The 144179-nt window shown below is 38.6% G+C and overlaps 1 protein-coding gene and 1 pseudogene across 4 annotated transcripts; both read right to left on the bottom strand.

Moving 5' to 3' along the window:
- Window positions 1-12082: 12082 nt before the first annotated feature.
- Window positions 12083-46543, bottom strand: LOC147401585 (ribosomal RNA small subunit methyltransferase J). Of its 4 annotated transcripts, none has more exons than XM_086442908.1 (6): window positions 46013-46543; window positions 38028-38135; window positions 17008-17215; window positions 13365-13462; window positions 12797-12858; window positions 12083-12700 (listed from the first exon to the last, which is right to left on the bottom strand). In XM_086442908.1, the coding sequence occupies exons 1-6, from the start codon at window positions 46463-46465 to the stop codon at window positions 12571-12573; spliced, it is 1059 nt and encodes a 352-aa protein (XP_086299034.1). In that variant the 5' UTR covers window positions 46466-46543; the 3' UTR covers window positions 12083-12570. The 4 variants fall into 4 exon arrangements, with proteins under 4 accessions (XP_086299034.1, XP_086299037.1, XP_086299036.1 ...); XM_086442911.1 differs by having other exon boundaries at window positions 17008-17185; XM_086442910.1 differs by having other exon boundaries at window positions 38028-38126.
- Window positions 46544-61046: 14503 nt separating this feature from the next.
- On the bottom strand, window positions 61047-141050 carry LOC147401584 (homeobox-leucine zipper protein MERISTEM L1 pseudogene; annotated as a pseudogene).
- Between the last annotated feature and the right edge of the window lie 3129 nt (window positions 141051-144179).

Here is a 144179-nt window from a genome sequence, read left to right as displayed (position 1 = left end):
CCAGTTTGGTGGCTGTGAAGGCTAGGAAGATACATCGCAAAGCATCCGAAGATCCGAAGCCAGAGGCAGTGGATCTCCAAACCAGGGCTTTTAAGAGAGCGATGGTAGATAATGTTCTAGGTGATGTCCCTCGACCACCTGCATGACTAGCTCCTTCATGCCATACCGTGAAAGGTCTTGATCCATTTTAGATAGCTTTACGATGAAGGGATCCCAGTCATCCGGTTCATTCCACTAGCGTACGGGGCTCGGGTCGTTTGACCTATTTGGGGTGGCACGGTTCCACTTCTGAGGTTCTTCCTAGGCCCTCCGACTTCATGAACATCAACCTCTCAAAGTTCCCTCTTTCCTCTGCCACCAGGACTGCTCTGTCACCTATCACAGCTAAGGTGCGGAGGAAGAAGAGAAACCACTTTTCCCATAATACTAACCTTTCTGAGGAGGCTATGCCATCTGGGGAATCTATTGTCCTTGCTCTCGTCTCTGCTTCTGTCTCTACTGCAGCTACCGCTAGTGCTATTGCTATTTCTATAGGTCTTTCTGAGGAAACTCAGGCGGAGGCTGGGTAGAGTTTTGCCACCACCAAAGAGGATAGCCTTTTTCTTCCTCTTCGACCGTAAAAAAGGCTCTGGCTGATCAGGAAGAGTCTGAGGAGCTCTTCTCCTTCTGAGGGGTCTGAGGGTGAGGGACCCCTATTATGCAAAACCCCTTTGGAGAAGGCTGTCTTTGCTTGGATGGGCCGCAGAGCCTATCTCCAGGACAGGAACGAAGGCAATCTCTTCCAACCCCCTTGCCACAGTCACAATAAAGGTTGCAGGATTAAGGACCTTGTGACCATTGCTTTCCTACTCTCCCAGTCCATTTAACTTATGGACTAGGATGTTGCTGACCGGACTAACGCTAACCTGGGCTTCGGTCACTTCATCCATGGTCTTCATCAAGTAACTACTACTCTAACTGCCCTGCTCAATTATTTTTCAATTTATGTGCTCTAACATACCATTTCTTACTTCGTAAGCTCATGTTTATGGAACCGTGGCCTTCTTAAAGTGTTGTGAATCTGAAAAATTGGGCAGCTACCCTGGCTAGAAAGTAAGACAAGAAAATAACTGTACTCCTAGTTGAATTGACCTCTTCTAGCCAATTTTTCCAAGAGGTTAGAGAGGAGATGGAGGCTAACCTAGCTCAGTTCTCCAAGGCCAACCTAGATTTGACAACATCCAATAAGAGGCTGACAGATTTCCAGGATATTCTACAATTGGAACTGGCCAGCTACAATGAGATAGTGCAATGAAGAAATGCAGAGCTAGCAGAGCTCCGAGATAAGGTTCTCAACAAGAACTTGAGCTAAACTCCCTAAGAATAAGTGCTGATTTAGTCAAGGCTACTCAGGCTAAAGAGGACGAAGCCAAGACTAGGAACCTACTGGGGCAACTATAGGCCCAATATTCCTGAATAGTGGAGGAGTCTTCTACGAAGGCTTATCATGAAGGCTTTGAGGCTGCTCGGCTCTAGTATGAGGATGAAAAAGAAGATAGGGATGATGAGGAGGACCTGGTTGATGCTCTCGTAGTATTTCCTACCGAGAACGTTCCTTGGATAGGACGTTATGGACGTGTTCCCCCCTTCCAGCTGGATGAGCAAAGGAATCCCATCGTCGTCCTCACTCGAGCCCCGGTGATCTCATAGTGGCTGGTGTTACCTTAGAATTGAACCTTGCTCAAGTAGCGGGTTCCTCATCTTAGCTTATCGATCCACCCCCTGTCCAACCGTCCATTCATGTCATTGATGTGGACCAAGACAGAGCCACTGGTCTCTCTAGCACCATTGTTGAAGCAGATCCTTCTACTGCCCCTGCTCTGCCTTCTACTGAGGTCTGGTCACTATCATAAAGCCCCGCCTCCCCGAACTACAAAAAAGAATGGGTGGAAACAAGGGGATCATACGGTTGTGAGTCTAACCGACCAAGTGTTGACCAGCATAAGAAGCTACAAATATTTGAATATATTCTGTAAGGTGTTCTTCAACAAGCAAACAACCTCCTCTGAGTGATAACTCATTTTCTATTGTTGTACTTGTGCCCTCTGTCTGTACTTATCCCTTCTTTCGGAATTTCTCTCTTGTACTTTCTCTAAACTATTAATGGAAAAAATCTTTTGTACTTACTATAACTTTTGCCATTTTTTCTTTTTCTCATCACATCTGTTATGCTGACTATACTGCTTGTATGCATGCTGATTGAAATGACCCTTATACGCTAAGTTTTTACGAGCCTTACTATTATTTTGCCTTAACAATTAGCCCATTCAACTGCAAGACTGCTTATGCATGCTGCTTTGTACACTATACACTGCTCAAGTATACTGCGAATTGTCTCAAACATACTAGCACACTGCAAACTACTCAAGCACACTTTCCTTCTACTTTACTCAAATAGTAAACTACAAACTGTTTCAAACACACTTGCACACTGCAAATTGTCTCAAACATACTTGCATACTACAAACTGCTCAAGCACATTTCCCATCTACTTTACTTCCCCCTCAGGTTCTACCTAAAGTAAAGTTTACTTTTTGTGGAACCTTTTCAGTCTAATGTTGCCAATGGTTCTCAAGCCACTACTATTTAAGAAAGCCCTGACTCTACTAACGTTTCTGATTGTGAGCTAATTCTGTAAACAGCTATTTGAGTCACTATCCTTGAAGAAGGCCCTGACTCTTCTCATATTTACAGCTGTAAAATAATCTATACTGAGTTAACCCTATAAACGACTGCCCGAGTCACTATCCTTGAAGAAAGCTCTGACTCTGCTCATATTTGGAACTATAAGACAATCTGTACTGAGCTAACCTTACACACAGTCATTTGAGTCACTGTCCTTGAAGAAGGCTCTGACTCTGCTCATACTTGCAACTATATGACAATCTGTACTGAGCTAACCCTACACACAGCTATCTAAGTCACTGTTCTTGAAGAAGGCTCTGACTCTACTCATACTTGCAATTGCAAGACAATCTGTACTGAGCTAACCTTGCACATAGCTATCTAAGTCACTGTCCTTGAAGCAGGCTCTGATCACACTTGCAACTGTAAGACAATTTGTACTGAATTAACCTTACACACAGCTTTCTAAGTCACTGTCCTTGAAGAAGGCCCTGACTCTGCTCATACTTACAACTACAAAACAATTTGTGCTAAGCTAACCCTATATACAGCTATCTGAGTCACTGTCATTGAAGAAGGTTCTAACTCTACTCATACTTGCAACTGCAAGACAATCTGTACAAAGCTAACCCTGCACACAACTATTGAGTTACTATCCTTAAAAAAGGCTCTGACTCTACGCATACTTTCAACTATAATCATTCGATTAACTTTTCAGCTAATGAACTTGTGGTAGAGTAAGACCCCGACCAGCTTCTGCTCTGCCAACAAGGGTAGACCAGACCCACATAGGTCTAGACCCCGGCTGGATCCACACGGCTATTGTTACTCATACCAGTGCTGAGCCCTGACCAGCAATCTTGCTCTGCCAATAAAGGTAGAGAAGACCCACGTAAGCTCGAATCTTGGCTAAATTCCACTGAGACATTCTTGAAGCTCATGACAGAGTAGGACCCCGACCAGTCATCTTGCTCTGCAAATGAGGGCAGAGAATATCCACGTAGGTCTAAATTCTGATTGGATCCACATGGTTATTTGTTACTCGTGTCAGAGCTGAGCCCCGACCAGCAATCTTACTCTGCCAATAAGGCAAAGAAGACCCACGTAGGCTCGGATCCCTACTGGATCCCCTTCTTTAGCTTAGCCCCTGCAAATACATCTAAAAGGCAATAATAGTAAAACATTTACTAATAATACACATTCCATGGTCTAGGCAGTTCCTAACCAGACATGGTGAGTAGGTAATATGCTCTCTTCTGGCCCACTTTGGCCACTTTGTAGGGCCCTTCCCAATTTGCTCCTAACTTACCACTGTTTGGCTCTTCCGTGTTCTGGAACACTCGCCTCAACACTAAATCGTTTCCTTGAAACTGTCGATAACAAACCTTTTTATTGAAGTAGTTCTACAGTTTCTTGTGGTAGTGTTCCAGTCTGACTAATGTGGCGTCTCGTTTTTCTTCCAATCGGTCCAATTCTACGACCAGCTGTTGGCTATTTCCTTCAGACTGCATTACCTTAGACCTCACAGTGGGAAAGCTATTCTCCTTCGGGATCACAGCTTCTATCCCGTAAGCCATGGCAAATGGGGACATTCTCGTGGATGTTCTAACAATCGTCCTGTATGCCCACAAAATTCCATGCAAGACGAACATCCACCTACCTTTGGTTTCCCCTAACCTCTTCTTCAAAATGTCTAGCAGCACCTTGTTCGTCACTTCGGCTTGTCCATTACCTTGGGGGTATTATGGTGTGGAGAACATCTACTTTTTCCCATATTCACTGTAAAACTCTCTTATCTGTTCCCCAGTAAACTACCTTCCATTATCGGAGACTATGTTGCGTGGCAAACCGAATCTGCAAATAATGTTCTCCCAGAGGAACTTTTGAACATCTTGTTGTCGAATCCTGGCTAAAGGGAGTGCTTCCGCCCATTTAGTGAAATAATCTGTTGCTATCAGCAAGAAAGTATGATTGCCTAGAGCTTTGGGCAACGGAACCACTAAGTCAATCCCCCATTGAGCAAAGGGTCACGGGCTTATGAGGGAGTAAAGCTGCACTGTTGGTTGCTAGATTATCTTTGCATGCCTCTGGCAACTATCACAATGCTTGACGTACAAGACTGCATCTTTTTGTAAATAGGATCAGAAGTACCCTTGAGAAAGTACCTTATGCGCTAATGTTCTCCCTCTTGAATGGTTCCCACAGTCGCCCTCGTGAATCTCTCTCAATACTTCCTTCACTTCCCCTAGAGCCAAGCAGGGCAGGAGTGGCCCTCCTACGAACTTTTTGTACAAGATGCCATCCAGGACCATGTATCTCTCTGCTCTATCCTTGACTTGCCTGGCTTCTTTTAGGCTGTCGGGCAATTCCCTGCGTTGTAAGTAAACTAGGATCGGACTTATCCACCCTTGATTTCCTTCAACTGCTATCAAGCTAGGCAACCAAAGCTCATTTATTGATGGGTGGTCCTAATAGCTCAAAGGTAATACCCTCTTGTTTTGCCCGGCCAACATGGACGCGATGTAGGCTAGAGCATCTGTGTGCCTGTTGTTTGTCCGAGGTACGTGCTCGACTTTGACGTCTCCCTCCCAATGCATAGCAGTCCTGATTTTCTCAAGATAGAGCTGTATTCAAGGATCTCGAGCCTTGAAGGTCCTACTGAAATGGTTGACCACTAACTGTGAGTCATCGTAGACCGTAACCTCTGATACCCCCAGACCTGCTAAGGATTCAAGGCCGAGTAGTATTGCCTCATATTCTGCCTCGTTATTGGACATCTTAAATCTAAGGGTCACCACCTTCTCTATCATTGCTCTATCCGGGGTGATTAGCACTACTCCGATTCTTGACCTTTCAAAATTGGATGATCCATCTACATAGACCTTCCACCCCAATTTGCTTGGCGACTCCTGCTCATCCTCCGCTTGCTGTAATTCTTCTATAAACAAATCTGCTTCCTTCTCTACTAGGAAGTCTGCTAAGAAGTCGGTTATTGCTTGGCCTTTCATCAAAACTCTGGGTTTGTATTCGATGTCAAACTCCGCTAATTGTACTGTCCACCTAGCCATTTTCCCCGTATTTTCTATTTTCCCAAGCACAGACTTCAGGGGAAATTTTGTGATGACTTACACCCAATGTGCCTGAAAATATGGTCACAAGCGCATTGCCGTGTAAACTAGTGCTAACCTTACTTTCTCGAGTCTCGTATAACGCATCTCTACATCTATAAAAGTCTTACTTAGAAAGTAAACGGGATGTTCACCTGATGTCCAAATACACCCCTAGCTCTTCTCCCACCTCTGACTTGGAAAGTATGGGAGGCTTACCGAGATATCCTTTTAGCTCCGAGAAGGCTCGCTGACATTCTTTCGTCTACTTGAACTTGGAATTTTTCCGCAACAACTAGTACAAGGGCCTATACTTATCTGAAGACCTGGCTATGAAGCAATTCAGGGCAACAACTCTTCCTATGAACTTCTAGACTTGCTTCTGGGTTTTTGGGGAAGGTATCTCTAGTAGAGCTCTGATCTGATCTGGGTTGGCCTCGATTCCTCTCTTTGTGACTAAATAACCTAGGAACTTCCCTGATATTAACGCGAAGGTACACTTCTCTAGGTTGAGCTTCATTCCCACCTTCCTTATCCTAGAGAAGACTTCTTCCAAATCTCTAACATGGTCTTCTTTCTTCCTGTTTTTAACTAGCAGGTCGTCTATGTACACTTCTATTGTTTGGCCCAACAAATCTCTGAACAACTCTGTCACTAACCTCTGATAAGTGGCCCCCACGTTCTTCAACCCGAAGGGCAACACCTTGTAGAAATAGAGTCCTTGCTCCGAGATAAATGCCTTCTTCTCCTACTCTTCTGTGCTGAGCTGTAACTGGTTATAGCCTGAGTAACCATCTATGAAGGACAATCTCTCGTGGCCAGAAGTCACGTCTACAGGCTGGTCTATCCTCGGCATCAGGAAGTTATCCTTATGAGAGGCTTTGTTCAAGTTTGTAAAGTCTATGCAGACTCTGATCTTCCCATTCTTCTTGGGCACCACCATAATATTTACTATCCACTCCGGGAACTACACCTCCCTTATAAACCCAGCCCTAATCAGCTTATTCACCTCCTCATTTACTGCTTCTCTGAACCACGGTGCTAGTCTCCTTGACTTCTGCTTGACCAGATTGAAGTCTGGCTCGACGTTCAGATGGTGGCAAATCACCTCTAGATTGATTCCTGGCATCTTTTCAATGGACTAGGCAAAAATGTCTCGATTCCTTCTTAAGTACTCTGTTATCTCCTTTAACTCCCTTGGTTCCAACTCTGCCCTTACTCTTATCTACTTTCCCTCTCCTACATCCACCATCTGTAGGCCTTCCAAACATGGGGGTCCACCATGTTTGGTTTTTCCCCACTATAATTGTTACTGTTGAACTTTGTCTTCGGTTGATTCCTCCCTACTCAATGAGCACATTTGCACCGCTACTTGGTCACCCCGGAAATCCCACATCCCCTACAATGTGGGAAATTGAAGAACTTGATAGTAAGTGGATGGGATAGCTCTCATCTCATGCGTCCACCACCTGTCCAAAATGGCATTGTACGGAGAGTTTGTCTCGACGACCACGAACTAGGTCATCAAGGTCATTAGCCCTGCTTTGACTGGTAATACTATCTCTCCCCATGATTGACTAGATCTTCCATCGAAGCCAACCAACGGTGCTCCTGTTGGAGCAAGCACGTCCCTACTGAGGCCCATCTTAAAAAAAGTTGATGCGTATAAGATGTCCATCGAGCTGTCGTTATCTACCAGCACTCTCTTAAGCACAAAGGTGACCACCTGTAAGGTTATTACTAGTACATCACAATGGGATCTAGCCACCCCTTCAAAATCTTTCTCAATAAACGCTACTTCTATTTCCCAAAAGGTTCTAGTTCGGTAGGTCCACTCTTTGTCATAAAAATGTAAGCCAAGTGCTCAGGTCTCCTTTTCTTTAACCTCTCAATATTTCTGGTTTGCTCAGACCTGCCATTCTCTCCCCTAAGGATAACGTGTATCACGGCTGCCCTTCCATCCTTCCCTCCTATTGGTGGCTATCCTACTTTGAGAATCCTTTCTTAAGGTGGATCCTCCCTCTATTTTCTAGGCAAGTCTCTTAGTCCACCCTACTCTGTTAACTTTTGCAGGAATTTCCTCAAAGCCTAGCATCTATTAGTGGTGTGAGCTCGCACCTTGTGATACTCACAGTATCTCTCGTCCTGGTTAATCTAATCTCGAGGAAGTGGCGCGGGCTACTCAAAAAATGATTCATGGGCAATATCTCCCTAGGGGCATAGAGAAATATGTCCCGGGCCTTCTCCTCTCTCCATCTTACTCACGCGGCCGCTTTCTGTCCTGTTGCTGTAGTTGGGGCTAGGCTTTTCCACAGCATGTATGACCTTGCTCTTTCCTACTGAGTTACGAGGATCATTTTCTAAGAGGATATACTTCTCCGATCTCTGGAACAACTCACTCAAAGTCTCCAACCTCTTCTTCACAAGGGATCTATACAACCCTGTGTTAGAGGGTAAGGAATTTCTAAACGCCACTACCGTCGTTCGTTCGTCACAATTCTCTAATGACATTGCTTCCTCTCTGAACTTCTTGGTGAATTCCCTAAAGTTCTCCCCCAATCCCTACCTCATGCTCAGTAGTGCGTCGATATTTCCTCCACTCTTTCTGTTGCCAAGGTATCGTGCGACGAAGGCAGTACAAAGCTCTTCAAACGAACTAACGGATCCACATGGCAGTTTGTGGAACCAAGTCAAAGCGTTCCCTTGCAAATTCGAAGGGAACAATCTACACATTAGCCCTTCTTTCTTTTTCCACAACACGAGCATCTGTTGGAAGTGAAACAAATGCTCCACCGGGTCCTTCGTCCCAGAATAAGAGGTAAACTGTGGCGGTACGAACTTCTTAAAAATTTCTTCGATTAAAATTTTTGTTGAAAAGAAGGACTTCTGGATTCCCCTAACGGCTTGCACTGCTGTTGTGCCCACGTCAACAATTTTTACCATATCTTTATCTTTTCTAATCATCTCTCTAACCTCTTCTCGAGTCAACCCTACTACGAGTTCGGCTCGAGTGGTTGTTGTGGCAACCTCTATTCCGCCTTCCCCCGTGGGGATCACTAACAGTGTGCTTCCTTCTGTACTAGAAGTAAGTCATCTTTATTTGTCCCCTGAGGTTCCTTTGGCATATTGCTCGTTCCACCTGCTAGCGGTCATAGAGACGCTGACTCAAGTTCCGATTTTGCTCTATCAAATCATCCATTCTCTTCTACATCTCATCTTGCTACTTTCTCATTGCCTCCAGCATCGTCAAGAGTTGTATATCTGCAGCCAAAGTCGCCGGGGGGGCGCATTGACTTCATTTGTTATTGTGGGTCTCACCATCGTTTCAACTGAAATCAATTTGCTACTGGTTTCTTATAGACTGTGCCAATTTTTACGGGTCGGAATCTGATGGACAACTCTGAGGGCCCCAACCCACACCGTTCCGAAGTCGCTCCTCGCACCTCCCTCCTCGCGACAGCTTGGTACCTATCACAGACACTCCGACACTTAAGTCAAATTGACAGAGGAATAGTAATCAGTACTAGTTAGCTCTCGATCTCTCCAGTCCCCCTCTCAATAGTGCCTCCTGTGCTATTTAACCCCCCATACCTTACCCTATGATTTCCCCTTTTATAGGCTGCAATATAGGCTACAATCATTGGATTTATGCTGGTTTGGTGGGGTTATTTACCTAATCAGGATATTCTGGATCGATCGAACTTATCTGCAGAGATCCCTTCCGGGATTGATATGCACACAACAGTATTGCGATTTTCTCGAGGCCTGGCCTACCCTGCCTGGCTGGGCTGGCCTCGCTTAGTACTATGTTGCCTTGCTAGTCAGACTAGGGAAGTCTCTGCTTTGACCTGCCCTGCCAGTTGAACAGTGCCTCATCAACTAGTCTATGTTAGGTACCTCCTAGCCGGCATGGACACGTGTACGACTAAGATTATTATGCAATTATTTCCCTTTACAATCACCATTCACAACTTTCATTTTGATTAATTGGCATGTGATGCTCACCTTTGGGATCTTCTGGCAAACAAGCATCAAAGGAATTTTATTGTTATATGTCAAGTTGAGCCAACAACTCAAGATATGATCAAGTTTTTTGTTTGGAAATTAGACATCATTGTGGATGATTAGAGTTTTACGAGCAGAGTACTTGAAGAATTTGAGAATTGAAGAACCCAAACCTCGAAGAAATGATTGAAACAATCAAATAAATGCTAAGAAGCATCAATCCAGAAAAATCGTTATCCGGAAGAAAACCACTTTCATTAAAACGTTAAACTATATAGAGATTTATGATCACTATATGATTTATGGTCGATCTGTGCCATATAGCAACCAGAAGTTCACCTTTCAGAAGAACTTGTTGTAATTCAATTTTGGGTTACTTGCTCTACAAGTTTTCTATTTTTGGGTAACTTGTTATGCAAGTTTCCTACTAGTTTTAGATTACTTGCTCTGCAAGTTTCCTCCCCTTATGACTCTATAAATAGAAGGGGCGGGCCTTTCGTTTGAGGGACATTTTTTAGATTATTTTTCTTTTAGACTTTTTTTTAGAGAGAGAAGATAGAAAATCTAAGATTTTTCTCAGAATTAAAGATAATTCTACCAAATTATAGCGGAGATATTTTGTAAATTTAGAGTAATTTATTTAAGGAACAAACTAGAGAAAGAAATTTGTCCAAATTAGCAAAAATCTATATCCAATTCAAAAGAGGTGAAAACAAATTCATGTTAAACTATTTTGATTCTTGACCATTAATTCTTAGTTTTTATCATTAACTTTGAATTTTCACCATGGACTTTGATTAATTAACTCACAAAATTGATTTTTACCGATAGAAATGGGTTTCTTAATCAACAAATTTGATTTTCAATTGTTAATCTTGATTTTTAACCATATGATCCAATTGCTTTCATCAAAAAACTTTCTGGTTAAATTCGGAGTTTCACTTCAGATTTGATTGGAACGCAATCCTTGTTTTAATCTTAATCTTGGAGCTCAAGAAAGTCATAAAATCTACAGTGGAGCTGATCACCTTACTGCATTGCAGGAACAGACCCAGGTCCTCATTGTAGTGGGGATGGAATCAACCAAGAACTCATCTACTACCCCCAGTTCATGTCTAATGACCAAACTTATCATCACCCGATCTCGTTATCCAATCATTCATACTATCCAATCGCATCTCCATCAATTCAACAATCCGCCAAATTAATAGTCACACACAATCGTCCATCGAAAGGGGGAACACTAGGCGATCGATCGCCTTGGAAATCCAATCGATTGGTTAGAGATTTTTTAGAATTTTACAAACTTCTACATATGCACTCATTGTTTTCAACTTTATATGCATTCATTCTCAGGACTCTGGAATCTCATCTTCTTCATCTTGGAAACCTTAATTGAGTAAATCTAAGATACCGATTCTCAAAGTTCATATCTTGAGCATCTTTAGGGCTACATTGAGGACTCTACAACACCATACATGTTCATATCATGATTATGTGGAGATTTGGGCTTGTAACCACACAAATCCGTATTTATACGTTGACAACTCATATGATCCTTTGGTAAACGATTGGTGTTGAGACCCGTGAGGAGTAGATTAGAGTTGCTAGTGCAAGAAGACGCGTTTCGTGGAATCAGAACGCGAATGTGATCGAGAAGCATGAAGTAACAATCCAGTTTTATTTTTCAAATATTCAAGAATAAATTAATAATACAGACCCTACCCATTATATCTAAAAACTACTTGTTTAAACGAAGAAACAATCAAGTACTACACACATATTATTATGATTTTTATTTTTTTAAATATGCATGAATAAATTAATAATACATCCAATTAATCAAATCATGGATGATTGTGAACACGCTTATATTAATGTTAAGATATACGTAAAATACTTGAAACTAAGGCGACATAAATGCTTAACTAATCATTATCCATTGTATTATAGCTTGTTTTGTTAAAAAAAAGAAGTTATTAATATTTTTTCTCAAAAGATTTTGATAAAATTGATTATTCATCAAAATATTTCTATCAAAATCCTGTATTTTTATGCCTAAAATTTGATTCAAAATTCATAACTCACCAAAATATTCGATGAAATGAATAGTTATTTTCACAGAAATACTTATAAAAAGAAACTCAATTAAATTCTGTGCGGGACCTTGTAGAACTAAAATTATTTCACCATATTTCATGAAAATATCCTCTAGGCATTTCTTGTGATGCTTATGAAACCCAATTGCCTTCACAATAAACCAATGGAAGGAAGCCAAAAACACCTTGCACTTCATGCAAAATTAATTTGGCCAACTTTTAGCCTGTGGAGCATAGCTAAAAATGTCCAGCACAGTTTTTAACCCAAAACAAAGGCACTCTCTCTTCCTATGGACGACCAAAAAAAAACCAGGTGCACCCTATTACTCATTTATAGGGCACAAAACTTTGGATTTGTAGCAATCAAGGTCTGTATAAGCAATCAAATTGGCGCCCTTGTACCTGTTCTAGTTCTGGCAGGGCTCCTGTTCCATCTAAGCGGGAGCAGGGTTCCACTGAAGGAAGGACCGCTCTTTATCATCTAGAAGCTACACTACAAAAAAAAGTGCAGAGAATAGTGAATAAAATGGAACATACTCGCCAAAACTTTTCTCAGTTTATGCCGTCAGAAAGTTCATTAAAGATAATGTTTTCCTCGTAATATTATCCAAAACCATCTCTCGGTGGGGCTTAAACCCACATTTGTCTCATTATCTTCATCTCCCTGCATCTTAACTGGCAAAGATTTCTACGCATCAATCTTGAGAAGCATTAAATGACTCATCATCAGCTTCATCTGAATTTGAACTGCTGACCATCTTCTCGAGGGATTCCAGATCCCCGGCCTCTGATAGAGTGTGTGTCCTAAGAGTAACTGCATCTTCACTGAGTATTGAGAAGAAAGAAAAAAGGATTCCAAAGTCAATATAAAGAAATTTGGAGGATCTAATAACATAAGTTAAGTTCAGGAAAGTGGCCTACTCTGTAACTCCAAATATGTCTTTGATGATTAAGGGGCTATCCCTTGAGCAGAACTCCGGTAGCTGATCCAGAGAGTGAAACAGAAGGAGAGAATAAATTCAATGTTCCAAATACATGCAAATATTGCTGATCTGCTGAGGCACTCGGTTTTTGTGGCCCATTTAGAGAGAAAACAAAAGTTATGTGGCGAATCTAGAATGTCATGTAAAGTATAACAGATGTGTGAAAACCATCTCTATCTGCAATCACACTACCACCACTTCCCAACAATGACACATAATTCTCTCGTATCAGGAAGTTAAATGTTACCAATCAATAAGACTATTTGAATGGTCAATAACACTATGGACTGACTTTGACTTTCAACTTTACAACAAAATGGGATTCACCATATAATGGATGCAATTTTCAGCATATGGATCCAGTAGGAGATTTCATGGAAAAATATTACCATTTTGATAGGAATGATCTCATACTATTATTATGAAGTACATGAGCCAATGCAAAAAACTTGAAAACCATGGGGAAAAAGGACAAACCCACAAACATTAAATGTACATCCATTTACCTCAGAGAGATAAAAGATCTTCCCAAAAAGAGCTTGCACGGCAAGTTTTCTCTTGAAACCCTTTTCTGAGTATCCTGAAATATCCATGACAACTGGACCTGAAAAAGCATAGGCAAGTTGTTAGAATCTGCAAAGCATTGTGTGAATACTCAAACATTTCATGTTTTCTTCTTTTCCTTTTATTTTAGATTCTTAAGTAATTCATCATCTTCCATCAAGTACTTTGTTTGATAAACAAAATGCTTCTAACTAAGAATTGCCTAACAAAATAATTATTTTTCTACCATTCACTTCTATATTCAACATTCAACCTTTTCACGTTTGTCTGCCTTCCTCGGTAGAATCTTTGCCTTTGAAATGTTCAAGTTGAACATCAACATTATTTTCCATATACAAGTTTCAACAGTATTTGGTAGGATTGTCATGGCTGATCTTGAAGGTAGTTTCAGAATGAAAAAGCTTTTTCTCAATCCAATCTCTCCCCCTAGGACCCCAAGCTTCTTCAGATGGCTAGGGCTGGGGAAGATTATCTAAATAAGGGTCAAGCTTCGTTGCCTCTATTTGTTAAGATAAGGATGATAATCAAAGTTGATTCCAAAACTTATGAAATTGACTAAGGATAGATGAGGAATTGCACAGCTGTAGTGGTTTGTTGCAGATAGAAGTTCTTTGGTTGGCGGAGGTGCTATTAGAGAATTTGTGGCAAAGCTGTAGATCCTCAGACAATTTGTATAAGCCAAAGCAGACAAACTCCAGGGTCTGAAGGAGAGTTCAAACTGCACCACGGCTTAAGCTCCCACACGCCAGCTAGCTCACTACAGTTTTCAATAAGCGTAGGCTGGGTCCGTGGTACCGTAGGAACCGGTAGGACTCAAGCTGAATTGCAGACTCATGCCTTAGCCACTTGGCTACAATTTCCTATCAATTCCATGTCTTTCCCCCTTGCCCAACATTGCTTCACATGGTGATACCAGTACATATACCAGACAGAATGCTTTGGGAGGAAGGGCACAACCTAGGTGGAGATGGATTTGAATAATAAAGAGAGAGAATATACGGTCTAGTTCTATATAGGGCAAACACAAATAAGACCCTGCCATACAGAACACGACTAAAGCAATGTACTTTCCTCTCCCCTCAGCCAAGCTCCTACTTTATGTATTTGAGAAGGCCCACAAAGTATTCAAAAATTATTGTAACTATTGTACAAGACATGGAAAACGTTCACGCTGAGGGGAGAGACTGGCCTGAGGGTTCTTCACGTTGGGGGATAAAGATTTCAAGGCACCTGTAAGTGATAGAGGCAATCACAGCTCCATCTGTGATTGGTTGTAATTGTAAAGTGGCAGTTTATCGTAATATGTTGCCAATGGCTAATTGTAGGGAAGAGTCATTGGAGATCTCCCATAGAGTCCAATGAACACTGCTTGCTAGGTCTGGAGATATCAAATCTTAAGGATGGAATTAAATTGTCTTCAAATCCGACCTTTACGACTGTTGTGACCCCATCGGTGAGCTGCAATTGCTGAAACATGGTGGCCCAATGTCTACGTGTGCCTTGAGGAAGCTAAGCACACTTTTGGATCAGCATAGAAATGTGGGTTGAATTTCTGGCAAGATCCAGATATCTTGAATAAACTTTTTTCCATCTATTGAAGGCAATGACATCCCTAAACATAAATACATCGGAAAGAAGGAAACAGTGTTGCTCATATGTAGTTGATGGGACCACCAGCAGTTACTTGAAGACATTCTCACAGCCAGAGACAACTGGGGATAGAGGGCGTAAAAATTAGTTCAAATAGTTTTTGGGACAGTAAACTGCAACGGTGTTAGGATTTATAGCCCTGCCTCTGACGAAATCAAAGATAACTAATCTAAGTCGTTCATGAAAACTCCAACCCTGATACGTGGTGAGGCATCAAGCACTTCACTTCTCTAAATCAAAGGTTCATCAGTGATTGAGCCCCCAAAAGGTATGCAGGGTAGAGTGCGGTAATGTAGTAGGTGTTGCATCTTAGACTATTCCCATCTTGAGACATACAGAAGTAATCTTAGTGCATATAAGAACATTATCCCTCCCCAGAATATTGAACTTGGATCAGGCCTTTCTATTAAATTATGAGAATATTGAACATTAATGTGTATCCAAGAAGTATGAGAATAAATTATCAATCATCTCGTCACAAAAGGGGTCCACACAGGTCTACCTATTAGATTCTTTGTTGATTCTTCTGGCCTACTAGATCCACTCAAATTAGGTAAGGAGATAATTGATCCACTTATGAGTTATGATGCGAGTCAAGGTAAGAAATCTACATCTTCATGAGCGAGATAGCATATGAAGATAACAGACTGATGAGATATTGGAATGAAGTATCAATCACCATTCCTTGTTCTATTACAGAAGCAGAATACCACTCAATGTGCAACCGTTGATAAGTTTTCTATCTACTCCAAGACTCTTATCAAATGACTGAAAAACTTTAAGATTCTAAACAATAAAAATTAATATTTGATGGTAGAACTCAAAACATAGGGTAATTCAATTAGCTGGTGAAGATTTGAGCCTTGAAGGATGATAACAATAGTGATGCAACTGAAAAGGTTGGAATTCTCATCTCCAACAATCTCTGGATCAAGTTAAAATTTACTCTGGGAGGGCAGTTTGCTTCTTTTAGGCCGACTTCAGCATATCTGTTGGGAGAGAGGTTGGATAAGTTGGTCCATGACTTGAGAAATAATAGAGATGATGCAGGTCAGTAGATTGCAACTGAAACAGAGGATTTCTAGTTCGGATTTCAATAGAGGTGATCTGGGGAAAGAGGGGACTGTCGTATTAAGGCTCTGAAAGATGGTAGTCAGCTGGAACTCTAGGGAAAAGTCCTTCCTTGGAAACCACCTGCCTGGTAGGTGTATAGAGGGTGACCTAAACTCGAGTCAGGAAATGTTATATTCATGTCATAAACAAAACATTTGTAAGTTCATCTCCACTGCTTATATCATTTCCATTTATTTTTAGTTTCATAAATTAGGTCAATTTTATAAACAGAAAAGGACTATATTCTACTGTCCAAGACGGACTATAAATTGGACATGACTGCCTGATGCAATGGAAGATATTTTCTCAGATATTAAATTCCAATTTTGGGTTGCCTACAGGGTAATTATAATAGTAATACTTCAAATTTTCAAAGACCTATCCCAAACTATGCTTCTTTTGAAAGGAGTACTCAATTCAAGACAGGACATCAACCAAAGTCATTTTCCCCTATTTGTGCCATGTTGCCCACCTTTATAGAAGAACTCATCGGCAAAAATACGAACCCAAACAGATGACCTTTACCACTCAATCTCTAGCATTCTGAAAAAGGTGGTGAAAGGACTGATAAAATATTGTTAACAGATGATCATGAACACCAGATTGGTTAATTTTCTCATTACAAGTCTTCTAGATGAAGCCCATCAAAAAGTGGGTTGTCCTCACTAGCTGTGTGCATGCAAATGTACAGCACAAGTGGATGATGGCTCTTGCCTGTCATACCACTACAATTGTGTATTACGCCTTCCATTGCGTAGTGCGAAAAAAGAGAAATGACCATAAGGATGATACAGGCACACAAGAAGCACTTCGTTGAGTTACCTTTGTCCCGTACAATTCGTCTAGAGATCTCATTAAGAATTTCAGCAACCTGGGAACCATCCAACATAGAAGCTTTTCTGAGTTGAATTAGGTCTGCAACAATGTCTGGATTGAAGGGCTTTTCATTCATTGCATATCGAATGTACTTCCGCATAATTTCCTCTGTGTCAAAACCTGTCTGGATATAAACTAGCAAAGGTGTAAAGACCTGTACAGCAAATATAAAACAAGGGATACATCAACTGAACTCCTAATAAACAGAAATAATTGTGTGGGAAGGTGACAGAAAGGAGCTTTCCCACTTCTGCAATACATATTGCACATGGACAGGGGGTGGGTTTGAATAGTCAATAGAGAAGGGATTCATCAGATTATTTCTTAAGAATTGCAACAATTATGTGGGAAGAAGATAGGAAGGAGCCGTCCTCATCTCTGGCATTTGGTGAACATTTTTCATACTTCTTTGCAATGAACATGACAGACTCAATCAGGCGAATTTGTGCATAGAAAACCTAGGTAGAATCGTTTCATTGTGATCCAACTCTTATAAAAGACTTTACATTGGGAAACTCAAAATAAAAGCAAAGGTATAAAGTATACATCTATGGACTTCTTATATGAAGCACATTTCTCAGAGGATATTTCTTGGGTCCCCAAAAGAGAATCTATTTAAATCCCCCCCCCCCCCCCCCTCTCTCTACACACCCCGGGGTTTTCTAACATTTTCTTTTCTTTTCTTATCAGTGACTATTTTTTAGAACAAGATGAAGGAAACACATTTCTTCTTAAACAAGAGCACAACAAATGAAACCGTCCAGGAGGACTATGATGGACAATATATATATATATATATAATATTATTTTACAGTCCAACATCAACTCTCCATAAAATGACCAATAGAGAGTTTTGCATGCAACACTTCGTTTAATCTCAAACTTTTAGAATGAAAAAAGAAAATGAGTGCCTTTGATTCAGTTGCTATTATACATGAAATAGTAAATAAATCAAAAGTAGGAAATCAATAGAGAAATAATGATTCAGGATTTTCATTATTTGATGATCGAAACTAAGAGACATATTTTCAAAATATCAAAATTATGTTACAGCTAGAATTTCATGATCAGTCTGAACTCCACTTCCCAGGAATAGACAGGGAAAAAAAAGAAATTTAGATTTAAATAAAAGAAATTTGAAATTAAATGCTCTTCTTAAAAGGTCAATCAGAATATATAAAAATTGATCTATTAAATAGTAATTTAGTAACTAAATCAAATCCAAACGAAAAATATCATAATCTCGAATCTCTCCGCAATCTCTCATGTGCACTGTTTTTCATTAACTCATGAAATAACACCACAATTTTTGACTTGTTTCCTTATTATATGCTTGAAGATAAAGAAGAAATAAAAGAAATCTAGATGAAGAACAATAGAAAGATTTAAAACAAAACAAAAAAAAAACTCCAAAAATTTTACCAAGATTTTTACTTAGAATAATCAACGCTTTACTCGTTCAAAGATATAAAAAATAAATAAAAAAAATGGAAAACCTAAATTTAAAATAGAACAAACAAAAATCACATTTTTCTTTTCTCTTTTCTAGTATAACCTAAATTAACTAATCGAAGAACAACGGTTTCAATTAATCAAATCTAGAAAATAGATCAAGTAAACTAGAAGAAATATATCATTTTTTATCTTAAGAGAATCATAATAAATTGATTGACATTAATCTCAAACACCACCAAATTCTAACTATTCTCACGAATGCAATCAACAAATGGAACAGTCAAGAGACCGATCTGTTTGTTTTCAATACCTACATCAATTGATTGCAAAGAATAAATAAAAAAGGAAAACTAGAGAGCTAAATGAAAATAGTTACCTCTAGGGGCAGATAAAGTTATCTGACGTTATTTTCCTAATTTAAAAAAAAATACATAAAATATAAAGTTCTTTTGAAAAATTTTGCGAGAGTCATGGCCCCTAGTCTATTGGTAGTTCCGCCCCTACATGGAATGGAGACCTCCATTCATTTCACATCCCCCCCCCCCCCCCCCCCCCGGTTTTTTTTTTCCAAACTGCATTTTACTATCTTCACAATTTGAAGCTACTTACCTTGCACTACATTTCAATCATGTCAAGTTGAAGACTGATTAGAAAAAATCATATTTGATCGCTTCTGATCCAACTGATTCTAAAGCATAAGCTGGAGATATATTAATGGTGCTGGGAATAATGAAAAAATAGTTGTCCAATTGAAGAAGGGAATAAGCAGTGTAGATGGTGCAAAATAAATTAATCCAAGTATATGCCACATGGATTGGTCATGAGTGAGGTGACAAAAAGCACATTCAACATGAGAGGACATAGGTTTGGAGGCCAAGAGATTAGTCGACCCATGTGATCGCTTATTTGACATATTTTATCAAATTGTCGGTCGTTGGATGAGAGAAGCACTTCAATCATTTTATAACCTTTTAGCCTATAAATAGGTGATGGGGATATCAAAGATAACGGCCTATCATATTTGGGCCATAGTTTAGTTTTAGTTTTAGTTTTTTATTTTATTTAGTTATTGGGTTTTAGTTATGGACCTATTTAATGATATTTTGAGTCCTATTAGAAGTTCATTATGAAGTATTTTAAATTAGTAGGAAAGTTTTTTTCTTTTTTCTTTTTTTTAACTAGGAGTTTTTCTATTTTCCAGAGTATAATACATTTTGGGAAAGTTACTCTTTCAAGAAAGTTCTATTTTGACAATGTTCTAATCTAGGAAACTTAATTATTTTGGATGGGTACAATGGAATAAAGAGTCCCGGTTTAGTTTAAAAAGTAAATTTAGTTGATTTCTATTTTAAGAGTACTCTTAGATTTTCTTTATATGCAGATTGTATTAGGATTTATTAACAATGATTCTTGTGAATAAAGATAACTTGAAGAGTTTTCAGGGTGAATTTTCTCTATGGAGTTTCTCGCCATTATGCTATTTAGTTTGGCATAGAAGATCTTGAGCTTTTAAAAGATAATTGTCCATGCCTAAAATGGTTTATTGTCAAAAGGGATTTGAAGACAAGGACATTTGTCTTTTTGAAAAAACATAGAAAACAAGTAAGTCTGTTTTAGACAAAAGAAATAGAAATGATGAAATGGGAATGTGAGCGACTAAACTAAAAGGACAAACCTTCAAACTTATTGTTGAGTGTGGGTGCAACATTATCAACTTCTAGTTTAAGGTCAGTGTGTGAAGGGTATATACAATAAAAGGCATGGAGATGTTCCAAATAAGAGCAAAACAATAATTAAACCCGACAAATCAGTTCATTAAGAGAGAAAGCATGATGGAAAAGTTGGAAAGATGCACATGGAAGTGAGATTGAACAAGGGAAGAAATGCTCATAAGGGTGAAAGAATAAATAAAAGATATTGGAGAAGACTTTATAGCAATCTGAGGTGAGAAAGACCAAATGGAAACAAAGTGAAGGCTCAAAGGGATGGAATAGTGTGCTGGCTTTCCTCAAATCGCCATAATACAAGTCCTTTGAAGTTGTTATATAGTGATTTGATCATCAAATCAATATATCATGATTTAGTCTTGCAAAACGCTATTCTTTGAAATCACTTATAGCGATTTTCTAGAAACAATAAGGGAATTCAGGCACGATCCTTTAAATTCGAAATTTCCCAATCATGTATCCTTTCACCATTACACTTAGAAGATATATTGAAATGATGGAAAAACCAAATTAAAACTATTGGAAGGTCATTGATCTTGAGTTCTCCTTTGTTCCTGCCATAGGGAATATAAATTTGAGACCTAATTCACTTATGGCAAGGTGGTTGCACTTGATACATTTCCTTTTTGATCTCATTGAGATCCAACATGGTTTGAAGTTCTATTTTCTTTTTCTTTTGTTTTTTGTTAAGTAAAAGTTTATGATAGGAGGACAAGGCATCCTCAAGAAAAAAGACAAACTAAATTCTCTCACCACTTATAATCTCCCATCTGAACAAAAAATCTTCAAAGAAAAAACCTCTAAACTCCATAAATTGCATACACTAAGAAAATAGTAAACAAAGAATACTAAAAACTAACTCATGCAAGGAGTTTTCCTTGCCATCAAAGGTACACCCGATCCTTTCCTTCCAAATGCCCCCAACCGACTGCAAAGGGAGTGAACTTCTAGGGAATCTTCATCCTACCAGAAAAGGAAGGGAAATTTCACCCAAACAAAAGGGAGATGATCAGGTGGGGAAGACACCAAGAGATCTTAAAAAGAGAGAAAAATAGGACCAAACATCAAAGGCTAAAACGTAGTCTAAAAAAGATGATCCATAGATTCTGCATTCACTTTGCACAAAAAACAATAATCCACCAAGAAAAGCCTTTTACGCCTAAGGAGATCAATTGTTATCTGAATTGTTGACAGAATCAACCAAGATTATTGTTAGACAAACTGAGAGACATCAGATATATGATTTCTTGGGTGGTATTCGATCTGAATATGAGCAGCTTAGGACTCAAATTCTTGCAACATCGCCTCTTCCATCTCTGAGATCTGTGTATGCTACTATGTTTGGCAAGGAGCATCGTCGTATCATCATGACTTCTAGTATCCCTTCTCATGGTGTTCCTCAAGAAAGAGCTACATTTGTATCATCTACTCGTTTATCCCTTGTAGGACTTGGTAGAGGAAATGATAGGGGTGACGAGGTCACGACCGTGGTCACGGTCGATCTACTATGATGTGTTCCTATTGTGGGTTAGCTGGACATAATCGTGATCATTGTTATCGTCTACATGGATATCCTGGTGATCATCCTATTCATTTTACATCTTAAACCATTGTTACTACAACCTTGGACTCTCAGTCTGATTCTCCATGTCCCTTTAGATATGATGGGCCCTTTGAGGGCTGGGGTGGCTAAGATTATTCAATCAGAGCTGTGTTCTCAGACTTCTCCTTCCAATATTACTAGACCATCATCATCCTCAGCTCCCTTAGGTACTGTATTACCTCTGCATTTGTTTCCTTTGCCTCCTCCTCATCTCCTTGTTGGGTCATCGATTCAGGTGCTACTAAGCATATGATTGGTGAGACAACATTTTTCTATGATTTTATCTCCATCCACATCAGCTCAGGTTCGCTTAGCTGATGGTTCATTTACTCTTGTTCAAGGAGTGGGAAGCATCCCAGTATCTTCATCTCCTTCTTTCACACATGTGTTACATGTTCCCTATCTTTCCTCCCAACTTTTTTCTGTTAGTAACATTACAAAAAAACTAAATTGTTGAATTATTTTCTATCCATCTCATTGTCTTTCAGGAGCACAATACGAGGAGGATTGTTAGTAGAGGTGTTGAGAAAGGGGGGCTATACTACTTGGATGCTCAGCTAGATTCTCATGTTGCTATGAAATTCATGGTTGATTCTATTTTTGGTAGATCTACTCTTGTTTTTGGATCAATTTTTTCTTTTCCTATTGCAGCAACTCGTAAAACTTTGTTTTTGGGGCATGTTAAGCTTGGGCATGTGGAATTTCAAACATTATGCACTATGATTCCATCTTTTAAAATTTTGCGCACATCTGTTAAATTTCAATGTGATGTGTGTGAACTGTCTATGCATATTAGGCATGTTTATCCATCTCACATGAATCGATGTCATTTTCCCTTTTAATTGAATCATTCTGATGTATGGGGTCCTCCTGTTAATTCTATTGATGGTCTTTGATATTTTGTTTTATCGATGATTATACTCGGGTTACATGGGTTTACCTCTTGAAGTATAAAGATGAAGTTGTTTCTAAGTTTTAGGAATGTCATTCTATGGTTTAGACTCAATATGGTGTTCTTCTCAAAACTCTTTGTTCTAACAATGATAGTGAGCACACTTCCCACTCCTTTTTTCACTATCTAGACCAACATATAGTACATCAGTTCTCTTATCCATACACTCCCAACAAAATGGAGTTGTCGAACGTAAGAATAGACATATTTTAGGTGTAACCCGTTCTCTATTACGGGGTATTCAAATGCCAAAGTCTTTTTGGTGTATGCCTTTACTTACTACATGCTTCCTAATCAATCAAACTCCTGCCAGAATTTTAAAGGGTCGTACTCCTTTTCACTTACGATGTCCTTAGGATCCCCTTTTCTCCATTGAGCCTCGAGTGTTTGGTTGTACTTGTTTTGCTCAAGATCATCGTCCTAGTCCCAAAAAAATTGGATGATACTGCCATTCACTGTGTTTTTGTAGGTTATTATGGGGTGTCCAAGGGATATAGCTGCTATGATCCTCAGGCTCAAAGTTTCTTTACTTCAATGGATGTTTACCATTTTTAAACAAGTTCCTTATTTCTCCTAATTGTTCTACTTTGACCCTCATGTCTTCTATTCATTTACCTGTTACAGTGGTTTTCTCTAATTCTTCTTTGCCACAACGTAAGATTCTCACATATGCTCGTCGACGCTTGCATGTGCCCCCCCTCTATCATACTACCACCTTCATCCTCTCTGCAAGCAGCTCCAGTTGGTAATCTTGATCCTTCATCTCTTTCTTCTAATTTATTTAACCCTACTATTGCTCCCACTATTTTTCTTGATCTTGATTTGCCTATTGTTGTTCGAATAGGGATTCGTCGTTGTGTTTCTACTCCTTACCCTATTGCTCAGTTTGTATGTTATCAATCTCCTTACAAAGCCTTTCTTTCTACCATTGATATTGTATCTATTCCTCGCACCATACATGTTGCTCTTCTTAATCCTAATTGGAAGCTGCGATGGATGAGGAAATGATTGCCTTGCACAATAATCATACATGGGACATGGTCAATCTTCCATCAAGGAAGCATATTGTTAGTTATTGTTAGGTTTTTGTTGTAAAGCATAACTCAAATGATCTATACAAGGCTCGTCCTGTTGCACGTGGCTTTACTCAATCTCATGGTTTGGATTATGATGCTACTTTTGCTCATGTGGCCAAACTAACGTTTGTTCAAGTTTTACTTTCCATCACTGCTAATCAAGATTGGCATTTATATCAGTTAAATGTCAAGAATGCTTTTCTTCATGGTGATCTCACAGAGGAGGGTTATATGGATCCTCCTCTTAGCTTCCTGCTTCAAGGGGAGACTAGGATGATTTGTCGTCTTCGAAAATCCATATATGGTTTGCAGTAGTCACCTCGTGCCTGATTCCACCGCTTTAGTGAAATAGTTATTGGTATGAGTTTTCAAATATGCCATTCGAACCATACTATTTTCATCCATTCTAGTAGTATTGGACGTACTATTCCATTGGTCTATGTTGATGATATTATTCTTATTGGGGATGACTCATCATTTATCTCAATGTGAAGAGTGAGTTTGGTCATATGTTTGAGGCCAAAGACTTCGGTAGTTTAAAATACTTTTTGGGTCTTGAGGTGGCTTGATCTAGGAAAGGAATATTTCTTTCTCAAAGGAAATATGCCCTTGAACTTCTTAATGATACTGGTATGGTCGGGTGTAAACCTTCTTCATCGCCTATGGATTTTAAGCATTCACTTCATGAGAGTGAGGGTGGTGATCTTTCTAATCCTCGAGAGTACCAACGTCTTGTGGGTCGCCTAATTTATCTTACGATCACTTGCCCAGATCTCACATTTGTTGTTAGCCTAGTGAGTCAATTGATGCATGCTCCTCGTACTTCTCACCTTGTCCATCGCATTCTTCGGTACATTAAGTCTAGTCTCAGTTGTGGACTTATATACCATTCTTATGGCCATCTTGACATATCAGAATATACTGATGCAGATTGGGCAAGAGCAGCCACAGATAGTCGCTCTACTTCTGGATATTGTGCATTTATTGGAAGAAACTTGGTCACATGGAAAAGTAAGAAACAACATGTTGTTGCTCACTCAAGTTCTGAGGCAGAGTATCGAGCCATAGCTCATGGAACATGTTTTATGGCTTCATTCATTCATTTCTCAGTTAGGATTTTTGGTTCGTGGTTCCTTGCATCTTTATTGTGATAATGAAGCAGCTCAAAAAATTGCATCTAATTCATTTCTTCATGAGAGGACTAAGCATATTGAAGTTGATGTGCACTTAGTCAAAGAGAAGGTTTTTGATGGCTCACTAGTTTTTCAACATATCTCCTCTTCTCAACAACTTGCAGATATCTTCACCAAAACAATTGGGGCTGCTATTCTTTATGATGTTTATATCAAACTGGGCATGTTTGATACATAGATGCCAACTTGAGGGGGAGTGTTGGTCTGTGTAAGTAGCTTTGTATTATAGATTGGTGTGTGTAGAGTAAATGTATGGGTCAATTTGTAAACTTCTTGTTCACATATATAAGAAATTAGTAGAGCACAATGCTCATACTAACATATTCCAAAAACTCCAACTCTTGTCCCCAAAACCCATTCTTGCCATCATATATTCCAAAAAATCCCGACACACTTGGTCATAAGCCTTTCGTAAATCAATTTTCCCCATCAACCCCAATTTCTTTTCACGCAGTCTTAAATCAATACACTCGTTGGCTATCACCCCTCCATCTAAGATTTGTCTCCCTCTGATGAAAGCTCCTTGCTCAACCCCTATCAAATTTTTCAAGACAACTTTCAATCACGATGACAAAACTTTCGAAAGGATTTTATACACCGAACCAATCAAACTAATAGGCCTAAATTCTCTCAACTCATCGGCCCCTTATCACTTGGGGATCAAAGCCACAAAAGTGCTATTCAACCCATAATCCAAGTAATTATTTTCTTGAATCTCCTTGATCAACAACATAAAATCCTTAGCCACCATATCCCAACATCGTTTGAAGAAAGCCATTGTAAACTCATTCGGGCTAGGAGCCTTATCCCCACTCAAAGAAGAAACTACTGCTTCTATTTCCTCATCACCTATTGGCCTTTCAAGCCAGTCCTTATCTTCCTAGGTTAAAATATTGAACTCCAAATTGTCAAGATGAGGTCTCTTGGACTCCCTTTCCCAGTACAGATCTGTATAGTAAATAACATCTTTGATATCCTTTTCCCCCTCCACCTCTACTCCATTAATAATTAGCTTTGAAATTTGATTGTCTTTCTCATGGAAATTTGCCACTTTGTGAAAAAAAAAATTGTATTGTTGTCTCCTTTCAACCACTTATTCCTTGACTTCTGCTTCCAACTAATTTCCTCCATCAAAGCCACCCTTTGGAATTCCGACTTCAACTCCGTTCTCTTCACCCTATCCTCCACACAAAAATTCCATTCTTCCTCCTGCAAATCTAAGACCTCCAAATCCTTCATCATTTTCGTTGTCTTCAAATCTACCTATGCCAAAACATCTTTATTCCAAGACTTCAACTTTTCTTTAAGACCCTTTAACTTGCTCTTAAAAATAAAACCAGCCCAAGGAAAAAACTTCACTCCACCAATCTTTTACGAGATCATTGAAATCAGGATGAATCAAACACATATTTTCAAATCTAAATGGCATAGGTTTACTCCTAAAAAGCCTCACTTCCAAAAGAATTGGAATGTGATCAAAAACTAGACTCGGGGCCACTGTTTGAACCACATTTTAGAACTTTTCCTCCCAAAGATTAGCCACCTGAAATCTGTCTAATCTCGATAATCTTGGAGGGATTTGATTATTTGACCAATTAAACAATTTTCCCAAAAGAGGGAAGTCCATCAAAGACTGTCGAGTTACAAAGTTATTGAAATCTCATGTCTTTTGTGATTCTAGACCTCCCATTTTTCTCATGACTAAATCTAATGACATTAAAATCCCCACCTAGAGTCCACGGTTTATCCCAATAACCCGCAACATCCTCCAATTCCTCCCAAAACTGAATCCTCTTTGCACTTTGTATTGGCCAGAAATTCTGGAAAAACCCCACTAAAAATCTTCATTGACACCATTACAAAGAACTAAAACTAAGAAAGCTCCAATTAGAGAATTTGTAAAATTTAAGGCATCCTTATTCCACATCAAAATGATACCCCCAGTAGACCAAGGCTGGAAAAGCCAACCAACCAATATTACCACACCAAAGATCCTTAATAACATTCTCATCACACTCCCCTAATTTTGATTCTTAATGAAAGATTTTACAACCGCTCTTTTCTTCCTCTCTCCTAACCTTCTTAACATTCCAACACAGAATTTTAAACATCATTAATTACTTTTGACCCCTTGTCTTTCTACACGAACCTCCCGACTTGATTGGGAAATCAACAAGATCTACTTTAAGTCTATCTACCTTCTTAACACTTTTAAATCTTGTGCTACTCCTCACATTCTTCAATGGAGTAGTAACAATCAATTCATTCTCTTGATTCAACTTGACACTATGAACCCCTGATTGGTCAACAATAATTGATCCAAGCTATCTCCAAACTCTTCCTCCTCCATTCTGCATGAATTAAGTTCCTTCCCCTTACCCTCCTTATCTTTTCCATCCCCTACTGCAACCTTCATAATCAATGAAGTTTTCTTATCCTCCGACTTTGAAACAATACCAAAAGATTCCACTAATCTTAGAGCTTGACTTATCAACCAATTAACTGTCTCGATTTCTGACCTAAAAAGCCAATTTTCCACCTCTTTCCAATTGGGCTCATTCCCTCTGTCAACACAACACCCAATTTTTAACTCCTCTGAATGATCCAATGTCTGAGACTCAATGTTAGATACTAAAGAAATCCACAGAGAAGCCAACCAACCGAAAGATAACAAAGAGACATCTTCCCTGATCTCTTTCCGACTCACCTCTTCAACTTGAAATTCTTGAATCGAAGCAAGCTGGACCAACGATTGAGGAAATTGGAACCTTTCAAAAAACCAAAACAACACAACCCACATAAAAAAGAGACAAATCCCAGGAAAAGCTTAAAGAAGCCAACAAAGAACAATTTTGGATAGCAAAGAGAAAATATTTGGAAAAAGAAAAGGAATTGAAGCCCCTAGAGGACAAACGATGGGCGAGCATACCTCCTTCCTCCAAAGCACCTTGGTTTACCTTAAAGCCAAAAGGTTAGGAAACACTGGAAAAAAAGTTCGTCCAAAGTGCCACCCAAGAGCGGAACGTAACCTGTCCCAGATTGAAGTAGGAACGAGATGGTTGGAGGTCTAGATAAAAGTTGGCTTCGAACCAGTGTTTGTTGTCGTCGCTTGAACCACCCTTTTTTCTTCAACTTTTCATTTGACTTTCTCACTAATTGGAAAACAGAACCTGTAATTGGGCCGTCCTGAGTACAAATGGCTTCCACACGAAAATCTTCTAGTTCTAACTCTCGGGATCACAAACTCACTAGACCTTGATTAGAGATACTGGCTTTTGGGCCGAAGAAGGGAAAATCAATCTGGATTCCAATTGCTTTGTTGTTACTGAATTCAAGACTTACAAGCTTTGGGCCTGGGCCTTAAGAACTTCAGATGTTTGGCCCAGAATCTATGTAAAATCCTGAGAGGCTGGAGACATGACTGATTCTTGGGCTTGGCTAATGGGCTTTATTGAATCTGAACCTCAAATTTTATCCATCCCAACATCTTTTGAATCACCCTGAGAATGGACAACTAAGTCCTTCACGTGTTTTTCAATCATTCTGTTTAACCGAAGAAATTTTCTATAATTTACACTTTCTGCTGCCTTCCCAAGAATACTCGCCAAACGAGTTTTTTCGAGTACCTTTGAAGGACACAACCCTTCCAATCTCAGGATTCGAGAATTTAATACAGATCTCTTGACACGTACTCTCGCAGGAGTTAATTTCAAATTTGAAACTGAAATTTTTTCTTGCTTATTTTGTGCGCCCACCACCACAATTTCTGATTCTGCCAGGATAAAAATGATAGCTACAGGCTTCATCTTCCCCGTCCAAACCAAGTGACATTCCTCCAACTCTGCTTCCACAACTGCAACTATATCCTCATCAGCAGCTTGTTTCCTGCTTAGCACACTACTTACCTTCATTCCAGATAAATTAAAGAACTCTTCACTAGTGAACCTTTACCTATGAACGATGGTTTGAACAAGACACAAACCCTAAAGTAGAACCCTCCAACTGAGATTTCTAGCCCTTTTAGGATCTTCCTGGGAGGAAAAGCCACCTTCAATCTTGCCGACGAAAAATCATCCCACCAGCTCGTTCTTGTGTTGACCTACAAAAGACCTCCCAACTGACTGCCAATTTTTCTAAACGCAAAATCCACCCAAAGATGAAAGGGTAACCCCATTATCTGAACTCAGGTGCCTTTATTTTCCCAGCTTGTGGTCATACAATTGATGTCTGCAAACCAGGTCTTTAGCTGAACTATTACATTCTGACTTTTACTTCTCTCATTTTGGTGATCAAAAATGTTTCTTCTATGTTTCCCAGAAGTAGGATTCTCTTGTTAGTGCCCCATTTCAGCCATCTTTTATTGAAGATCGATTAGTTGTTCAGCCGATTTTTAAAACTTCTCAACAATTCATCCCAGTCAATGTCCTTTGAATCTGCTTCACAAATAACAGCCCACCTCCATCTCCCAAACACCTTCAGACTTCGAGAATTGTTACTTGAAGCTTCTTTTTCAAGCTTCTGATTCACAAACGGAGGAGAAGGAGGTTGTTGCCTTCTCTAAACTATAGTTTTGGTTTCTCCAGACCACTTTCGCCTGAAGAACTATTTTTGACTATTTCCGACCACGACTTAAGACCTTCTGAAAACATCTCTTTGGGCCTGAATTCCTCCATTCTTTCTTCTTAATCGAAGATAAACTTCAAAACCAAACTTGCTTGTCTCCATCCGTTTCCATTCTTGCCTTCCGAAAAAACTACTGATTGAAATTTGAAGGAGTCACTGAACCTTTGCAATTTTAAATCTACCACCTTTGTTCTGATTTGGGGATAAGATAAAAATCCTACCATCTTAGGAGAGTTTCTCTTAAAACAATTTTCTTGTTGAAGCTGCTGCGTCAAGCATTTTGCCCAACCAAGCACCTTCTTCCTCTAGTAAAGATAACCTAGAAACTCAAGTTTTACCCAACTCTATGATCTCCACTCCTGCTCCTTACCCAACATGAATGGAATTCGAACTTTTTTGCTTTCAGATGAAGCCTGCATAACTCTTCTTTTTCGCCTCCATCTTCTATAATAGTTCTCCAAAATCAGGGGCAGTCAGATCTTGATTTTAGCATACGAACAAGTCTCAGAGGGAAAGATGGGAAAGGCAACTTTAGGCTTATAACTCATTTTTGGCATCTTATTAGCACAAAAGGCAAGAAACAAGAAACAAAAAGGAATCTCATGAGACAACCCATACATTTATATGCCAACATCACTCTAGGTTTATCTTCCTTCAATGTCTTCTCTTTGGTTTCAATGGTTGAATCTATAGAAACGACCAAATAGATTAAGATCCCTCTGCTATTCCAACTCTTATTCGTGTAAACCCTAGTTTGTTAACTGATCGCCTTCTCAGAATTGTGATGAAGATGGGAGAAATGTGAAAGGTTTTGACGAACAAAGATCAGAAATGAGCCATTTATCAAATGTATACATATTATTTATGGGTATAGAGTATATCCTTGAGAGAATTGGGTAGCTACTCAACTTTAGCTCTCCAATTGCATTAAAGCTTGGCATATTTTTGTTGATCCACTAACACATGTATGTCCCTACTTATTAGGGTTGTGCACTTCTCCTTATGGACCTTAAACCCAAACCTACTACTAGGACCCTAGCTAGATTGGGCACTATAACTTATGTTAAGCCCATTCCTGAGTACAACTTGATTAGCCCAATTTGGGAGAACTCAGGTTCACTCATATTTGGACCCATGGTTCAAAATGTCATTTCGTTTCGTAATGTTTCGAATGAAACGTTTCGACTTTTAAATATAATGAGACGAAACAACCCAGAAATCAAAACATACGAAGTTTCGATGATTTCTCAGGGAAATCAAAGAAGTAAAAGGAAATGGGGAATGGAGAGAGAAAAACCTGAGTGGTAGAGTGAGGTCACCAGAATTAATCGGATTTGTGCGATGTTCGAGGTAAGATCTCCTTCGATTTTTATTTTTATTTATTCATTTTTGAAACAAATAAGTTTTGAAACGGTTCGAACACAGATGACATGCCCTTGACCTTGGTCTTCTCAGGAAAAATGGATTATTTAGTTTAAAACCCCAATGTTTTGGTAAATATTTGAGATACATTGTGTCTTCAACTAACCATATGCCCTTTGACAATAAACTTTAATGTAAGACTTTTTTAAAACCTTAAGTTAAGGTATCATATGTATCGAATGTTTCGTATTATTTCAGGTTTGTTTTGGTACCATTTCGATTTTTAAAAAATATATATATTGAAACACTGAGCGAAAATGAGATATTAAACCATGTCTAGACCTAGTTCATTTTTATACCTAAAGCCAATATTTTTAGACCACATGCGTCTAGAATCCATAACAACGAGCCTATATTCACTAGTCGAGCAAAGACACCTCTCAGGTAATTTTACCTTCAGGCAATAACACCTCTGAATGTTACCCCCTTCGAGTGATGTCGCCTTCAACTGATGTCATTTCCGTGTGATACCACCATCAAGACGATTCCACCTTTGGGTGATTCCTCCCTTTGCTCTGGTTGATGTAACTCTCAAGCAATGCCACCTCCGGGTAATGCCAACTCTAGGTGATGCCACTCCATAAGCAATGTTGCTTGCATTCTCATGCATTTGTCTTCTTAGATGCTTATTCGCTTCATGGCGCATGCTCAACCACTCGCCTCCTTAGACGCTCATCTACTCAGACATTTATTGGCTCTCTGACACTCTCAGTGACAACCACTTGCCTTCTCAAGCCCTCATTGTCCCATGCGCTCATACACTCAGACTCCCTGACACATTCTCAACCACATTCCCCTCGCATCCCAAGCGCATGTCTTTTCAAAAATCTCAACATAACTATGTGTCTTCTCAGGCGTTCGTCTTTTCACAAACTTATTGGCCCCCTTGCACACTCTCAACCATAATTACTCATTTTTCAAGCACTTGTCTTCTCAAATACTTATTGGCTTCCTAGGGCACTCTCAGCCACAATCGCTCACCTTCTCAAGCGCTCGTCCTCTAAAATGCTTATTGGTTCCTCAACACATTTTTAACCACATTTTATTCCATTTAGATGCTCATCTTTTCAAATGATCACCAATCTTTTGGCGTCGCTTGCCTTCTTAGGAATACTTGCTTTCAAGCAACTTCTCAATCGGGGAAAATTTACATTTTCTTAGGCTTTTGTGTCTTTTCAATTGTTTATCAACTCTGCAACATTTTTTGATCCATGGTGACTAGTCTTTTCAGCATATATCGTTTGAGTAAGCAACTATTAATGTAAATATGATTTCAAGATTGTCGTTATCTCATTCTTTAGTTGATTGCCTTGCTTAGGTTATGCCCACTGTAAAGGTATTTTTTGTGATTTACCTTGAGATACCAAAGATTCACTGATGATCCTCGAGATACCAGAGATTCACTAATGATCCTCGAGATCTCACACAAAAATCATATAAATAACAAAAAAAAACGCAGAAAAGACAAAGAACACGAGATTTTGTACGTGGTTCAACAAACGTACCTACATCCACGAACTCGAGGTGTCATTCCACTATAATATTTCAATATCACATGATTTTTCCCTCTCTTTCCAGATGCCTATTTTCTTGTCCCTCTTTTGTTCTCCTATTTTCCTCCCCCTTTACAATGGCTTTTAGGCCCTTTAAACAAAAAAACCTTAAACATAAAATAGGAGCCTTAATTATAATCAAATTAGAAATGTCATTTACCCCTATCCAAATAAAGTAATTATCTAAAAGGGGAGAATCCTCCCAAACTGGGATCCTCCCTAATTAGATAAAGTTTTGCCCAAATAATGTCACGTGCCCATCTCGAGATGTGTTAATTCATGCGAATGAACAGTCTAGATGGCAGTGGATTTTTATCCCTCCATAATAAAGAACACAAGAACCATACAAATAACAAAAAAACGTAGAAAAGATAAAAAACACGAGATTTTTTACATGGTTTGGCAAACGTGCCTACATCCACGGGCTCGAGGCGCCATTCCACGATAATATTTCAATATTACATGATTTCCCTCCCTTTCTAGATCCCAATTTTCCTCTCCATCTTCTCTTCTCCTCTGTTTTTTTCCTCTCGCTTTACAATGACTTTTAGACCCTTGATATAGAAAAATCCTAAGCCTGAAATAAGAACCCTAATTCTAATCAAATTAGAATTGTTATATTTACCTTATCGAAATAAAGTAATTATCTAAAAAGGGAGAATTCTCCCAAATTGGGATTCTTCCCTAATTAGATAGTGTGCCTGTCTCGTAATGCATGTCGATTGGTGCGAATGAATGGTTTAGACAAGAGTGAATTTTTATCCCTCTAAATAGTCTCCTCTCGAAGGTGGAGATTGATGTATCGAGATCCGCCTTCAAGAACTCTGCAACTTCTGACAATCCTTCTTGAATGAGCACCATCCTTGACTCCATTCCTGAGCTCCTGAGCTTACCTAGTTCCCTATTTAGCACAAATCCAATAATTTATTGAACCAAGACTTTTCATCTAATAAAATGACCAACTTGGGGTCAGGCATGATTCCTTGGGAAGAACCAAGTCTTTCCATTTCCATTTTTTTAGCATCAATTGACGAAAAAGTCAGATTCCATTTTAAGCATGATCAACCAACAAATAAGTCAAGGTTCCCTTTAAGTATCCATCAACCCGCAACAAGGCCGGATTTCCATATTGAACCTAGCAAATGTCTTAACCATCTTTAATCCTACTCAACCCAGGAGTAGGGCTCAGTTCCTTTAATGGACTGACCTTAAAGAGTTATTTTTTGTCATCAACTCACCCTCGAAAACAGGATTTGTCTTGAGCTTAGAAACTTGTCTTTTTCCTATTCTCCCTCAAGAATAGGGCTCAATTCATAAACCGAAGCTAAAAAATTAACATTTTTCTTTACTCTCCCTAAAGTGTGGGACCTGGTTCCCCCAATGAATCAAGATTAAAGACTTTGCCTCTTTCCTTCATCCACTATCCCTCAAGAGTGGGCCTCAATCCCCAAGCTAAAAGACGGCGTTTTTCTTCATCCACTCTCCCTCAAGAGTGGGCCTCAGTAACCCGAGATAAAAGCCAGGCTTCGCCATCATATACCTTCCCTCAAGAGTAAGGCTCGGGGATATTATCGAACCAAGCTTTAAATCCGCCTTCCCCTTCATCCACACTCCCGCAAGAATAGGCCTCAGTTCCCTCGAACTGAGCTGAAAGACACAATTTCCCTTCAGCTACTCTCCCTCAAAAGTAGGGTTTGGGGATAGTATCAAACCAAGCTGAAAGTCCGCCTTTCCCTTCAACCACTCTCCCTCAAGAGTAGGTCTCAGTCCCCTCAAACTGAGTTGAAAAACATCCCTTCATCTACTCTCCCTCAAGAGTAGGGCTCGAGGAGTGTGGGTACGTTGCCAACATCTTATTTGGGTATTCCACTTGGTGCGGCTTATAATAGCAAGGAGATTTGGAATCTGATTTTGGAAAGAATGGGGAAGAGGTTGAGTAAGTGCAAGGTAAGAAATATATCTAAAGGGGGAAAGATAAGACTGATAAAAAGCACGTTGTCCAATATCCCGAATTACCACATGTCATTATTCTCTTTGCCGAGGAGTGTGGAGATAAAAATGGACAAGATTTGTAGAGATTTCTTTTGGCATGACAAGGACATAAAAAATACCACATGGTGAGTTGGAGGAAGATTTGTATCCCTAAGTTACATGGAGGGCTGGGTATTAGAAGTTTTGCCAATATGAATTCGGCTTTGTTGGCCAAGTGATTATGGAGATTTGATGAGGAAAATGACAGTCTTTGGAGAAATGTGGTGGCACAAAAGTATGGGGTGAATAAGTTCGGTTGGGAGAATAGAGAAGCAAAAGGTGTGAATGGGTGTGGGGTATAGATTCTTTGAAAAACTCCGTTCTGTAAAAAGGTGAAATTCAAAATGGGAAGGGGCTAGAGTCAGGTTTTAGGAGGATAGATGGTGCGAAGATACACCTTTGATGGAGCTTTTCCCAGGGCTATACGTTATGTCTAACAAGAAAAGGAAGTCTGTTGATTCCTTTTTGATTGGGGATAATAGGGATAGGTCGTGGGATTTGGGTTTCAGGCACAATTTTAATGATTGGGAAATGGATAGTGTGGGGAGGATTTTGGAAGTGATTGGGTCAACACCGAGACAGAGGATCGTAAATTGTGGGACGGTATGAAGAATAGAGTCATCTCGGTAAAGTCTATGTATAGTGTCGGCTTGAATGAGATGACATCTACCTTTCTGGCATCTTTGATTTGGGGAGTTAAGGTTCCGTCAAAAGTTTCGGTGTTTATTTGGCTAACCGCTTTGGGCAAATTGACAACTATGGACCAATTGATTAGAAGAGGCTTCCATACTCCAAATTGTTGCTTGATATGCATGAGAAATGAGGAGACGAATGATCATTTATTTCTGCATTGCGCTTTTGTTTGCCAGGTGTGGTCCCATTTCATCAGTCTCTTTGGCATGGTCGATTGCTTTCCAAAGACAGTCAAGGAGCTCTTTGAATCTCGGCTAGTATGGGGTTTTTCTTTCAAAGCTTCTAAGCATATTTTGTGGAGTTTGCTTCCTTTTGTCATTTGTTGGGGGATTTGGAAGGAAAGAAATAGTAGAACTTTGGAGGGAAAGGAGCAACATATACATGTTCTCATCTTATCCATTCTAGGGCTTTTGTTCTTCTGGGGGAAGGTTTTTTAAAGTATTTAAAGGGATATTTTTTTAGGATTTTGTTGTTAGGTGAGAGGTTATTTGTAACTTAGAGGCGGCCTGAGGGGGCTTATTCTTCTATCTTCTTTATTAAGTATTATTTGGGGTCTTCTCGACCCTACCTTTTTCTCTCTATTTAATAAAATTTCAACTTATCAAAAAAAAATATTATCAAACCGAATTAGAAAACTTGATCTTTTTTTTCCTACTCTCTCTTAAGAGTAGGGCTCAATTCTCTAAACAAATCGAACCTAAAAGCCTTAATCTTTTAGAACATGCTCTCCCTTAAGAACCGGACTCAGTTCCCTTAATGAACTGACCTAAAAGACTTTAACCTTTAGAAGAGGCTACTGTGGAGGGATAAAAATCCTCTCTTATATGGACCGTTCATTCTCAACAATCGACACACATCTCAAGATGGACACGTGGAATTATTCGGGAGGAACTCTATCTAATAGGGAATAATCCCCATTTGGGAGGATTCTCCCCTTTTAGATAATTACTTTATTTAGATATGGGTAAATATGACAATTCTAATTTAATTAGAATTAGAATTCCTATTTTAGGTGTAGAGCTTTTCTATTTAAAGGGGCTAAAAGTTATTGTAAAGGGAAAGGGAAAAAAGAAGAGGAGAAAAGGGAAAGAAAAATAGGTATTGGACAGGGAGGGAAAATCATGTAATAAGGAAATATATAGTGGAATGGCTCCCTGAGCCTGTGGATGTAAGCATATTTGCCGAACCACTTAAAAAACTCCTATGTTCTTTAACTTTTTTACGTTTTTCTGTTATTTGTATGGTTTGTATGTGCAAATTCGAGGATCATCAATGAATCTCTAGTATCTTGAGGTCAAACACAAAAATTACCTCTACACCTACTAAACATTTTGATTGTTTCTTCCTCCATCTTGAAGCTACACAATTACATGAATTATCATGATTTTGTTAAAATATGTGTTCATTCAAAAAAATGTTATCTGTAAATGATGCCATGATTTCCAGGATGAGTTGCTCGTCGCATATGTCATCAAACCTTTATGTTGTGCAGGGGGCTAAATGTAAATGGTGCAAAATGAATTAATCCAAGTGTATGCCACATGGACTAATCACAAGTGAGATGATAAAAACACAATAAACATGGAGGGACCATGAGGCTGTAGGTTTGGAATTTTTGTGCTTTATGCTATTCAAATGGCAAATCGATTGACCATATTCTCTAACATTGTCCTTTTATGTTCAAAATTTGATCCCATTTTTTAGGTTGTTAATTTTTCTTGGGTTATGCTTTCATCCACCTTACTAGTTTTTCTGAGTTGGAATCGTCAACTTTTCACAAGCAAGAGGAAGAGTTTTTGGGCCTTGTTCACCTTTGCTATTTGTTGGGTGTGGAAGGAAAGAAATAGGAGAATCTTCTCCGAGGTCGAAAATCCTAACCATGATGTATTTTTGTTGATTCTTGGTCTTCTTTTTCGTTGGTACAAGTTGGATGGGTCTTTTAGAGGGGGGTTTTTTGAGGATTTCGTGTTTAGATGGGATGCCCTTTGCAATATGTAAGGCAGTCTTTTCATTTTCTGATATTTTCTTGTTTTTTGGCCAATCCCCTCGACTGCCTTATTAATGATATTGCTTTACTTATCAAAAAAATAAAGTGATTAGCTGACCCATGATATTGCTTATTCAACATTTTTTATTAGAATAATATATTAAATTTCAGACCATTGGATGAGGACATTTTAGTCATTTTATACCACTTAACCTAGAAATAGGTTTATTAGGGCAAAAAAGGAAGGGCTCAATCTTCTAACCCTATTGGGAGCACACACACACTCTCTTTCTTTGTCTCTGAATCTATCACTCTCTTGCGTCTTTTTCCCCTTAGACCCAAGCAACAACCCCTGAATGGTATCTTCTCGGTTTAGGCAAGATGTTGGATCCACCTCACCTTTACCCCTCGTGTTTCATCATCTAAAGCAGTATATATAATTATTTAAATGGGAACTAATCAAAGTATTAGAGTCTAAATACATTATATACTATGGAGTAAAACAAACATGTATCACAAAGTCAAATTATATGCACATATTTCAATCTAATAGTAGTCAAATAGGAATTAGCAATCACCATCTAATTAGAATGTTTTCTCTAATATAAAGATAATTTGGAGAAATCACAGCGTATTCGCATACATAGTCACCTTTTGTGTGAGCCCAATAAGAGTTGAATGTTGAACTTCATCCCTTCCCTTTTGAAACAACTCATCAATTGACTTACATAGCATGGCATTTTTGTTGACCTGCAAATTCTATCCCAAATGAATGACATGGAAAAAAGCAATTCAGGGAATTCTTTACATGTTAAAGATAAATATGCATATAAGAATGTTGCGATGGATAAGTAAAATGACCAAGAAAGATAAAATTAGAAATGAAACATTCATGAAAATGCATAGTATAGGAAAGTCAATTGAGATGGCTGTCATGCAAAACGAGTATCGATAATCAACCTGGTTCAATAGCACGTGCAAGTTGGAGGTTCTACAAGAGCAAGCTGAAGACCAACAATGACATGGATCGAGGTAGTGTAAACAGATTCAAAGACTCTTGAACTAATGGAACGCATGGTTTTGAATAGAATTGAATGGAAGACATAATTCATACAGCCGACACAGACTTTTGGGATAAGGATGATAAGAGACTACATTATGGCATAGATCCATCAATCAACGTATTCTACTTTGTATAACAAATTGGGAAAAACACAGCTCAGTGAGACGATCCTAACCATCTGCAAGCAGGAACAAATATCATTTGACGTCATCTTGAGGTTGTAGAGAGTCCAAAAAGGTTTGACCCTCCCTTGGTTGACCAAAAGCCATATGGCGCCCTATTAGTAGAGCAACTTCAGTTGACTAGTCAAAGATGACCAAGCGCCACATGGCGGCACACTGATGGAGCAAAGCAAACACAGAAAAGCATGACATGGCGTAGTGAGGTGATGAAAGCATGCGCACCACGACTAGGCCTCAACAAGCTGACAATGCCGTTAAGGAAAGTTGTTATGAAAGTGGTCCCAAACCGTTATGAATAAGACAAAAATTATAGTTGGCACATATAGGCACAATGGGAGGCAATTAATGATTAGCATATTGGCAGATGACGCGTAGAAAGAAGATGAATATTATTGACAAGGCACGAGCTGGATCAATACAAAGGCATCACATGTACTTATCAGATGACAACTTCAACGTGGATTAGGGTTTGCCTCCGCCATGTGGCAAGGTGTAATAGGCTAAAGACCCCTATAAATAGAGGGACCTTTTTTGGGGATCCTTATCCAATTTCTAGGAGCCACCACATTTTGGCAACTCTACTGGGGAATGAAGAACCAACATCCTCACAAACGGAGATGAAGACAACTTGAAGCAAAACTGGGGGCATTATGCCAGAACAGTTGGAGCAGCCCGAAGCTACGCAAAGAGAAAGCGAACCTCATCCTATGAACCCATTGGAAGCGATGAACTAGATCTAGCGTGGATTTGCACAAACAAATCACGACATTCTAGTGGTATTACAAACGATACAACCAACCATTACCACGATGATCGAAGGGGTTGATCCTTGCAGAAGATGCACTTCTATAGCAACGGAACCCCAATTTACGGACCCATTGCCTGTGGGTCAAGGAGATTGTCTTGTATCGAGACAAGCAACCACATCAACCGCACCAGAACAGTTTGTCATAGTAGAAGAGCTATCCAAACTTTTAACTAAAGAAAACCCAGAATGTTTCTACTAGTTGCTTCCACCGTATCCGAGCGATATGCTACAAAAACCTTATCCCAAGGGATACATCAATCTGTCTTTCCCTATGTACAATGACCGAGGAAACACTAGGGAGCACGTGGCGCGTTTTCTAGAAGACATGGGTGAGCACAATATGAATCAAGAACTTTGCCTAAGGGAATTTTCAAAATCACTCACAGGACATGCTTATACATGGTACAATAGTCTACCAGTCGGATCAATACCATCATGGCGTTAGATGGTAAAGTTATTTCACAAGAAATACTTCTTTGTGAAAGAACAGGTGATAGTGGCTGACCTAAGCAAACTCCAACAAGGAAACAGAGAGAAATTATGCGAGTTTGTGAGGAGGTTTCGGCGTGTCGTCATGGATTGTCACGAAGTGATGGTAGAAGTTCGTTTTGTCGACATTTGTATTAGTGGGATGACACCGATTTACAAGGTACACCTCGAAAACTTGCAGATATCCACCTTCTCTGAACTCCATGACACCACCAAGAAGAGCGTCATTACCATACTATTGGCATCCGGAAGGAATGAGAAAGTTTTAACTAAAAAACTGAGTGTGTGTCCAAAAGAAAATAGTTGCACGCCTTCACGCCTTTATGGTTACTGGCAACAAACGCAAAGAATTCAAAAAACATAGGCGAGACACCAAACAACAGAACCACTTCACAGAAGAATCACAAAGCTTCCCATGTAGCATGGAAGATGTTGAAGAATTTTTGGAAACCTAGATTCAAGAAAAAGCAATAAATCTACCCACGCCAAGCCACGAGCCCACATTGAGAGAAGAATCACATCTGCATTATGTCAATTCCATCAAATGGTAGAACACCCCATGGGCGAGTGCAACACTCTCAAACATATCTTCCTAAAAAGATCATGAACGGTGAATTCTTACTTCCAAAGGGGTCTGAAAATGAAGGCATCACCCTCAACCCAAGAGAGCCACGATGATGGTGCTAACTCATAACCCAAGAGATTTCCAAGACAAAGAACAAGATTACACCAGTATAGAAGAAAAATTATGCAACACCAAATTAGCCAGGAAAATGTTTGATGGACTGGGATTCTCCAAAGGAAAACGCTACCAAGCCGCACTATCACTCGCTGCCATCACCCATAAAGAGGAGATTACCCATGAAGTCGTTGTTGCAACGTCCTGTGTCGACAACCGCTACACTCTACTCACGATGAGTTTCGACAAAGGAGATCTCCCCGAAAACTTTGTGGAGCATACAAGACCGTTATATGTAACGGCGGTGACTAATGGAAGAGAGTTGCGTCGCGCCTTCGTCAATACCGACACCAATTAAACTTGATGCCGACTTCTACACTTGAAGTGATTGGAATACCAAAGACACAAATTGTTGACCAGCCGATAAACATTCATGGGTTCAATGGCCAGGCATTCAACACAGTGGGGTACATAGATGTCGACTTCCACGTTGGATCGACTAGGTCGCTGACTCGATTCCACGTAATAGATACCAAAGCGACTTATCATGTCTTACTAGGGCAGCCATGGCTACATCAACATCAAGCCATCAGTTCTAACTGTCACCAATGTGTGAAAACCTTGGTAAAGGGGAAAGTTGTCATAATAAGGGCTTCTAAAGCGCCTTTTGCACCCTAGGAGGCTCACTTTGCCAAAGCAACATTCCATGACAACACTGATATCTCTAAAGGGAGAATGGAAACTTATGCAAAGTCCCTTCCAAAATGGGAAAGTCAGTCGCAGCAATATCCTAAGCGCCAACGATCGTTATCTGCAAAAGACAAGTTGACAACGCGAATCACAAAGGTCCCATTACCAGACGAATGAACTGCATACTATTTATGATAGTCTACCGGAGGGAATGAAACTACTCCCTCCAGCAACTTAGACGAAGTCGGCAATATAAAACAAGAAGGCGACCTTGAGAATATGACTTTAAAAAAATTGGCAACAATCAATATAGGAGATGAAGTTCAAGATTGCCCTCTACGCATCAGTGAGAGCCTCAGTCAGGAGAAGAGCGCAATTATTGAGCTTTTGAGTGAAAAAAAAGGATATTTTCATTTGACAATATGATGAAATGTCAGGATTGGACCAAGAACTAGTAACGCACCATCTCAATGTGGCGCCCAACGCAAAACCAATTAAGCAAACGTCACGAAAATTTAGACATAATGTCAAGCTCCAAATCGAAGAAGAAATACGACGACTATTGGCTACAGGTTTCATCAAGCCAATACAACACCCGCGGTTAAAGGTTAGCGTATTGGCAGATGACACGTAGAAAGGAGACGAAGATTATTGACAAGGCACGAGCTGGATCAATACAAAGGCACCACTTGTACTTATCAGCTGATAGTTTCGACGTAGATTAGGGTTTGCCTCCGCCATGTGGCAAAGTGTAATGAGCTAAAGACCCTTATAAATAAGGGGAGAGCAGGACCTTTTTGGGGATCTGTATCCAATTTCTGGGAGCTACCGCAGGTATATCACAAATTTAAGGACATCAATTGAATTATTTTTCCACCCAAAATCTCATTGGTGGGTAAGCCAACAACTATGCATGCATACAACTTAGTAACATGAAAAATGAATAAATACTGGTTAGATATATTTTTCATAGCACATCTAAAAATAAAAGTATGAACTAGGTTTTTTACCCCTTTTAGTCTTGATGGTCTAGCCATTTTGTTCTTAGAATGTGTTGGATAAGAACCCAAATAAAAAGAAGAAAATATATATATATATATAGGAGAAGGCTAACGTCCAAGACCTCATGGGTACATTAGCATTGTCCAACACTTTTTTCCCAATAATACCCCTCCTCATTTTGTCTTTTAGCGAAAAAGACAAGGGCATGTTAGTCTTTTACACAATAAATACATTTATTATGTCATTAATACATGCATTTATGTGTAAAAGACACATACACCATTGTCTTTTTCACTAAAAGACAAAACGAAGAGGGGTATTATTGAAAAAAAAAAAAAGTGTTGGACAATGCTAACGTCCCCATGAAGTATTAGACGTTAACATTCCCCACATATATATAATAAATAAATAAAAACACAATAGTGGAACCCCACTCTCTCCATCTTCCACATAAAGAGGAGTTGGGATTTAAGTCTCACTAAAAATTTTGAGGACTACTTTTCTTTTCCTTCCCAATAATATACCCTTCCAACTTTATTGCCTTCTACCCCCCTTAACCCCAAAGACAATGCCCATGCCAATAGACATGGGCAAACTCATATATATAGGATTAGGATCGAGGGACTACTATTTGTTACAACATTTTTCACAAAGCCTGGATGTCGTCCATTACAAGATCCTATGCATCCAGCGGTGGTGTTAAAAACATTGAAAAAATGGACAACATCCGAGTAGTGTTGAAAAAAACATTGTGACAAATAGTTGTCCCCCGATCCTGACTCATATATATATATATAGGGAGTGGTTCAGTAGCCCTAAAGTTTGCCAAACATTATGCCAAACATTTTTCAAAACATGGGTTAGAAGTTTTGGAATGAACTGATTTTTTGTGAGGATGATCTCTATGATGAGGAGATCATCCTCACCAAAAATCAGCTTATTCTAAAACTTCTAACCCCATCAAAAGTGATTTACAAAAATTGGACGGTCCACGATTATTCAATTTGTAAACTAGGGTTAGAAATTTCAAAATGTGATCTCTTCACCGTATAGATCATCCTCAAAAAAATCAGCTCTTTCCAAAGCTTCTAACCCATGTTTTGAAAAATGTTTGGTACAATGTTTGGCAAACTTTAGGGCTGCTGAACCGCTCCCATATATATATATACATGAGGGTTCAGAGGTCATAAAAAGAGCCAAGCTAAAAATTTCGAAATGAGCTGATTTTTTGTGAGGATGATCTCTATGCGGAATCATCCTGGCCACCTAGAAACCTACAAGAAGGAATTCATAGATTACAATGCAAAAGTCCCTAGCCAATTTCCACCTCAAAATCTAAAAACTCATCAAACAAATAAGGGAAAAATAATCCAAAATTCTCAAATCAAATGCAGAAAGAGTGTCAATTTTTGACAGAACTCCACTAAGGATATCTCCATTAGAAACGAAATAATTTAGAATAAAAAGCTAACGTAAAATTTTACTTAGAAAGATAGTAAATTTTAAAATGGTCATATACATGAAAATAATACAACAAATATATATATATATATATATATATATATATATATATATGGGTGGCGTTTGGAGGCCCTAAAGAGAGCCAAACATTGTGACAAACATTTTTTCAATCTATGGGTTAGAAGTTTCGGAATGGGCTGATTTTTTGTGAGGGTGATCTCTATGATGAGAAGACCATCCTCACAAAAAATCAGCCCATTCTGAAACTTTTAACCCCATCAAAAGTGGTTTACAAAAATTGGACGGTCCGCAATTCTTCAACTTGTAAACTAGGGTTAGAAGTTTTGGAATGAGCTGGTTTTTGGTGAGGATGATCTCCTCATCATAGAGATCATCCTCACAAAAATATAGGGAGCGGTTCAGCAGCCCTAAAGTTTGCCAAACAATGTGCCAAACATTTTTCAAAATAGGGGTTAGAAGTTTCGGAATGAGCTGATTTTTTGTGAGGATGATCTCTATGATGAAATCAGCCTATTCCAAAATTTATAACCCCATCAAAAGTGATTTACAAAAATTGGACAGTCCACGATTCTTCAATTTGTAACCTAGGGTTAGAAATTTCAAAATGAGCTGATTTTTGGAGAGGATGATCTCCTCATCATAGAGATCATCCTCACAAAAAATCAGCTCATTCCAAAACTTCTAACCCATGTTTTGAAAAATGTTTGGCACAATGTTTGGCAAACTTTAGTGCTGCTGAACCGCTCCATATATATATATATATATGGGTCCCGTTCAATGGGTAACTTTTTGGCAAAACATTTTTCAAAACATGAGTTAGAAGTTTTGGAATGGGCTGATTTTTGGTGAGGATGATCTCTACGGTGAGGAGATCATCATCACCAAAAATCAGCCCATTCCAAAACTTCTAACTCATGTTTTGAAAAATGTTTTGCCAAAAAGTTAGCCATTGAACGCTACCCTATATATACATATGTATATGTATATACATACATATACATATGTATATATATATATACATATGTATATGTATGTATATATGTATATACATACATATACATATGTATATGTATATAGGGTCCCGTTCAATGGCCAACAGTTTGGCAAAACATTTTGGCAAACACTTCTTCAAAACATGGGTTAGAGGTCTTGGAATGGGCTGATTTTTGGTGAGGATGATCTCTACAGTGAGGAGATCATCCTCACCAAAAATCAGCTCATTCCAAAACTTCTAGCCCCAGTTTACAAGTTGAAAAATCGTGAACCGTCCATTTTTTGTAAATCATTTTTGATGGGGTTAGAAGTTTTGGAATGGGCTGATTTTTGGTGATGATGATCTCCTCACCGTAGAGATCATCCTCACCAAAAATCAGCCCATTCCAGGACCTCTAACCCATGTTTTGAAAAATGTGTTTGCCAAACTGTTGGCCATTGAACGCTACCCATGTATATATATATATTATGGGAGCGGTTTGGCAGCCCCAAAGTTTGCCAAGTTTTGTGCCAAACATTTTTTGTAAATCACTTTTGATGGGGTAGAAGTTTTGGAATAGGCTGATTTTTTGTGAGGATGATCTCTACAGTGAAGAGATCATCCTCACAAAAAATCCGCTCATTTTGAAACTTCTAACCCTAGTTTACAAGTTGAAGAATTATGAACCGTCCAATTTTTGTAAATCACTTTGGATGGGGTTAGAAGTTTTGGAATAGGCTGGTTTTTGGTGAGGATGATCTCCTCATCATAGAGATCATCCTCACAAAAAATCATCTCATTCCAAAGCTTCTAACCCATATTTTGAAAAATGTTTGGCACCAAACTTGGCAAACTTTAGGGCTGCTGAACCGTCCCCATATATTATATATGTATATATATAGGGTCCCGTTCAATGGCTAACTTTTTGGCAAACTTTTATAAATAGGCCCAATTTATCTACCACTTGAAGGGATGAAAAATCCAGTTCAGATCATTCATCTGATACAGGACCATCTGGCCCTCATTCCCAACCCAACAATGTTTTGCACTTCTGCCAATGAATTACATCTTGAATTTTTTTCTCTCGGTAATTGAAAAAAGGCAAAAGAAAAATGCTTTTATTTTTCTCTGCTCCCAGCTAGGGACTTATTGGCACACTATGTCAAATTTTATTTTCTAAACCCCAATTCACATTAATCCGAATTTCTCAATGTAAGTGCAGAAAAGCCAATTCAAAATAGTCGAATTTGCAATTGAAACCCACTCACCAATTTCCTTCTTTTCTCCTTAGGCGAATTGAATTTCCTGACAGTCTTAACAAATGCAATAACAAAAGTAATTCCAGCGTAAGCCAACGGAACTGCGAGAATCCAAGGGAGCGAACTTCCAGCAACTCTGGGCCCGGGAATCGCCTGTGTTACTGACCCCGTGAACTCCACCAAGTCCATCGCCTTCTCCTGAATCCAAGGCAAGTCTTCTTCTTCCACTTCTTCTTCTTTAGGGTTTCTTTGTTGTTGTTGCTCAAGTGAGAATTCTTCGCTCCTCTTTTTCGCCATTGTTGAAAACAGGCGGAGAGTGGTGTGTCTCTGTTTTTGCCTTTGGCGAGAAGGGATTTTGGAGAGGGGTGAAGGTGCAACTAGGCCCTTCCGAAGTGCACCATGGTACAGGTTAGCAGAGGCGGCTGTCGAAGCTCCAATCACGACTACGTGTGAACAAGCCATGGGATGGGATGGGATGGGAGGTGTTATTCCGTTCTATTATATTTTCTCTCTCGATCGAATTCCGTTCACCTACTTGAGTTTGCTTTACGTATCGATAATATTGAGAGATGTTATTGGTATCCCAACTTTTATTAGTAACACACCAATTATTATAAAAATAAATGAATAATGTTGAAGTAACCTTAAAATGTACATCGATTGTACATTATGATGTTGTGGTGCACACATAACCATAAATGTTTTTCATCAAGATATGAGTGAAATGCATCTATGGTTAGTGTGCACCACAACATCAAAATGTCAGAATCAATGTACATTTCAATGTTATTTCAGCATGACTCAAAATAAATAGGGTACTTAGACATCTCATGTTAAACTAGTGATATTAGATTTACCCGCTTGCAAAATTTAAGATTAGTGTAAGTCCATGTTGCTTCTTCTTGATTTAAGAGTGAAAATTTTGATTTAGTAATTTAAGTATTTGAAGACCATTTTGAAACTTTCACTCGTATCTCAAATGCTTTTGATCGAGATACAAATGAAAAGAATCTATTATGTGTGCACCACAACATCAGAATGTCAGAATCGATATACATTTTAATGTTACTCCAGCAAGACTCGAAATAAATAAGGTATTTTAGAAACATCTCTTGTTAAATTGTGATGTTAGGTTTACCCCCTGCAAAATTTAAGATTAGTGTAAGTTCATGTTGCTTCGTCTTGATTTAACAGTAAAATTTGTTATTTAGTAATTTAAGTATTTAATGACCATTTTTCAAAAAAATAAATTCCCCCCCCTTCCCCCCCTCCGTGCTTAAATCATTAAGAAAATACAATGTCGAGATAGAAATTAATGTTGTCCATAATCTTCTCCACAATCTTCCCTATGGTTTTTTTTTCTTTACTTGTATGTTGTAGTTCTTTTCATTTATTGTCTGTGAAGAGTTGTAGTTGCTTTAAGCTATTGTGTGTTAAGTTGAAATAGGAAGTTGGCATCTTGAGTAGTAGTTTTAGGAAATTGCAATAGATGTTTTTTTTTTTTTTTGCTAATCAATTTGTAGTAGATGTTGTATGTGTTTAACAATTTATTTTGTTTTTAAAAGAAGGATCATAGTCTTTTATCAAAAATCTATCTTAAGGAGGTTGGTTACCCTCAAAGCAACCATTACATATTTAGAATTGCTAAGAAGATTGAGAAATCACATAACATTGATATTAGATCAGACATTCCTATAATGGCAGAAGTTACCAAAAATTCAAAGATTGATGATTCGATGGAGTTGTTGAAGGAAACCACCGAGAATCAAGGGAAATTTTTGTATGAATTGATGATAAAAATCACCCTTCTAGACCCTACAATTGAAATTATTTCTAGTGGTCAAAAAAAAAAAAAAAAAAGGGAGAGTCATCCACTGGCACGCCTCCTCTGGGGACAAAACATGACACGTCATCTCACAACTAACTCTGCTAAAGAAAGACATGCGATCTATTTATGGAGGAAATTAAAATCTGAAGTAAAATAAGAAAATCCTCAAAAAGAGTGTATCAAAAGCACCAGAGTGCATCTTATATAAATACATGTATGGGTCGAGTTCTATTGACAAAATTTGAGACAGATTCGCACAAATGCTTTAATTCGTCAAATCTGTAAAAATCCAATGGTCAAGATCTATTTAAGTGCACGTGATTAATTCTTTCACTTAAAACTTTGAGAAATTGCAAACTCCTCCTTGGGTCACTAGTACCTCATCTTCTTCACTCCTCTTAACCCTAATCCTCTCCAAACCCTCACCATAGCAGTCACTTGCAAGAAGAAATTAGGCCATTTTCATGGTTCAGGCGATCACCATGGTTTAGTCGATTTCCATCTCTACAACCCATTTTAGGCCTTCTATTACTCTCCACCCAAACCAAACATACCAAACATACCAACATACGAATCCAAGCCATCTCATTAACCATTAACTAACACTAGACAGTCCCCACCCACCGTTGAATAATTGTTGAATTTGAACTTGGTTTCTATGAGTTAATGATGGTGATAGTGTCAATTTGAGGGAAATTTCATAAAAACCTTCATCAAGAAATAGTACCACTTGGTTATTAAGAAACCATAATCTTCAAAGAATAAGGAAGCTACAATGCTATATCATAGATGGTTTTATCCTTGGTGGTGTGATATGAGAACTAAAATTTGAAACTATTTTGGTTGATTAGGAAAAAAGTTCTAGTAGTCAACCAAGTTCTCTCCAATTCACACATTTCAACAGGTTTGTCTTTGAATCACTCTCTTACAACCTGAACAAAACAAATCAGGATATGTCAGAGACAAAGAGAAAGAACTCTCGATTCTATAATAGTGGTTTGGGTTTTAAGTGGTTGAGGGAGGTGGAATCAAATAAATTAAATGTGAAGGAGGGCAGAATAAAAAATGTAGAAATTTATCACTTAAACTCAAAACAGATTTGAATCGTTAGATTGAGCGCAATCTAACGACTAATGTCATTTTTGTGGATGTGAGTACTTTAATTTGTCTTTCGGTCCCGACCCATATATATATACCATTGTCTACTATGTAGAGTATATACAAAAAAAAAAATCCAGGGTTAATCAAACTCCAAAACTAAACCCTGAACAACCCCACACAAAAACTCTATACAACATATTTACATCATCAGACACCCACTTCAATACTCCACTATGACTCATAATTTAATGGTCATATCCACCGACCCATCTTCTTGTAGTTCCACTAAAACCAAGTAAACATAAGCTACGACCATCTCATCAACTAACAACAACTTGAAGCACCTCCTGGTAAAATCCTTCAGCACATCTATTCAGGCTGGCATCTTGACTTTACTTTGATTTTTTGAAACAAAATCCCAAACCCTACTACTCGGGAGTAGAATGGGTGAGTAACATGTATGTTACCTAGTAGAATAGGAACACAATAATGATTATAGGATGAACTAGTAATCATGTTAAAATCATAACTTACGGGATCAATTTCAATATAGGTTCATATATAAGTAGGAAACAACATAGCATCATAATGTGGTTTATTGATTAATTTGAGTACTTATATATTAATTACACAACTTTTCATAACTGGTTATACATTTCATCAAACACTCTTTCCTAACTATCTAACACCAAGCTCTTTAAATACTGGAATATTCTCCTAAATTCCATTATATTCGTGCCACTTGCTTCTTTCTAACTTTTGTTGGCCCTTTTCCTGACTTTGGTTGGCTGTTGACCAGGGTTCCACGATCATGAGGACCTTCTTTATGGAGATCAATCGATCGATTACTATAAGTTTCCCTCAATCACGGGGACTAACCATTTTCGTCTTACCTATCAAGCTAACATGTGAAATTCAAAGAAACCCTACCTTATGTAACCACTTTTCTTTCTCATTATAACCCAAAAATAAATAACACATCCCGGATACTATTGACCCAAACATAAATGCATGGGCCCTCCTTGGCCAAAAAGTAAATATCATCAAGTACTCCTGATCCAAATATAAATGAACACTAGGCACTTTTCACCCAAAATCAATTATTACGGATATTATTTTCTCATAAAAGTAGAGGGAAATAATTGCATGCTAAATCTAGGCCATATACGTGTTCTAATTGATTAAGTGGTACAAGATACAAAATAGTATACGAAAGCCCAGCCCTGCTGGCAAGGTAGGTCAGAGTAGAGACTTCCCTAGCCTAGCTAGCAGGGCAAGATAGCAATAAGCCAAATCAGACCTGCCAAGCAGGGCAGGCAAGATCTTAAGAAAATTGTAAAACTGTTGCGTGCACGTCAATCCCAAAGATCACGGAGGAGATCTCTGCAGGTAAGTATAATCGATTAAAAAGATCTCGATTAGGTAAACAACTCCGTAAAGTTAGTGGAAATCCCATGATTGTTGCCTATGGAGGAGGAAACCCTAAGGATAGTCAAGGGGGATAAATAGCACAATAAGCACTATAGAGGGGGATCCTTATAGAGAAATTAGAGTCTAACCAGTACTAAGGAGGATTCCTCTACTTTTCTAACTTAAGTGTCAAAGTGATTTGGACAAGTACCACGCCGTTGCGAGGAGGGGGGTGCTAAGAACAACTTCGTATCAGTGCGATTGGATTCATTGTATCCGTTCACCAAATTTCGACCACACAGAACTGACATCATCCGTGGAAACACCAGAAGAAAATTGATTTCGATTGAAATAATAGTGAGATCCATAAGAACAAATGAAATCAATACTTCCCCACCAGCGATTCTAGCCACAAATGCACAACTTTAGGCAATATTGGATGTCATGAGAAAATAACAGGAGTAAATGAAAAAGAAAATGGATGATTTAGTTGAGTAGAATTGAAACTTGAGCCAGCACTTCGACAACCAACAATCGGCGAGGCAAGATAGTTTACCAGAAGATGCTCCTTTTGCAAGCAAATATGGTCATACTTCCAGTACGGAAGGGAGTACATTGTTGTTAATCCCTTCGGGAGAAAGCAAAATAGAGGTTGCTACTGCTATCGCCTGGACTGAACTTGTAATGGGCATGACTAGAAAAGAGGTCAAAGAGATGATCAAAAAGGAGAATGAGATGATAAAAAGTGTCGACGTAGACACGGCAGCAGCACAAGCCGTTCGAGAGATTCAGAAGTCTCCATTTTCAATAGAAATCTTAGTCAAAGAAATCCCAAAAAAATTTGTATTATCATGTTTCACCCCTTATCCAGGGACGAAGAATCTTGTAGAACATCTTTTCTACTTCCGACTGAAAGCGCCCTCGATCCGCGGGGTGCGTGGATCCACTTTTGACTTTGAGGTTTGGGAGTCGCCACCTAGTTATTACGATCTAGGAACCAAATATTGACTCAAAACGGATAAAAATAACTAATCTACTTTTAAAAAAAATTGAGTTCGGGGATCACATTACAGGGTTGGAAGGTGTTAGGCACCAACCCCGTCCGGCAAACGCCGGTCTCTACTAAATCCCAAATAGAACTACATTGCTAAAAAGACCTAATCAATAAAAAAATTTAAATATTTACCTTTACGAAGACAACGGTCTTGTTCCCTTAGATCTGGTAGAATAGTTCTTCATACAACACTCCTCGCTTTATTCTGTCACCGGATTCGTTTCAGATCTCTAAAATAAAGTATCTTCTTCTGAATTTTTTTAATTTTTTATAGATTTCTGGGATGTTTTGGAAGAGTTTATAGGTATTTTCTGAGCTAAAGCTGGGGTATGGATGTTAGGTAAGGAGTTGGGACTTCAAAATCAAGGTTTATGGGAGGCTAGTGAAGCTTTTTGACCTACTTTTTCTATGGTTTATTTTTAGATACGAAAATAGGTTGTAAGGACCCCTATTTATAGATTTTTTTAAGTGCTTATTTAGATAGAGTTAGTGTTTAATTATAATTCTTTAAGAAAGAGTTATTGTTTAATTATAATTGTTTTAGGTAGAGTTATATTTTAATTAGAATTGTTTTAAATTTAATTAGGATTGTTTTAAATAGAGTTGTTATTTAATTATGATTGTTTTAAGATTTTGACTTTTAGTCTCACTTGATTGACTTTAAGATTTTGACTTTAGTCTTACTTGATTGAATTTAACATCTTGACTTTAGTCTTACTTGATTGAATTTAACATCTTGACTTTAGTCTTACTTGATTGACTTTAAGATTGACTTTAGTTTTACTTGATTAACTTTAAGATCTTGACTTTAGTCTTACTTGATTGACTTTAAGATTGACTTTAGTTTACTTGATTAACTTTAAGATCTTGATTTTAGTCTTACTTGATTGACTTTAATCTTACTTGATTGACTTTAAGATCTTGACTTTAGTCTTACTTGATTGACTTCAATATTAACTTTTGTCTTACTTGATTGACTTTAAGATCTTGACTTTAGTCTTACTTGATTGACTTTAATATTGACTTTAGTCTTACTTGATTGACTTTAAGATTTTAACTTTAGTTTTACTTGATTGACTTTAATTTTAATTAGGATTTCACTTTACATTAACTAATATTTTAATTATTAATTTCTGAATTTTTAATTATTAAAATTGTAAAATTATCGTTTTGCCCTCGGAGAGGACCTTTTGCATTTTAAGTCGGTTTTCAATGTTCTGGAATTGGTTTTTCGTAAGGAATTCAATGGGAATATTGGATTTTATCATTTATGAAATTTTTTGTGAGAAATGATCGTTAACTTTGTGAGGGGCATTTTCGTAATTTTGTCAAATTCTGTAAAAATTAGCGAAATGATTTATTTGATTTCGATTTATTATTTTATGTGTTTGAAAGGATTTTTCTAAGCGTAATGTAAGCTCTAGGGATGTTTTGATGTTAGGGATATTTTGGTAATTTAGTCATTTTTTAGTGATTTTTACCATGAAGCTTCTTTTTGTTTGTAAAATGATTTCTATGTTTTTTAGGTTATATTTTCCTAGCGTAGCGTGATTTCTACAGTTTTGTTAATTTGCGATACCTCATCCGGATTTCTAAAACATATCTGGTAATAAAATAAAGTATTGGAATAAACATCCATCATTGGGAACCATTGCAATCGGGTTGACGAGTTGATTAATCAGGCGAATACAAAAATGGGGTGTCTACACCAACAGATGCTTGTATTGTGGGAGGAGAAGGAAGGGCTGATGTGTAGATTGTTCCCCTCGAGCTTGCAGGGGAACATGCTAACTTAGTTCCATAAGTTGCCGTGCGAGTCCATTGTCTCATTTGAGGAGCTCAACACTGCCTTTGTAGCGTGATACATAGGTAACAGGAAGAGTGGGGGGAGATATCAATGTGTTACTTAGTATGATGTTGAGATCGGGGAAGAGCCTTAGACAATTTACGAGATTCAGAAAAAAAAGCAATGTTTTTAAAGAGTTGTGATAAGAGAACGGATGTGGTGGCATTCAGAAATTCTTTACCATCCGGCTCAGGGTTGTATAGGTCTCTAGTGAAGAAGAAGCCGAAAAATTTGAATGAGTTGCTCGAAAGAGCAGTAAAGTACATCTGCTTAGAAGATGATCCTCAGAGCTCAGCAGGGAAGAATAAGATTATACATGCTGTGGAGAAGCCCAGTAAACAGTACCAGCTACAACAGAAGAGTATGAAAAGGCCGTTCGAGCAAGAAAGGGAGAGAAGAAGAGGAGGGACGTATTTCATTATGCATCCCTATGAAATCCTGCCCTCATCACGCATGAACCGTATTTCGAGTGGCTCACACTTCTCCGTCGGTATCAGATTCACCAAGGCGAGAGATATTGTGAGTATCACAAGGTGCGGGCGTACACCACAAATAGATGCCAAACTTTGAGAAGATTCTTGCAGAAGCTTGCAGAGTAAGACAGATTAAAAGATTTGCCCAGGAGACAAAGAGAGGACCCACCTCGGGATCAGAATCGCAAAGCAAACCAGTTGCCTATCAAAGGACAGGATGGAATGGTAGCAGTGATACACGTTATCCTCAGAGAAGGGGGTAAAAAACTTGGGTAGGTTATAACCAATGAAAGAGCAAAAAGAAGAAGAGTTGAACATCTGGCTCACATTTTTACAACTAGGAATAGACCTACAGAAGAGATAGAACCCTTTGGGGAGCAAACGGTGGCGTTCACCGAGAAAGACTTGGAAGGAATATCGAGACTCCATTATGATACATTGGTTGTAACCCTGTGAGTAAACACCTTCACGCTTAAGAGGGTGTTGATCGACGACGGTAGCTCAGTGAATATTTTGTATGTTTTGGCTTTCTTGAATATAGGCCTCAGTAGGAATGTGTTCGCCTCGGTAGAAGCACCGTTGGTCTGGTTCGACTGGAAATCAAATCAGCCATGGGGAGAGATCGTGTTTCCGATGCAAGCAGGACCGATAACCTTGATAACCAGGTTCGTGGTTGTTGAGGCGAGTTCCCCATACAATGTTATCCCGAGGAGGTGGTAGACGCATGAGATGTGAGCAGTCCTATCCACATATTACCAGGTTGTCCAATTCTCCACATCGTAGGGAATGTGGGATGTGTGAGGTGACCAAGTAGCAGCTCAAGTATGCACATTGAGCAGGAAAGAGTCGCCCGAGGACAAAGTACAACAATAGTAATTATAGTGGGGAGAGACCAAGCTTGATGGACCCCCATGCTTAGAGGGCATTCAAATGATAGATGTGGGAGAAGGGAAGTAAATCGAAGTAGGGACCAAACTGGAATCGAAAGAACTGACGGAGTTAATAGAATGCTTAAAAAGAAATCGGGACGTCTTCACCTAGTCTATCGAAGAGATGTCAGGGATTAGCACGGAGTGATTTGTCACCATCTAAATGCAAAGCCAACTTTCAAGCCGGTTAAATAGACACCAAGGAGATTAGCACCATGGTTTAGAGAGGCTGTGAATGACGAGGTAAGCAGGTTGATGAGGGCTGAGTTCATAAAAGAGGTGCAGTTCCCGTAGTGGATAACAAATATTGTGGTAGTACCCAAGAAGAATGGAAAAAAGACAGGGTCTGCATAGACTTCACAAACTTAAATAAGACATGTCCCAAGGATAGCTTCCCAATGCCAAAGATAGACCAGTTTGTATATGCGACTTCTAGCCACTAGATATTATCTTTTATGGACGGCTACTCTGGCTACAATCAGATATAGCTCAGCTTGGAAGATCAAGAAAAAATAGCATTCATTACAGAGCAAGGGCTTTATTACTATAAGGTGATGCCCTTGGCTCTAAAGAATGCATGAGCTACATATCAGAGGCTGGTAACAAAGCTTTTTAGAGATTTGTTAGGTAGAACAACAGAGGTATAGATAGATGACCTACTAGTCAAAAATAGGAAGAAGGGAGATCACATTAGCGATTTGGAAGAGGTCTTTTCTAGGATAAGGAAAGTGGGGATGAAACTTAACCCGAAGAAATGCACTTTCGCATTAACTACAGGGAAATTCTTGAGTTATTTAGTTACAAAAAGAGGGATCGAAGCCAACCTAGTTCAGATCAGAACGTTATTTGAAATGCCGTCCCCAAGAACCTAGAAACAAGTTCAAAAGCTTGCAGGGAGAGTAGTTGCACTAAACCATTTTATAGCCAGATCTTTTGATAAATGTAGGCCCTTGTACCAGTTGCCGTGAAAAAATTCCAAGTTTGAATGGATAGAAGAATGTGAACAAGCTTTCTTAGAACTGAAAAGATACCTTGACAAACCACCATACTTTCCAGACCAGAAGTAGGAAAAGTATTGGGATTGTATTTTGCTACTTTAGAGCATGCGCTAAGTTCAATCTTGGTCAGAACTAGAGTAGTAGTAGAGCAACCCATCTATTTTCTGAGTAAAAGCTTCACAGATATAGAAATGCACTATTCAAAACTCGAAAAATTGGGGGTAGCCTTGGTCTATACGACACTACGCCTATGACCATACTTTTAGGCACATCGAGTGTAGGCCATCATGGAATTTCCTCTAAAATATGTACTAGAGAAGGCAAAAAGATCAGGCAGAATGGCAAAACGGGCGGTGCAATTGGCAAAGTTTGGGCTCAAATTCGAACTCAGAGTTTCGTTGAAAGGCCAAGCGTTAGCCGACTTCTTGACAGATTTCCCAGTAGAAGAGAAGGCAGATCTGTTAGTAAAAGAGTTAGAGTAGGCGGACGATGAACAAGAATTGCAAGGTGGTCCGGGGTGGAAAACATACGTGGACGAATCGTCTAATATCGAGAGGTTAGGGATTGGAGTTGTGCTAATCACCCCAGATGGGACAAGAATAGAAAATGTGGTTACAATGGGATTCAAGGAGTTGAATAATGGGGCAGAATACAAGGTGATACTACTCGACCTCGAATCCTTAGCAAGTCTGGGAGTATCTGAGGCCATCGTTGTAGACACCCCATTTTTGCACTCACCTGATTAATCAACTCGTCAACCTGATTGCGACGGTTCCCAATGATGGATGAATATCCTAATGTTTTTGTTTATTACTAGATATGTTTCAAAAATTCGGATAAGGTATCTCAAAGTAACAAAACTGTAGAAACCACGCTACGCTAGGAAAATATGACCCCAAAAACGTAGAAATCATCATTTTGTAGATAAAAAGAAGCTTTACAATAAAAATCACTAAAAATGACCAAATTACCCCTAACATCAAAACATCCTTAGAGCCCCCTTTATGTTTAGGAAAACCTTTTTGAACACATAAAATAACAAAGTGAAACCAAATAAATCATTCCGTCAATTTTCACTAAATTCGATAAAATTACGAAAATGCCCTTCATAGGGTCCACGATCATTACACACCAAAACTCCATAAATGATATAAACTCATAATCCCATTGATTCCTTACGAAAAATCGATTCTAAAACATCTCGGAATATTGAAAAACGACTTGAAACGCAAAAATTCTCTTTGGGGGTAAAACGATAATTTTTTAATTTTAAAATTTAAAATTAATAAATAAAACATTAATTAACGTAAAGTGAAACTGTAGACACCCCATTTTTGCAATCACCTGATTAATAAACTCGTCAACCTGATCGCGACGATTCCTAATGATGGATGATTATTTCAATATTTTATTTGTTACTAGATATGTTTCAGAAATTCAAATGAGGTATCTCAAACTACCAAAACTGTAGAAAATACACTACGCTAGGAAAATATGACCCAAAAAACATAGAAATCATCATCTTGCAGACAAAAAGAAGTTGCATAGTAAAAATCACTAAAAAATGACCAAATTACCAAAATACCCCTAACCTCAAAACATCCCTAGAGCCTACATTACGCTTAGAAAAATCCTTTCAAACATATTAAACAACAAATTGAAACCAAATAAATCATTTCGTCAATTTTCACAAAATTCGACAAAATTACGAAAATGCCCGCCCCTCATAAAGTTCACGACCATTTTGCATAAAAAATTTCATAAATGACACAAACCAATATTCCCATTGAATTTCCTATGAAAAATCGATTCCAAAACATCCTCGAACATTGAAAAACGACTTAAAACGTAAAAAGTCATCTTCGAGGGCAAAATGATAATTTTACAATTTTCATAATTAAAATTTTAAAATTAATAATTAAAACATTAATTAATGTAAAGTGAAATCCTAATTAAAATTAAAGTCAATCAAGTAAGATTTAAGTCAAAATTTTAAAATCTAGTCAATTAAGTGAGACTTAAGTCAAAATCTAAAATCAAGTCAATCAAGTAAGACTTAAGTCAAAATCCTAAATTCTAGTCAATCAAGTGAGACTTAAGTCAAAATCATAAAATCAAGTCAATCTAATAAGACCAAAGTCAAACTCTAACCCTAATAGAATTCTAATTAAACTCTAAAACTATCTAAAAGAAACATAATTAAACTCTAAAACCCTAATAAAATTCTAATTAAACTCTAAAACTATCTAAAAAATTTCTAATTAAACTCTAAAACTATCTAAAAGAAATATAATTTAACTCTAACTATATTTTAAAAACTCTTTAAAAAATCTATAAATAAGGGTGTCTACACCCTATTTTCGTAGGTAAAAATAAATCTTAGAAAAAGTAGGTCAAAAAGTGTCCCTAACATTTCCAAAACCCTTATTTTGAAGCCTTAACCCTTTACTTATCATCCAACCCCCAACTTTTGCTAAAAAAATATCGAAAAATCCTTCAAAAATACCTAAAAATTCATCAAAAATTAGGAAGTACTTAGATTTAAGGAGAAGATACTTCATCTTGGAGATCTGAAGTGGATCCAGTAACGAAAACGAAACAATGAATCACAAGCAAGGAATCTCTCCGCCAACTCTGAGGGAATTATCGTTGTGATCATCTAGGTATTTTTCATTCTTGTTTATTTATTTAGGTCTTTTAGCAATGTAGTTTTATTTGAAAAAAGTAGAGACCGGTGTTTGTCGGGCAGGGTTGGTGCCTAACACCTTTCAACCCCGTAACGTGATCCCCGGACCCATATTTTCTTTCATAGTGTAGACACGTGATTTCGTCATTACGACGACCACATCTACAATGGTTTGGAGTCGCCACCATTCATATTATAAGTGGGTGTGAATGGTCACCCGATGTGCATTTTTTGAAAAAGTGACATTTTTGACGTTTTAGCGACTCTCGATGGATAGGAACTAATCGAACATCTAGATTCGGGGTAAGCGACTCGGTTGGAGAAAAGGGAAGGTGTTAGGCACCCTTTTCTCCCCACTAAAGAGTGGTAACCTCAACTAACTCGGTCATTTTTTATTTAAAAAAATGTGAAAAGATATGTGCCACGTGGTGCATTTGTACCCTAGATAGGGGTTCATTTTCGGCTTGATCATAGGGTCATTCCATTGATGGAAATGACCCTTATAGACCTTTAGCCTTGGGGTCCATTCATCCTAAAAAATAAAATGAAGGGGAGAGGGGTGATAGAAGAGGGAGGAGGAGAGGTGTAGAAGAGAAAGGGGGGGGGGGGTGCTTTGAACCCACCTTATATCTTCTTTCTTCTTCTTCTTTGAGTCTTCTTGAGTCCTTAGTATTTTAAGCAAATACAACTTTTGTATGGTTGAAGGAATAGAGAAGAGATGATGAGAGAGATGAGTGTAGTAGGTGGTTTTTTTTGTTGAGACTTGAGGATGATTAGTGAGAGAGAAGTGGTAATCTTGGTGAGAATTGGTGATGGTTGTTAGTAGAGAGAGTGTTGGGGAGAAGTTTTGTAATGAGAAGTTGGGGCCATTTTTGGGAAGAGAGGAGGGTATTTATAGATGTTGAGGAGTTATTTTAGGGATATAATGGGGTGAAGTGAAGAAAAAGGGTAGAATGGTTATGAGTTTGAGAGAGAAGTGGGTGTAATTTAGAGGAGATTGGAGGGTATTTAAGGAGGGGGGTTAAATGGGTGAGTTTTGACCCCAATGGTTTGGATCCTACCCAACCCATTTGGGTGGAGTGTTTGGTGAGGTGAGTTTAAGATGGTGGTTGAGATCAAATGGTATTTGATTTAAGAGAATGAGGATTTAAAGAGGTGGTTGATGATATTTTGGGAGGGTGAGGGAGATGATGCCATGTGTCAAAGTGGTTGAAAATGAAGGGTTGGATAAGTTGATGGGAGAGGTTGAGTGTTTGACTTGAGAGGATGGTGTAGGTTTTGGTTGTAGATGTAGGTTTTGTAGGGAATGATGAGGGTAGATTAGGGGAGGTATAGGTTAGGGGTGTGGGTAGATGTGTTTGATTTGAGAGAAAAGGTGATGGGTTGATGTGTGGGTAGATGGGATTTAAAGCAAATTAATGGGGTAGGTAGTTGGGTGAGGGAGGTGAGATGGGGTGATGACATGTGTCATCTTTTGATGATAAAAGAGTGATTGGTTGATGTGGGTTTGTGGTTTATGGGTTAGGGGTGTGGGTGGGATAATGATTGGATATGGTTAATGATTTGTGTGTTTTGTAGTGTTGGGCTTGGGTTTTAGAAATGGTTTTGGGTTTTAGGGTTTGGTTGAGGGTTATTTTGGAATGGATTTTGAGGGTATAGGTTGGTTTTAGATTTTAGGTGATGTGGGATTGATTTTAGGCTAGGGTAAGATGAGAAATCGTTTAGGAAAGTGTTGAGGGCTCATGGGCCTTAGGTGGGCCTATGTTTTTTTGCGGATTCGGAGGCGGAGCGGTGGTAGTAGAGGAGGGGTAGGCATCCCAAGTCTCACATTTTTAATTTTTTAATTTTTTAGATTTTTGCAATCATTAGTTTGATAAAAAATGCCACGTGTTGGCGAATCGGGCTTTTTAGGCCCGTTGGTGAAATTTATCGAAATTTGACGTTTTTTATTTTGGAAGTAGAGCGGTGAATATTGGGAAGACGTAAGGTAGGCCGAGTCCTTTTGGTAGGTCTCCTAAACCATTGAGAGGTCTTAGGGGCCTCGGGTTGGTAAAAATGTCACTTTTCAATGACTTGGGCCTTTAAGGCCCGTTGGCCCATTTATTTAAAAATCGATATTTTTGGGCCCTTTCGAGAAGTGGCCCGTTCAAATTGAGGTGTCTACAGCTGCCCTTCTTTGCAGGAATTGCGTGCAAAAAACTGCAAAGAATAGACTAAACCCCTATTTGTACGGGCCAGAAAAGTTCTGTACAAATACGATCTCGAATTATCGATTGTATTGAAGATTTTTGTGGAAAATGGCTGCTCAAGCACGGGGTCTGACAGAGTTTTGCCTTATTAATTCATTGATCTCAATGGCGCGGAGCTCGTGTGAGATCTTTGATTTGATGAAAATTTGATGAGTTTTGAAATTCGACTATTTCTTCGATCGTGTTTTGACAAGTCGGAGTTGAGTGCAACTCGAAAGGTTTTTGAAAAATTCTTTTAATTTTTTTTTTTGTTACCTTCTTTTGTTGATCTTGCTCTGTTTCTATCATAAGCTAACCTTCTCAATTCATGCATTGTCCTTTGATACCTTTGATCTTTTCAACGGCGCAAGCAGTGAGGTTGTTAGCAGTCGCCACAAATCCGAAAGAGAGTTTTCCAGTTGGAACACAAGCAATATGATTGTTAACAGCTGTCACTGATCCAAGAGAGAGTTTTGCAGTAATATGATTGTTAACAACTGTCACAATCTAAGAAAGAGTTTTGCAGTTGGAACCGAATCGACCAAGACCTTGCATTGGTGCTACTCTCTTGTAATATCAACATGTTGTTCTGACTGGAATTTGGAGTATTAACTCGCAGTAGAGAAACACAGTTACCAGGATCTCTACCATTAGCAATATGTGCCATTTCTTGAACAGTACCGCCATTAGAAAGAATGTCCCACTCACTTCTAAAGTTCTCATCGCGAAGGAAATTGAAAACTCCCTTTGGTGAGACTGGAAGCCAGAAAGAAGTAGCTGCACTTAGCATAATACCAGGAGGCCTGCTGAGATCATCTATGCTTTTTCCAATCATGGCCCTTACATCTTCAGCGCCACTTCCCGATAATGTTGTCCATGTGTGAGCAGTAGAAGCACTTACACCAGAACAAAAACTCATTACCATTCTTTCAGCTAACTTCAACGTATTCTTTCGCCCTTCTTGACTTGTGATCACACCAACATCTCCAGCGGGCATGTTACTAGCCATAACATTTGCAAGGCGTTCACCTTGTTGATCTAGGGTAGCAACCCAACGCTTTGCGCCAAACCTAGGGCTGGAGTTAACTAGTGTTTTATATATACTATGAACTGCCTTATCATCCACTTCTACGTGTTCGACCCATATAACCTTGGAGTAACCATTTGGCATTTCTTGGATTTACACAACCTGATGGCCTTCTTCGACATCTCGATATCAGGCTAGGACACAAATGATCCAAGGACACATCAACAACCACCCAAATTCCCTCGGAGTGCTGTTTACAATATCTTACAAAGAAACTTTCTCGGGTTGGAACCAGAGGTGAAGGGACTTGGAATTCTGCTGTCATCACTTGAAGGGCTCCATTGTAATTTCCTGCTACGCCTGTTGATAGAACCTCAAGAGTTGTTGCTTTTGAAACAATGTTAGAAAACACGGTGGACCACTGATTCACATCCATAAGGATCTCAACAAGGTTAATGTGATTCATGATAACAACGGCAGTTTCTCGAGAAGCTTCTGATTTCGATAGTTTTGGTCCAATTCCCCTCGGGAATGTTGTATGTACTCATCTTCACTTAGAATCTCATAAGCGTCGTTAAGGCCACGCATCCATAAGGATTTTTCTAGTTAGGTCATTCTTATAAACTCTTCCATTGCTACAACTGTAAGTTCGATGATCAATGGTTTATCTACCTCAGTAGGCCCGGAGAGTGATCTTAGGAGGGGTTTGCATGCGGTCCCTTCTTCGATGCCTTCGCATCTTGTCTAGTGAGTCGTGATGATGAGTCAGGCTGAAAAATTGATGATGAGTCGGGCTGTCCGGCTCCGTGCTTTGTAAGAATGCTTTGACTCTTTTTTCATGATGTTTGATTGATTTCATTACAAAATGTTGAAAGATTAATGCAAAAAAAATAGGTTTTGTACTTACTTGGCCTCAGGTGTATCTAATGCTTTGAAAACTTGAAGTTTTGAATAAGTCCTAGATTTTTTCATCATCGGCCCAAATAGTAGTTTTTCTTTTTTGATATTTTTATGAAATATCTTTATCAAATGAGTAAGATAAATTCAGAGTTTGTAAAATCTTTGGTTGCGACGATCTTGGTTTTTTTGCCAATCACAGAGGATATAAACGTCAATTGCTCTTTTGATTCCTTTAGAGTCATTCCCAGTGCCCTGGTATTGGAAGACTATTATCCGTTTGGGTCTCGGAATTTTAGAAAGATTTTACCGTTCACAGTTTATACTCTTGCGGGCCAGGAGTTTTTTTTTTTTTTTTTTTTTTACCGTTATTGCCTCCGATGCCAACTACGGTTGCATCAGATCCGGTCCCGGTTTCCACATTTTTACGCATCGACGTCCTTTTTGGGATTTTCATCGTGCTGGTGGCTTTGATCTTGCCATAGTCTGATTCTTTTACTCATAGCGCCCTTTCAGGTTTTCACTATGCCCTTTCAGACCATGCTTGTATTTTTCTAGATTTTTCGTTACAATTCTGCTCGAAGTCTCAGTGTCTTTGTGGCTTGGTGACTTAAGTTGAGCTGCAAGATCGACGACTCTACTCTTGTAGGGGTACTCTTTTTTTTCGAATATCCGATCTGGATTCCCCTCTCGAGTCTTCCAACGACTGACAAGACTTTGAGGTCCGGACCAAGTTGCAAGATCATTGGTGTTGCCACTGTCGTTATGTTGCCCTAGAACATTTCCTGATCAAAAAGGACTTTAAGTAGGACGAAACGTTGGCTTAGGCTTATGGTAGTAGAAGGTTACAAAAAGGTTAAGGTCTGGGTCTTAGTTTATCTAAAGTGGAATAAACATGGGGTTCGTCTATTTTTGTTTCGGAAAAGTGATCTATGTCTCCTCCCAGCGTCTCTCGAACTTGTTTAGGCTGGAGATTTGGGTCGAGCCAAGATCAAGTGTTCGAGTTTTTGACTTTCTTGATTTTTTTTTGTATTTTTAGCCGTTCACAGTTTATCCTCATGCGGGCCAGGAGTACTTTTGATGCTTTTGATTTTTCTATTCTTTCTGATCTTTTTTTTTTTTTTGTAGTTGTTGACTTACCCCAGTCTTAGGTTAAGAAATGAACGTGATGGCTCAAAAGGGTTGACTAGGTGTGTGATGGTTTGTTTGGGATAACAAAAATGGCCTTTCGTCATCTCAGGGTCAGGTCTTAGGCGTAATATTTCTTAACAGTGTCAGCATTGATCGGTTGCGGGAAGACTTGTCCGTCCATTTCTGTGAGAATCAGAGCTCCTCCTGTCATTACCTTCTGTACGATGAATGGTCCCTCATAGTTTGGTCTGAACTTTCCTCTGGCGTCTTCTTGAATTGGTAGAATCTTCTTTAAGACCAGGTCTCCAGGCGAGAAATGCCTAGGCTTAACTTTCTTGTTATAGGCATGAGCTATTCGTCGTTGATAGATCTGTCCATGACAAATGGCTGCAAGGCGTTTCTCTTCAATTAGATTCAGCTGATCAAACCGAGCTTGAATCCATTCAGTCTCATCTAGCTCTGCTTCTTTTAAGATTCGGAGGGAGGGAATCTCAACCTCTACGGGTAAGACTGCTTCCATTCCGTAGACCAGTGAATACGGAGTTGCCCCAGTCGAAGTTCTGAACGAAGTACGGTAGGCGTGTAGTGCAAAGGGCAACATGTCGTGCCAATCTTTGTATGTAACTGCCATCTTCTCGATTATTTTCTTGATGTTCTTGTTGGCTGCCTCGACTGCTCCATTCATCTTAGGTCTGTAGGGTACAGAGTTGTGATGAGTGATCTGGAAGTCTTCGCACATTTTGATCATGTCCTTGTTCTTGAAGTTTTTAGCATTGTCAGTTACCAATCCGCTGTGGAAGTCCATACCGGCAGATGATGTTATTCTTGACAAACTTCAAGACATTGCTTTTGGTGACATTGGCATATGAGCTGCTTCTACCCACTTGGTAAGTAATCGATAGCAACAAGGATGAAACGATGCCCGTTTGCAGCTTTTGGCGAGATCTGCCAATGACATCCATGCCCCTAGAGTGAGAAGGGCCAAGGAGTGGTCATATTATGTAATTCTGAAGGTGGGGCATTGATTTTGTTGGCATATATTTGGCATAGATGGCATTTGCGGACATGCTGATAGCAATCACTCTCCATTGTCGACCAATAGTATCCCATCCTCATGATCTTCTTAGCAAGCATATGACCATTCATGTGAGGTCCGCAGACTCCTCCATGTACAGTCTCAATTAGTCGTTTCGCTTCTGTTTCTGCCACACACCTAAGTAAGATCTCATGGTGCGACTTCTTGTACAGAATACCGTTGCTCAAGAAAAATTGTCCTGCTAGCTTCTGAATGGTCCTTCTATCATTTGGCGTTGCGTCTGAGGGGAGTGTTCGATCTTCAAGATATGCCTTGATGTCAGAATACCATGCTTTTCTTCAGATTCTTCTACTTCAACGGGTAAGCAATAGGCTGGCTCATCTTGAATTCCAATCTCAATAGGGTCGATGATTAGTCGTCTCCGAGATGTTGATCATAGAGGCCAGTGTAGCTAGTGCATCGCTGTGCAAACTAGAGCTTACTGCTCGGCATGTAGCGTGAATGTTCATCTCCATCGAGCGTAGCTGAGTTGTTCAAGGTACCGTCTGCTCTGCTCTCGGGTCTTCCATTCTCCAGTCGTCTGATAGACTACTAAGCTTGAATCTCGAAAACATCGATTTCATCTACCTCGAGATCCAGTGCTGCCTTCAACCCTGCTATGCATGCTTCGTATTCAGCCTCATTGTTGGAACATTGAAATTTTAGTCTGATTGCGATTGGCACGTGGGATCCATCTGGCTTGATCAGAACTGCCCCTATTCCGTTCCTTTCTGATTGGCTGCTCCGTCGAAATACATTTTCCATCCTGGTTCCTCATTATCGTCTTCAACCTCAGTGATCAGTATGGCTTCATCAGGAAAGTTCGTTTTTAATGGCTCGTAGTCAGGCAACGGGTGCTCGGCTAGGTGGTCGGCGATTGCTTGCCCCTTGATGGCTTTTTGAGTGACATAGGTGATGTCAAACTCAGATAACAATAGTTGCCATTTTGCAGTGCGACCTGTTAATGCTGGTTTTTCGAAAAGGTACTTCAGGGGGTCCATCCTTGCTATTAGCATAGTCGAGTAACTCAGCAAATAGTGACGTAGTCGTTGAGATGCCCAGACTAATGCGCAGCAAGTCTTCTCAAGTGTTGAATATTTTACTTCGTACTCGGTAAATTTCTTGCTGAGATAGTAGATGGCCTGTTCTTTCCGTCCTGATTCATCGTGTTGCCCTAGCACACCCCCATTGACGTTTCTTGTACCGAGATGTACATCAGCAAAGGTCGCCCTAGAGTAGGAGGGACTAGGACTGGTGGATTGAGCAGATATTGCTTAATCTTGTCGAACGCTTCCTGACAGTCCTTGTTCCATTTCTTCGGTGTGTCTTTCCTGAGTAGTTTGAAGACTGGCTCACAAATAGGCGTAAGCTGTGCAATGAAACGGCTAATATACTGTATTCTTCCCAAGAATGCCCGAACATTTCTCTCTGAAACGGGTGCTTTCATCTCGAGGATATACTTGGTTTTTGCCGGATCTATCTCGATGCCTTTTCTACTGACGATGAAACCCAGTAGTTTGCCCGATGTTGCCCCGAATACACATTTTGCAAGATTTAGCCTTAAACTGTATTTCCTCAGCCTGTCGAACAACTTCTTTAGATTTACCAGATGATCTTCTTCAATACTGGATTTATCAATCATGTCGTCTACGTAGACTTCCATTTCCTTGTGGATCATATCGTGGAATAGTGCGATCATTGCCCGTTGGTAAGTCGCCCCTGCGTTCTTCAGCCCGAATGGCATGACTTTGTAGTGAAAAGTACCCCATGGCGTGATAAATGCAGTTTTTTCCTGGTCTTCTTCCGCCATTTTTATTTGGTTATAGCCTGAAAAGCCGTCCATGAACGAGAACATGCCATGCCCTGTTGTACTATCGACTAGAGTGTCGATGTGGAAGTGGGAAATCATCCTTAGGACTGGCCTTGTTTAGGTCCCGATAGTCAACACACATGCATACCTTCCCATCTTTCTTGGGTACTGGGACGACATTAGCCAACCACTCAGGGTACGTAGAGACTGCAAGAAATCCGGCTTCGAACTGTTTCATGACTTCGTCCTTGACCTTGAGAGTCCATTCTGGCTTTAATCTTCTCAACTTCTGCTTAATCGGCTTACTTCCGGAGGCAATTGGTAGTTTGTGCACGACAAGATCTGTGTCCAATCCCAGCATATCCCTGTACGACCATGCAAAGACATCTTGATAATCTTGTAAGAGTTTGATCATTTCTTCCTTTTGTCGTGACGTTAATAAGATTCCGATTTTGACAATTCGTGGGTCCTCTTCGGTACCAAGATTGATTGAATCTGTATCCTCAATGTTTGGCTGAACACCTTTCTCGTGACGTTCTACCAAGTCTTTGATTTCTTTAGGCGGGTACTCCATTTCGTCCTCAGACTCTTCTTCGATCCCCATGAGGTCAAAGTCGAGTTCAAGATCGAAATCATACTCGTCCCTTTCAAATTCTGTTTTATCTGGGTACTCATTTGATCGAGACATATCCCTTGAAAACTCTTTTTTTGACTTTTGGAAAATATCTATTTTTTTGTAATTTTGAACGTTTTTTGATTTTTTTGACTTTTGAGAAATTTTTGATTTTTTTACTTTTTGAGGAATATTTATTTTTTTGTTACTTTTCGAATACCTGAAATAAGAAGAACAATCATGCGAATTCGTTAATAAAGATAGGGAGCCCTCAAAACAGTCTTTACCCGAGGACGAGGGCTCGTTATGATCCTCGGGCAAACTAGATTTGTTTAACGACGTTTTTTTTTTGAGGCCTCAACAGCCTCAAGGGTCAATGGGAATTCCTCCCAATTGTTCAAAACTTCCCCTTCTCTGAGGGGGCGGATGAGATGTGAAAGTGATGTGTTGGGTGATTTGGTCGGTGGTTCGGAGATAACCATGATCTCCGATTGATTTTTGTCAGATTGGGGCATGGTCCCTCCCAAGCTTGGTGGGATGATGACTGATGCCCAGTCAATGCCCGTTGGAAAGGGTGAGTCTTCCTTTTGGTCGGTAGTGATTTTCACGTTGGTGGATTTTAAAACGGTCTCGGATAGACTTTCGTTGGAATCCCCATTGAATAGAACATCAATGCCTTCTACGAAGGATGGTTGGGACTCAACAACTGAGTCTTCTTGAAAGTGCAGTGGTGCGATTTTTACCGTTTTTGCCCTTTTTGCCAATGGTGGTTCCGATAGGTTGTCGGGTCTGATATGAGACTTTGAGAAGCTAACGCTAATGTGAGGGACTCGGCCGAGGTTCCAGACATTCGATTCCCGATTTTTCTTTCTTGCTAGTCGAAGTTCTTTCTTCTTTTCTTTCATTTCTGCTATATCCTTCTTTGTGGGCCTAAACCCCAGACCAAAATAATGAGTATCCTTTCTTGCTTCGACAGTTGTAGCTCTTCCTCTTCCTCCTGGTCCCAACCCCTGCTTGGGTCGATAACCTGCCCTCTTCATGATCCGACCAATCATAAGGTTTGCTCTTGATAGCTTTGCTCTTACCTTCTCCTTCCCCTTCTCGATGTAATTGACAGCCGCGAATTGGTACTAATGGTAGAATGCCTTGTCCTTCGTCATCTCTATATCAATAAATGGCACGTCCGGAGCTCTGCCGCCGGGATCAAGTTTTCTGCCAAAACGGATATCATTCTCTATCCCATGATGAATTTGACTCTCTGGTGTAGAGAAGAAGGTACTGCCCCTGCTATGTGGATCCATGGCCTGCCCAGTAATAAATTGAAGGTTGTCGGTATTTCCATGACTTCAAATGTTACTTCGAAGGTGCACGGGCCTATTGTGATGGGTAAATCCACCTCTCCCAAGGAGTCTCTTCTTGAGCTGTCAAAGCCTCGGACGACCTTGTTGTTGGGCTTCACATGAGACCAATCAGCGTTGAGCTTCCGGAAGGTTTCAAGTGGACAAACATTAAGCGCTGAGCCATTATCAATCAGCACCCTGGCAACCATCATGCCCTTGCATATGACCATGATGTTTAGTGGCTCGACGTGCCCCGTTCCTCCAGGCACAAATTCATCTTCAGTGAAAATAATGGGATTGGGGGCCATTATCTGGCCAATCGTTTGTTCTAGTTGCGTAGGTGAGGTAGTTGCAGGTACATGCGATTTTTCCAAAACTCTCAGTAATGCCTCTTGGTATTCTTCTGACTTTTGCATTAGACCTAGGATACTGATTTGAGCTGGCTGTTTGTTCAATCTGTCCACTATATTATGCTCTCTCTTGAGGACGAGCTTAATAAAGTCTGTGGCTTCTTCGTCTGTCACTTTCACTTTTTTCTTCCGTCTTCTCCTCCTTATACAGCTTACCCTTTCCCTTTGCTTCTCTTTTCTCTTCGTCGGTCACCCCTTTGCCTTCTTCCTTGATTTTCACCCCATTTTTCGATATTTTTTTGTATCGCCCTGCCCTTGTCATATGCCCAATGTCGGCCACCATTGCTTTCTTCATGGCTTCAACCCCGGAGGTTGTGGTGATGGTTGTCTCGTAACTCCAGGGAACTGCCTGGATAGAGTTATAAGGGAATGGTTTGGGTGAGTGTATGGTCATGGGAGGTGGATCGGGTTTTACATTGAGGATGAAGAGGTGGTGGCGATGGTTTTGATGGAGTGTATGGGATGATGAGCGGTGGTCGTGAAGATGAGGTGTATGGTATATGGAGAGGGGGTCGAGTTGATCCTTGGGAATATGGGTGGTGTGTAGGGTATAGAAGGGGAGGTCGGGTTGAATTTTGATGATGGGGTGATCCGTAAGGTATAACTAAAGGTGGTCGGGTAGCGGTATTTTGATGAGGGGGATGGATGGTGAGGTTGGCCATTCTGAGAGGTAGCTGTGAATTCTGCGATGAATCTGTATAACGGTTGACTGTGTTAACCGTTGACGTCCTTGATTCCTTCGTGAAGCATACCCTGACTTTTGCACCGATAGGCGCTATCCAATCCGAGGGATTGAAGTCGAGTTCTCCGCAGATGACATTTACCCTATGCCCACTCCTCTCTCCATTGTGAGTAGGTAGGGGGTTTTGATTGATATTCTGTTTTTGGGGTGGGTTGGCATGTCCATCCAGTATGAGTGCTTTTTTATCTATCAAATTTTGCACCTGGTGCTTGAGTTGCCAGCACTGATCAGTAGAGTGCCCCGGTGCACCCATGTGAAATTCACAAAACAAGCTGGGGTTATACCCTGGTTTTTTCGCAGCCTCTGGATTTGGTGGTCGTTTCGTGAGGTACTCTCCCCTAAGCAAGAGCGGAAGTAATTCTGTCAACGTCATAGGCAATCTGGTGAATACTCTGTTTACCCTGTTGGGTCGTGCTTGTTGATTTTGCCCATACTGTGGTACTGGTTGTACTTGCGGAGGAACTGTCTGAAAGAGATTCTGCGGTGCTGGAACCCAAGCAGTTCGAGGTACTGGCGCCCAAGGGACTTGTGGTGCCTGCGGCCTCTGAACTGGTGCCTGAATGAAAAGAGGTTGGCTGGGTTGTACATTGTTGATTTGAGTTTCCTCTTTCTTTTTGACAAAAGGCACGAACTTCTTCTGTGCCGATGTCCCTGCTGCTGCACTTAGGGATGTGAAGTCAAATATTAAACCAGTTCGGATCCCATCCTCGACCCGGTCTGCCACTTGAACAAGATTGGAGAAAGTGCCCGTGGTATGTCCAACCAGATGCGTATAAAAGGCATGCCCTAGTGTTGAGATGAACGTGGTGTTCATCTCTTGTTCAGTCATTGCAGGCCTCACTTGTGAGGCAGACTCCCGCCATTTTTGGGTATACTCTTTTACTGTTTCCCTCTGTTTTCTCACCATTTTAACCATGTCGTTTCGATCCAATCCCACATCCGTATTGAACCGATAATTATGCCAGAACATTTCAGCCAAGTCTTGCCAACTTTTGATAAGCGCATAGTCTAATCCGAAAAACCATTTAAGTGCTGGCCCTGTCAAGCTTCTTTGAAACAATTGCACCAGTAGCCTGTCATCTTCGCCGTATTGGCACATGGATCCGCAGTATAGTTTTAGATGTGACAGAGGACACCCCACCCCACTGTACTTCTCAAACTCCGGACATTTGAACTTGACTGGCAACTGTGCATTAGGATAAAAGCAAAGGTCCCTGAATCTTGTTCCTCCTAAAGTATTTGTACCCTTCATCCGTCTCATTTCTTCTTGGAGAGACTCTATCTGCTGGGCCATTTTGTTATCAGTGGCATTTTTGGCCTCAGGCACCCTGAAGTCACACTCATCATCTGGGATTACCACCGGAGGTGGTTGATTCTGTGGGATGTAAAGTGGAGGGCCCTGATACATTGGCACCGTAGGAGGTGTGGTGGTCTGTTGATCTGGTCGTGTCTGTTCAAGGGGTTCTGGATTTGATCCAGATGCTTGGTGCTGAGCGGCTTGCGCTTGTAGGAAGTTAGTATTACTAAAAACAGCCATCAACATTTGTTCTTGTCTTTTCGTTGTTTCTATTAACTTCGCTATCATTGCATTAGCTTCAGCAAGTTCACTTGTCGCAGGTTGTGGGTCCTCTGAGTTGCTCATAGTTGATGTAGATCGAAGGAAATACGGAGGCTTCTCAGGTTGTTTGTACTTCTTTCGTTTGGCCACCTTTGGGTACAGAAGACCAAGCATTACTATCTTGTTTACAAAAAGAAAAATGCCTGACATTTTATTAGGTCGGGTAAAAGTTATTTATTTTAAAGCGAACGAGTTTTTAAAGAAAGAGTTCTTTGGTTTGGAGCCGACATTAACGCGAAGTTGGCATTAACACGGGACTAGCAAAATTTTTTGAAAAAGAATTACATCAACACAGAGTTGGCATCGACACGGAGTCGGGAAAACATTTTGAAAAATGTAGTTTCATCAGCACGGAGCTGGCATCGACACGGAGTCGGGAAAACATTTTGAAAAAGAAATTTCATCAGCACGGAGCTGGCATCGACACGGAGTCGGTAAAATTTAAAAACGATTTCATCAGCACGGAGCTGGCATCGACACGGAGTCGGTAAAGCATTTTGAAAAAGTGAAATTTCATCAACACGGAGCTGGCATCGACACGGAGTCGATGAAGCATTTTGAAAAAGAAATTTCATCAGCACGGAGCTGGCATCGACACGGAGTCGGTAAAATTTAAAAACGATTTCATCAGCACGGAGTTGGCATCGACACGGAGTCGATAAAGCATTTTGAAAAAGTGAAATTTCATCAGCACGGAGCTGGCATCGACACAGAGTCGGTGAAGTATTTTGAAAAAGAAATTTCATCAGCACGGAGCTGGCATCGACACGGAGTCGGTAAAATTTAAAAACGATTTCATCAGCACGGAGTTGGCATCGACACGGAGTCGGTAAAATATTTTGAAAAAATGAAATTTCATCAACAAGGAGCTGGCATCGACACGGAGTCGGTAAAGTATTTTGAAAAAGAAATTTCATCAGCACAGAGCTGGCATCGACACAGAGTCGGTAAAATTTAAAAACGATTTCATCAACACGGAGCTGGCATCGACACGGAGTCGGTAAATCATTTTGAAAAAATGAAATTTCATCAGCATGGAGCTGGCATCGACACGGAGTCGGTAAAGTATTTTAAAAAAGATTTCATCAGCACGGAGCTGGCATCGACACGGAGTCGGTAAAATTTAAAATGATTACATCAGCACGGAGCTGGCATCGACACGGAGTCGATAAACATTTTGAAAAAGAAGATTACATTTTGAATTTTGTACACCAACCCATTAAACAATTCATTTATGCAATGATTATCCACAAATATATTGAAAGAAATTTCATTGAACTATTGAAAATTGTTTGACAAATAGGATTTTCATTGAATTACAACTTTCAAATAATCCTGTTTTACATTTTTTTACATCGACGCTTGGATTTGTTTTGATCGTCATCAGGATTGCTGGGACAATTAGGCTTGCTTCTTTTAGTTCTAACGACTGACTCTTTGAACTCTGCTGGTCCATCTGGATACCCTAAGGTGCGTTTGTTCCACGCCTTCTCAATGAGATGCACTAACTTTTCAGTCAATGGTTCGAGAGAAAAGAATTGTTTGTGTTGAGGTAGCGAAAATTCTATAGGTACTCCGTACTGTTCTGGGATCAAAGCAGGTTGGTAAAATGATGTCTCATCTAGTCCGATCAAACGGACATAATAGGATCCTTTGGTACCTAAAACAGGGTAGTCCGTCATCCACCAAGGGCATCTCAAACCAATATGACGTGCAAGACGAGAATCCAACCATTTGCCCCATGCCTTGACTGAGTTGTGACGCACTAACATGTTTCTCTTGGAAAAGTGCTCTGGTCTATACTCGAGGGTTGAAGGAATGTCCACAATTTTGAGACGGTCGCAGAGCCACATATAAAGTAGGTGAGGGCTTCCTTTGAAATCCCTTCCCTCACCATTTTTTATGGCATCCAAACCTGAGAAGGTTTCAGCTAGAATAAGAGGTACGGGATTGGCTTTTCTAGAGAGTGGGAAGCTATGTCTATGAAAGACTCAGGAACAGTTTGACCCTCGCTTTTGGAGGTCAGTATGTATTGGGCTAGGATCCCTAAACATAATCGATAGTCTCTAGTGGCTCTCCAAGCTTCTGGTTTTACATTGATGGGATGACTACGAGAGTGGTATGGACTCAATAAGGGTACTAAATCCAATCTCCCCCGTTACGGACTAAGGCCTTGGCTTCTTCCTTTGAAATGTTTAGGCCTGTGGCGAGGTCACCAGAATATCATGTCTTCAATGAAGGCCTGACTAGAGGACCTGAAGTAGATATCCCCATGATACCACAATAGTCTTCATGAGTAGGACACAAGTGCATATGCCCAATGTGGAAGATGTGAAGATAAGGATTCCAACGCTTAGCCATAGCGTGCAAAAGGTTCCAATCTATCTCAAACTCGTGGAAGTACAGAGCGCATCTCAACATGAATTTTGCAAAGTTGAATTTCTCTACGGTGTGCATCCCCGTGATGGTTGTTTTGACCAATTGGTCGATTGGGTTATTGCCTGCAGCCAGCATCCTGAGTTGACACAAGAGAATGTTCAGTACATTTCCAAGGTCAATGTAAAGTTACTTTTCTTTTGAAAATCTTTGTTCTTATGGAAAACACTTTCTTGAAAACACTTTTCTTTTTTGAAAATTTGATTTTCATTTTGATTTAAATGGCCCGGCCTATCATGATCATTGGATCGAGATGGACTGGGTCATTATTGAATTTTTGCAAGAAATGGATTCTTTATTGGGTCGGTGTACCCATTTTAATTTCTGAAAACAAAATTTTTTCTCTTGAAGGCAATCATACACTTTGATCTCATTATTCACATACATCAATCATCGGGTTTCATTTCAACAACCCGGGAACACCCGCGATAAGTTCGAGTCGTGACTTACACGGAAGGTTTCTAGACTCTAAGCTTACTACTGCAATGCATTTTTATCTGGCCACTCTTGCCCAAGCACACCTATATACCTCTCAAGCGTACTTAATCAAACGGTACGTGGTGACTTGGTTTGATATACCGTATAGGTGATAATCTAAAACTTCAATTCACTTATCTGAAGCCAAAAGCAGCCAGTTTGATCCCCAGTTGAGAGGTGGCGTACGATGCTGAGCAAGGGCCCACTTAAGTACCTCTCGTTTAGAATAGACGTAGTCTATCCCCCTCGTACAGTAGGGTACAGCGGGGCAGGATCTTGCTTAGGCACTGGTTTTAACCAAGAAGTGCAATTGATGTACTTGGATTATCTTTTATATACCTATAGGTACGAGTCAGGAGTTGTAGCTTTCATAAATGGTTTTCGCATCCCGCGAGGGGACCGACCACGTACTAGTACTACGTTGGCAATCGGGACATGTGACCGTGCGGCTTACAATAGGACAAAGGCTCAGGTCGCTCCAACGTGGGTGTATCAATATACCTTTCAGAATCACTTGATCAAACGGTATTGATGCCCCAATTTTATATACCTTACGGTACGTGATTGGAGTTGTGATTTTCATGAATGATGTCGCATCTCCGAGGAGACCGGGCCACGCACTAGTGCCACGTTGGCTATTAGGAACATGCAAGCGTGCAATACAGTAATGTAAACGTGCTAGTGGTGTGTGCAAATAGGATAGGGTGCGCCCGGGGCATTTTCCAGATAGGTGGGCCCGTTGGCCAGATCATAACTTTTTAGATAATTTGTCCATAAGGGTTGCACATTCATAGTTAAGCATCAACCAATCGATTTTTTTTTATATCATTTTTTTCAATTTTATGAATGAACTAATCATAAAAGGACTTCTCTTTTTTATTATAGTCCAACCGATGATCACTTTGAATTTTCATTTTGATCAATCAAAAAGTGGCGAGCGGTACGCCCTGAGTTTGAAAAAGATGATCCGTTTGATCTTTTAAAGCTTTAAAAGTTAAAATAAAAATAAGTTTCAAAAGGAAAGTTTCCAAGACTGATGTAAGGAACAAGTTGAGAAATTTTTTTTTTTTTTAATTAATTAATTTTTTTTTTTAATAAAAATTTTTTGTGCTCATTTTGAAGCACTTGCTTGGGCCAAATTTTTTTCTCCTTTTTTATGCTTTTCTTTCCTACTCATTTTGCATCGCGACGAGACGTCAAACGGAAATGATAGCGTAAACGATAGTAAATGAGCTCAAAAATTGATTCTGACTTGTCAAAATATTACTGACTTTGTCACATTTGGTAGAAAATTTTGTTCTACCCCAAATCGATATGCACTAATAACTAATCGGAGATCAGACGAGAAAGTTATGATCATTTTAAGTTCGACTGTCCATTCGGCCAAAAAAGAAGAAAAACGACTTTTATTTATTTTTTATTTATTTTTTTTTTATACACATTTTGAGGCACATTGCCTCTGGTTTTTGGCTTGGGCCAAAAAATAAATTTTTTTTTTTCATTTGTTTGATGATACGCATGCTTAAAATGACATAATCGGAGAAATAAAGTGAAAATCGGATTTTTTGTTTTTTTTTTTTTCAAGCGAGTAAATAAATAAAGGAAACCTACCTAAAAATAAATACAACAAACACAACAAGTATTGTTAGCTTGTAAAAATAAAAAAAAAAAAAATTGAAACCTTTCCTTTTTTTCCAAAATAATCGAGTTGACACGAGGGTGGAGCCTTTAGTCCCCAGTGGAGTCGCCAAGCTGTAGACACGTGAATTCGTCATTACGACGATCACATCTACAATGGTTTGGAGTCGCCACCATTCATATTATAAGTGGGTGTGAATGGTCACCCGATGTGCATTTTTTGAAAAAGTGACATTTTTGACGTTTTAACGACTCTCGATGGATAGGAACTAATCGAACATTTAGATTCGGGGTAAGCGGCTCGGTTGGAGAAAAAGGAAGGTGTTAGGCACCCTTTTCTCCCCACTAAAGAGTGGTAACCTCAACTAACTCGGTCATTTTTTATTTAAAAAAAAGTGTGAAAGATAATGTGCCACGTGGGTGCATTTGTACCCTAGATAGGGGTTCATTTTCGGTTTGATCATAGGGTCATTCCATTGATGGAAATGACCCTTATAGACCTTTAGCCTTGGGGTCCATTCATCCTAAAAAATAAAATGAAGGGGAGAGGGGTGATAGAAGAGGGAGGAGGAGAGGGTGTAGAAAAGAAAGGGGGGGTTGCTTTGAACCCACCTTATATCTTCTTTCTTCTTCTTCTTTGAGTCTTCTTGAGTCCTTAGTATTTTAAGCAAATACAACTTTTGTATGGTTGAAGGAATAGAGAAGAGATGATGAGAGAGATGAGTGTAGTAGGTGGTTTTTTTTGTGTGAGACTTGAGGATGATTAGTGAGAGAGAAGTGGTAATCTTGGTGAGAATTGGTGATGGTTGTTAGTAGAGAGAGTGTTTGGGAGAAGTTTTGTAATGAGAAGTTGGGGCCATTTTTGGGAAGAGGAGGAGGGTATTTATAGATGTTGAGGAGTTATTTTAGGGATATAATGGGGTGAAGTGAAGAAAAAGGGTAGAATGGTTATGAGTTTGAGAGAAAGAAATGGGTGTAATTTAGAGGAGATTGGAGGGTATTTAGGAAGGGGGGTTAATGGGTGAGTTTTGACCCAAATGGTTTGGATCATACCCAACCCCTTTGGGTGGAGTGTTTGGTGAGGTGAGTTTAAGATGGTGGTTGAGATTAAATGGTATTTGGTTTAAGAGAATGGAGGATTTAAAGAGGTGGTTGATGATATTTTGGGAGGGTGAGGAGATGATGCCCTGTGTCAAGTGGTTGGAAATAAAGGGTTGAGATAAGTTGATGGGAGAGGTTGAGTGTTTGACCTGAGAGGATGGTGTAGGTTTTGGTTGTAGATGTAGGTTTTGTAGGGAATGATGAGGTAAATTAGGGGAGGTATAGGTTAGGGGTGGGGGTAGATGTGTTTGATTTGAGAGAAAAGGTGATGGGTTGATGTGTGGGTAGATGGGATTTAAAGCAAATTAATGGGGTAGGTAGTTGGGTGAGGGAGGTGAGATGGGGTGATGACATGTGTCATATTTTGATGATAAAATAGTGATTGGTTGATGTGGGTTGTAGTTTATGGGTTAGGGTTGTGGGTTGGATAATGAATTGGATATGGTTAATGATTTGTGGGTTTTGTAGTGTTGGGCTTGGGTTTTAGAAATGATTTTGGGTTTTAGGGTTTGGTTGAGGGTTATTTTGGAATGGGTTTTGAGGGTATAGGTTGGTTTTAGATTTTAGGTGATGTGGGATTGATTTTAGGCTAAGGGTAAGATGAGAAATCGATTTAGGAAAGTGTTGAGGGCTCATGGGCCTTAGGTGGGCCTATGGTTTTTTGCGGATTCGGAGGCGGAGCGGTGGTAGTAGAGGGAGGGTAGGCATCCCAAGTCTCACATTTTTAATTTTTTAATTTTTTTAGATTTTTGCAATCATTAGTTTGATCAAAAATGCCACGTTTGGCGAATCGGGCTTTTTATGCCCGTTGGTGAAATTTATCGAAAATTTTGGCATTTTTATTTTGGAAGCGGAGCGGTGAATATTGGGAAGACGTAAGGTAGGCCGAGTCCTTTTGGTAGGTCTCCTAAACCATTGAGAGGTCTTAGGGGCTTCGGGTTGGTAAAAATGTCACTTTTCAATGACTTGGGCCTTTAAGGCCCGTTGGCCCATTTATTTAGAAAATCGATATTTTTGGGCCCTTTCGAGAAGTGGCCCGTTCAAATTGAGGTGTCTACACATAGATTAGTGTTATTTGTCTTTTAGAGTCAGTGTTCGGTTCCTAGATCGTAATAACTAGGTGGCGACTCCCAAATCTCAAAAATAAAAAATGAATCCGCGCACCCTGCGGATCGAGGGCGTTTTCAGTGGCGATTCTGGTAGGGATTATTGATGATCAAACTTAAAAAATCCCAAGTATGAGAGCATTACCAAAACGACTTAGTTATTTTTTATTTTACTTTTTTTTAGTGAGTTTTTATTTTAGTTATTTGTTTATCTATTTATTTTGTTTTTATTATTCTTGTTGGCTCAATAATTGATTATTTGTTTAGACTTTGAATATTTGTCTTTGGCATGTTATTTTCTATGGTTCAATCAAGGGTCATTTGAAATGACCCTAAATAATGCAAGATTTCAAGAAATTGGTTTTATTAAGGATGGAGTAATGATTGTTGAAGCATGGAGTTTGTTTTTTTTTTCTTTTTCTTTTTTTTAAGCGTATGGATCTGTCCATTAACAATATAAAAAAGGGAGTTTATTTTTTTCTTGAAACGTATGTTGATCTGTCCGTTGACAGCAAAAATATATATATATGTGCTGTTGTGTGTTGTTGGCAGCAACAAAAAAAATAATAAAATGTGTTGGTGCTGTTGGGTGTTGTTGTGTGTTGTTGTTGCTGTTGTGTGTTGTTGTTACTGTTGGGTGTTGCTGTTGTGTGTTGTGTGTTGTGTGTTGCTGGGCAACAATATATACGAAAAAAAAAATGAGTGTTGTGTGTGCTGACGGCATGTTGGATGTTTTGGCAGCAATAAAAAATTGTGTGTTGGCAGCGAAAAAAAAAGAATTTCTTTTCTTTAAAATCAATTAGTTTTTTTTTTTTAAATTTTAAAAAAAATATATAAATAACAAAAGGGATTCATCACTCCAAATCTCAACAACTATTATGTTATCTTCAATTTGATATTCATTGAAGCCTCGATTTATTTCGGGTCACTCGAAAGCATCCTTGATTGGACCGTAAGAAAGAGTCATTTTTTTAGTTCATGTTGAAAAGAAAAAAAATAAAAAAAGAGGTTTTTTTAACTTATTGATTGGCTTATGATTGATTATTTTTGTGCCATAATTTTTGCCTATTCGATGTATCATGATCCTAACTATTATATATGTTGGTATGCATGTCTTGATATGATGATTTTGATCAATATTCATGTAATATTCATATTGTAATGATCTGATCTAGCCCATAGGCCCATTTTTTTGAAAAACTCCCCGGGCATACCCCACCCTATATTGCACACACCACAAGCACGTTTACTGTTTTGTACGCTTGCATGTCCCAATATAGCCAACGTGGCACTAGTGCTTGACCCGGTCTCTTTGGAGATGCGACGTCATTCATGAAAACCACAACTCCAGTCACGTACCTTAGGGTATATTAAACTGGGCCATCAATACCGTTTGATCAGGTGACTCTGAAAGGTATATCGATGCACCCAGGCTGGAGCGACCTGAGCCTTTGACCTATTGTAAGCTGTACAGTCACATGTCCCATTTGTTAATGTAGTACTAGTATGTAGTCGGTCCCCTCGTGGGATGACAAACCATTTATGAAAGCTACAACTCTTGACTCGTACCCATAGGTATATCAAAGATAATATAAGTACATCAATTGCACTTCTTGGTCAAAACCAGTGCCTAAGCGAGATCCTGCTCTGATGTACTACGGTACTAAGAGGATAGACTATGTCTATTCTAGAAAAAAGGTGATTTAAGAGTGCCTGTGCTCAAGCATCGCGCGCCACCTCTGATCTGGGGATTAAATTGGCTACTTTTGACTTCAGAGAAGTGGATTGGAGTTTTAGATTATCACATATACGGTATATCAAACCAAGTCACCACGTATCGAGATGTATATATGTACACTTGGGCAAGGGTGACCAGATAAATTGTATTGCACGTAGTAAACCTAGATTCTAGAAACCTCCCCATAGGTCACGACTCGAACTTATCGTGGGTGTTCCCGGGTTATTTGTTAGAAATTGGACCTTATGAATGATGAGATCAGGAATGTGCGGGTTTGTCCTCAAGGATAATTTTTTTTGTTTAACCTGATTTGAAATTACAGTATCACTGGGTGCACCAACCCAATAAAAAATCCATTTTAAACTTGACCCAGTCCATCTCGATCCAATGATCATTATGGGTTGAGTCATTTAAATCAAAATGAAATTCAAACTTTTTTCTAATTTGGATTTTTAACCCATTTTAAAAGAAGAGAAATATTTTCCAGAAAAGAAATGCTTTCCAAAAGTAAAATGTTTTCCAGAAGAATAAGATTTTCCAAAGGGAAATGTTTTCCCAAAATTAAAAAAAAAATATATATTTTCCAAAAAAATAAAGGAAGAAAAATATTTTCAGAAAAAAAAATGATTTACAAAAGATCTATTTTTGCATGAAATTATTGAAATATATTTGTTGGAAGTTGTTATTCAATGAAAACATTATTTGTCAATATTTTCAAGAATGCAATAAAATTATTTTTCTTCTGAATAATCATTACATTAATGAATTGTTTAATGGATTGGTGCACAGAATTCAATAAAATCTTAGGGTTCATTTAAAATGTTATTAAGGGGTAATATTGAAGTTGATTAAATCCACATTCGATTAGGTTTTAAGGTTATTATTGCACCTAAGCTCAATCGTCCATCGCCTAATTAGGGTTGGAAGTCGAGCCAGTTAGAATAAACATACCGAGTCAATAGTTAGAATGACCTTAAAATTTCTCAACGTTGCCCAGTTGTTCCCTGAAGATAACAGTGCTTCAGTCTTGCTGGTTATAAGCAATCTCTCGAGTCCTTAGTTTATAATCAAGCTCGTTGTGAGTACTTGTTTTGAGTTTTCATGAGTCATTTGGGTTAGCTCAAGTCCATTTTTTTTATTAATCCAGCAAGGTCATGTTTTCTTTAGATCGAGTCAACTCTTTTTTTGTTGAGTCAGGTTAATTTGTCAAGTTTATAGAGGTGTCTATCGTCCCATCTGAGTAAATGAAATTTTTGAATACTTCGAGTGTATTAACGAATTAACTAATAATCTGGCTTCAAGGATAGATTTCTCTCCTGAACAAGAAGATAAGGGTCAGGCTCAACCTTTAATTAGAAAACAAAGGTCATTGAACCTTAGAATAAAAAAATAATTTTCAAGAAATTCAAATAGAAACTACCTTATCCCTAGAGGAACACGAGGGGATAATGAATTTACTCAGAAATTTCAAAAGACTTGTTCGTGTGATCATATGAGGGTTTGTTAGGTACAAGCTTGGGTGTTGTTCAACACGGAATATATATTCATCTATATCGATGGAATCAAAGAATATGTTAGAAAATATGTTAGCGCTATCCTCTCTACATCTCGAGTTGTAAAGTTCATTCAAACACATATTATCGGCCGATATGATGGGTAGTACTTCAAAGCTTAGGTCATTCCTTCATGTTCAAAGTCCAAGATCCCATATCATCTCTTTACCGTCTTCAAATTAATGGATCAGTTGATGCAACTAATAAGAGTCTCAAAATAATCATCGTAAAAATATCTCAATCACATCGGGATTAGTCAGAGAAGCTGTCATTCATACTTTGGCATATAGTACTTCAATACAGTCTTCCACTAGAGTCACTCCCTATTCTCTAGTGTATGATATGGAATAAGTCTTGCTAGTTGAAATGGAAATCCCGTCTCTCAGGGTCTTGTTGGAAAGTTAATTGTTAGAAGCAGATTGGGTTCGTCAACGGTATGAAGAATTAAATTTGATCGAAGAAAAATGACTAAGAGTTTTGTACCACATGCATGCTTATCAAAGAAGAGTCGCCCGGACATTTGACAAAAAGATCAAGGCCCGTCACTTACAAGTTAGAGATTTAGTACTTAAAGAGAACTGGACACCTATCTTTGACCCTAGAGAGAAGAACAAAGCAAATTGGGGAGTGAAAGCGCCCTCGATTCGCGGGGTGCGCGGATCCGCTTTTGATCCTTGAGGTTTGGGAGTCGCCACCTAGTTGTTAAGGTCTAGGAACCAAACTGACTCTAAAAAAGGCAAACTAATCTACGAAAGAGAAAAAGAGTCCGGGGATCACGTTACGGGGTTGGAAGGTATTAGGCACCAACCCCGCCTGGCCAAAGCCGGTCTCTACTAACTTCTCAAATAAATCACATTGCTAAAAACCTAGATAAAAATAAAAATAAAAAATTTCATACATTTCCGATAGCAAGGATTTTGTTCCCTCAGATATGACAAAAAATAGTTCATTGTACCGTACTCCCTTGCTTCGTTCTGTCTCCGGATTTGACTTCGGATCTCCTAGATCAAGGTATCTCCTTGTTTTTGGATCTGAACTCTTCAAGTTTGTTGCGGATTTGGGAGTGTTTTTTTGAGGGATTTTAGGTGTTTTCTAGACTAAAATTGAAGGAGGGATGTTAGGTAAGGAGTTGGGGCTCCAAACCTAGGGTTTATGGGGGGCTAGGGGAGCTTCTAGACCTACTTCTCTTAGGGTTTATGATTTGATACGAAAAGGGTGTGAGCACCTCTATTTATAGATTTTTTTAGGGGTTGATTTGGATAGAGTTAGTATTTAATTAGAGTTCTTTTAATTAGAGTTGTGTTTTAGTTAGACTTGTTTTACGTAGAATTGTGTTTTAATTAGAATTATTTTAGGTAGAATTGTTTTTAAGTTAGAACTCTATTAGATTGAGTTATTATTTAATTAGAACTCTATTATGACTTTTGGTCTTATTTGATTGATTTTTAATGTTTTGACTTTAGTCTTAATTGATTGACTTTTAATATTTTGACTTCAGTCTTGCTTAATTGACTTTTAATTTTGACTTTAGTCTCACTTGATTGACTTTAATACCTTGACCTTAGTCTTGCTTGATTGACTTTTAATTTTTGGAGAACCCCCCTCTAAAATATCTTTAATTCTTTGGACCCCCAAATGGAGGGGTCTTTAAAGAAATATCTCACGAACCCTCAACAATTTTACTTGAAAACCCGATTGATCGATTTCTTCGGTTCAAAATTTTAAATTAATTTCATTAATGTTTCACTTTAATTATTTAATGTTTTATTTATTAATTTCGAATTTTTTAATTATGAAAATTGTGAAATTACCGTTTTGCCCCCGGAGAGGACTTTTCACGTTTTTAAGTCGGTTTTTAATGTTCTAGGATGTTTTAGAATCGATTTTTCGTAAGGAATTCAATGGAAAATATAGTTTGTGTCATTTATAAAATCTTTTGTGTGAAATGGTCATGAACTTTATGAGGGGCATTTTTGTAATTTTGTCGAATTCTGTTAAAATTGGCGAAATGATTTATTGATTTTCGATTTGTTATTTTATGTGTTCGGAGAGTTTTCTTAAGCGTAACGTAGGCTCTAGGGTTGTTTTGAGGTTAGGGGTATATTTTGGTATTGGTCAATTTTTTAGTGATTTTTATCGTGACTTCTATTTTGGTCTTTGTCCAGTGTTATCGTGAAAGATCTGATGATTTTTATATTTCTGGGGTCGTATTTTCCTAGCGTAGCGTGGTTTCTAAGGTTTTGTCAATTCGAAGATACCTCATCGAATTTCTGAAACATATCGGGTAACAAAATAAAGTAATGGAATACACATCCATCATTGGGAATCATTTTTGCGATCGGGTTGACGAGTTTGATTAATCAGGCGGATGCAAAAATGGGGGTGTCTACAGATGCCCCTATTTTTTGGAGAGGGTTGAAGCAAACTAGATAACAAAATCTATTTCGGTAGACAGTGCGATATCCGAATGCCAAAGCTAGTGACAGTTCATTTTGCAGCCTGATTAGCAATTCGTCGGGGTGTTCGGATCCTTGAGAGTCAAAGTCTCCCCGAACAAAAATGTTGTCAGGTCCTCAAGCGCGAGCTTTCACTGACAGTGTCAGATCCTTGAATTTTAAAGAATTCTCCTTGACTAAAAATTGCAAGTGTGAGTGTGTATACTATGTGAAACTGAGTAAAAATGTGTCAGGTCCCAGAGATCATCTCTCACTGACAATAATGATTCAAAATTGAAATGTGCTTATGCAACGAAAGCAATCATGGCAAGGTTGAACAATAAAGTAATTGGAGTCATAACAATGTAGGAACTTCGTTAAATCCTATTTGAAATTCTTTTTTAGAGTTCGAAAAAAGTATGAGTCTGTTTATCGGATTCGAACCTATTGTAGCCACGTTTCTCGGGCTAAAGAACTTAAACAACCCTGTTAATTCAATATGATTCAAGCAAAGCTGGAGTCTCGTTTCTCAGACTCTGGCTAAGGTTTATAGGAACTTAAACAATCCTATCAAAATTGGAGTCTCGTTTCTCGGACTCGAACTAAGTTAATAGGGCACTTCAAAAAGCCTACTCATTCTATGATTCAAAAAGTTGGAGTCTCGTTCTCGGACTCGAACTTAGGTTTATAGGCACTTCAAAAAGCCTATTCATTATATGATCAAAAAGTTGGAGTCTCGTTTCTCGGACTCGAACTTAAGTTTGTAGGCACTTCAAAAAGCCTATTCATTCTATGATTCAAAAAGTTGGAGTCTCATTTATCGGACTCGAACTTAGGTTTGTAGGCACTTCAAAAAGCCTATTCATTATATGATTAAAAAAGTTGGAGTCTCGTTTCTCGGACTCGAACTTAGGTTTATGGGCACTTCAAAAAGCCTATTCATTATATGATTCAAAAAGTTGGAGTCTCGTTTCTCGGACTCGAACTTAGGTTTATAGGCACTTCAAAAAGCCTATTCATTCTATGATTCAAAAAGTTGGAGTCTCATTTCGTGGACTCGAACTTAGGTTTGTAGGCACTTCAAAAAGCCCACTCATTCTATGATTCAAAAAGTTGGAATCTCGTTTCTCGGACTTGAACTTAGGTTTGTAGGCACTTCAAAAAGCCCACTCATTCTATGATTCAAAAAGTTGGAGTCTCGTTTCTCGGACTCGAACTTAGGTTTATAGGCACTTCAAAAAGCCTATTCATTCTATGATTAAAAAAGTTGGGATCTCGTTTCTTGGACTCGAACTTAGGTTTGTAGGCACTTCAAAAAGTCTATTCATTCTATGATTCAAAATCGAGTTCAAAGTTTGAAAGATCATGCCTTTATTGGCTTATCATGCATCTGGATTCGTAATTATCATTGGGTTTCGCCGGACTTTTAAGCTTTTGTATGATTTTCTTTTTATCATGTGATTAAGAACAAAAACTTTGGAATTAAATGACCATAAAAAATGCCCCTAGTTTCAAGGTTGGCTTTAACTGGGACTTGACTACGAGACTGATGGAATGGATTACGCTTGAAAAATATGGACTCTGATGTATGACAGATAGAAGAACTGACATTCTCTTAAATTTAAGACTCTTAAGATTATCATATGTGCAATAAGGGATTGATCATTATTTTTGAGAAATGCTTGAGCTGGGACTTAAAAAATATGATAAATATTAGAATAGAAGATCTTTCTCTTCAAAGCGGTTGATGATTTCTACATCTTCCATTAACGAACACTTGAACAAGTAAACATACTTTTGAAAATCCTACAATGTTCAAGATGACTTCTGATTTTTTTGACTTTAATTGTCTTCGTCGGATATGAGCTCTTGATTGAAAAACCAATATTGTGGCTTGAATGGTTCTGCATTTTCTAATTTCTGCACAAGCTTCCTTCTGAATTTTTCTTCTTGATGGGACCTTTCCTCCCATTTGATGATGCCCTAATTTTTGCCTAGATCGCTTCTTTAGGTTTTCAATCTAGCGGGCTTTATTTTTCTTTTTCTGATGATGCCTTGATTTTTGTCTAGGTCGTCTTTTCAGGTTTTCAACCTAGTAGGCTTTCTTTTTTATGGTTATGTCCTAAATTTTGCCTAAGTCGCCTTTTCGGATTTTCGACTTAGCGGGCTTCTCTTTTTTTTTCTTGATGATCTTGAATAACCAACTCGACAACTTCTTGGTTCCCTGTACCTTATCGAGTCAATTAGCATCAGGAGGACTTAATAGGGGGCTTAGGATATGGTTTAGAAAGAAAATATATAAGGCTCAACTTCCAAAAATGCCCCTAGTTTGATATTCTCTCTTTTCTGTCAATTATTATGATTTTTTTCTAAATGCCCCTAGTTTGACATTTTTTTTTATCAATTCTTTTGATTTTTTTAATGCCCCTAGTTTGGCATTCTTTTCTTTTGAACATTTCAATAAGGGGATTTTCTTTTTGAATGATTTTCCTTAAGAGAATATAATTTTTTTTCATGACCGGGCCTGAAGTAACTTCTCAGGTTGCCTACGTACCCCAAATATATTTATTTTTCTTTTGGGATCAGGTCAAAACGTAGTGTTCATACTAAGATTCCCTCCCAAGGTTGGTCGGTATGGTTTAGAAAGAAGAGGCTATTTTTTTTTTCTTTTAAAAGGCTGCGAGGGGCTACTAAAGAAGGTTTTTTTTTTTTTTTGGTAAGATAGGATAATTGTTCGACCAAAGAAGGCCTCCTTTGGTGAATGCTGCTTGACTTGGTCAAAGTTTCAGGAATTCGATATTTGGATTGCTCTGTAGAGTAAGGTTTCCTTTTGAAGAATGAATATTTCTTTAGTCTTTTCTGTGAAATCGAGTATGATCGAGTTTTCTGATTATTCAACTCTTCTAGAACTTCAAGAAAATCTTTTATTCTTTTATGAAAGAGAACTCTCTTCTTTTGAGTGAGAAACATGGTAGATCCACTTGTAAGTCTTAGCATCTTTGTTGATGCTTTCAGCTATATCATCTTTACCGATAATCTTTGATTTTGAAATCACTCTTGACTTGATCTATGTTTTTGTGTAATTCATCCATATATCTTTATGAGACCATGCAAGAACATTGTTTGAATTTCTCAGGTAAGTTTACTATTCTCTCATGTTCTCCTGAGGATAACGTATTACTAATTTGCACTTCTTGAGTATACTCTTTAATTCCAATATTTATCAAATTTGGTTAGTGAGCTTTAAGTCATTTCTCATGTTAGATTTTATATTCACATCATTATTGCACACATGATAATCAAAACTTCTTTATTTATTGGAATTAAAAGAACATAGACTGACAAACCTTACTAAAACCCAAAATAAAAATGAAGAACTGAATTCAAAGACTGACGCAACTAAAGCTAAAAGAAACTAAAAAGACTTAAAAGACGACATCATTCTGAATGGAGGGACACAATTCTAGAGTCTATGCCACTTCGATTATCTTCGATGGATGACTTGAACTTGCCTGCTTTTTACTATCTCTTCATATTCTGATTCAAATCTGTCAGATGGGGGACAACCCGTTGCTTTAATAATTTCTCTGTTCTTCAGTTTTGCCACTGCCTTAGGGTAGTTGAGCTCATTCTGGCATGGAGCGAATGCACTGTTAAGACCGATTGGGTGAATGAAGGAAACTGGGTCAACTGATTCGGGTTTGGATATTGATATTAGGTTTTAGAGTAGGAGGGGGTTGATTTTGAAAAGTAGGCAAAGGGTTAGTCTTAACATTGGGAGTAGTAGGAGTGGGTATGGTGACTTTTCCTTGCTCAATAAGGTCTTGGATAGCATGTCGGAGAGTAATACACCTGTCAAGAACATGACCAGGCATCTGATGGAATTCACAGAATTGCCCATTATCCATGTTTGGAGGAAGAGGATTAGGCAAATGCTTAGGTTGTAAAGGCGTCAACAATCCCCTTTTCATCAATTTTTGATAAGCAACACTAAGGGACATTCCAAGATTGGCAACTGTCTCCTAGGCTTAGTTTGTGAAGGCTGAGTAGCTTGAGGAGATAGTGCGAAGGAGGTGTTGGCCACTTGTAAGGAATTGACATTAGGTTTGAAATGTTTGGGTTTTGACTCAGACGAGTTACCAAAAAGTCCCGAAGAATATGCATCCTCAACTTGATTCCAGCCTCAAGGAGGGATTGAAAAGTGGAAGATACTGAGGCATCAAGTACTTTGCATAATTTGGAGTGAGATTCTAAGGATAATCTTGACTTGTTCCTTCTCTTGAGGTCGGTCCCACAATTGAGCGGCTTTAGCTCTCCATCGAGCAATGAACTCAGTGAAAGTTTCCCCGGGTTTTTGTTTAGTAGTTTCTAGGTCTCTTCTTGTGAGTTCAATATCCGTGTTAAATGAATACCGACCAATAAACTCATTTATCAATTCATGCCACGTTCTTACCCGAGATGAGTCCAATGACATTAACCAGCGTAGGGCAGGTCTGTAAGGGTTCTTTGAAAAAGTGAGCCATTTGTTCTTCACTCAGACCCTGAGATTGCATTATGCCGACATAAACTTTTAAATGAGTCCTAGGGCATCCAATACCATCAATTTCTCCATCTGGCATTGTGAACTTCTCTGGCAGACGGACCGTGGGAACAAGGTCATTGCCCCTAATCCAAGAGTAAGATCATCGGGTCTTTAATATTCTTCAAAGCAGTTTCAACCTGAGTTATTCGATGAGCTAGGACAGGGTCGACGTGTAACTGATCATCTTCTTGATTTTCAACGAGGTCAAACACATCCTGAGGTTTTATAGCTTTATCTTTTCCTTTTCAATTTTCAGAGATTCAATTTGTGTTTGGACAGAAGCAATAATCTGTGCTTGAAAAGATTCTAAATATGACGGAGTGCAGCTTCATCCATGGTACTCGTTTCTTCTTATGGCAAAGACTGACTACTTGACAATGGTACTCTAGAAAGACGGCTTTTTTCACGGACCCCAAAGTGGTACAGATGGAGGTTTAGAACGTTTGGGACCAATTATTACCTGATTGGAAGTAAACCAAGGTTAACCATTGACTCTAAAGATTTGACTCTTAACCACATGATAAAGTTTCAATATAGAATAGCCCAAATCCGGTGGAAAATATCGAATTCAAATGCACTATAAGTCTATGGTGACCAAGAAAGTGAGAAAATGTTAGACACGGGTCTACCCCTGATCGGGATTGAACCTTTGATCAGACAAATTAATTTGATCCTAAGATTGAGTCTTTCTAACAAAGTGGTCTGGATATTAAAAATGAAACCAATTAGTCAAACTGATTTGGAATTGATCAGTTGATCCATTTGTCAATTGGGCCAACTGGTTTAATTGTTCAAATTGATCGGTACATTCCACTGATTGGTCGAACCGATATTGCGGGTTTTATTTGATTATTCTGGATCGGTCCGCCCACTTACCTGTTGGTGGATTGAATAAAACAACCCGGAACACCCATAGTCAGTTCAGTCGTGACCTATAGGAAAGCTTCTAGACTCTAGGTTTACTACATGCAATGCAATTTATCTGGCCACCCTTGTCCAAGCACACCTATATACCTTTCGATACGTGGTGACTTGGTTTGATGTACCGTATAGGTGATAATCTAAAACCTCAATTCACTTCTCTGAAACCAAAAATAGCCAGTTTGATCTCCAGTTGAGAGGTGGCGCACGATGCTGAGCAAAGGCCCACTTAAATACCTCTCGTCTAGAATAGACGTAGTCTATCCACCTCGTACAGTAGGGCACAGCGGGGCAAGATCTTGCTTAGACACCAGTTTTGATCAAGAAGTGCAATTGATATACTTAGATTATATTTTACATACCTATGGGTACGAGTCAAGAGTTGTAGCTTTCATAAATGGCTTGGCATCCCCCGAGGGGACCGACCACGTACTAGTACTACGTTGGCAATCGGGACATGTGACTGTGTGGCTCACAATAGGTCAAAGGCTTAGGTCGCTCCAGCCTGGGTGCATCAATACATCTCTCAGAATCACCTGATCAGACGGTATTGATGCCCCAGTTTGATATACCTTAAGGTACGTGACTGAAGTTGTGGTTTTCATGAATGACGTCGCATCTCCAAAGAGATCGGGCCACGCACTAGTGCCACGTTGGCCATATAGGATGTGTAAGTGTGCAAAACAGTAAACGTGTATGTGGTGTGTGCAAAACAGGGTGGGGTGTGCCCGGGGCCTTTTTCAAACACATGGGCCCATGGGCTAGATTATGTCATCACATATGGATATCAAATGAATATTGATCAAGAAAATAATACAAAACCCATCACATCGAAATTAAGATGAAAGCAAACACATCACAAATATATCTGTCAAGATCATGGCAAATAAATTAATGAGCAGGCATATAATAATTGATCAAACAAACATTGCAATAGCATATTTTTATAATTTTAAGATCCAATCAATGATCACTTTTGGGTGATCCAAAATAAATCGAGATTCCAATAGATGTTACATTGATGATAGAATGACAATGGTTGAGATGAGCTCACTCTCAGGAACATTAATTGTGCCAACATTAGATAAATTCGGATTTTCTGTGAATTAGGAAAATACAATCTGAACTTGCATCGATGATATCTAAGGCTCCCGATAACGAAATCGAGTGAACTCAAGTTCTAAATTAATCTACTCGATGAGATCTACATTTTATTAATAGGTGCCCAGACTTAGTTCTCATTAGAATATTCTGTAAAAACGTTTTAACATTGCTGTCCCAACCTTCATTCAGAAACAATTCCAGATTTACAGATTGAACTTGCATCGATGATATCTAAGGCTTCCGATAACGAAATTAAGTGAACTCAGATTCTAAATTAATCTACTCGATGAGATCTACATTTTATAAACAGGTGCCTAGACTTAATTCTTACTAGAATATTCTATAAAAACGTTTTAACATTGCTGTCCCAACCTTCATTCAACAACAATTCCAGATTTACAGATTGAACTTGCATCGATGATATCTAAGGCTTCCGATAACGAAATTGAGTGAACTCAGGTTCTAAATTAATCTGCTCGAGAAGATCTAAGTTTTATTAATAGGTTCCCAGACTTAATTCTTTCTAGAATATTCTGTACAAACGTTTTAATATTTCTGTCCAACCTTCATCATTCCATCATTTTCATAGGTCAATTTGAATCTTTCATTATTTAGGGGTCATCAAAAGTGATCCTTAATTGGGAAAAAAATGCAATACCCAAAATCATCCACAATCAAGTCACAAAAATAAATAAACAGAAAAAAATAAATAAAATAAATCGAACTAAATAATAAAAAAAAACTAGATCATCTTGGCAATGCTCCCATACTTGGGATTTTTCAAGTTTGATCCTCAATAGTCCCCAGTGGAGTCGCCACTGAAAGCGCCCTCGATTCGCGGGGTGCACGGATCCACTTTTGATCCTTGAGGTTTGGGAGTCGCCACCTAGTTGTTAAGGTCTAGGAACCAAACTGACTCTAAAAAAGGTAAACTAATCTACGAAAGAGAAAAAGAGTCCGGGGATCACGTTACGGGGTTGGAAGGTGTTAGGCACCAACCCCGCCCGGCCAAAGCCGGTCTCTACTAACTTCCCAAATAAATCACATTGCTAAAAATCTAGATAAAAATAAAAATAAACAATTTCATACCTTTCCGATAGCAAGGATTTTGTTCCCTCAGATATGACAAAAAATAGTTCATTGTACCGTACTCCCTTGCTTAGTTTTGTTTCCGGATTTGATTTTGGATCTCCGAGGCAAGGTATCTCCTTATTTTTGGATCTGAACTCTTCAAGTTTGTTGCGGATTTTATGATGTTTTTGGAAGGCTTTTGGGTGTTCTTTAGGCTAAAATCGAAGGAGGGATGTTAGGTAAGGAGTTGGGGCTCCAAAACTAGGGTTTGTGGGAGGCTAGGGGGGCTTTTAGACCTACTTTTCTTAGGGTTTATGATTTGATACGAAAATAGGGTGTGAGCACCTCTATTTATAGATGTTTTTAGGGGTTGATTTGGATAGAGTTAGTATTTAATTAGAGTTGTGTTTTAGTTAGACTTGTTTTAGGTAGAATTGTGTTTTAATTAGAATTATTTTAGGTAGAATTGTTTTTAAGTTAGAACTCTATTAGATTGAGTTATTATTTAATTAGAACTCTATTATGACTTTTGGTCTTATTTGATTGACTTTTAATGTTTTGACTTTAGTCTTAATTGATTGACTTTTAATATTTTGACTTCAGTCTTGCTTAATTGACTTTAATTTTGACTTTAGTCTCACTTGATTGACTTTAATACCTTGACCTTAGTCTTGCTTGATTGATTTTTACTTTTTGGAGAACCCCCCTCTAAAATATCTTTAATTCTTTGGACCCCCAAATGGAGGGGTCCTTAAAAAGAAATATCTCACGAACCCTCAACAATTTTACTTGAAAACCCGATTGATCGATTTCTTCGGTTCAAAATTTTAAATTAATTTCATTAATGTTTCACTTTATTATTTAATGTTTTATTTATTAATTTCAAATTTTTTAATTATAAAAATTGTGAAATTACCGTTTTGCCCCTGGAGAGGACTTTTCATGTTTTAAGTCGGTTTTTAATGTTCTAGGATGTTTTAGAATCGATTTTTCGTAAGGAATTCAATGGAAATATTAGTTTGTGTCATTTATAAATTTTTTTGTGTGAAATGGTCATGAACTTTATGAGGGGCATTTTCATAATTTTATCGAATTCTGTTAAAATTGGCGAAATGATTTATTTGATTTCGATTTATTATTTTATGTGTTCGAGAGAGTTTTTCTAAGCGTAACGTAGGCTCTAGGGTTGTTTTGAGGTTAGGGGTATTTTGGTAATTTGGTCAATTTTTAGTGATTTTTATCGTGAAACTTCTTTTTGGTTTGCAAGATGATGATTTTTATGTTTCTGGGGTCGTATTTTCCTAGCGTAGCGTGGTTTCTAAGGTTTTGTCAATTCAAGATACCTCATCCGGATTTTTGAAACATATCGGGTAACAAAATAAAGCAATGGAATACACATCCATCATTGGGAATCATTGCGATCGGGTTGACGAATTGATTAATCAGGCGGATGCAAAAATGGGGTGTCTACAGGGAGGTCCGTTCATCATTAAAGAAATATTACCGGGAAAAGTTGTCAGACTTCAAGACCATGATGGAATTGAATTATTAAAACCAACCAACCTTGACCAAATCAAACGGTACTACATTTAAGGAGGCTATCTTTGGCCGAAATAATTCTCTTGTTACCCAGTTCAATATATCATTTCTCAACCCCTTTGCAGCCTTTTTCAAAAGAAAAATACATTTTTCGTTCTCAACCTGATCACCCAACCTAGGGGAGGGAAAAATCCAAACTACGTTTTGGTCTGATCCCAAAAGTTTGGGATACGTAGGCAACCTGAGAAGTTACTTCAGGTCCGACCACATCAAAATAAAAAAATATATTTCCCTACACGAAAAAAAAATAAAGAAAATAAAATAAATATATTGTCAAATAGGGAAGAAAGTTCAAAGAAAAAGAAAAAAATGCCACACAAGGGGTATTCAGGGTTTTGAGCCTCAAAATTCCTTTCTTTTTATACCCAGTCCTAAGCTTACCCATGAAAATTCTCCTAAGTACCGTGCGAAAAAGTTAAGGAAGTTAATAAAGCATGATCAGATAGTAACTCCAGAAGTTTAGAAGGGAAGCACAAGGAAAATAAGAAAAAAAAATGAAGCCTACTAAGATGAAAATCCGAAAAGGGCGACTTAGGCAAAAATTAAGGCAAGTTCGCAAGGTTGAAAATCTGAAAGGACGACTTTGGCAACAATCAAAGCAAAATAAAAAAGAAAGAAGCTCGCTAGATCGAAAATCTAAAAAGGCGATCTAGGTAAAAGCTAGAGCATGCTCGCTAGTTTGAAAACCTAAAAGGGCAAGCTAAGTAAAAGTTAGAGCAACAAAGAAAAATAGAAGAAAATCTCCATAGAGTTGAAAAGCTAAAAGGTGATTCGAGTCGAAACATCAAAAGTTTGAATAACCAAGTTTCAGTACCCAGCTTAAACCAAGCAAAGACTCAGAAGTCATGAGCATCGTTTACGATTGATCTAAAAATTTTCTACTTCTCCAAGTGAACCAAGAGGAAAAATGGTGGATTCTACAATGAATATCGAAAGGAAATATAAAAAGTCAAAATTAAAAGTTGAATATTTATTACGCTTGTGGTAATCCAATATTTTAAACCTTTATACAAGGGGCACTTTCTTTCTTCTTTGATACATAGTTTCCGTTTTGTACTAGGGGCATTTTTCATTTTTTTACGAGATGTGTTTAATACAATGTTTCCTGTTAAACTAAGTGCATTGTTGATCTCAATCCTGATCAATGTTAATCCTAAAGGATAATGGGAATCCTGGATTTAAGGTTACCCTCTTAATAGCAATTTTTTTTTGAAAACTCCTGAGGAATAAAGAAATTAAAAAATTCATAAAATTTTTGAAAAACTTTGAGGTTCAAACAGAAGCGTTTCTGATCTCATATTTGATTTTGTCCAGACATTAACTCATTACCCTTTCACCTAGAATAGAGATATGTCATTCTCTCTTTTCCAGATTCAATTAATCTTTTCTAGATTCATTTTCAATCATTATTTCCTAGATCCATTCATTCATTCCCAGTTTTACTCAGTCATATACCGCCGAGGGTTTTCTCGGAAATACACTCAGATACCGCTGAGAGTTTTCTCGAAATTATGTTCAGATGTCACCGAGGGTTATCTCGGATTTTTCTCAGTTACCGCCGAGGGTTATCTCGGATTTTGCTCAGTTGTCGCCAAGGGTTTTCTTGGATTTTGCTTAGATGCCGTCGATGGTTATCTCAGATTTTGCTCAGTTGTCGCCAAGGGTTTTCTTGGATTTTGCTTAGATGCCGTCGATGGTTATCTCGGATTTTGCTCAGTTGCCGCCAAGGGTTTTCTTGGATTTTGTTCAGTTACCGCCGAAGGTTATCTCGAATTTTGCTCAGTTACTACCGAGGGTTATCTGGGATTTTGCTCACTTGCCGCCGAGGGTTATCTCAGATTTTGCTCAGATGCCGCTGTAGACACCCCATTTTTGCACTCGCCTGATTAATCAACTCGTCAATCCGATTGCAATGATTCCCAATGATGGATGTGTATTCCATTGCTTTATTTTGTTACCAGATGTGTTTCAGAAATCCGGATGAGGTATCTCGAATTGCCAAAACCTTAGAAACCACGCTACGCTAGGAAAATATGACCCTAGAAACATAGAAATCATCATCTTGCAGACCAAAAAGAAACTTCACGATAAAAATCACTAAAAAATTATCAAATTATCAAAATACCCCTAACCTTAAAACAACCCTAGAGCCTACGTTACGCTTAGGAAAACTCTCTCGAACACATAAAATAACAAATCGGAATCAAATAAATCATTTCACCAATTTTAACAGAATTTGACAAAATTAAGAAAATGCCCCTCATAAAGTTCACAATCATTTCACATAAAAATTTTCATAAATGACACAAACCAACATTCTCATTGAATTCCTTACGAAAAACCGATTCTAAAACATCTTAGAACATTAAAAACCGACTTGAAACGTGAAAAGTCCTCTCCGGGGGCAAAACGGTAATTTCACAATTTTCATAATTAAAAAATTCGAAATTAATAAATAAAACATTAAATAATTAAAGTGAAACATTAATGAAATTAATTTAAAAATTTGAACCTAAAAAATCGATTAATCGGACTCTCAGGCAAAATTGTTGAGGGTTCGTGGGATATTTCTTTAAGGACCCCTCCATTTGGGGGTCTAAAGAATTAAAGAAATAATGGAGGGGGGTTCTCCAAAAATTAAAAGTAAATCAAGCAAGACTGAAGTCAAGGTATTAAAGTCAATCAAGTGAAACTGAAGTCAAAATTAAAGTCAATTAAGCAAGACTGAAGTCAAGATATTAAAAGTCAATCAATTAAGACTAAAGTCAAAACATTAAAAGTCAATCAAATAAGACCAAAAGTCATAATAGAGTTCTAATTAAATAATAACTCAATCAAATAGAGTTCTAACTTAAAAACAATTCTACCTAAAACAATTCTAATTAAAACACAATTCTACCTAAAACAAGTCTAACTAAAACACAACTCTAATTAAATACTAACTCTATCCAAATCAACCCCTAAAAAAATCTATAAATAGAGGTGCTCACACCCTATTTTCGTATCAAATCATAAACCCTAAGAGAAGTAGGTCTAGAAGCTCCCCTAGCCCCCCATAAACCCTAGTTTTGGAGTCCCAACTCCTTACCTAACATCCCTCCTTCAATTTTAGTCTAGAAAACACCTAAAATCCCTCCAAAAACACTCCCAAATCCGCAACAAACTTGAAGAGTTCAGATCCAAAAACAAGGAGATACCTTGATCTAGGAGATCCGAAGTCAAATCCGGAGACAGAACGAAGCAAGGGAGTACAGTACAAGGAGCTCTTTTTGTCAGATCTGAGGGAACAAAATCCTTGCTATCGGAAAGGTATGTAATTTTTTTATTTTTATCTAGGTTTTTAGCAATGTGATATATTTGGGAAGTTAGTAGAGACCAGCTTTGGCCAGGCGGGGTTGGTGCCTAACACCTTCCAACCCCGTAACATGATCCCCGAATTCAGATTTTTTTTGGTAGATTAGTTCTTTTTATCCATGTTAGAGTCAGTTTGGTTCCTAGACCACAATAACTAGGTGGCGACTCCCAAACCTCAAGGGTCAAAAGCGGATCCGCGCACCCCGCGGATCGAGGGCGATTTCAGTGGCGACTCCGCTGGGGACTATTGAGGATCAAACTTGAAAAACCCCAAGTATGGGAGCATTGCCAAGATGACCTAGATTTTTTTTATTATTTAGTTGAATTTATTTTATTTATTTTTTCTGTTTATTTATTTTTTGTCTTGATTGTAGATGATTTTGGGTATTGCATTTTTTTTTTCCAATTAAGAATCACTTTTTGATGACACCTAAATAATGAAAGATTCAAATTGACCTATGAAAATGATGGAATGATGAAGGTTGGACAGAAATATTAAAACGTTTTTAAAGAATATTCTAGTGAGAATTAAGTCTGGGAGCCTCTTAATAAAACATAGATCTCGTCGAGTAGATTAATTTAGAATCTGAGTTCACTCAATTTCGTTATCGGAAGCCTTAGATATCATCGATGCAAGTTCAATCTGTAAATCTGGAATTATTTCTAAATGAAAGTTGGGACAACATTGTTAAAACTTTTTTGGAAAATATTCTAGTGAGAATTAAGTCTGGGATCCTCTTAATAAAATATAGATCTCGTCGAGTAGATTAATTTAGAATCTGATTTCACTCAATTTCGTTATCAAAAGCCTTAGATATCATCGATGCAAGTTCAATCTGTAAATCTGGAATTATTTCTGAATGAAAGTTGGGACAGCAACGTTAAAACGTTTTTACAGAACATTCTAGTGAGAACTAAGTCTGGACACCTATTAATAAAATGTAGATCTCATCGAGTAGATTAATTTAGAACTTGAGTTCACTCAATTTCGTTATCGGGAGCCTTAGATATCATCGATGCAAGTTCATATTATATTTTCCTAATTCACAGAAAATCTGAATTTATCTAATGTTGGCACAATTAATGTTCTTGAGAGTGAGCTCATCTCAACCATTGTCATTCTATCATCAATGTAACACCTATTGGAATCTCGATTTATTTTGGATCACCCAAAAGTGATAATTGATTGGACCTTAAAAATTATAAAAATTATTCCTATTGCAATGTTTGTTTGATCATTATCATATGCCATATTTATTGATTAATTTACCATGATCTTGCTTGAAATACATGATTGATGTTGATCGTAATGTTAATGTGCTTATGTGATGGGAATAATGTGATCTTAATTGAATATTCATATGATTTGAATGATTTTGATTTTGATTAAATGTATGATTGGTTTGATTGGATCCATGGGCCCATTTGTTTGAAAAAGGTCCCGGGCACACCCCACCCTGTTTTGCACACACCACATGCACGTTTACTGTTTTACTCACTTACACGTCCCATTTAGCCAACGTGGCACTAGTGCGTGGCCCGGTCTCTTCGGAGATGCGACGTCATTCATGAAACCCACAACTCCAGTCACGTACCTTAGGGTATATCAAACTGGGGGCATCAATACCATCTGATCAGGTGATTCTGAGAAGTATGTTGATGCACCCAGGCTGGAGCGACCTGAGCCTTTGACCTATTGTAAGCCACACAGTCACATGTCCCGATTGCCAACGCAGTACTAGTACGTGGTCGGTCCCCTCGTGGGATGCCAAACCATTTATGAAAGCTACAACTCTTGACTCGTACCCGTAGGTATAAAAGATAGTCTAAGTATATCAATTGCACTTCTTGGTCAAAACCGGTGCCTAAGCAAGATCTTGCCCCGCTGTACCCTACTGTACGAGGGGGATAGACTACGTCTATTCTAGACGAGAGGTATTTAAGTGGGCCCTTGCTCAGCATTGTGCGCCACCTCTCAACTGGAGATCAAACTGGCTGTTTTTGGCTTCAGAGAAGTGAATTGAGGTTTTAGATTATCACCTATACGGTATATCAAACCAAGTCACCACGTATCGAAAGGTATATAGGTGTGCTTGGGCAAGAGTGGCCAGATAAAAATGTATTGCACGTAGTAAGCTTAGAGTCTAGAAACCTCCCCAGTAGGTCACGACTCGAACTTATCGTGGGTGTTCCCGGGTTGTTTATTAAATGGAGCCTGTTGATTGATGAATGTATGTGAGTGATGTGAATGGTGTAGATCAGAGTGTATGATTGTCCTCAAGGATCAAATGTTGTTTTTGAATTAAAATGGGTGCACCGACCCAATAAAAAATCCATTCTTTTATAATAATGACCCAGTTCATCTCGATCCAACGATCATTATGGGCCGAGCCATTTGAATCAAAATGAAATTCAAATTTTTTCCTGATTCGGATTTTAAACCTATTTTAAAAGAAGAAAAATGCTTTCCAGAAGAAAAATATTTTTCAGAAGAGAAATGCTTTTCAAAAGTGAAATATTTTCCGGAAGAATAAGATTTTCCAAAAGTAAATGCTTTCCCAAAAATTTTTCTAAAAGAAAATGTTTTCTAAAAAAAGAAAAGAAAAAAAAAAAAAAATTTCAGAAAAAAATGATTTACAAAAAATCTATTTTTGCATGAAAAATTATTGAAATATGTTTGTGGAAGTTGTTATTCAATGAAAACATTATTTGTCAATATTTTTCAAGAGTGCAATAAAATTATTTTTCTGAATAATCATTACATTATTGAATTGTTTAATGGATTGGTGCACAAAATTCAATAAAATCTCAGGGTTCATTTAAAATGTTATCAAGGGGGTGACACTGAAATTGGTTAAATTCACCTTCAAAGTGGTTTAAGGGTTATCATTGTGTTTAAGCTTAATCGTCCATCGTCTAGCTAGGGTTGTAAATCTGGTCAGTTAAAGTAAAAGTCAATATCAAATCAATAGTCAGAAATGACCTCAAAATTTATCAACATCGTCCAGTTGTTCTTTGAAGATCATAGTGCTTCAATCCTACCGGTTATAAGCAATATCTCAGTCCTCAGTCCTAATCAAACTCGTGTGGGTACTTGTCTTGAATTTTTATGAGTCATTTGGGTTAGCTCGAGTCCTTTTTTCCAGCAAGGTCATGTCTTCCTTAGATTGAGTCTACTCTTTCCTATTGAGTCAAGTTAGTTCATCGAGTCTATAGAGGTGTCTGTTACCCCATCTAAAATTGATCGAATAAAAGACATTTTTGAATACCTCGAGCACATTAACGAATTAACTAATAATTTGATAGATTTCATTTCTGAACAAGAAGATAAGAGTCGGGTTCAACCTTTAATCGATAAAGGAAAGGTCTTTGACCTCGAAACAAAAAATAATTCCTAAAGAGATTCAAATAGAAACCATCTTATCCCGAAAGGAACACGAGGGGATAATGAATTTACTCAGAAATTTCAAAAGACTTGTTCGTGTGATCATATGATGGTATGTTAGGTACAAGCTTGGGTGTTGTTCAATACGGAATAGATACTCGTCTATATTGATGGAATTAAAGAAGATGTTATAAAATGTATCAGCACTATCCTTACAACATCTTGAGTTTCAAATCACCTATTATCAGTTGATATGGGGTCACTTTTTGAACTGATCTCTGATAATGGGTCGTACTTCAAAGCATAATCATTACACTTTGTTTAAAGTTGAAGATCCGAAAGCACAAATCATCCCCCTACCGTCCTCAGATCAATGGAACGGTTGAAGCAGTTAGTAAGAGTCTCAAGACTATCATCAGGAAAATGTGTCAATCACATCGAGATTGGTCAGAAAAATTATCATTCACGCTATGGACATATCGAACTTCAATTCGATCCTCTACTTGAGCTACTCTCTATTCCTTAGTGTATGACATGGAAGCAGTCTTGCCAGTTGAAATGAAAATTTCGTCTCTCAGGGTCTTGTTGGAAAATCATTTGCTAGAAACAGATTGGGTTCGTCGTAGTATGAAGAATTAAACTTGATCGAAGAAAACGAGTTAAAGCCCTGTACCATGTGCAAGCTTATCTAAGAAGAGTCACCCGTGCATTTGACAAAAAGGTCAAAGCTCATCATTTACAGGTCAAGGATTTAACTATCAGACTTCAAAGAAAATTGAACACTCTTCCTCGACTATAGGAGAAAGTCTGAACCCAATTGGAGAAATTCATTCATTAAGAAAATACTGTCTGGAAAAGTCGTCAGACTTCAAGAAGTGAACTACTAGAGTCAACCAACCTTGACCGAATCAAATGGTACTACATTTAAGGAGGCCATCTTTGGCCAAATTAATTTTCCTGCTACCAAATTCATTATCTCCTTTCTCAGCCCTTTGCAGCCTTTTCAAAAAAAAATGATGCCTTTTTCTTTCTCAGCCCGATCACCTAACCTAGGGGAGGGAAAATTCGAACTACGTTTTGGTATGATCCCAAAATTCTGGGGTACGTAGGCAACCTGAGAAGTTACTTCAGGCCCGACCACATCAAAATAAGAAAAAATATAGTTCCTACACAATAAAAAAAATCAAGAAAAAAATTCAAAAGAAAAGAAAAATATCTTCAAAATGGGGAAGAAAATTTAAAGAAAAAAAAATAATTTAAAAGGAAATGCCACACAAGGGGCATTTGGGTTTTTGAGCTTCAAAATTCCTTTCTTTTTATACTCAGTCCTAAGCTTACCTATAAAAGTCCTCCTAAGTACCGTGCGAAAAGTCAAGGAAGATAGCAAAGCATGATCAAACAACAACTCTAGAAGTTCAGAGGAGAAGAAAAAGATAAAAAAATGATGAAGCCTGCTAAGTTGAAAATCCGAAAAGGGCAACTTAGGCAAAAATTAAGGCAAGCTCGCAAGGTTGAAAATCTGAAAGGACAACTTTGGCAACAATCAGAGCAAAGAAAAAAAGAGAAGAGCTCGCTAGATCGAAAACCTGAAAAGGCGATCTAGGCAAAAGTTAGAGCAACAAAGAAAAACAGAAGAAAATCCCAAGCTGAGAGCAGTCCGAGTTGAAACATCAGAAGTCCGAATAATCAAGTTCAATACTTAGCTTAAATCAGGCATAGACTCAGAAGCCACAAGTATCTTGTCTATGATCAATCTGAAAATGTTTACTTTCCCAAGTGAACTAAGGGAGATAAGGGTGAATTCTATGATGAGTCTCGAAAGGAAATAATTTTGTACTCTTGAGCCTGACTCAAAACCTTCAATAAAATTAATCAAAATTAAAAGTTGAATCTTTATTGCGCTTGTGGTAATCAATTATTTCAAACCTTCATACAAGGGGCATTTTCTTTCTTTTTTTAATATAACTTTTCCCCTTTATACTAGGGGCATTTTTTTTATGATGTGTTCAATTATTTTCAAGGCTATGGTCATTGTCAAACTAGAGGCATTTTGCTTTTGAGCAATGTTAATCCTAAGAGATAATGAGAACCCCAAATTTAAGGTAACCCTCTTGATAACAATTTTTCAAAAAACTCTTGAGGTTCAAAAGAAATAAAAACTCAGGTTTTAAAACTTTTTGATAAATCCTTGAGGTTCAAACAAAAGCATTTTGGATCTCTGGCACTCTTTCGTTCTCCAGATTCTTTTCAGATCCGATCATTCTTGGAATCGATCATTTCTCTTCCAAATTCATTATCTTCCAGATTTATTCATTCTCCGGTTCGTTCTAATCAGTTTTCTCCAAATTCGTTCATTATTTCCCAAAAAAATTTCATTACTCTTTCACCCTGGGCAGGTAGAGTAGGACTCTCAAAACAATTAGTTCATTACTCTTTCACTCCGAGTAGGTAGAGTAGAACTTCCCAAAAAAATTAATTTATTACTCTTTCACCCTAGGCAGGTAGAGTAGGACTCTCAAAAAGCTTAGTTCATTACTCTTCACTCCTAGTAGGTAAAGTAGAACTTCCCAAAATAATTAGTTCATTACTCTTTCACTCCGAGTAGGTAGAGTAGAACCTCTCAAAACAATTAGTTCATTACTCTTTTACCCTGGGCAGGTAGAGTAGGACTCTCAAAAAGCTTAGTTCATTACTCTTTCACTCCGAGTAGGTAGAGTAGAACTTCCCGAAATAATTAGTTCATTACTCTTTCACCTTGGGCAGGTAGAGTAGGACTCTCAAAAAACTTAGTTCATTACTCTTTCACTCCGAGTAGGTAGAGTAGAACTTCCCAAAATAATTAATTCATTACTCTTTCACCCTGGGCAGGTAGAGTAGGACTCTTAAAAAGTTAGTTCATTACTCTTTCACTCCGAGTAGGTAGAGTAGAACTTGCAAAAAAAATTAGTTCATTACTCTTTCACCCTGGGCAGGTAGAGTAGGGCTCCCAAAAAAATTAGTTCATTACTCTTTCACTCCGAGTAGGTAGAGTAGAACTTCCCAAAATAATTAATTCATTACGCTTTCACCCTAGGCAGGTAGAGTAGGACTCCCAAAACAAATGGTTTATTACTCTTTCACTCTGAGTAGGTAGAGTAGAACTTCCCAAAATAATTAGTTCATTACTCTTTTACCCTGGGCAGGTAGAGTAGGACTCTCAAAAAGCTTAGTTCATTACTCTTTCACTCCGAGTAGGTAGAGTAGAACTTTCCAAAAAAAAAAAATTAGTTCATTACTCTTTCACCCTGGGCAGGTAGAGTAGGATTCCAAAAAAAATTAGTTCATTACTCTTTCACTCCGAGTAGGTAGAGTAGAACTTGCAAAAAAAAATTAGTTCATTACTCTTTCACCCTGGGCAGGTAGAGTAGGGCTCCCAAAAAAATTAGTTCATTACTCTTTCACTCCGAGTAGGTAGAGTAGAACTTCCCAAAATAATTAATTCATTACTCTTTCACCGTGGGCAGGTAGAGTAGGACTCCCAAAACAAATGGTTCATTACTCTTTCACTCCGAGTAGGTAGAGTAGAACTTCCAAAAATAATTAGTTCATTACTCTTTTACCCTGGACAGGTAGAGTAGGACTCTCAAAAAGCTTAGTTCATTACTCTTTCACTCCGAGTAGGTAGAGTAGAACTTTCCAAAAAAAAAATTAGTTCATTACTCTTTCACCCTGGGCAGGTAGAGTAGGACTCCTAAAAAATTAGTTCATTACTCTTTCACTCCGAGTAGGTAGAGTAGAACTTCCCAAATAAATTAGTTCATTACTCTTTCACCCTGGGCAGGTAGAGTAGGACTTCTAAAAAGCTTAGTTCATTACTCTTTCACTCCGAGTAGGTAGAGTAGAACTTCCAAAAAAAAAAAAATAGTTCATTACTCTTTCACTCCGGGTAGGTAGAGTAGAACTTCCAAAAAAAATTGAGTTCATTACTATTTCACTCCGAGTAAGTACAGTAGAACTTTCCAAAAAAAAATTAGTTCATTACTCTTTCACCCTGGGCAGGTAGAGTAGGACTCCTAAAAAAATTAGTTCATTATTCTTTCACTCCGAGTAGGTAGAGTAGAACTTCCCAAATAAATTAGTTCATTACTCTTTCACCCTGGGCAGGTAGTGTAGGACTTCTAAAAAGCTCAGTTCATTACTCTTTCACTCCGAGTAGGTAGAGTAGAACTTCCAAAAAAAAAAAAAAAGACAAAAATAGTTCATTACTCTTTCACTCCGGGTAGGTAGAGTAGAACATCCCAAAAAAATTTAGTGCATTACTCTTTCACTCTAAGTAGGTAGAATAAGACTCTCAAAAAAATATAAATTTATTACTCTTTCACCTAGAGTAGGTAGAGTAGGACATTTAACTTTCTCCCAACTTTTGCTCAGATTTGTCTCAAATATCATTCAAATTTTCTCGAGTTTTGTTTTACTCAGATTTTACTCAATTTCACACAGTGCACACACTTGCACTTTTTAGTCAGGGAGAATTCTCTAAAATTCAAGGATCTGACACTGTCAGTGAGAGCTCGCTTAAGGACCTGACAATCTTTTAATTCGGGGAGAGCTTTACCCGCAAGGATCCGAACATCCCGACGAATTGCTAAATCAGGCTGCACAAATGAACTGTCACTAGCTTTGGCATTCAGATATCGCACTATCTGAAAGCGCCCTCGATCCGCGGGGTGCGCGGATCCGCTTTTGACCCTTGAGGTTTGGGAGTCGCCACCTAGTTATTGTGGTCTAGGAACCAAACTGACTCTAATATGGATAAAAAGAACTAATCTACCACAAAAAATCTAATTCGGGGATCATGTTACGGGGTTGGAAGGTGTTAGGCACCAACCCCGCCCGGCCAAAGCCGGTCTCTACTAACTTCCCAAATATATCACATTGCTAAAACCTAGATAAAAATAAATAAAAATAAAAATTTACCTTTCCGATGGCAAAGACTTGGTTCCCTCAGATCTGACAAAGGAGCTCCTTGTACCGTACTCGCTTGCTTCGTTCTGTCTCCGGATTTGACTTCGGATCTCCTAGATCAAGGTATCTCCTTGATTCTGAATCTGAACTCTTCAAGTTTGTTGCGGATTTGGGGGTGTTTTTGGAGGGCTTTTAAGTATTTTCTAGACTAAAATTGAAGGAGGGATGTTAGGTAAGGAGTTGGGGCTCCAAAACTAAGGTTTATGGGAGGCTAGGGGGGCTTTTAGACCTACTTCTCTTAGGGTTTATGGTTTGATACGAAAATAGGGTGTGAGCACCTCTATTTATAGATGTTTTTAGAGGTTGATTTGGATAGAGTTAGTGTTTAATTAGAGATCTTTTAATTAGAGTTGTGTTTTAGTTAGACTTATTTTAGGTAGAATTGTGTTTTAATTAGAGTTGTTTTAGGTAGAATTATTTTTAAGTTAGAACTCTATTAGATAGATTTATTAATCAATTATAATTCTATTATGACTTTTGGTCTTATTTGATTGACTTTTAATGTTTTGACTTTAGTCTTAATTGATTGACTTTTAATATCTTGACTTTAGTCTTGCTTAATTGACTTTAATTTTGACTTCAGTCTCACTTGATTGACTTTAATACCTTGACTTCAGTCTTGCTTGATTTACTTTTAATTTTTGGAGAACCCCCCCTAAAATATCTTTAATTCTTTGGACCCCCAAATGGAGGGGTCCTTAAAGAAATATCCCACGAACCCTCAACAATTTTACCTGAAAGTCCGATTGATCGATTTTTTAGGTCAAAATTTTAAATTAATTTCATTAATGTTTCACTTTATTATTTAATGTTTTATTTATTAATTTCGAATTTTTTAATTATGAAAATTGTGAAATTATCGTTTTGCCCCCAGAGAGGACTTTTCACGTTTCAAGTTGGTTTTTAATGTTCTAGGATGTTTTAGAATCGGTTTTTCGTAAGGAATTCAATGAGAATGTTGGTTTGTGTCATTTATGAAAATTTTTATGTGAAATGATTGTGAACTTTATGAGGGGCATTTTCGTAATTTTGTTAAATTCTGTTAAAATTGGTGAAATGATTTATTTGGTTCCGATTTTTTATTTTATGTGTTCGAGAGAGTTTTCCTAAGCGTAACGTAGGCTCTAGGATTGTTTTGAGGTTAGGGGTATTTTGGTAATTTGGTAATTTTTTAGTGATTTTTATCGTGAAGTTTCTTTTTGGTCTACAAGATGATGATTTCTATGTTTCTGGGGTCGTATTTTCCTAGCGTAGCGTGATTTCTAAGGTTTTGTCAATTCGAGATACCTCATCCGGATTTCTGAAACACATCTGGTAACAAAATAAAGCAATGGAATACACATCCATCATTGGGAATCATTGCAATCGGATTGACGAGTTGATTAATCAGGCGAGTGTAAAAATGGGGTGTCTACAGATGCCCCTCTTTGGCAGAGGGTTGAAGCAAACTAGATAGCAAATCTATTTTGGTAGATAGTGCGACATCTGAATGCCAAAGCTAGTGACAGTTCATTTTGCAGCCTGATTTAGCAATTCGTCGGGGTGTTTGGATCCTTGAGGGTAAAGCTCTCCCCGAATTAAAAGATTGTCAGGTCCTTGAGCGAGAGCTCTCACTGACAGTGTCAGATCCTTGAATTTTAAAGAATTCTCCCTGACTAAAAAGTGCAAATGTGCAAGTGTGTGTACCGTGAAAACTGGGTAAAATCTGAGTATAATTTTAGCATAATTTGAGTATAAACTGAGCATAATTTGAATATAAACTGAGCATAAACTGAGCACAATTCCGAGAAAACCCTCGGCGGTATCTGAGCAAAATCCAAGATAACCCTTGGCGGCAACTGAGCAAAATCCAAGATAACCCTTGGCGGAAACTGAGCAAAATCCAAGATAACCCTTGGCGGCAACTGAGCAAAATCCAAGATAACCCTTGGCGGAAACTGAGCAAAATCCAAGTTAACCCTTGGCGGCAACTGAGCAAAATCCAAGATAACCCTTGGCGGAAACTGAGCAAAATCCAAGTTAACCCTTGGCAGCAACTGAGCAAAATCCAAGATAACCCTTGGCGGAGACTGAGCAAAATCCAAGATAACCCTTGGCGGCAATTGAGCAAAATCCAAGTTAACCCTTGGCGGCAACTGAGCAAAATCCAAGATAACCCTTGGCGGAGACTGAGCAAAATCCAAGATAACCCTTGGTGGCAACTGAGCAAAACTGACAGAGGAACGAATGAATTTTGGGAAAGAATGAATGAATTTTGAGAAGACTGATTGGAACGAATCGGAGAACGAATAAATCTGGAAGATAATGAATCTTGAAGAGAAATGATCGATTCCGGGAATGATTGAATCTGGAAAAGAATCTGGAGAATGAAAGAATGCAATATCTCTTATGTGAGGTCCAAAATGCTTTTGTTTGAACCTCAAGGATTTATCAAAAAGTTTTATGAATTTAAAACCTGAGTTTTTATTTCTCTTGAACCTCAAAAGTTTTTCAAAAAAAACTGTTATCAAGAGGGTAACCTTAAATTTGGGGTTCTCATTAATATTGTTCAAAAACAAAATGCCTCTAGTTTGACAATGAACATGACCTTGAAAATAATTGAACATATCGTGCAAAAAAAAAAAAAAATGCCCCTAGTATAAGGGGAAAAAGTTACATTAAAAAAAGAAAGAAAATGCCCCTTGTATGAAGGTTTGAAATAATTGATTACCACAAGCGCAATAAAGACTCAACTTTTAATTTTGGTTAATTTTATTGAAGATTTTGAGTCAGGCTCAAGAGTACAAAATTATTTCCTTCCAAGATTCATCATAGAATTCACCCTTATCTCCCTTGGTTTACTCGGGGGAGTAAACATTTTCAGATCGATCGTAGACAAGATACTTGTGGCTTTTGAGTCTATGTCTGGGTTAAACTAAGTATTGAACTTGGTTATTCGGACTTCTGATGTTTCAGCTCGGACCGCTCTCAGCTTGGGATTTTCTTCTGTTTTTCTTTGTTGCTCTAACTTTTGCCTAGATCGCCTTTTTCAGGTTTTCAATCTAGCGAGCTTGCTCTAACTTTTGCCTAGATCTCCTTTTAAGGTTTTCGATCTAGCGAGCTTCTTTTTTTTTCTTGGCTCTAATTGTTGCCAAAGTTGTCCTTTCAGATTTTCAACCTTGCGAGCTTGCCTTAATTTTTGCCTAAGTCGCCCTTTTCGGATTTTCAACTTAGTAGGCCTTATCATTTTATTTTATTTTTTTTAAATCTTTTTCTTCTCCTTTGAACTTCTAAAATTTACTGTCTGGTCATGTTTTGCCACCTCCTTGACTTTTTCACACGGTACTTAGGAGGACTTTTATAGGTAGGCTTAGGACTGGATATAAAAAGAAAGGGATTTTGAGGCTCAAAACCCAATGCCCCTTGTGTGGCATTTCCTTTTAATTATTTCTTTTTCTTTAAATTTTCTTTCCCACTTTGAACGATATTTCTTTTCTTTTGAATTTTTTCTTGATTTTTTTTATTGTGTGGGAAATATATTTTTTTTTGTTAATGTGGTCGGGCCTGAAGTAACTTCTCAGGTTGCCTACGTACCCCAGAATTTTGGGATCAGACCAAAACGTAGTTCGAAACTTCCCTCCCCTAGGTTAGGTGATCAGGCTAAGATACAGGGCACAAATATATTTTTTTTGAAAAGACTGCAAAGGGCTGAGAAATGAGATAATGAACTGGGTAGCAAGGAAATTGATTCGGCCAAAACGGCCTCCTTAAATGTAGTACCGTTTGATTTGGTCAGTTGGTTGGTTCTGGTAACTCGATTCCATCATGATCTTGAAGTCTGACAGCTTTTCCTGGTAATATTTCTTTGACGATGAACGGACCTCCCCAATTTGGTTTGAACTTTCCCCGGGGATCAAAAATAGGTACCCTGTTCTCTTTAAGTACTAAATCCCCACTTGTAAGTGACGAACCTTGATTTTCTTGTCAAACGCACGGGCGACTCTTCTTTGATAAGCTTGCACGTGAATACACGCTCTTAGTCATTTTCCCCTCGATCAAATTCAACTCTTCATAACCGTTGGCGAACCCAATCTGCTTCCGACAACTGACTTTCTAACAGAACCCGGAGAGAGGAATCTCCATTTCAACTGGCAAGACTGCTTCCATGCCATACACTAAAGAGTAAGGAGTAGCTCCGGTGGAGGATCGAACTGATGTTCGATATGCCCATAAGGCAAACGGCAGTTTTTCTGACCAATCTCGATGTGATTGACACATTTTTCTGAGGATAGTCTTAATATTCTTATTAGCTGCTTCGACTGCTCTGTTAGTCTGAGGTCAGTAAGGAGATGATTTATGGTGTGAGATCTTGACTTTGAACACAATTTGATAACCTCAGCTTTAGAAGTGTGACCCATTATCGGATATCAACTCCGAAGGTACCCCATATCGACTGATAAGGTTCGTTTGAATAAACTTTGCAACTCGAGACGCAGTGAGGACAGCATAAGAGGCAGCTTCAACCCATTTGGTAAAATAATCGATGGCAACCAGAACGTATTCGTGCCCGTTTGATGCCTTAGGTGATATTTTACCAATAATATCAATTCCCCAGACTGAGAATGACCATGGTGAAGTCAGACCCACTAATTGAGATGGCGGCACATGTATCAGGTTCGCATGTATTTGGCACTTATGACAGGTTTTGACCATGTGATGACAATCTGTTTCCATTGTGGGCCAATAGTATCCTTGTCTCATAATCTTCTTAGCTAACATTTTCCCACTCATGTGAGGGCCACATTCTCCTGAATGTAGTTCAATCATTATCTGTTCAGCATGATCTTCATCAACACACGACAAGTGAATCCCATCATAAGACCTTTTGTATAAGTTTCCCGCGCACAGGATAAATTGAGATGCTAATCTTAGTAGGGTCTGTCGTTCTTTCCTCGATGCTTCTTCCGGGAATTCTTGTTTTTCCAACACTTTCTTTATATCGGTGTACTATGGCTTTCCATCGGGTAGTCGAGTAGCAATGTTGATCTGATGACAGTACGCGGGTTTGTCTTTGACTTCAACCGTGATTGGCCTTAATTCCATGCCAGGAGGCAAATGGATCATTGAAGATAAAGTTGCTAAGGAGTCGGCAAATCTGTTATCTTCCCTTGACAGGTGCTGGAACAGGATAGCTTTAATCTTACTGACTAAGTTTAGCAAATATCATGATAGGAGTTTCAACTTTTCAGCTTCCATTCGCATTCTTCCAATGACTGATGTATGACCAAGGCTGAATCCCCGAAAACCTCAATTTCTGTAATGCCCAGGTTCAAAGCAGCTTCGAGCCCTGCGATACACGCCTCATATTCAGCCGTGTTATTAGTGTCGAGAAAGCTAACTTAATAGCGATAGGAATATGACACCCTTCTGGAGATAACAAGACTGCCCCTATTCCATACCCATTTTGATTGGCCGCTCCATCAAAGTATAACTGCCATGTTTGGTTCTGCGGTTCTTCTTTAACATGCAAGATGTTCTCATCTGGGAATTGATCGACAGGCCTTATTCCTTCTACTACAGGGTGATCTGCCAAGTATTCTGGCTACAGCTCTCCCCTTGATGGATTTCTGCGTAACATGCGTGATGTCAAACTCTGATCTCAACAATAACCATCGTACGGTTCTCCCTGTCAATGCCGGTTTCTCAAAAAGATACTTGAGAGGATCCATCCGAGATAATAGGATAATTGAATGAGACAGCATATAATGCCGGAGTCTCTGAGTAACCCATACCAATGCTAAGCAGGTTTTCTCCAAGGATGAATATTTTCGTTCATACTAACATCTTCTTACTGATGTAGTAGATGGCTCTTTCTTTGCGCGTATCTTTGTCATACTGTGCAAGCATGCATCCCATAGCTTCTTCTGTGACTGATAGATAAAGAAGAAGTGGTTCATTCAGTGTAGGTGGGACCAAAATAGGTGGGTTTGAAAGATACTCCTTGACTTGGTCGAAAGCCTTTTGACATTGCTCATTCCAAACTGTTGGTTCATTCTTCTTGAGAAGCTTGAAAATAGGTTCGCAGACGTTGGTGAGTTGAGCGATGAACCTGCTAACATACTGGATTCTGCCCAGAAAATCTCGAATCTATTTTTCAGTCTCGAGAGGCGGCATCGCTTGGATAGCTTTAATCTTTACAGGGTCTACTTCGATTCCTCTCTGACTGACTACAAATCCCAACAGCTTTCCAGAAGTTACTCCGAACACACATTTCTGCGGGTTGAGGCGGAGTTGGTACTTTTGAATCCTTGTGAGAAAATTTTCTAACGCTGTAACATGCCCTAGTCGTTCTTTGGATTTGACTATCATATCATCTACATAGACTTCGACCTCTTTGTGTATCATGTCATGTAGTAAAGTCGTGGCTGCTCTTTGATAGGTAGCTCCAGCGTTCTTCAAACCAAAAGGCATGACCTTGTAGCAGAAAGTCCCCCACTGTGTGATGAACGACGTCTTTTGCATATCTCGAGGATCCATTTTTATCTGATTGTACCCTGAAAATCCATCCATGAAGGACAACAAAGCGTGTCCTGCTATACTGTCTACTAGAATATCTATGTGTGGTAAAGGGAAACTATCCTTTGGGCTTGCTTTGTTTAAGTCTCTAAAATCCACAAACATTCTAACTTTTTCATCCTTTTTCGGCACCGGGACGACATTGGCAATCCACTCAGGGTATTCTACTACTTCCAAAAATCCAGCGTTAATCTGCTTCGTAACTTCTTCTTTGATTTTCAAAGTCCATTCCGGCTTCATACGTCGAAGTTTCTGTTTGATTGGTCGAGCATCAGGATACAACGGAATCCGATGTTGGACAATATCTGTGCTTACTTCCGGTATATCCTCGTAAGATCACGCGAACACGTCTTTGAACTTTCTGAGTAAATCTACTATCCCTTTGCGTTCATCGGGAGATAAAGTGACCCCTATACGAATTTCTTGAGGACTTTCTTTTATTCCGAGGTTGATAACCTCTACTTCCTCTATTAAAGGTTGAGCTTGACGTTCCTCTTCTTGTTTAAGTAGTTTGATTATTTCAGGGGGAGGTTCTTCGTCAGAAAACTCTCCCTCCGAAGTCAGATTATTAGTTGAATTATTATTGCGCTCGGGATAATCAAAAATTTCTTTCATTTCATTGAAAAGAGATGGGGTAACAGGACTCATTACAGACTGGACAGACTCACTCGACTCAACAAGAAAAATAGACTCCCTAGAAGCAACAGACTCAGCAGAAACAACTAACTTACTTGACTCAACAGAAATAAATGACTCAACTGGCATGTCAGACTGAACAGGACTAATGGGACCGACAGACCCAGCCTTGACATGCAACACAGGACTGATTACATGATAATTTGATAGAACCCCAACAGCGGTTTGATTACAGACTGAGGATTTGGAATCCCTTTCTCAACCGACAACACTAAAATACTATGGTCTTCAATGAATAGCTATCGATGTTGAGGGAGTCTAGATCGAGCTGCCAGTCTTCAACTTTCTTCTCCTTAACTTCTATGCTTGCTTCCTCTTCGGGCCATTCCATACAAAGAAGATTTCAAACCCCGGCAGTCGAGAGTACCTGTGATGTGATCATAAACGGCTCTGGGAACCCACAGTAGCGGAAGTCTTCTCCTTCTTTCACAAAATAACCATTGAGAGTCTTTCGATAGGGTTTCATTTTGATGAGATCTGCGGTACGCCTTTGCCTTTTAGCAATGGCCTTATCCCGTTTTGTCTTCCAGTATTGGGCCCAATCTTCCTTAGTAGGCTTATACCCTAGTCCGAATGTGCCGATGGCCTCTTTAATCATTGGTGCCTCTTTAATACCTTGCTGCTTGCGACCGAAGCCCATACCAGGAAATAATCTCATTTTCTTGAATATATTGGCCATGCAACAATTATAGGTATTCTCCATTGGAAAATACTCTTTCATGGCTTGATCCCATTGGACTGAGCATATCTTTTCAAATTCGAACCCACTGAGCTCTACTCCCTGTTGTTCTGGTTGAATCTCAAGCAACGGCTTATCCTTAGCCTCAGTATTATTTATGATCCCTACAATTTAGCATCTCCATGAAGAGTAATTACCAGCCCATCCTTGATAAATTTGACCTTCTGGTGTAGCGTAGAAGGGATGGCTTTAATCTGGTGTAACATGGTCTCCCTAACAGTAGATTGAAAGAGGACTGGATATCAATAACCTGAAATTCCACAGGAAATTCAGCTATGCCTGTGGACAGCCGAAGGTGCAAAATTCCCAGTACATCTCTCTTGGTGTTATCATAAGCTCTAACACCTTGATTAGTAGGTTTGAGATCTTCAGCCTTAAATCCGAGACAAGTAGCTATTTTCAGCGGGCAAACGTTCAGTGCACTCCCGTTATCAATCAAAACCAAAGGTACCCTCATTCCGTTACAGTCAACTGTAATTTGCAACGGCTTAGTATGGCTTGCCCCTTCTTTTGGGAGATCTGAGTCCGAGAAGGATAGGATATTCTCCACGTAAGTTGCCCCCACTATACTGGCCAGCTGATCTGGAGAAGTTTCAAGGGAAACTTGGGCTGTGTTAAGTGCTTTGAGAACAGCCTCCCTATGAGCAGTGGAAGCCATGAGTAAACCCCATACTGAGATGTTGGCCCCTGATTTTTTAACTGTTTGATCACGGAGTTATCCTCTTCGATGCTTTCCTTAGTGGGATCTTCTCCTTCTTTTCTTGCCAGGGCTGCAGGATTTTCAACACAGAGTTCTTGTGACTTAAAAAATCTTCCCCCTCGAGTCATATGTCTAACTTCATCACAGTAAAGGGGGAAAGGCTCATCTTCCTCAGTTAACAAGTACGGATCTTCGGCTGTCAAAGGTTCAGGATTTTTCAGATTCATTTGGGCCAACAGGTAACTAGTGAACGCGGGACTATCGTAGCGAGGCGGGGATAAACAATAGGTATCATCCGAGGTTAAATCAAATGGTTCATAATTTGTGGTGAAAACCTCATCAGTGAAGGCTATCCCGCAAGGGGGTAACTGGGCGGTTTAACTTGGATTGGATGGATGAGAGAAACAGGGTCGAATGGTAATAGGGTGTGAGAAACCATGTTCAGGGTCGGTGGAGGTTGATAGGTAGGTAGTGGATTAGTGGTGACATTTGGTGGGCTAGGGATCGTGATCTTTTGTTATCAATAAGGTTTTGAATGGCATGGCGCAGGGTGATACATCGATCCGTGTGATGGCCAGGATTTTGATGAAATTCACAGAATAAGTTGGGGTTGTGTCCGGCTGGCAAGGGATTTGGTAAAGGTCGAGGTTGAATCGGGGTAAGCAACCCTTTTTTCACAGTTTGTGCAAAGCTACGGTAAGGGTCATCCCTAGATTGGTAAATTGACGCGGAGTTCGAGGTTGACTCGGGTGAACTTGGTTATTATTCCGGGCTGGGGGTTGAGCTGGGGTAACTGAGGTATTGGCGATGTAAGTATGGTTGATGTTGGGTTTGGGAATATATGGTTTCTTAGGCTTGTTATCTGAGGGCTTAGAAAGGATCCCAGAGGCAAATGCATCCTCGAGTTGGCTCCCGGCTTGCAATAAGGATTCAAAGGTAGGGAGGTATTGGGCCACTAGGTGTTGAGCATATCCTTGAGAGAGGTTCTTTAAGATAATTGCTACTTGTTCCTTCTCCGAAGGTCTATCCCACATTTGAGAAGCCTTGGCCCTCCAACGACCAATGAAATCAGTGAATGTCTCCCTATTTTTCTGTTTAGTTGCTTCCAAATCCCTTCTTGAAGTCTCAATCTCGGTACTGTACTTATACTGATGCCAGAAGGCCTTTGACATGTTTTCCCATGTACCCACAGTAACTGGATCTTGAGACATTAACCAACGTAGTGCTGATCCCGATAGAGTTCTTTGGAACAACAATGTCATTTGTTCGTTGCTGAGCCCCATAGTGCGCATGTTGGTAACATACACCTTAAGATGTGTTTTCGCACACCCTGTCCCACTGAACTTGTCCATTTCAGGCATCACAAATTTTTCTGGCAAATGGATTCTAGGGATGCGATTCAAAGCTTCAATGCCCGCTGCAATTTCATCAATACCCTTTATACTCTTCATTGCTGACTCCAATTGAGACATTCTATTAGATAACGCCGGACTTTCATCAACATACTCTTCATCTCCGTCGAGCTCGAAGACTTCACGTGGACGTTTCTCTTCAACCTTTTTCCCCTTTGGGTCATCTAGGGGAATTCCCGTTGATTCCGAGGTCTGTTCTAACATTTCCACTTTGCCTTTTATATTGCTGATATCATTGGCAAAGGCTGCCAAAATCTTACGGATCTCTGTGAGCTCAGATTCTGAAGTCATCTCTGCTTGTTGACTTGGTACTGTGGTTCTTTCTAACCGACTGGACTTACGACTCCAACTAGGAGGTGGACGCTTGAGTTTGGGCGCAATGATAGTCCTATATGACCCCATCAAAGGTAGATTCAGTCAATTTCAGTATTACCCCTTTGATAACATTTTTAAGAATCATTTTATTGAGGTTTGTGCACCAATCCATTAATTAATCCATTCACACAATGAGTATTTGAAAATGAGATATTTATTCAAAAAAGAAAGATAATTTTATTGAAAATGATTGACAATATGTTCTTATTAAAACATTTTTCAACAAATTTGATTTGAATTATTTTTACATGGACGCTTGGTTTTATCTTGATGGTCATCAGGATTGCTGTCAGGCTTGACCCTCTTGGTTCTAACAACTGGCTTTCTGAATTCTTCTGGTCCGTCTGGATACCCTAAGGTGCACTTGTTCCATGCTTTCTCGATGAGGTGTACTAACTTTTCAGTCAAAGGCTCGGGGGAAAAGAAAGCTTTGGGTTGAGATAAGGATAACTCTATGGGTACATCATACTGTTCTGGGATCAAATTAGGATGGTAAAAAGATGTTTCTTCTAAACCGATCAGACGAACATAGTAGGATCCTTTGGTTCCTAGAATGGGGGGATCAGTCATCCACCAAGGACATCTTAAACCGATATGACGAGCTAAGCGAGAGTCTAACCATTTACTCCAGGATTTGACTGAGTTGTGACGCACTAACAGGTTTCTCTTGGAAAAGTGTTCTGGCCCATATTCGAGGTTTGAGGGAACATCTACAATCTTAAGACGATCACAAAGCCACATATAGAGTAAGTAGGGGCTTCCTTTGAAGCTTTCCCGCTCACCATTTTTTATGGCATCTAGACCTGAGAAAGTTTCAGCTAAGATGAGGGGTACTGGATTGGCTTTCCTCGAGAGTTGAGAGGCTATATCTATGAAGGACTCAGGGATAGTTTGGCCATCACTATTAGAGGTCAGTATGTATTGGGCTAGGATTCCTAAGCATAATCGATAGTCTCTAGTGGCTCGCCAGGCTTCGGGTTTTACATTGATAGGATGACTGCGGGAGCGGTACGGGCCCAGTAAAGGTACTAAATCTAGTCTCCCGTTATGGATTAGGGCCTTGGCTTCTTCTTTGGAAATATTCAATCCTGTGGCGAGGGCACCAGAATATCCGATCTTCAGTGAGGGCCGGACTAGCGGTCCTGAAGTGGATATCCCCATAATACCACAAAAATCCTCGTGAGTAGGGCACAAGTGTATACGCCTAATGTGGAATATGTGAAGGTAGGGGTTCCATCGTTTAGCCATAGCATGTAAGAGGTTCCAGTCTATCTCAAACTCATGGAAGTAAAGAGCACTCCTTTACATGAATCTCCCAAAATTGATCTTCTCTACAGGGTGCATCCCTATGACGGTTGTTTTGACTAACTGATCGATTGGGTTATCGCTGGCGGCTAACATCCTGGTTTGACACAAAAGAGGATTTTAGTACTCTTCCAAGGTCCATGTAAAAGACCAATTTTTTATTTTCTTTTGGAAAATCTTGTTCTTATGGAAAATATTTTCTGGAAAATATTTTTTCTTGGAAAACATTTTTTTTAGAGAACACTTTTTTTTTTTTTGGAAAACTTTCTTTTCTGGAAAATATTTTCTTTTTCTTCTTTGAAAATTCAATTTCCCTTTTGATTTGAATGGCCCGGTCCATCATGATTGTTGGATCGAGGTGGACTGGGTCATTATTGTAAACGAATGGATTCTTTACTGGGTCGGTGCACCCATTTTAATTTTCAAAAACAACATTTGATCCTTGAGGACAATCATACACTCTTGATCTCATCATTCATATCACTCACAGGCATTCATTCAACAACAGACATTCATTCAATAAACAACCCGGGAACACCCACGATAAGTTCGAGTCGTGGCCTACTGGGAAGGTTTCTAGACTCTAGGCTTACTACGTGCAATGCATTTTTATCTGGCCACCCTTGCCCAAGCACACCTATATACCTTTCGATACGTGGTGACTTGGTTTGATATACCGTATAGGTGATAATCTAAAACCTCAATTCACTTCTCTGAAGCCAAAAACAGCCAGTTCGATCTCCAGTTGAGAGGTGGCGCACAATGCTGAGTAAGGGCCCACTTAAATACCTCTCGTCTAGAATAGACGTATTCTATCCCCCTCGTACAGTAGGGTACAGCGGGGCAAGATCTTGCTTAGGCACCGGTTTTGACCAAGAAGTGCAATTGATATACTTAGATTACCTTTTACACCTACGGGTACGAGTCAAGAGTTGTAGCTTTCATAAATGGTTTGGCATCCCACGAGGGGACCGACCACGTACTAGTACTACGTTGGCAATCGGGACATGTGACTGTGTGGCTCACAATAGGACAAAGGCTCAGGTCGCTCCAGCCTGGGTGCATCAATTTGTCTCTTAGAATCACCTGATCAGATGGTATTGATGCCCCAGTTCGATATACCCTAAGGTACGTGACTGGAGTTGTGGGTTTCATTAATGACGTCGCATCTCCGAAGAGACCGGGTCACGCACTAGTGCCACGTTGGCTAAATGGGATGTGTAAGTGAGTAAAGCAGTAAACGTGCATGTGGTGTGTGCAAAGCAAGGGTGGGGTGTGCCCGGGGCCTTTTCCAAACAAATGGGCCCATGGCCCAATCAAACCAATTATAACATGAACTATATGGATATAAGCACTATTCCAATCACATAAACATTTAATCATGATCAACATTATGACCAACATCAAACATGCATTCCCAATGATATTATGGCATATTAAATAAGCAATCAACATGAATTAATAATATGGTCCGAATCATTGAAATAAACTCATGGTTCCAATTCTCCCAAAAACAATTTATATGGTTCAATCAAGGTTATTTTGGAGTGACCCAAAATAATTCAAAATTTCTAAGGATTTCGAATTGAGGGTATAATAATGATGAATGAAATAAAGAGGATTTTTGATTTATTCATTTTTTTTTATTATCTCTCCTTTTTTTTTTTTTTTTTAAACAAAACAAATTGAGACCAATTCGGAAAACAAAATAAATTAAAAGGCAACAATATGTTGCTGTTAGCAACATTTAAAAAATGAGTATTCGATTTTTTTATTATTTTTTTCTTCTTTTTTTTTTAAACCTTTTAATCTTTATTTATATATATATTTTTTAAAAAAGAAAGCAGATTGAAAAATAATCCTTTGCAACAGACTACATGTTGCTGTCATCAAAATCCGACCTTATCCGTTATCGTCGAGATCAACCTTCGGCATTATTTAAAGAACAACAGAAACAATTGAATCTAAAAAAAAAAGAAACCCCCTCAACATGAAAATCCGAATCTCCAACACCGTATGTTTTTTTTTATACAAACCCATTGGTAAAGCGAAGGCATTAAACAAATAACGTGCGAAGAACAGAACCAGAGATCCAACAAAACAGAACTGCAGCATGTACAAGAACTCACGAAATTCGTCGATAAATTCCTCGCCATCTTAGCGTTGAGATGAAAGAAAACTCCTTTTGGTTATTTGAACCTTTTATTTAAAAGAAAACAGAAGAAATCGGGATTTAAATAACTCCCCTTACGTTCGAAATCATAGTTGAAGGCTTCCCAAATAACAAAACTAATTTGAAGAAAAACTTCACCATTAATGGATCGAGCATCAAAATGTTAAACGATGTCAAGAAAACACAGAGAGAGGTCAACGTCGAGCTGCTTAAACAAGGGTCGATGATTCTAAATTTTCAGAAAAACTTGAGTTCTCTTTGAAGGCTGGGATCATAACTCGTCTAACTCGATCGGTTTTGGGAGGTTGAACCGATCGATTTCTGTTTTTAACCAGTCGGTCTTCATTGAAGACAATGAGATTTGAGTGGATCTCTTGAGGGGCCATTGATGTGTAGCTTTGTGCTTAACCATCGAAAAAATCTGCGATTTATGCGAAGTTTCAAGTCGTTTTAAGTCGATTCAAACCGGCTGAATGGAGAGAAAGAATCGGTCTCCGTTTAATGACAGTGAACTAGTGCTTTTAAGAAGACGATGTGGGTATATAAGAAATTAATTTTTCTTATACCACACCACTCATATCTACCAAAATAGATTTGCTATCTAGTTTGCTTCAACCCTCTGCCAAAGAGGGGCATCTGTAGACACCCCATTTTTGCACTCGCCTGATTAATCAACTCGTCAATCCGATTGCAATGATTCCCAATGATGGATGTGTATTCCATTGCTTTATTTTGTTACCAGATGTGTTTCAGAAATCCGGATGAGGTATCTCGAATTGACAAAACCTTAGAAACCACGCTACGCTAGGAAAATATGACCCCAGAAACATAGAAATCATCATCTTGCAGACCAAAAAAAAACTTCACGATAAAAATCACTAAAAAATTACCAAATTACCAAAATACCCCTAACCTCAAAACAATCCTAGAGCCTACGTTACGCTTAGGAAAACTCTCTCGAACACATAAAATAACAAATCGGAACCAAATAAATTATTTCACCAATTTTAACAGAATTTGACAAAATTACGAAAATGCCCCTCATAAAGTTCACAATCATTTCACATAAAAATTTTCATAAATGACACAAACCAACATTCTCATTGAATTCCTTACGAAAAACCGATTCTAAAACATCCTAGAACATTAAAAATCGACTTGAAACGTGAAAAGTTCTCTCTGGGGGCAAAACGGTAATTTCACAATTTTCATAACTAAAAAATTTGAAATTAATAAATAAAACATTAAATAATTAAAGTGAAACATTAATGAAATTAATTTAAAAATTTGAACCTAAAAAATCGATTAATCGGACTCTCAGGCAAAATTGTTGAGGGTTCGTGGGATATTTCTTTAAGGACCCTCCATTTGGGGGTCCAAAGAATTAAAGAAATAATGGAGGGGGGTTCTCCAAAAATTAAAAGTAAATCAAGCAAGACTGAAGTCAAGGTATTAAAGTCAATCAAGTGAAACTGAAGTCAAAATTAAGTCAATTAAGCAAGACTGAAGTCAAGATATTAAAAGTCAATCAATTAAGACTAAAGTCAAAACATTAAAAGTCAATTAAATAAGACCAAAAGTCATAATAGAGTTCTAATTAAATAATAACTCAATCAAATAGAGTTCTAACTTAAAAATAATTCTACCTAAAACAATTCTAATTAAAACACAATTCTACCTAAAACAAGTCTAACTAAAACACAACTCTAATTAAAAGAACTCTAATTAAATACTAACTCTATCCAAATCAACCCCTAAAAAAATTTATAAATAGAGGTGCTCACACCCTATTTTCGTATCAAATCATAAACCATAAGAGAAGTAGGTCAAGAAGCTCCCCTAGCCCCCCATAAACCCTAGTTTTGGAGCCCCAACTCCTTACCTAACATCCCTCCTTCAATTTTAGTCTAGAAAACACCTAAAATCCCTCCAAAAACACCCCCAAATCCGCAACAAACTTGAAGAGTTCAGATCAAAAAACAAGGAGATACTTTGATCTAGGAGATCCGAAGTCAAATCCGGAAACAGAACGAAGCAAGGGAGTACAGTACAAGGAGCTCTTTTTGTCAGATCTGAGGGAACAAAATCCTTGTTATCGGAAAGGTATGTAATTTTTTTATTTTTATCTAGGTTTTTAACAATGTGATATATTTGGAAAGTTAGTAGAGACCGGCTTTGGCCGGGCGGGGTTGGTGCCTAACACCTTCCAACCCCGTAACATGATCCCCGAATTCAGATTTTTTGTGGTAGATTAGTTCTTTTTATCCATGTTAGAGTCAGTTTGGTTCCTAGACCACAATAACTAGGTGGCGACTCCCAAACCTCAAGGGTCAAAAGCGGATCCGCGCACCCCGCGGGTCGAGGGCGCTTTCAGCCGCCAAGGGTGATATCGGATTTTGCTCAGTTGCCGCCAAATGTTTTCTTGGATTTTGCTCAGATACCGCCGAGGGTGATCTCGGATTTTGCTCAGTTACCGCCAAGGGTTTTCTTGGATTTTACTCAGTTACCACCGAGGGTGAAAGCGTCCTCGATCCGCGGGGTGCGCAGATCCACTTTTGACCTTTGAGGTTTGGGAGTCACCACCTAGTTATTGTGGTCTAGGAACCAACTGACTCTAAAATGGATAAAAACTAATCTACTACAGAAAATCTGAATCCGTGGATCATGTTACGGGGTTGGAAAGTGTTAGGCACCAACCCCGCCCAACCATTGCCGGTCTCTACTTATCCCAAATAAATCTACATCGCTAATGACAAACCTAGATTAAAAAATAATAAAAAAAATTACCTTCGATCTGCAAAAGTGCTATTCCCTTAGATCTGGTGAAAATGGCCCCTTGTACCGTATTCCTTACTTCGTTCTATCTCCGGATCTGATTTCTGATCTCCGAGGTAAAGTATCTCCTTCTTGGATCTGGGTGCTTCGAATTTGTTGTGGATTTTTGGGATGTTTTTGAGAGGTTTTTGGATGTTTTTTAAGCTAAAATCAGAGCAGGGGTGTTAGGTAAGTAGTTGAGGCTCCAAAATTAGGGGTTTGGAGAGGTTGTGGAGGCTTCTTTACTTACTTTTCCTAGGGTTTTTTCTTTGATACGAAAATAAGGTGTGGAGGCTCCTTTTTATAAAAATTTTTAGAAGCATTAGGGTTTGATTAGGGTTTCTTTTAGAGTTTTAATTAGGGTTTTGACTTTGGTCTTATGAGATGGACTTAGTCTTTAGGATTTTAATTTAGGGTTTTGACTTTAGTCTTATGAGATTGACTTGATTAGTTTAGATTAGGGTTTTAATTTAGGGTTTTGAATTTAGTCTTATGAGATTGACTTGATTAGTTTAGGTTAGGATTTTGATTTAGGGTTTTGACTTAGTCTTATGAGATTGACTTTAATACTTTGACTTTAGTCTTTCTTGGTTGGCTTTTAATATCTTGACTTTAGTCTTACTTGATTGAATTTAATGTTTCACTTTACATTATTTAATGATTTATTTATTAATTTCAAAATTTTTAATTATTAAAGTTGTAAAATTACCGTTTTGCCCTCGGAGAGGATTTTTTACGTTTTAAGTCGTTTTTCAATGTTTCAGGATGTTTTGGAATTAATTTTTTGTAAGGAATTCAATGGGAATGTTGGTTTTTGTCATTTATGAAATTTTTTGTGTCAAATGGTCGTGAATTTTATGAGGGATATTTTCGTAATTTTGTCGAATTTTGTGAAAATTGGCGAAGTGGTTTATTTGGTTTCGATTTGTTGTTTTATGTGTTTTGAATGGGTTTTCCTAAGTGTAACGTAGGTTCTAGGGTGATTTTGATGTTAGGGGTATTTTGGTAATTTGGTCATTTTTAGTGGTTTTTATCGTGAAGCTTCTTTTTTGTTTGCGAGATGATGATTTCTATGTTTCTGAGGTCGTATTTTCCTAGCGTAGTGTGGTTTCTAAGTTTTGTCAGTTTGAGATACCTCATCCGGATTTTTGAAACATATTTGGTAACAAAATAAAGCATTGGAATAGACATCCATCATTGTGAACTGTTGCGATCGGGTTGACGAGTTGATTAATCAGGCGAGTGCAAAAATGGGGTGTATACAGAGGGTCATCTCGGATTTTGCTCAGATACCGCCAAGGGTTATCTCGGATTTTGCTCAGTTGCTGCTAAGGGTTTTCTTGGATTTTGCTTAGTTGCCGTCAAGAGTTATCTTGGATTTTGCTCAATTGCCGTCGAATGCTTTCTCGAATTTCGCTCAGATGCCGCCGAGGGTTATCTCAGATTTTTCTCAGTTTCCACCGAGGGTTTTCTCGGATTATTCTCAGCCAGTTGCCACCGAGGGTTTTCTCGGATTATGCTCAGCCAGATACTGCAGAGGGTTTTCTTGGATTTTGCTCAGATTTTACTCAGATAATTCATTACTCTTTCACCCCGAGTAGGTAGAATAGAACTCCAGAAAATTAGTCCATTACTCTTTCACCTTGAATAGGTAGAGTCGGACTCCCAGAAAAATAGTTCATTACTCTTTCACCCCGAGTATGTAAAGTAGGACTCTTAGAAAAATAGTTCATTACTCTTTCACCCTGAGTAGGTAGAGTAAAACTTCTAGAAAATTAGTTCATTACTCGTTCACATCGAGTAAGTAGAGTAGAACTTCTAGAAAAATGGTTCATTACTCTTTCACCCCGAGTAGGTAGAGTAGAATTTCCAGAAAAATAGTTCATTACTCTTTCACCCCGAGTAGGTAGAGTAGGACTCTCAGAAAATTAGTTCATTATTCTTTCAAACTTAGTAAGTAGAGTAGGACTCCCAGAAAATTAGTACATTACTCTTTCACCCCGAGTAGGTAGAGTAGGACTTCCAAAAAAAAAGAATTTGTTTATTACTCTTTTACCCAGGGTATGTAGAGTAAGACATTTACCTTTTACTCCGATTCTGCTTAGTTTATGCTTAGATTTTGCTCAGATTATGCCCAATTTATGCTTAGATTTTACTTAGCTTTTGTTCAGATTTTGCTCAAACCCTCTGAGATTTATCTTAAATTTCAAGTACACACACTTGCACACTTTTAGTCAGGGAGAATTTTCTAAAATTTAAGGATCTGACGTTATCGGTGAGAGCTCTCGCTCAAGGACCTAACATTTTTTAGATCGGGGAGAGCTTTACCCTTAAGGATTCGAACGTCCCGACGAATTGCTAATCAGGTTGCAAAATGAACTGTCACTAGCTTTAGCATTCGGATATCGCATTATCTACTAAAATATATTTTGCTATCTAATTTGCTTTAATCCTCTGCCAAAGAAGGGCATCTGTAGACACCTCATTTTTACAATCACTTGATTAATGAACTCGTCAATTTGGTCACGACGATTCTCAATGATGGATGATTATTTAAATGCTTTATTTATTTCTAGATATGTTTCAGAAATTCAGATGAGGTATCTTAAACTAATAAAACTGTAGAAACCACACTACGTTAGAAAATATGACCCAAAAAATATAGAAATCACCATCTTGTAGACAAAAAGAAGCTTCACGGTAAAAATCACTAAAAAATGAATAAATTATCAAAATACTCATAACCTCAAAACATCCCTAGAGCATACATTACGCTTAGGAAAATCCTTTCAAACACATAAAACAATAAATCGAAGTCAAATAAACCATTTCACCAATTTTCATAAAATTCGATAAAATTATGAAAATGCCCCTTATAAAGTTCACGACCATTTCGCATAAAAAATTTCATAAATGACACAAACCAATATTCTCATTGAATTCCTTATGAAAAATCGATTCTAAAATATCCTGGAACATTGAAAAACGACTTAAAACGCAAAAGGTCATCTCCGAGGGCAAAACGATAATTTTACAATTTTAATAATTAAAAATTTTAAAATTAATAATTAAAACATTAATTAATGTAAAGTGAAATCATAATTAAAATTAAAGTCAATCAAGTAAGACTTAAGTCAAAATCCTAAAATCTAGTCAATCAAGTGAGACTTAAGTCAAAATCCTAAAATCAAGTCAATCAAGTAAGACTTAAATCAAAATCCTAAATTCTAATCAATCAAGTGAGACTTAAGTCAAAATCATAAAATCAAGTCAATCTAATAAGACCAAAGTCAAACTCTAACCCTAATAGAATTTTAATTAAACTCTAAAACTATCTAAAAGAAACATAATTAAACTCTAAAACCCTAATATAATTCTAATTAAACTCTAAAACTATCTAAAAGAATTTTAATTAAACTCTAAAATTATCTTAAAGAAACATGATTAAACTCTAAAACTATCTAAGAGAAATATAATCTAACTCTAACTATATCTAAAAAACTCTTTAAAAAAATCTATAAATAAGGGTGTTTACACTCTATTTTCGTAGGTAAAAATAAACCCTAGAAAAAATAGGTTAAAAAATCTCCCTAACCTTCCCAAAACCCTAATTGTGAAGTCTTAACCCCTTACCTATCGTCCAACCCCCAACTTTTGCTAAAAAAACACCTAGAAACCCTTCAAAAATACCCAGAAATCAATCAAAAATTAGGAAGCACTTAGATTTTAGGAGAAGATACTTCATCTTTGAGATCCGATGCGGATCCTGTAACAGAAACCAAATAAGGAATCACAAGCAAAAAATCTCTCTGCCAACTCTGAGAAAATTATCGTTGTGATCATCTAGGTATTTTTCATTCTTAATTTTGTATATTATTTATTTAGGTCTTTTAGCAATATAGCTTTATTTGGAAAAAGTAGAGACCGGCGTTTGCCGAGCGGGGTTGGTGCCTAACACCTTCCAACCCCGTAACGTGATCCCCAGACCCGTATTTTCTTTCGTAGATTAGTGTTATTTACCTTTTAGAGTCAGTGATCGGTTCCTAGACTGTAATAACTAGGTGGCGACTCCCAAACCTCAAAAATCAAAAGTGGATCCGCACACCCCGCGGATTGAGGGTACTTTCAGACCTTAATAAAATTAATTTAAAAATCTGAACCAAGAAAATTAATCAATGAAGCCCTATGGCAAAATTGTTGATGGTTGCCCACTCATTTAAGTGGAACCCCCTGATATTTATTAAAAGACCCTTCCATCTAGGGGTCCAAATAATTAAAGATATAATTAGGGGGTTCTCCACAAAACTTAAAAATATATTCTTTCATTGTTCGCAATATTTAAAAACCAAATTTAAAAAATCAAGTCAATCTCATAAGACTTAAGTCACAATCCTAATTAAAACCCTAATATAAAGAAACCTAGTCAATCAAATAAGACTTAAGTCAAAATCCTAAAAGGAGACCTAGTCAAACCCTAATTCTTCCAAAAAAAATCTATAATTAGAAGTCTCTACAACCTAATTTCGCAGGTCAAAATAAACTCTAGAAAAAGTAGGTCAAAAAGTTTATCTAGCCTTCTCCAAACCTTAATTTTGAAGTCCTAACTCCCTACCTATCATCCAAAGCCCAGCTTTTACTCAAAAAACACCCAAAAACCCTTCAAAAATACCTAGAAATCCATAACAAATCAGGAAGTACTCAGATCTAGGTAGAAGATACTTCAACTTGGAGATCTGAAGCAGATCTAATGACGAAGGAAAAGTAAGGAAACTCATACAAAGACGCTCGCCGCTAGTACTGAGGGAACAAATTATTGCGATCATCTAGGTATATATTTTTAATTTTTTTATCTATTTTATTTATTTGTTTTAGGTCTTTTAGCAATATGATCTTTTTGGAAAATAGTAGAGATCGGCGTTTGCCGAGTGGGGTTGGTGCCTAACACCTTCCAATCTCGTAACGTGATCCCCGGACCTGTTCTCTTTGTAGATTAGTGTTTTATCTATTAAAGTCAATATTTGGTTCCTGGACCATAATAACTAGGTGGCGACTCCCAAATCTCAAAAATCAAAAGTAGATCCGCACACCCGGCGGATTGAGGGCGTTTTCAACCGTCTACAATGACTCACAGTTAGTGGTGAACCACATCAATGGGTTGTTTAAGGCCCACAGATGCAACTCTATCTTGAGAAAATGAGGACCGCCATGCATTGTGTAGGAGATATCAAGGTCGAACACATACCTCGGACAGATAACAGGCATGCGAATATTCTGGCTTACATCGCTTTAATGCTGGTTGGACAGCACAAGAGAGAATTACTATTGAGTTGCCAAAAATATCCAACAATAGACGAGCATAGACTAGCTAGCTTAGTGGCAGTTGTAAGAGACCAATGATGGATAAGTCCAATCCTAGTCTATTTACAACAATGAGAGTTGCCCAACGATTCGAAGGAGGCCAGGAAGGTTAAGAGTAGGGCAGAGAGATACACTGTTCTAGATGAGACTCTATACAAGAAGTCTGTAGGAGGTCCACTATTACGTTGCTTACTCTCGAAAGAAGCAAAATCAGTGTTAAGTGAAATCCATGGGGGAGATTGTGGAAACCATTCAAGGGGGGCGATCTTTGGCGCATAAGGTACTTTCTTAAGGTTATTTCTGGCCATATTTGCATAAGGATGCATCGCTACATGTCAAACACTACGATAGCTACCAAAAACATGGGAAGATAATCCGACAACTAGCAGTACATCTCCACTCCCTTGTCAGCCCTTGGCCATTTGCACAGTGGGGATTGACTTAGTAGGCCTATTGCCAAGGGCACCAGGCAATTTGATTTTCTTGTTGGTAGCAACAGATTATTTTACTAAATGAGTGGAAGTCCTGCCATTAGCTAGAATCCAACAGCAAGAAGTTCAAAAATTATTTTGGGAGAATATTATTTGTAGGTTTGGCTTGCCACACACCATAGTTTCCGACAATGGAAGATAGTTTAAAGGAAATCAGATCAAAGAATTCTATAGTGAATATGGAATAAAACAATTATTTTCCACACTGTATTACCCCCAAGGTAATGGGCAAACCGAGGCTATAAACAAAGTGCTGCTAGATACTTTGAAGAAGAAGCAAGGGGAAGCAAAAGGCAGATGGACGTCAGTCTTACATGGACTCTTATGGGCTTACAGGACAACTGCCAAAACTTCTACGGGGATGTCCCCACTTATTATGGCCTATGAAACTAAAGTCATGATACCTACAAAGAATAGTTTTCCCATTGTGAGGTCCAAGGTAGTTCAAACTAGTAGGAATGGCTAACAGTTGGTCGTAGAAGTGGACCTGTTGGAGGAAAATCGTGACGCAGCATTGGTCAGATTAGAACACTACCATAAGAAGCTATAAAGCTATTTTAGTAAGAAAATCCACCCTTGACAGTTTCAGGAAAGAGATTTTATACTTTGATGAGTATTTTAAAACATGGCGAAACAGAATAGTGGCAAGCTGGGTGAAAATTGGGAAGGGCCATATAGAGTGGCAAAAATGGGCCAAAAGGGAGCCTGCTATTTTGTCACAATGTCCGGTCAGGAGCTACTTAAACCATGGAATGCATGTAGTTTAAAAAGGTATTATCAATAAATTTTTTGCCTTAGTACTTTCAGATCTTTGTGCAGGGATAAGCTGAGGAGAGGGATCCAGCCAAGATTTGGGTCTACGTGGGTCTTCTCTGCTTCTATTGGCAGAGTAAGAAGCTGGTCGGGGCCCAACTCGAACACAAAAATGCATTGTGTGGATCCAGCCGGGATCCAGACTTACGTGGGTTTTCTCTGCCTTTATTGGCAGGGTAAGAAACTGGTCGGGGTCCTACTCTGTCATGAGTTTCAAAATCACTAAAGTGGAATCCAATAGGGATTTAGGCCTATGTAGGTCTTCCCTGTCATCTTTGGCAGGGTAAGAAGCTGGTCGAGGCCCAACTCTGGTATGAATAACAAAAGTACTGTGTGAATCCAGCAGGGATCCATACCTACGTGGGTCTTTTCCACCTTCATTGGCAAGGTAAAAAGTTGGTCGGGGTCCTATTCTACCACTAGCAGAATAGTTAGTCAAATGTTATAGCCGAATGTTCGAGCAGAGTCAAAACCTTTTCCAAGGATAGTGACTCAAATAGCCGTTTGTAGAGTTAGCCCAGTAAAGATTCTACCAAAAGTAAGACTTACTTTAGGTAGAACCTAGGGGAAAAATATGATAAAAGTAACAAGCAGAGCTGATTGTTAAAAAATTGATCATTAAAGCAGACTGGTTGTTAAAGTAGAGTAGCAGTTTACGTGTAAGTAATACGCAGTAGGCAGTATGAAAAATCTATGAGTAGCTTAGTCAATGTGTATATGAGTAGTTTTAACCAGCGTGCGCATAAGCAGTATTACTAGTATTAGCAGAATAACAATGGGAAGGAGAAAGGCGTAATGTAGAAATACGCTGAATTAGAAAGCAGACTAGCAAGTGTGTGCAGCATAAAAGTGGTAAAAGTAAAGATAAATGTAGAATTGCAAAAATGACAGCAAATGCATAAATGCAAAGTTTTTTCATTAATAGTCAAGAAAAAGTACAAAGGAGAGATCCCAAAGTTGGGATAGTACAGAGAGCATAGCATAACAGTAGAGAACATGTCATTGTCCAATAAGGGGAGACTGACTAGCAGAGGGAGAGGTCTAAGAAATAGCATCTGGGGGATCAGCTTCAACAGTAGTACTTGAAAAGTCCGTTGCTTCACTTTGACCTTCGCCAGGGATAGGTGTCAGACTAGAAGGAAGAGTAGGAAGTGGACTGCTGGCTTAGATTGAAAAATCCATGGTTAGAGCAGGATTCAATTCTAAGGTAGCACCAGCTTCTAGGATATCGCCAAGAGTCTGATTGAGGATAGCAATGGGGTTTCCATTCTCATCCAACTAGAATGGGGGAATATGCTGGTGGTACTATCGTTGTTCTTTCTACCGGAGTTAATATTAATCTTACTTTTACCTTACTTGTGGGGCAAGTAGGGGATAGAACCCAAGAGAAAGGGGGAGTAGAGTTAAGCTAAGATGATAAAATTTGAATTAACCAAAAGGAATTAAAATTGATTTAATTTTGTATTTTTGAACTTATCAAGAAAATTTAAAGTTGTTGAAAAATGAACAAAAATAAATGAAGTTAAAAGCAAGTAAACTTATAAAATTAAAGTACCATTGGAGGTGGATCTATCTAAAACATGTTAATAAGTAACTCCTAGTCTATAGCTTTTTTATAACTCAATCGTAAGGACTTGGTATTAGCTCCTTAGATCGGAAAGTTTAGCAAATGAAATCAAATGAGGGAACATAAACTATCTATTTCAACTTTACTTTATCTTGATCTAATCTAAACATAAAGTATCTATATTAAGAATAAAAGGTGTAAGAAATCTTAAAAAGAACTCATGAGAATTTTAGATAAAAGAAAGGCATGAAACTAGAAACAACACAAGAAATTGCTCTAGACTTTTCCATTTTCCAATGGAAGGGAGCTTAGCCTAATGTCATCGTAAGAGAGAGAAGATAAGAGATGGAAAAACTTTTCTTCATTTCATGGAAAAACTTACAAATTTTTCTTCTACTACTTCTTACAAGACTATTTAATAAAAAAAAAAAATTAGAAGATAAAAATACAAAAATATAAGAGAAGAAGCTAAGAACCTTAGATTAAAGGAGTTTTAGATGAGAGAACTAAGAGAGAGTTTCTCTAGAGATTAATGCTCTATTTATAGAGAAAAATGTATGTAGAAGAGTTCAAAAGTATCCTCCACTTTGTTAGTACCATGTTTTGTCAATTCCAAGATTAGTCGTATGTTGTCATGTTGTAACTACTGGAAGATATTGTTCAAAACAAACGAAGAGTAATCAACATGCTTTACATCAATGACAAATCCGTAGTGTATCAAAACCAACCAAGGACAAGGGACATCATCACCCGCAGAGTATCAGAACAAGTTATTATCGAAGCATCTTTTGAGTATTCTAAGCTCATCCCAAAACCAACTCTATCTCAAGGAAAATAGAGGCTGTCGACAGGAGGGAAGGATCCACAGTCAGCCACTGATAGAACAGAGTGGAACTCAAGATATCGGTGGCAGAAGCATAATCTTGACGATTCCACCGACAGAATGGTCATCAGTTTCACCGATGAACAACTTGTCGGTCCCACTGACATCTACCGACAGAACAAAGTGGAACTCAAGGTATCGGTGGCAGAAGCTTAATCTTGTCGGTTCCACCGACAGAATAGTCATCGGTTCCATCGACGAACAACTTGTCGGTCCCACCGACATCCACCGCTAGAACAAAATGAGAAAACATCTATTGGTGGCAGAAGCATGGTCCTGTCGGTTCCACCGTTATAATGCTCATCAGTCCCACCGATAACTCTTGGAGGTTCCACCGACAAAGCTATCGATAGTGTTCAACGGTAACATTTTCGACCGTTAGGTTTGGTCGGTGCCACCTACAGGATACATGTGCCACCGACATGAAGCCGTTGAGTGCAGTTTCTATAAAATAGAAGCTCTAGGCTTTATTGTTGCTTTGATCAACAACTTCTGAGTTAAGCCCAAGTAAATAAATATATTTCTTAACAAAGTAAGAAGAATCGTTAGGTGAAGTCGAAACCATGCACATCATGCTATTTCATCTGAGTTGATCAAGCTTCACTAACTTCATCCTTCAAGCAGTTACATTCTAACATTGAGCTAGGCGAGGAGCCAAAGACGAAGGAAGTAGTGAAGAACCAAAGATTAACAAACTCACCTCATTCATCATAATTGTGAGTTTGTTTGTTTTACTTTAACTTCAAAATACTCTTGTAATAGTTTCCTTGATTTCCTCTTCAAAATCAAGTATTTGATTGAGTTGCGTACTCAAGTTGAGTGATAAAGGTTGCTGAGTTCTCGAAGCATAAAACTCAGACATTTTGAGTGGATGTGGTTCACTCAATCTTAGGGTTGCATAATTAACCCGAGAAAAAAATTGTATGTGTGGTTTAAGGTGAACCAAAAACATCATTTTTAGTAAACATCGAAGAACCATCGATTGGGGTTCTCTTGGGAGTGGACGTAGGCACAGTTGCTAAACCACTATAAATTGCGTGTCTTGTGTTTCTCTCTAATTTCTTTATCTTCATGCAAATCTGAACGTATATCATGATTGATCATTGCATGCGTAAATCTTTTGTTCCATGGATGATTTGGTGAATGCTTCAATAGAACAAATTCATTAAAATTTCAGCCACACTTAAGTGTTCACATTTAGAAGAATTTTTAATTAGTCCTATTCACCCCCCTCTAGGTCTATACAGTGTCAAAGCCTGTAATTTCACACTTTTTTTTGCACAAAAGAACAAAAGATGAGAACATGAGTTAAGGATTAGGACAGTCCAAAGTGGGTCCAAATGCTTTTACCTTGAGATTTTGATTCCAAAATACTGATTTTCTGCACAAGAAGCACACATAATCAGATTTATCTAGTAAATGAATTTATTTATGTATAATTAAGCCTAATTATCATCTAATAACATGCAACATGACCTTTCGAGGCATATCATGATTATTACCTTAACACGGAGAAATAGGGACAAAAATCAAGATATTTAGAGAATGATATTTCGACATATCATGAAAAAAAAACTGTCACTTCGTAGGCACTTCGACTGCATTTAGAGAATGCAGCAAGCATTTAAACCGTTAGGTTATCCCTAGTGGACGAGTTTGACTCGTGAGGGTTTGTAGAAAATATACTCACAAAATTCAAAACAACTTTGAAGTAAGAATAGTCAAAATCAAAACTTATATTGAAAAACACAAGTCTTTTGTAGTGTTGTTAGTTAATTGAAAGTAATGCTTGGTATAGAATCCCAACTCTTATTTCTTTACGACAAAATTTAGGCTTAAATTGACTTTTGAGCGATAGTGGTTCTAACTCAGAAATTTAAGAGATTTGATTTCCTAAAATGAGTTTCAACCTTCTAACTACTTAAGAATAGTTGGAGTAACTTAGGGTTTAATTCTAAACTTAGCATCCTATCTGGGGTAGTGAAAAGTGTGGACATTCACTTTAATATCTCTAAGGGGCTTTATCTGTAATATTCTAGTATACTCACATTTTTACACTTGATGGCTTTCACCCTACTGAAACTTTACATAAACTTTTAGATCTTTGATTCTTTTTCTTTGAGGGGTCTTTTACTTTTCTTGCTCTATTACTTTTTCACTCTTTTTCTAAGAAAAGTAGGCAGCCCTTTTCAAGGTACCCAGTCTAATTCAATGGTTACTATACAAGGTGTATACAACTCAGTTATGTTTTTCTTCTAATCAGCTAACTAATTGAACAAGGAAGTCAAAGTTCATCGGACCTAATTTTTCGTTAAACTCTAGGTAGAAATAAGGTAACAAATTCTCTTAATTCAGTTTATACTCTTGGTAACCTTATTAGAAGTGACTATAAACTAAAAGGTAACTTTGGTTTAACTTTTGCCTAAGAGAAACACAAATGGGGACTTCAGATCATAGCTTCCAATAAAAGACTAACTAAATATTTTTAACTAAGTGCTTAAAAATACAAGCTAAGATTTTGAGAAAAATACAACAAAGTCACCACCAATTTTATTTTATTCTTTTTAGAAATTTTAACTTTTTATGTTTTTTTTGGAATAAAAGAAGAAAATAATAAGTGGAAATCTGACCCATACACCCCCAAACTTAAACATTATATTGTCCTCAATATTTCAATATATACATGCAAAAGTAAAATTGAAATTGACAAAATGAAATGAAGTGGGTTAGATAGCACCTAAAAAAGACCCTACAATCTTGTTGATATTTAATACAATGTCCCTAGAAGTGCGTGGGTTACCTCCCAGAAGCGCTAAGTTTAATGTCTTTAGCCAAACGAAAATTACTTAATTTTGATAGACGGGGTCATCGAGGAGAAGAACTTCCTCCTACGAAATATACTCGACAAAAGGTTTGAAACGTTGGCCATTCACCTTGAAAATGGATCTGTCCTTAGGATTAAGGACTTCAATAGTACCATGGGGGTAAACTGTTTGAATAATATATGAGCCAGTCCACCAAGACTTGAGTTTTCCTAGAAAAGGTGGAGCCTATTATCATATAACAATACTTTTTGATTGGGAATGAAATTCCTCCTAATAATGTGTTTATCGTGAAAGAATTTGGTATGCTCTTTGTACAATTTGGCACAATCATACGAGTCATTTCTAATCTCTTCTAACTCGTCTAGTTGTAACTTTCTCTTCTCACCGGCTTTATCAAAATCAAAGTTGAGGTGCTTGATCGCTCAATACGTACGATGCTCGAGTTCTACAGGGAGATGACAGGCCTTGCCAAAAATTAACCGGTAGGAAGACATCCTTATAGATGTCTTGATTGCGGTCCTATAGGCCTAGAGTAAATCACTCAATCTCAAAGACCAATCTTTCCTTGAAGGATTGATTATTTTTTTTAAGATAGCCTTTATTTCCCTGTTAGAAACCTCCACTTGTCCACTTGTTTGTGGGTGGTAAGGTGTGACAACCTTATGCGTTATGAGGTATTTCTTCATCAACACAACAAAGATTTTGTTGCAAAAATGCGAGCCACCATTACTTATGATAGCTCGTAAAGTATCAAATCTTAAAAAGATCATCTCCTTGATGAATTTTAAAACAAACTTGTGATCGTTAGTTCTACATGCCACAACTTCGACCCATTTTGACACGTAGTTAATGGCAACTAGGATGTATTGGTAACCCTAGGAGATAGGAAAGGGTCCCATGAAGTTTACACCCCACACGTCAAAAATTTCGATGATCAAGATAGGATTTTGAGGCATTTCGTTTCTCTTGGAGATTTTTCCTAGTATCTGAAATCTATCACAAGATTTGCTAAACTTGTGGGCATCACGAAAAATACTGGGCCAAAAAAATCACATTGTAAGATTTTCATAGCAGTCTTCTTACCACTGAAGTGCCCTCTACAAGCATGATAATGGCAAAACTCTAAGATATTGGCTTGCTTACAGGTTGGAATACATCTAATAATTTGATTGGGATAATACTTAAATAAGCATAGCTCATCCCAAAAATACCATTTTGTTTTCGACAGAAGATGGAGTTTATCTTGGCTAGTCATTTTGACTGAAAATTGACTTGTAACTATGTAGTTGACAATGTCCGCATACCATGGAGCGTTGGCTTGAGAGATTTGCATAAGTTGCTCATCGAAAAAGATTTCAAAGATAGGTAAGGACTCCTCGGTTGGCTTATTAAATATCCTAGGCAAGTGATCAACTACGACATTTTTTGCTCCCTTTTTATCTTGGATCTCTAGATCAAACTCTTGTAAAAGTAGAATCCAATGGATTAGCCTTGCTTTAGCATCTTTCTTTGATAAAAGATACTTCAATGTTGCGTCGTTTGTGTAGATCAAGACTTTAGATCCTATGAGGTAGGGGCAGAATTTTTTAACGGCATAGACCACTGTTAGCATTTCCTTCTCTATTGTAAAGTAGTTAAATTAAGCATCGTTAAGGGTTTTACTAGCATATTGGTTGATGTTGTTTTTCGATTCACTGACCCAAAAGAACGCCTATTACACAATTCGAAGTGTCGCACATAACTTCGAATGGAATGGTCTAGTTTGGAGGTTGAATAATAGGTGCCGAGTGAAAGTGCCCTCGATCCGCGGAGTGTGCAGATCCGCTTTTGACCCTTGAGATTTGGGAGTCGCCACCTAGTTATTACGGTCTAGGAACCGAATTTTGACTCTAAAAGGCAAATAAACTAATCTACGAAATAAAAATACGGGTCCGGGGATCACGTTACGGGGTTGGAAGGTGTTAGGCACCATCACCGCCCGACAAACGCCGGTCTTTACTAATTCCCAAATAAAATTACATTGCTAACAAGACCTAAATAATAATAAAAAAATAAAAATACTTACATTTTCCGAGCGCAATGATTTTATTCCCTTAGATCTGATAAAATCGTTCCTTGTACCGTACTCCTTGCTTCGTTCTGTCTCCGGATCTGATTTCTGATCTCCGAGGCAAAGTATCTCTTTCTTAGATCTAGATTCTTCGAATTTTTTTTATGGATTTTGTAGTGTTTTTGAAGGGTTTCTAGGTATTTTTCAGGCTAAAATCGAAGTATGGGTATTAAGTAAGGAGTTGGGGCTTCAAAATTAGGATTTTGGGAAGGTTGTGGAGGCTTCTTCACCTACTTTTTCGAGAGTTTTTTCTTTGATACGAAAATAGGGTGTGGAGACTCCTATTTATAAAATTTTTTAAGAGAATTAGGGTTTGATTAGGGTTTCTTTTAGGGTTTCAATTAGGGTTTCAATTAGGGTTTAGACTTTGGTCTTATGAGATTGACTTGATTAGTTTAAATTAGGGTTTTGATTTAGGGTTTTGACTTTTAGCCTTATGAGATTGACTTGATTAGTGTTTTGATTTAGGATTTTGACTTTAGTCTTATGAGATTGACTTTAATACTTGACTTTAGTCTTACTTAATTGATTTTAATTTTGACTTTAGTCTTATTTGATTGACTTTAATATCTTGACTTTAGTCTTGTTTGATTGACTTTAAATTTTTGGAGAACCCCCTTCTATTATATCTTTAATTCTTTGGACCCCCAAATGGAGGGGTCCTTAAAGAAATATCTGCGAACCATCAACAATTTTGCCTGAAAGCCTGATTGATCGATTTTTTGATTCAAATTTTAAAATTAATTTTATTAATATTTCACTTTACATTATTTAATGATTTATTTATTAATTTTAAAATTTTTAATGATTAAAATTATGAAATTACCGTTTTGCCCTCGAAGAGGATTTTTTACGTTTTAAGTCGTTTTTCAATGTTCCAGGATGTTTTGGAATCAGTTTTTCGTAAGGAATTCAACGAGAATGTTGGTTTTTGTCATTTATTAAATTTTTGTGTGAAATGGTTGTGAATTTTATGAGGGGTATTTTCATAATTTTGTCAAATTTTGTGAAAATTGGCGAAGTGGTTTATTTGGTTTCGATTTGTTGTTTTATGTGTTTGAATGGGTCTTCCTAAGTGTAACGTAGGTTCTAGGGTTGTTTTGATGTTAGGGGTATTTTGGTAATTTGGTCATTTTTAGTGATTTTTATCGTGAAGCTTCTTTTTGGTTTGCAAGATGATGATTTCTATGTTTCTGGGGTCGTATTTTCCTGGCGTAGCATGGTTTCTAAAGTTTTGTCAGTTCGAGATACCTCATCCGGATTCCTGAAACATATCTGGTAACAAAACAAAGCATTGGAATAAACATCCATCATTGGGAACCGTTGCGATGGGGTTGACGAGTTGGTTAATCAGGCGAATGCAAAAATGGGGTGTCTACACCGAGGTTAACTCGAACTTGAGTTTATTGAATGTAGAGAGACATGACTTTGAAAAGTTGAAAGGAACATCATTTCCTAATAGTTCACATAAAGGCTTTGAGATTTTTCCAAAATCTTTAATGAATCTATGATAGAAACCCGCATGGCTTAGGAATGACCTAATTTCTTTGACCATTCTAGGAGGTGGTAATTTTTCGATTAGACCTACCTTTATCTTATCTACCTCAATCCCCTTAGTAGAAACAATGTGCTCTAGCACAATCCCCAATGTTACCATGAAATGACATTTTTTCAAATTGAAGACTAAATTGACCTCTTTGCAACGTACAAAGACCAAAGTCAAGTGATGGAGACATTCTTCATAACTTGATTCAAAAACTGAAAAATCATCCATGAACACTTCGAGATATTTTTCTAGCATGTCAAAAAATATACTCATCATGCACCGTTGAAAAGAAGCGAGTGCATTGCACAATTCAAAAGGCATGCGACGATATGAGAAAATTTCGAAGGGATAGGTGAAAGTTGTTTTCTCTTGATCAATTGTAGCAACATGTATCTGGTTGTGTAGACACCCCATTATTGCATCTACCTAATTCAATAATTTGTCATCCGATTTTGGTGGATTCCTAATGATGAATATAAAAGAACTCAAAGGCTTGTGAGTACCGCTTGATTCGTTCCGTTTCTAGTATTTTCATCCCCCTTACTCGTCACTACTCGACCTATAAATTTACGCGCGCTTAGGATCGCTACATCTTACACCTGACTTAAATGAGAATGCACCAGGAGGGGCAGGATTTCGAGGAAGTCTACATTTGCTTTATTTGTGGTTATGTATCCGACTTCGCATCGCAGAGTTCCCACAAATCAAGGAAAGTAAATGGGAAAAATTCACAAGAAAGGAAACATTGGTGGACTTTGCATCCATAGAAGACTGGAAGGACTGGCTCTCAAATTTGACTACACAAGATGTAAATTGGGATAGATTGGGATCAAGAATGGATGAAGGCACCGTGCTTGCTTCAAAAGGGTCTGATCATGTAATGCTCACTAGTTTGTTGAATACATCTTTTTATTGCCCAAGGATGATACCAAGACAGATAGGATTCCCTTCATGGATCCCAATGCTTCCGAGGAATCGACATCCTATTAAAGAGCTGACTGTGCACTTGGTAGAACGCATAGCTACTGCTTGGGACCATCGGTTACTTATTGAATCAGAAGATCAACAAGCATTCAAGAAGCAGAAGAGAGAAGTAGAAGAGCATGTAAGGTCCTAGATCGAGTCATCTTTGCTTTAAAAGGAGAGTCTCCTCATTTCTTTTGTATTCGCATTTGTCTCATTGGTACGATTTTTAATGAGAAGCCTCTTTTTTTAAGGCCCTAATTAACAATAAATCACCTCATCAGACATAAGTTTGATCAACACAACTTATCAATTATAATAATAAAAGCAAATGCTATCAAAAGGGACCAATTCTTAATTCACCTTTGATGGGGTTTCAGGATACTATTGCGCCCAAACTTAAGCGTCCGCCACCTGGTTGGAGTCGAGAGTCAGGTCGTTTGGAAAGAACATCAGTGCCAAGTGAACCATAAAAAATGGCTTCTGAATCTGAACTCGCGAAAATTCGTAAGATCCTGGCAGTCTTTACAATGGATATGAACAACATAAAAAACAAGGTAGAAGTACTAGAACAGATCTCTGAGTCAACAAGAGACCAGCCTGATGATCAAAGGGGCAAGGGACCAGAAGGTAGCACAGCTAAGAATCTGGATGAGGTTTATGAGCTTGATGGAAATGAGGAGCATTTTAATGAGAATCCAATGTTAGCCAACAGAATGACTCAGTTGGAAACAGCCGTGAAAAACATAAAAGGGATTGATGAAATTGCGGCAGGAATAGAGGCTTTGAATCAAATCCCTAAGATCCGTCTGTCCGAGAAATTTGTTATGCCAGAAATGGAAAAATTCAGTGGAGTAGGCTGCGCAAAAACGCATCTCAAGGTATATGTCACCAACATACGTACAATGGGCCTCAGTGATGAACATATGACATTATTGTTCCAGCGTACTCTATCAGGATCAGTGTTGCGATGGTTGATGTCCCAAGATTCAGCCGTAATTGGGACATGGGAAAATATGTCAAGGATGTTCTGGCACCAGTACAAGTACAGCACTGAAATCGAAACTTCTCGAAGGGATTTGGAATCCACTAAGCAGAAGAATGGGGAAACATTTACCGATTTTATTAGCCGCTGGAGGGCTAAGGCTGCACAGATGTGGGATAGACCATCAGAAAAGGAACAAGTGGTAATTATCTTGAAAAACCTCTCGCAGGGGTATGCCCAGCATTTAGTTGTCCAGTATCTCCCCACATTTGAATCCCTGTTACAAGCTGGAAGCCAACTTGAGGATGTTTTTGCCTCTGGGATTATTTCCAACTCTTCTAACAACAAAGCTAAAAAATCCTTCACTAATTCCAAACCCAACATCAACCATGCCTATATAGCCAATACTTCCACTACCCCAGTTCAACCTCCAGCTCGAAACAATAATCAGGCAAATTTAGGTAGAGCCCCCCCTCGACAGTTCACAAATCTAGGGATGACCCTCACGGCGGCCTTCCAGAAACTATTAAAAAAAGGGCTCCTCACCCCTCTTCAGCCTCGACCTCTACCAAACCCCCTGCCAACTTCACATAACCCTAACGTCTTTTGCGAATTCCATCAAAGCCCTGGTCATCATACTGATCGTTGCATCTCTCTCCGCCATGCCATCCAAAATCTCATTGATGATAAAAAAAGTCATCATTCGTACCCCAACACCACCAAATGTCAATACCAATCCACTACCTGTATATCAACCTCCACCAACATTGAATATGGTTTCAAACACCCAACTACCTAGTTATCCTCTTGTTGTAATATATTTCAATGATGAGGTCTATGCCACAAGCCATGAGCCATTTGATTTAACTGTAGATGAATCATACTGTCTATCCCCACCTCGCTACGATAGCTCATCATATAGCAGCCACCTCTTGGCACAAATGATCTCGAAAAGCCCATTCTCTGTAACAGATGAAGATCCTTACCTATTGGCCGAAGAAGATGAGCCATTTCCACTATCTTGTGATGAAGTCAAGCACATGACACGAGGAGGAAAATTCTTTAAGCCACCGGAACTCAGTGATGACAATCCAGCGGCCTTGGCAAGGAAGGAAAAAATAGACCCCATTCAGGAAACTATTGAAGAGGATGATATCGTGATCAAACAGTTAAAAAAGGCAGGCGCCAACATTTCAGTTTGGGATTTGCTCATGGCCTCCACAGCTCATAGGGAAGCTGTTCTCAAAGTATTAAGCGCATCCCAAGTTTCCCTCGACACATCTCCGGATCAACTAACCAGTATAGTAGGGGCAACCTATGCTGAAAATAGTCTATCCTTCTCAGATTCAGATCTCCCAAAAGAAGGGCCGAGCCACACAAAGCCATTGCATATTACAATTGATTGCAATGGAATGAGAGTCCCTCTAGTCTTGGTAGATAATGGAAGTGCATTAAATGTCTGTCCTCTGAAGACCGCGACTTGCCTCGGATTCAAGACAGACGACTTCAAACCAACTAGCCAAGGCATCAGAGCTTACGATAATACAAAGAGGGATGTACTAGGGACTTTGCAGTTACTAATATCCACAGGTATAACAGACTTCCCTGTGGAATTTCAAGTCTTGGATATTCAATCATCCTTCAACCTATTACTAGGGAGACCGTGGCTGCATCAGATCAAGGCCGTACCTTCTACTTTGCATCAGAAGATTAAATTCATCAAGGACGGTTTGGTGATCACACTTCATGGGGATGCCGAAATTATGGGGATTGTGAATGAAATAGAAACCAAGGATAAGTCATTGCCCGAAACTCAACCCAAAGAAAAAGAAATACAACTCAGCGAGTTTGAATTTGAAAATATTCATGCGGTTCAGTGGGACGATTTTGCGAAAGAGCTGGTACCTATCGATAATACATTCAGCTGTTGTGTGGCCAGCATGTTCAAAAGCATGAGATTCTTCCCAGGCATGGGTTTGGGTCGTAGACAACAAGGGATTAAAGCTGTACCAGCCATTCAAGAAGTAGTTGGGACATTCGGATTGGGGTACGAACCTACCAAAGAAGACTAGGCCCGATATTGGAAGATAAGAAAAGATAAGACGAATGCGAAGAGACAAGGACATGTTATCGACTTAATCAACATGAAGCCTTATCGCAAAACCCTGAATGGGCACTTTGTGAAAGCAGGGGAAGATTTCCCTTATTGTGGTTTTCCAGAACCCTTTATCGACCACGTCACGGGTACTCGCCAACCAGGATTTGAGATTTTCTTTGGGATGGGTTGGCTTGACAAGGAAGAAGATACAACATCTGAAGAATTTGAAGGAGCAGGTGATTGGCAGACAACTGTGGATTCACTCAATATCGCTCAGATGTTTATCGAAGAAGGAAATGTGTCAGTCCTGTCAGTCAAAAGTGGCATTCAAAACCCACAATCTGTAATCAAACCCGCAGTCGGGTCTCTTTCCAATTACCATGTAATGAGTCCTTTGTTGTATGTCGGGTCTGGTCATGATGAGTCTGTCGAGTCTGCAGTAAGTCCTGTCACCCCATCTATCTTTAATGAAATAGAAGAAGTTTCTGATTAAACCGAGTGCAATAATGATTTAACTGATAATTTGACTTCGAAGGATGAATCTTCTGATGAAGAAACTCCTATCGAATTAATTAAACTACTTGAACAAGAAGATGAACGTCGAGCTCAACCTGTAATGGAAGAAACAGACCTATTCAATCTCGGGACTAAAGAAAATCCTCAAGAGATTCAAATTGGAGTCACCTTATCTCCCGAGGAACGCGAAGGGATAGTGGATTTGCTCAGAAAGTTTAAGGACGTATTTGCGTGGTCGTATGAGGACATGCCAGGAGTAAGTACAGATATCGTCCAACATCGGATTCCATTGCATCCAGATGCTCAGCCTGTAAAGCAGAAACTCCGACGTATGAAGCCAGAATGGACTTTGAAGATTAAGGAAGAGGTCACTAAGCAGATCAATGCTGGATTCTTGGAAGTGGTGGAGTACCCAGAATGGATTGCTAATGTAGTCCCAGTTCCCAAAAAAGATGGGAAGGAAAGAAAGTGAGAATGTGCGTGGACTTCAGAGATTTATTGGTCGATAATACAGCAGGGCACGCCATGCTTTCTTTTATGGATGGGTTTTCGGGGTACAACCAGATAAAAATGGACCCTCGTGACATGCAAAAGACATCATTCATCACGCAATGGGGAACATTTTGCTACAAATCATGCCTTTCGATTTGAAGAACGCTGGGGCTACCTATCAGAGAGCAGCTACGACCTTATTGCATGACATGATACACAAGGAGGTCGAGGTCTATGTGGATGACATGATAGTGAAATCCAAAGAACGATCGGGACACGTCGCTGCATTAGAGAAGTTTCTTACAAGGATCCAAAAATACCAGTTACACCTTAATCATCAAAAATGCGTACTCGGAGTAACTTCTGGAAAATTACTTGGATTCGTAGTCAGTCAAAGGGGGATTGAAGTAGACCCTGGAAAAATCAAAGCTATACAAGAAATGGCACTTCCTAAGACTGAAAAACAGATTCGGGGGTTCTTAGGCAGAATTCAGTATGTCAGTAGATTTATCGCTCAGCTCACCAATGTGTACGGACCTATATTCAAGCTTCTCAAGAAAAATGAGCCCACAGTATGGAATGAGCAATGCCAAAAAGCTTTCGATCAAGTTAAGGAGTATCTCTCAAATCCGCCCATTTTGGTTCCACCTACCCCGGGTGAACCTCTCCTCCTTTACTTGTCAGTCACGGAAGAAGCTATGGGATGCATGTTAGCACAGTACGACAAAGACAATCACAAAGAGAGGGCCATCTACTATATCAGCAAGAAGATGTTAGAATATGAACAAAAATATTCATCTCTCGAAAAGACTTGCCTAGCACTAGTATGGGCTACTCAAAGGCTTCGGCATTACATGCTCTCTCATTCAGTCATTCTGTTATCTCGGATGGACCCCCTAAAGTATCTCTTTGAGAAACCGGCATTGACAGGTAGAACTGCACGTTGGTTGTTGCTGTTATCAGAATTCGATATTACGCATGTCACGCAGAAGTCTGTCAAGGGAAGAGCAATAGCGGAATACTTGGCGGATCACCCAGTGGCAGAATGAACAAGACCTATCGATCAATTCCCAGATGAAAATATCTTAAACCTTGAAGAAGAATTGCGAGATAAAGTATGGCGGTTATACTTTGATGGAGCGGCGAATCAGAACGGGTACGGAATATGGGCAGTCTTATTCTCTCCTGAAGGATGTCACATTCCGACTGCTATTAAGTTAGCTTTCTCCAATACTAATAATACCACTGAATACGAAGCATGCATTGCCGGGCTCGAGGCTGCTTTGAATCTGGGTATCACAGAAATTGAAGTATTTGGAGATTCAGCCTTGGTTATACATCAGTCGTTGGAAGAATGGAAAACTAAGGATGTGAAACCGAAGCCCTATCACGAGTATCTGCTAAATTTAGTAAAAAAGTTCAAAGCCATCTTGTTCCAACATCTTTCAAGGGAAGAGAACAGATTCGCTGACGCTCTGGCTACTCTTTCTTCGATGATCCATTTGCCTTCAGGCATGAAACTAAGGCCTATCACAATCGAAATCAAAGATAAACCTGCATACTGCCATCAGGTTGACATCGCTGCTCGACTCCCTGACAGAAAGCCATGGTACACTGACATCCAGAAAGTATTGGAAAGACAAGAGTTTCCAGTTGAAGCATCAAGGAAAGAACGGCAAACCTTACAGAAATTCCCATCCCAGTTCATCCTGTGTGCAGGAAACTTATATAAGAGGTCTTATGATGGAATTCATTTGTCATGTGTTGACGAAAATCAAGCTGAACGGTTAATGGAAGAGTTGCATTCCGGAGACTGTGGACCGCATATGAGTGGAAAAATGTTAGCCAAACGAATCATGAGACAGGGGTATTATTGGCCAACAATGGAAACAGAATGTCATCACTTGGTCAAGACCTGCCATAAATGTCAAGTACATGCTAACCTCATATATGTACCTCCATCTCAGTTAGTTGGTTTGACGTCGTCATGGCCATTTTCTGTCTGGGGTATCGACATAATTGGCAAAATCACACCTAAAG

This window comes from Akebia trifoliata, chromosome 5, assembly GCF_017979445.1.
Source record: "Akebia trifoliata isolate Shusen 1 chromosome 5, ASM1797944v1, whole genome shotgun sequence".
NCBI classification, from domain to species: domain Eukaryota; kingdom Viridiplantae; phylum Streptophyta; class Magnoliopsida; order Ranunculales; family Lardizabalaceae; genus Akebia; species Akebia trifoliata.
This window is presented reverse-complemented; position numbering and strand designations above follow the sequence as displayed.

Excerpts from the sequence above, each read along its gene's own strand:
- LOC147401585 (XM_086442908.1), bottom strand. The coding sequence starts at position 46,465 with ATGGCTTGTTCACACGTAGTCGTGATTGGAGCTTCGACAGCCGCCTCT. Across the intron at positions 38,136-46,012 it reads AGGAGAAAAGAAGGAAATTG|AATTTGCAGGTCAACAAAAA; the intron begins GTGAGTGGGTTT and ends CATTTGGGATAG. Across the intron at positions 12,701-12,796 it reads GACATATTTGGAGTTACAGA|TGAAGATGCAGTTACTCTTA; the intron begins GTAGGCCACTTT and ends CTCAATACTCAG.